The sequence below is a fragment of the Eucalyptus grandis genome, chromosome 11 (genome assembly GCF_016545825.1).
Source record: "Eucalyptus grandis isolate ANBG69807.140 chromosome 11, ASM1654582v1, whole genome shotgun sequence".
Classification (NCBI taxonomy): domain Eukaryota; kingdom Viridiplantae; phylum Streptophyta; class Magnoliopsida; order Myrtales; family Myrtaceae; genus Eucalyptus; species Eucalyptus grandis.
The window spans coordinates 46,662,763-46,782,833 of NC_052622.1; the positions used below are offsets into that span (position 1 = coordinate 46,662,763).

At 39.3% G+C, this 120,071-nt stretch overlaps 9 protein-coding genes and 1 pseudogene across 22 annotated transcripts; 7 read left to right on the forward strand and 3 right to left on the reverse strand.

Moving 5' to 3' along the window:
* The first annotated feature begins 14,337 nt into the window (after nucleotides 1-14,337).
* LOC104427845 (probable 2-oxoglutarate-dependent dioxygenase ANS) lies at nucleotides 14,338-17,709 on the forward strand. The gene is made up of 3 exons (XM_010040866.3): nucleotides 14,338-14,880; nucleotides 16,513-16,843; nucleotides 17,047-17,709. Exons 1-3 carry the CDS (start codon nucleotides 14,357-14,359, stop codon nucleotides 17,311-17,313), a joined length of 1,122 nt encoding a protein of 373 aa, XP_010039168.2. The 5' UTR covers nucleotides 14,338-14,356; the 3' UTR covers nucleotides 17,314-17,709.
* An 11,139-nt stretch (nucleotides 17,710-28,848) lies between these two features.
* Nucleotides 28,849-32,428, forward strand: LOC104426375 (rhodanese-like domain-containing protein 10). Its single transcript, XM_010039395.3, has 2 exons — nucleotides 28,849-29,411; nucleotides 32,076-32,428. The coding sequence occupies exons 1-2, from the start codon at nucleotides 28,924-28,926 to the stop codon at nucleotides 32,272-32,274; spliced, it is 687 nt and encodes a 228-aa protein (XP_010037697.2). The 5' UTR covers nucleotides 28,849-28,923; the 3' UTR covers nucleotides 32,275-32,428.
* A 1,627-nt stretch (nucleotides 32,429-34,055) lies between these two features.
* Nucleotides 34,056-35,614, reverse strand: LOC104426376 (pyridoxal 5'-phosphate synthase subunit PDX1.3). The gene has a single exon (XM_010039396.3). The coding sequence runs from the start codon at nucleotides 35,310-35,312 to the stop codon at nucleotides 34,383-34,385; it is 930 nt and encodes a 309-aa protein (XP_010037698.2). The 5' UTR covers nucleotides 35,313-35,614; the 3' UTR covers nucleotides 34,056-34,382.
* A 4,839-nt stretch (nucleotides 35,615-40,453) lies between these two features.
* On the reverse strand, nucleotides 40,454-47,255 carry LOC104426377 (E3 ubiquitin-protein ligase APD2). The gene is made up of 11 exons (XM_010039398.3): nucleotides 47,062-47,255; nucleotides 46,636-46,943; nucleotides 46,376-46,482; nucleotides 46,171-46,296; nucleotides 45,988-46,081; nucleotides 44,986-45,060; nucleotides 44,826-44,908; nucleotides 42,222-42,368; nucleotides 41,963-42,035; nucleotides 41,524-41,875; nucleotides 40,454-40,946 (listed from the first exon to the last, which is right to left on the reverse strand). The coding sequence occupies exons 2-11, from the start codon at nucleotides 46,940-46,942 to the stop codon at nucleotides 40,871-40,873; spliced, it is 1,440 nt and encodes a 479-aa protein (XP_010037700.2). The 5' UTR covers nucleotide 46,943; nucleotides 47,062-47,255; the 3' UTR covers nucleotides 40,454-40,870.
* Nucleotides 47,256-52,608: 5,353 nt separating this feature from the next.
* Nucleotides 52,609-53,976, forward strand: LOC104426378 (chlorophyll a-b binding protein CP29.1, chloroplastic). Its single transcript, XM_010039399.3, has 2 exons — nucleotides 52,609-53,180; nucleotides 53,420-53,976. The coding sequence occupies exons 1-2, from the start codon at nucleotides 52,686-52,688 to the stop codon at nucleotides 53,777-53,779; spliced, it is 855 nt and encodes a 284-aa protein (XP_010037701.1). The 5' UTR covers nucleotides 52,609-52,685; the 3' UTR covers nucleotides 53,780-53,976.
* Nucleotides 53,977-57,693: 3,717 nt separating this feature from the next.
* Nucleotides 57,694-72,928, forward strand: LOC104426380 (RNA polymerase II C-terminal domain phosphatase-like 2). Of its 10 annotated transcripts, none has more exons than XM_039304494.1 (11): nucleotides 57,694-58,210; nucleotides 58,428-58,898; nucleotides 59,682-59,892; nucleotides 60,379-60,536; nucleotides 61,186-61,256; nucleotides 61,371-61,476; nucleotides 61,573-61,662; nucleotides 61,788-61,929; nucleotides 62,051-62,407; nucleotides 62,493-62,550; nucleotides 72,910-72,928. In XM_039304494.1, exons 1-9 carry the CDS (start codon nucleotides 57,941-57,943, stop codon nucleotides 62,368-62,370), a joined length of 1,839 nt encoding a protein of 612 aa, XP_039160428.1. In that variant the 5' UTR covers nucleotides 57,694-57,940; the 3' UTR covers nucleotides 62,371-62,407; nucleotides 62,493-62,550; nucleotides 72,910-72,928. The 10 variants fall into 10 exon arrangements, with proteins under 10 accessions (XP_039160428.1, XP_039160426.1, XP_039160429.1 ...); XM_039304492.1 differs by having other exon boundaries at nucleotides 62,051-62,401; XM_039304495.1 differs by lacking the exon at nucleotides 72,910-72,928 and adding an exon at nucleotides 72,193-72,301 and having other exon boundaries at nucleotides 62,051-62,416.
* On the forward strand, nucleotides 72,400-78,750 carry LOC120286078 (annotated as a pseudogene).
* An 8,090-nt stretch (nucleotides 78,751-86,840) lies between these two features.
* LOC104426379 (RNA polymerase II C-terminal domain phosphatase-like 2) lies at nucleotides 86,841-96,181 on the forward strand. 3 transcript variants are annotated; one of them, XM_039304483.1, is made up of 16 exons: nucleotides 86,841-87,382; nucleotides 87,615-88,085; nucleotides 88,865-89,075; nucleotides 90,929-91,086; nucleotides 91,849-91,919; nucleotides 92,030-92,135; nucleotides 92,232-92,321; nucleotides 92,444-92,585; nucleotides 92,711-93,081; nucleotides 93,158-93,215; nucleotides 93,614-93,747; nucleotides 93,833-93,886; nucleotides 94,172-94,268; nucleotides 94,532-94,914; nucleotides 95,072-95,243; nucleotides 95,661-96,181. In XM_039304483.1, the coding sequence occupies exons 1-14, from the start codon at nucleotides 87,113-87,115 to the stop codon at nucleotides 94,705-94,707; spliced, it is 2,409 nt and encodes an 802-aa protein (XP_039160417.1). In that variant the 5' UTR covers nucleotides 86,841-87,112; the 3' UTR covers nucleotides 94,708-94,914; nucleotides 95,072-95,243; nucleotides 95,661-96,181. The 3 variants fall into 3 exon arrangements, with proteins under 3 accessions (XP_039160417.1, XP_039160419.1, XP_039160418.1); XM_039304485.1 differs by having other exon boundaries at nucleotides 95,072-95,144; XM_039304484.1 differs by lacking the exon at nucleotides 95,072-95,243.
* A 1,678-nt stretch (nucleotides 96,182-97,859) lies between these two features.
* LOC104426381 (zinc finger protein VAR3, chloroplastic) lies at nucleotides 97,860-101,792 on the forward strand. The gene is made up of 5 exons (XM_010039410.3): nucleotides 97,860-98,447; nucleotides 98,536-98,653; nucleotides 98,851-99,125; nucleotides 99,244-99,342; nucleotides 99,448-101,792. The coding sequence occupies exons 1-5, from the start codon at nucleotides 97,990-97,992 to the stop codon at nucleotides 101,036-101,038; spliced, it is 2,541 nt and encodes an 846-aa protein (XP_010037712.2). The 5' UTR covers nucleotides 97,860-97,989; the 3' UTR covers nucleotides 101,039-101,792.
* Nucleotides 101,793-106,736: 4,944 nt separating this feature from the next.
* On the reverse strand, nucleotides 106,737-110,520 carry LOC104426382. Of its 3 annotated transcripts, none has more exons than XM_010039411.3 (5): nucleotides 110,065-110,520; nucleotides 109,151-109,205; nucleotides 108,919-109,079; nucleotides 108,087-108,821; nucleotides 106,737-107,241 (listed from the first exon to the last, which is right to left on the reverse strand). In XM_010039411.3, the coding sequence occupies exons 1-5, from the start codon at nucleotides 110,278-110,280 to the stop codon at nucleotides 107,035-107,037; spliced, it is 1,374 nt and encodes a 457-aa protein (XP_010037713.2). In that variant the 5' UTR covers nucleotides 110,281-110,520; the 3' UTR covers nucleotides 106,737-107,034. The 3 variants fall into 3 exon arrangements, with proteins under 3 accessions (XP_010037713.2, XP_010037714.2, XP_039160906.1); XM_010039412.3 differs by having other exon boundaries at nucleotides 106,737-107,275; XM_039304972.1 differs by having other exon boundaries at nucleotides 107,164-107,237.
* Nucleotides 110,521-120,071: the final 9,551 nt, after the last annotated feature.

The window sequence follows — 120,071 nt, forward strand, 5'->3', positions numbered from 1 at the left end:
AGAGAGGGAAGGGGGGAGAGAGAGAGAGAGAGAGAGAGAGAGAGAAGCAATAGGGAAAGGAAGAAAGAGGGAGACGCCATTGTTGTTGCAGGGATCGAGTTTGGAGAGAGGGTAACGGTGGAGAGAGATTAAGAGAAAAAAATCTGACAAGTGTTGCCCATTATGAATACGCGGTGATCAAGGAGTGGAGTGGTATATTACCTACGTAGCAAAACAAATCTACTCAATATTTTTTTTTTCGATGATATCTAGTCTCATCATACTTTTACAAATACTTTTAAGATACATAATGCAAGATAAGCACACAATTTCAGCTGATTCAGCTCCCCAATTTTCTGTTTAGCCTTCGTGATGGATTTGAAAGAATGACTCCACTGAGGCTGATATATTGAAGTTGAAAGATGGTGAAAACGAATAGTTTGGTGGGCTAGAGAAGACACTTCACCACATTTCCGACTAAAGTAACCGATGGATTGCAATGTCGGCAAATTTATTTGTCGGACCTAGATGCATTAATGTTATCAGAGCATCAGTTACTATTTTAAGTGTAGATAACAGCACCTATTGGAACATTGTTGAATTTGTTCTCATCGCAGATAGCTGAGCTTTAATTGGAGTGATCCTATGGATTCATGCAAATTGCTAAGTCAAGACAATCCAGTAACGCGAAATGTATGACCTCTAAAATAACTTTCGAGTGTGAGAGATGTTTTTCTTTTAAATTAACTCTCACCTCTCCATCTATCTCTAAGATGTCTGGTTATCGTCACTAAATTAAGTATTGACCAACTAATACTTTACGCTCCTCATAGTAACTTATGCTCATCACATGAATTTTCGCCATTCCAATGCATTAATGATGATAAAATATATAAATATTAAACTACACATTCATCTAATTATTTAAACTTTTAAAATACTTGACAGTAATCTACCAAATCTCACACACTATTAGAGTATGAGGTTCCGAATTCAAATATATCCATATCCCATTTGCCTCCCCAATTTAATATGTCCACACTTAATATTAGGCAAAAATATTAGGCTAAGCGTAAGGATGAGTAACAGAATATTTATATATTAAATCACATCTAACAGCCTATGCATATTATCATGTTGAAAGATAATAAAAAAAAATTATAACATTTATTCCATGGTGATTGACTTAGATTTATGGACATAGAAGTCATGTTCCTCGGAAACGATAAATTATTCCCAAATTTAAAACCAAATTGGCAAATTTCTATCGTTTCGTGAAACAAAAAACATATAGACTCTTTTTTGCGGCGGTACATAAACTTCAACAAGTATTGGTGAGCGTTAAGAAATTGTTCGTAGGAAAAATAACTGATGATCTTTTTTTCAAGTAACTTGTTAGTAATTTATCAACAATTTTTATAGTTTAAAATTAGCAATTTTTGTACTAACTAATTATTAACTTTGGTTTGCATAACTTACCAATATCTTAAATTTACTAATTCTTATATGGGGATCAACCTAAGTTACCAACTTTTATCAAGTTAAATTACCATGTAGTTTTGTATTATCGGCTATCTTTTGAGTGACCAACATCTAGGTTTTGTTTGTTTCACAAAAAATGAAATCGATTTGGAAAATATTTCCTAAAAATGATTGTTTCTATTGCCCTAAATAACCAGTTAATTGAAAATGTTTTCATTATTGACAACAATTTATATCAAAATATTTTTTGTGGATGATACAAAATCTTTCATTTATTCATTTTTGTAAGCAATATAAGCAATCATTTTTAGGAAAATATTTCTTAAATAATTCATTTTCTGTGAAACAAACAAACAAAGCCTTAAGTCGTGCAATTACAAACAAACAACGCTCCTCATTGTAACTTTTGGCCATTTGCACTTTCTCGGGTTACTGTTCATCCTTCTCTCTCAAAGCTTAGGCGCACAGTTACTATTCATTTGCTGCAGGATTTGCTGATTCCAAGCGATCCGGCCGTCCGTTGGCACTGTTTTTGGAGCCGAACACGTTCTGAGCTGTTCTACCTCTTCACTGAAGCTTTTCCCTTGGTATGCCCCTCTTCGAACACCAATGTTCCTTTTCACTTAGGGTTTTGTGGGTATCTCCATGGATTCTTCCACAAAGAACCGGACCCCTTCATCTAGTGCAAGCGAAGGCCAGAAGGGCAAGGTCTATCAAGTTGTTGAGGCTAGTAGAGGACGAAGCTAGAGTAGGCCCTCCACTTTGGTTCCTCAAGCCCCTTCGTCTGCTGTGGAGGTAGGCTAGGCAAGTTCTCCCAAGGCTCCTTCATTTGCTGCAAGTGAAGGCTCGTCTATTATGGATGAAGGCCAGGCAAGGGTTATCCAGGCTCCTCAAGGTGTTGATACTTGATGAGGTCGTAGCCGAGTTAGTCCACCCTCCAATCGTTCCCAGACCCAAGGTCAACAAGCAAGGGGCTCTAAACCACCCCCCAATCGCTCTTAGGTGAATATTGCCAAATCGGCCATGAAAGGTTACAATCTTTCTTTTATACCCCCTATTGTTGTTGATGACAAAGTTATGGTAAACCTTTCTGAGGAAATCCTTGAAGCAATAGACCCAAAATGGTATGAATGCCTAGTCGGGTACTATGTGGGTAAAAAGCTCCCATTCAAGCTTACCAAAGTTGCCCTGAAGCATGCTTGGGGAGCTAAACTTGCTGAAGTCTTGGTGAACGATGAAGGATTTTATTTCTTCCATGTTCCTGACACGGAATTTCAAAGGAGAATATTGAATGATGGGCCATCGACAGTGGCCAAGGTCCCTTTAATTTTGCAACAATGGCATCCGTTACTGGACTTGAAGAAGGATCGCCAAGCTTTTGTCCTCGTTTAGGTCAGGCTTAAGAATTTCCTCAATACCTTATGGTCAGCTCCAAGGATCAATGCGGTGGCAAGCGCCATCAAGAAGCCGCTCTATGTTGATCAAAGAACGAAACAAATGAAAATGATCTCTTTTGTTAGAGTATGTGTGGAAATATCCGCCAAACAACCTCGTTGTGACTTAGTGGATCTTATCCTTAATAGGGAAACTTGCTCGATGGTTGTGGAATACGAATGGAGGCCAATATTCTGCCCAAGTTGTGGCACTTTCGGCCACAAATGCCCGACTCAAGTAAGCCCCTCTAGTCCAGCCAAGACGTCTCAAAGAGTGTTAGTCCCTACTGCTCCCCCCTCCTAAACCCTGTTCCTGCCCATATTCTAGGGTCGGTCTCGATTGCTAGGTGCCTCTGTGGAAGGTTGGGAATAGGCTCGGTATAAAAAGAAGAAGCGGGCTTACAAACCAAAGGAAACAGATCCCTCCCTTCTATGAAAACTGGTGAAGCTGCTCCTAGTGCTATGCTGCCTTTGCTTCTAGGACGGAACAGAAGAAGAAAAAAATGTCGTCTCGGCAAGGTGTTGGCTTGGCTCCATCCTCTCCTACCGATACTGCTCGTCTTTTGGACCTTAACTCATTGGTCCCTTCATCTAGCTCGGATGTAGATTTAGATTATGAGGCAAGTAATTTAAGTAGCTCAAACGAGGAGGACTGTATGTTGGAAAGCTCCTCTGCTCCTCACGATGTCACGCCGAAGGATATTAAGTTTGCTGCTCCAAAGCTTGCTTCCTAGTAGGTCAAGCCACTGCAGGATCCTGACCTAGATCCAACTCCCTCTGCTCCTAAGTCTTCTACTTAGCCCAAGCTGGTGGCCAATCAGCGGCGTGTGGGCAAACGACGGTGATGTTCTTGCCTCTCTATCTAGTTTTATATTTATAGGTGTATGGAATATTAGGGATCTTGTAAATCCCATTAGGCAAGCAGAAGTCAAAAACTTTATTAGCTCTAATAATATATGTTGTGTTGGACTTTTAGAGACCAAAGTTCCAGAGTCTCGTTTCCCCTCCATCTCTTCGGGACTCATGTCAAGCTGGAAATGGTGTTCTAACTATGATTATTCCCCTAAAGGGAGAATTTGGCTTGGATGGAATCCTTTCTTTGTGGAGTTTGTTGAGTCTTCTTCTAATGCCCAAGCAATCCATGACAAGCTCATGTCCCTTGATACATGGACTGAATTTTGTCTCTCGATAATATATGTAGAACACACCTTCATTTCTCGGTGACCATTATGGGAGGAACTTACTCTTCTCAACACTAGCCTTCTGAATTTTCATTGGCTATTGGCAAGGGATTTCAATGCCATTCGGGACCCGTCGAATCGAATAGGTAGCTTGGACACTTGGCTCCCCTCTTATGAAGAGTTTGGACATTGCCTAGCCCGAGTAGAATTAGAAGACCTAGGATATGTTGGCTATCGCTTCACTTGGTCTACTTCTTTGGGTGCCAACCAAAAACTGAGGAAGATTGACAGGGTACTGGTAAATACGAAATGGTGCCATGACTTCTCTTTCTCAAAAGCCTCCTTCCTTGCCACGGGCAATTCGACCATACTCCAATGGTTGTCAGAGTTTTGGCTGCTACTACTTACAGAAAACCTTTCAAGTTTTTCAACCTCTAGATGAAGCATCCAGATTTTCACACAATACTTTTTCAGGTGTGGGAAAATCCGATAGCTGGAACTCCCGGACTATCTTATAAGCTAAAGGCCCTCAAGCACCATCTCAAGTAGCTCAACAGGGAGTCCTTCTCGAATATATCGATCAGAACAGTAATTGCTAGGAATGCTCTCTAGTGCACTCAGGATGCCCTTAAGCAAGACCAGAGTAATATGTAGCTTGCAGAACTAGAGAGGGATCACCTTCAGACATTCTTGGATCTTCGTCTACAGGAGGGATCCTTTTATAGACAGAAATCCAGGATTAGGTGGATAAAAGAAGGTGATCATAACACTAAGTTTTTTTTATCACTCTGTCAACCGAAGGCATCTGAGAAATAAAGTTCTATCAGTTGCAAATGCTCAGGGTAATATTGTGACTGGTCCTGGCAAGGGTACAACAGCTTCTTGTTTCCCACTTTCAAGAACTCTTGGCACTAATAGACACTCCATCCAAGCCAACCCTGCAAGAGATCCAGGTGGTTCTTTGGCACTCCCTCAACCTAGAACAAGTTTGTAGCTTATCTCGTCCTGTGACGGATATGGAAATTCATGATACATTATTCTCTTTAGCTGGGGGCAAAGCTCTTGGACGGATGGGTTCAATGTTTATTTTAAAAAAAAAAAATAACTAGGACGTCGTAGGTCTTTCGATTATTGAAGCGGTTAAGGACTTCTTTATCTCCGGGAACTTGTTGTGTGAGATAAACAATGCCATTTTAGCCTTGGTGCCTAAAATTTCTAACGCGTCCACAGTCTCCGACTATTGACCCATTGCTTGTTGTAATACAATTTACAAGTGCATCACGAAGATTATAGCTAATCGTCTGGCGGCTGTTCTTTGCTCCATCATTAGTCTACCTTAGAATGCATTTGTCAAATGCCGGAGAATCAGTGGCAACATCTTGGGCAAAAGAATGCTTCAAGTGTCATAACTTTGCCCAAAGAGACACTTAAGTGCCATAACTTACGAAAAGTACACTTAAGTGCCACATTCGAAGAAAAATAGATCACTTGAGTGCCACTCCGCCAAAGTCCGGCCAAAACGCCGACGTAGCATTTTTCCGGTGAAGTGTGCCCAAAACAACGCCGTTTACGCACTAACGTGGCCAAATAATGCAAAAACGGTGTCGTTTTTGGCTAACGTGGTAAAAAAATAATGAAAAAATTAATTTAGTTAAAATATTAAAAAACAATAATTTTAAAATTAAATTTAGTTAAAATAATAAATAATAATAATTAAAAAACTATAAAAACTAAAAAAAAAAAAAAAGGAACCGGGGGAGGCGGCCGAGGGATCAGCCCTCAATCGCCTCCCCCTGTTCCTTTTAAAAAAACATTTTAACTAAATTTAATTTTAAATTTAATTTAATTAATGTTTTATTTTTTTTTTACCACGTCAGCCCAAAACAACACCGTTTTTGCATTATTTGGTCATGTCAGCGTGCAAAACGGCGTCGTTTTGGGCTCGGTTCGCTGGAAAAATGCCACGTCGGCATTTTGGCCGGACTTTGGTCAGATTGGCACTCAAGTGATCCATTTTACTCCGATTTTAGCATTTAAGTGTACCTTTCGTAAGTTATGGCACTTAAGTGTCCCTTTGTGCAAAGTTATGGCACTTGAGAGGTCCGCACGTCCAACATCTTGCTAGCTCAAGAATTATTCAATGGATTGCATCTTGATCCTTACTTGCCAAAATGTGCTATTAAGGTAGATTTTCAGAAGGCATATGATACCATTGATTGGGATTTCTTAAAATTAACTCTCCTTGCATTTGGCTTTCCTAATCACTTGGTTGGGCTCATCATAACTTGCGTTCATTCCCCAAAATTCTCCATTTCCATCAATGGGGAGCTTCACAGCTTCTTCTCTAATGGCTGTGGTTTATGCCAAAGGGACCCCAATGTCCCCTTACCTCTTCACTTTGGCCATAGAGGTATTTTCTAGGATCCTACTTCTGAAATCTAGACAACCGGGCTTCAAGTTTTTCTAGATGTGCAAATTAACTTGCCTTTCACATCTTTTCTTTGTAGATGATGTCTTCCTCTTTAGTGAAGCAAATATAGCCTCTATTTCTCTCCTTAAGGATGGGCTGGATATCTTCTCTTCTTGGAGCGATCTGAGACCCAATATGAGTAAGAGTGAAGTCTTTCTAGCGGGAAGGACTAAGATTTCTCGGAATCAAGTTCTTCAAGTTCTCGGCTTCCAGGAGGGCAAGTTGCTGGTTCGGTATCTTGGTGTCCCCATCATCTCTTCATGACTTGGCAAGTCTAATTGTAATGCCCTTGTCAACCTCATTATAGCAAGAGTGCAATCTTGGGTACAACGTTTCCTCTTTTGTGGGCCGCCTACAGCTTATTAGGTCAGTCCTCCACTCTATACAAGTCTTTTGGGCTAGTATCTTCATGTTACCTAGAGCTGTACTGGATTGTATTGAGCAAATCTTCAGACAATTTCTATGGAAAGGCCTAGGCCTTGGTAGTGGGGGTGCAAAAGTAGCCTGGGAAGAGGTATGCCTTCCAAAAAAAGGAGGACTTGTAATTCGTACTTTTCGTGAATGCAACACGGCTACTATGCTTAAACACATTTGGATTCTTTTTATGGACAATGAATCCCTTTGGTATAAGTGAATCAATTCTACTTACTTAAAAATGAAGAATTTTTGGATAATTCCTAAGCCCACCTTTTGCTCCTGCGCTTAGAGGAAACTTCTTGCTCCGAGGAAGGATTTCTAGCATTTCTTTAAGTGGCGAATGGGAGATGGCCGTTCGATATCCCTATCGTTTGATCCTTGGCTCCCTTGGGGACCCCTCAACTTGTTCTTCACGGACACTTACATTTATCGATCAGGTTTATCCAGGCAGGCTACGATTGCAGATCTTTTTTCCTCTCCTAGCCAAGCTACCAAGATCATCCTAGAGGCGTCCTTATTCTTTCGCAAAACCCTAATTGGTTTATTTGGCTAGAGAATACCTTGGGTATTTTTTCGACTGCATCGGCCTAGGAAGCCCATTCGACCGAAGTGAAATTTCATCCCTTAGTTCTCTTTTGTTTGGAACAAAACTCTTACCTCGCGGTACTAGTTCCATCTTTAGCTCATCACTAGGAACCGGCTACCTACTCATGTTCTTTTACTATCCTACGGTAGGATCATGGATGGTTCTTGTGTCTTTTGTAATTCAAGACCGAATTCTATCGATCATCTTTTCTTTGATTGTCGAATTACTGCTGGACTTGCTTCATTTTGGATAGCGAAATGCAATGTTATTTGGCAAAATAGGCCATGGCAAGACACTATACTTTGGGCCTTAGGTTATCTCTCTGGTGATGATTTTACTCAATGTATTGCGAGATATTCTTTTGCGGCTTTGTGCCACCTAATTTGGAAGACAAAGAACAACATCTTGTTCCGAGGCAAAGTTCTTTTTGTGCCTGCATTGAAAAATCATCTTATTAAAGTCATAAGGGACAAGGCTATCACCTTCAGCCAAGTTGCGGATACTCCAAGGAATAGAAGAACTTAGCAAAGTTGGGGCTAGACCCAACCATTTTCTCTTCGTAGGTGTTTTAGCCTTTCCTGTATCTTTTCTTGAGGGTTGCCGTTGTTTCAGCTTCCCTTTTATTTTTCGAACCTCAGCACCCTTCCACTCCTTGTGACTTATTGTCACCGTGAGAACAAGTTTTTGGTGCCAAGGTTGCCCTGTTGTATAGCTTCTTTTTGTTAAAAGTCAATACATAATATCTTACCTTACCAAAAAAAAAAAAAAACAACAACAAACAAACAAACAAACAAAGCCTTAATTGTTTATTTCTTTGTTAAATTACTAACTTTTTTATTGCGTTACCAACTATTACTTGTCTAGCTTAGCAACCCCTTAAATTTGTCAAAGCTTTTTAGTTGTTACCAACCTAAATTAATTTGACTCGCCAACTTTTCTTGCACTAGATTACCACCTATTATCGTGTTACTAACTCTCATTTAAGTTATTTTTCGACTTTTATTTGTATTATTCTTGATTTGCCGAAATGTTTATATGTTTTACAGACTTTTATTTTCATCTTAAGCATCCCCTTAGATTCAAAGTGTGTTTTTAGAAGGCTCCGATCATAATTAGAGTAACTTGTCAACTATTCTCTCATTGAACTTATTAACGAAGTTTATTGAATTTGATCAATTTCTCTTATATTTTGCCAAATTTTTATCTTTCTTAGTTATTGCTTTATGCATTAATTCTTACATAAAATTGCTCCCTCTAATTTAAGTGACTTATCAACTTTTTTCTGATATGTTCTAAATAAAGGGGAGGACATGGGTGATCAACATTAGTAACCCTTTGTAGGCATTGCCATTCCACAATCATGGAATGTTCCATTTGAACCATAACTACTTCACATTACTTGCAATCCCAAAATTCCAACGGTGACAAGCCCATCACTAAAACCCCACCAAGATTTAAAGGCAGGAAGTCTTTCCACGCGAGATAAGTCATAATTATGCTACACAACAGGAGTTGCTCGATGTTCACTCATAAACGTGAATTACACACATTACCTTGTGGAAGACAAGCGGCCCTTTTATCACTAGATTAACCACCTTGGTAGTTTCTCTTAATTGAGATATCAACTAGTTAATAATTATCATCTCTCGTTTGAGTTAGTTACGAACATTCATTTCATGTTTCTTTTTCTTCTTTTTTTAATTTTTTTAACTTTTATATTAGATTACTTTATGGGGAGTAAAATTGGTGAGTCATTAAATAAAGGGTGTTGGTAAGAAATTTAAAAAGAGAAGGTTTTTTTTTTTTTTCATTGTTAGAGATAAGAGATTCTAGTAATTTTAATATGACAAATAAACAATGGCAAATAACTCAAATAGGAGTTAGTAACGTAAAATTAATTGATAATTTAATTGTAGAAAAGGTAGATAATTAAAGCAAAGAAAAGTGGTAAGTTAATAAAAAGGATAGTTGGTAAATGAAATCAACCAAAATAAACGATGGTAAACAATTGAAATGAGAGTTGATAACCCAAAATTTGTTTGTAACTTAATCTGAGAGATGTTTATGAGTCACACTAAAAAGGTCGGTAGGTTCATTTACTAATCTATAATAATAAGGCATTGCAAAGAAAGGTAAATAAAAAAGCTGGTAAAAAATAAGAAAATCTTTTTTGTTAGAGATTAAACTAATTGGTACAATAAAAATAAAACACCACATACACTTTGGTGACTTCAACAATAAGAGTTGGTAATGCAAAATCAATCGGTATCTTAATTGAAGAAAAGTTTATAATTACTAAAATTAAAGTTGGTAATTTTAAATAGTTGTTAAGAAACATAAATAAAAGTTGCAACTCAATAGAAGAGTTATTAAATTTAAAAAGAAATAAACAAATCAAGTAAATAGCTCAAATGAGATTTGGTAATCCAAAATTAATTAATAATTTAATCATACAAAAGTTTGTAAGTCATGCAAATAAAGGGTGACAAATTCATATAATAGTTGGTAGATTTGAAATTCCTTTAAGAGAGGCAAACAAAAAGTGGTAAATTATAATAAAATTTGATAAATTGAAAAAAAAAAACAATGGTAACTTAAGGAGAGTTGGCAATGCAAAACTAGTTAATGACTTAAAATGAAAATTTGTAATCACTTAAATAAGAATTGGTAAATTTATAGAAGAGTTGAGAAATTTATGACACTGGTAAAAAAGACAAGTAAAAGTTAGTAAATGATAAAAATAAATCGGTAATTAGTAAATTGTCAAAAAGAGTTCTTTTCATGAAATTTAGGTGTCAATAAGGGCGCTCTTGCTAACTATTTCGTTCCCATGAACAATTTTTACTTAGAAATAATTTTTTTGTTCTGTTCCCAAGAATAATTTCTGAGTTTTTAAAAACATTTGTAATTGTCCAAAATTTATATTCCCGAGATAAAAATATATTTGGTAGAATTCTTAAATTTTTTTCTTTTAATTTGTAAATACTTTTATTTCTTTTTTCTTTTTTTCTTTTTCCTTTTCTCTTCTTATTCCTCCTTCTTTGTGGCCGGTGACCCACTGGACGAGGTCTAACGAGCTTGCCGGAGTCTCACCGGTGGCTAGGCGAGCCTTGTGATGGCCTAGGAAGGCCTAGCCCCTGCGCCGACTAGCAAGGCCGAGCCTCATCGTGGTTGGGTGAGGCTCGATCTTGCCTTGGCCGGGCAAGGTCACCAGACATGACCAAGGTCAAGCAACCAACCAAAAGTAAGAAGAAGAAAAGGAAATAGAAGAGAAAAGAAGAGAAAAAAAAATTAAACTTGATTCTATGAATTGTTCTTGGGAATAAGAAACAATTGTTTTTTGCTTTTTGATTTTGTTCTAAATCTATTCTTGGGAACCAAAAAAAAAATAGATTTTTGCTCTTCTCAAACAGATTTTTATTCTTTTTTTTTTCAGAAATAAAATAATAGAATTAGTTATTTTCAATAGTGTTACCAAACAGCCCTAAGTCACCTATGAGCCATCGAGAAATGAGATGGCTAGTAACATTTTCCACCAACAATTCTTTTATAAACTTATCAACTGTTTTAGGAATCTATTAGCATTGAAAGAACATAATCCAATTTTATTGGAAACGAAATAGTTGAATTGTCCCTAAACTCGAGGAGAAGAGACGACTTGCAGTTATTGTTAGCTTCATTATTGCGTTTAATGGTGACCCAAAAATTGTATAGGTGATCTTCCTCATACAAATTCACAATGACACTCTTAACGGGTAAGTTCGAAATCTTTTTTTTTGGGGGGGGAACCTACTCTATTAATATGATTAAAATTAGCATTCTTCCCAAATAGTTAGGTTTAGTGTACCCTAGGAATGAAATATTGCCAACTCAACCAAGTCGCAAGCAATTCAGTCTCTTTCTCTCGATTTATGACCACGTGATACAAACGATAGGCATGGCCCTTATAAAAATGGGAATCCTGTCATGTCGGCCGTTGCGCCCATCCTTCGCATCCTATTAAACAACGCTTTCCAGCTGCTCAGTCGACATGCCATCGATTGAGCACCGAGCCTCGGTTTTGCTAATGAAGGAAGACGGTGACTGCACCGGCATGGGACCATGCCGTCCCCACATTAAAAAAAAAAGGAAAGAGGAGTTGAGTGACCATTCCCCAACCAAGCACACCGAGCTGACGCAAGCCAGCGTTGATTTCCCACATTCTCTTTCTTTCCCCCTAAAAGAAAGAGAGCACGTGTTGAAACGTCCCGTCAAGGCTTGTGCTAACGTGAGGGTCTGCAAGAAAAAGAACACGTGGGCCGCCGTCGTGGTCGATTTTAAGCCATTGGTTAATCATATAATGTCATGGAGGGGGGCAAGACAAGCTAATGTAGCCTTGCCAAACTTTAGCGTAGCCTTTTTTTTTTTGGGTGAGAGCGGCGTTGCCTCTTATATTTTCATGTTTTTCGCTAATTCGAGTGGTGTTGTAAAAGTAAGTAATTGGATAACAAAATAAATAATAAATTTGATATTGCATTTACGTCGTTGGATTTGCTCCATTAAAAGAACAACATAAAATTTCCCAAAACTATATATCATTCAAATATTTTTAGTATTTTTTAGTCCTAACCTCTTGAGAATTCTATTCAAATTAGAAATCCAACCATAACTAGAAAACTACTCTATTCAGAAAGCTATTCAATTTTATTTATTTTTATCGAAAAAACCTATTCAAATTAAAAAATCCTATTTAGATTGGATTTCTTTCACAGCAAAATATATTATCAACAGATGTTATTATTTAGAGTGGAGGCAGAATTGAAACTATCTTATAATGTTCATTGAGAGTGAACTTATCAATATTCGTGCTTTAAAAGTTTCGTTACCTTCATTAGTAGGATTCCATTCTTGTCCAACATGTTATATTTGGCAAGTTTCATGATCCTCACCAGCATGGCTACATCCACGAGTAGAGACAAGAGATTATGTTAGGAACAAATTTCAAGTAGCTTCCAAATTTAATAGCAGCAAAGCCTCACTATAGGGTTTTCAAGCCATCCGTGAATGGCTTGTTTGGTAACCGGTCAAATGGTATTTATTTCTATTTTCTTGTTTCCGAGAGTAGTTTTGGAACAGAATCTCATTTGGTAAAATTTTTGTTCTCAGAAACAGATTTGAAGTAAAATCAAGAATAAAAAAAAAAATTGATTATTTGTTCTCAAGAACAATTCTAGAATCGAGTCTACCTATTTTTTTCTTTTTTCTCCTCTTTCTTCTTGTTCTTCTTCCCTCTCTCTTGTTCTTCAAGTGTTGCTGCTACCGCCATTGCTGCTTGCCGCCGCCGCCGCCGCCTCCCGCTGAACGTCGCCATCCGCCACGGCGAGTCGAGCCTCGCCCAAGCGCCGGCTCGGCTCGGCCAGCAATGCTCCGATGAGGTCGTCGGCCCTCATCTAGCCTATCACCGGTCGTCCCAATGCCGACGACCGGCCACCTTGAAGAAGAAGAAGAAGAAGTGGAGAAAGAAAGGAAAAATATAATAAAAATAAAAAAATTATTTGAAGTAGGAATTGAAATTTTGCTATATATATGTATAATACATATTTAATTTTTTATTTTAATTTATTATTTAGTATTTATATTTATAGTTTATACTATAGTTTAGTATTTACTATTTATTAAAAATTTGATTAGCTAATATTTTTATTACTTAGTATAAATATAATTAATCAATAGAATTTCTATGATTTGATAAAATTTTAGAATGGAATAGAAATATAAATTTGAATTCTTTTGAAATTGATAATATAATAAAATATAATATGATTTCTTCACTCATAAGAAGATAATTATATTGGTGAGTGATCCATGAAAATTCAATATTAAATTTACACTCATCTAAAAAAATAATTAAAAAAGAATTGAAATGGAAATTTTATATAATTACCAAATGTATTTATGTTCTTTTTCTATTCTAGAATTAAAAATTTGTACAGTTATCAAATACATTTTTTTTCTCAGAAATTACTTCTGAAAACAAAATAAAAAAGAATTATCTTTTTATCAAAAATTATTCTTGAAAATATAATGATTACCAAACACGCCTAAAGGGTCCGAAGTAGCTTCCTTCTTCCTTCTCCCTTCGGAGAGATGTTCCGCTCGCCACCTATGGAAGCTGCTTAAATGCCTTCCTACCTTTGCTAGTTGTGGCTCCTGATCGACGAGATAGTTAATGATTACTCCTGAAAACTGATCGACGAGATAGTTAATGATTACTCCTGAAAAAACAGGAACCCTAATTCTTTCCTGAATGAAGAACCCTAATCTTTTAACCCTAAATCTGTACGGCAACACGCGCCGCACCCCCCTCCTCTCTCTCTCTCTCTCTCTCTCTCTCGTGGCATTATTCTAGTTCAGGAGAAAGGAACGTGGTCTCCTGCCCAACAGCGCACGTCAACAAGGCAGTGAGGTGCGCGGTGCATCTCGGATGATTTGTCAGCATTTTAACGTACAAAGTGGACGACAGTTTAACTTGGGCTGGTCTTGGATCACGATCAGGAAATGACATGATCGAGTGTTGTTTTCGCACATTTGGAAAAAAAGAAATAAACTTTGACCCTCGTTCCCCATGTGGCGAGTGAACACTTGAACCTATTCAATTTCTTCACGGCGCCACAATTGTTTGCTAACTTCACTTCCCCGATTATATATTCCACAACCCCCTCACTCCACTTCACACACAAACCCTGCTCTTTTATTCGTAAAAGGCGACTAGTTCCCTCTCTCTCTCTCGCTCCCCCCCCCCCCCTCTTCTCCCTCCCAAAAGACAAGAATGATGACGAGCAGCTTGCAAAGTTGGCCCGAGCCGATCGTCCGGGTCCAAGCCTTATCGGAGAGCGGCATCCCGCGTATCCCTGAGCGCTTCGTGAGGCCGCCCTCCGAGCGGCCCTCGCCGATTCCCAACTTCGCCCCTCAAGATCGCGACCGCAACCGCAATGGCATTAATATACCCATTATCGACCTCGCCGGCATAATGTCGAGCGCCGACGGGTCCACCCTCCTCCTCGAGCGCATCTCTTACGCATGCCGGGAGTGGGGGTTCTTCCAGGTGGTGAACCACGGGGTGAGCGAAGAGCTGATGGGGGCGGCGAGGGAGGCGTGGAGGGAGTTCTTCAGGCTGCCGGTGGAGGCGAAGCAGGAGTACGCGAACAACCCGAGCACGTACGAAGGGTACGGGAGTCGGATCGGGGTGGAGAGGGAGGCCACGCTCGATTGGTCCGACTACTTTTTTCTTTACTACTCGCCTCGCTCGGCCAGGAACCCTAGCAAATGGCCGGCAATCCCACTCTCGTGCAGGTTTTCCTTCTGCTATGTTCACGCCTTTATTGGTTCTCATAGATTGACAGTTTTCTTTTGGGTTCTTACATAGTTTGTGCACAATATTAGGTATATTAAGATTGATACGCTAAAACTCTATATTTAGTGGTAAGTAAGAGTTTTATGGGATATTGGTTAGGACTCGTTCACTTGTTTAAATACAGTATACCATAATTTCAAATACAATATAACACATCATTTAATAATAACTCGATTTTAACATGTCAGTTTTAAAATTTTAATTTACATAACGATAGTGCCTTTTTGGGTAAGAATTTTATTGTCCAAACAAGAATGAAACCAAAGTCCAAATCATCTACCAATTGTTATGTATTATCGACACTAGGTTATTTTTTTTTTAATACTCTTCACGAGTACTTATTATTTACTAGATGACCTAGTGTCAACACATCGAGTTTTCTTTGAAACCCAATCCAATCCGATCAATTCAGGGATGTTCTATTGATCCGATATGGAAATCAAATCGAAAGAAATTCGAAACCAAAACACTTGATGGATCCTATGTAGTGTGGTCACTATACTATACGATGACGATCATCTTCCCTGAGGATGAAAATAAGGCCACAGGACCCAACATGATGAAAATAAGGCCACAGGACCATCGGTGGATAATAAAAAGATCCACAAGTAGTTTTATCTATCATTTAGTTTTGTGATTCTAACTATTCCACTCTTTGATCCGCCGCAAAGTCAATGGTGGATGAAGCCGCCTACAGAACTTTTCATGTTTATACTAGATTCAGTGTGATGATGGAGTTCTCCTGTGTTTATACCGTTTTTAGGAAATCTTTACAACTAGGAAAATCAGCCGTGTTTTTTAAAGTTTTATGCATTATCTGGGAAGAGCGGTGCTGTGCAGCGGTTTGGCTGCATCTTTTCTTCTTTTATTTTTTTCTTTTCTGAAGAATCATCCCAATTTTCTATCTTTTGGAAAACTAGTAGACGCACGCCCAAGATACGCCTGATCCAACTGTGGATATGCATTGAACTCACGTAATTTGAGTGCGGGCAATAATTGCTCATATCCTTTTGGCCCGAAAATCTAGAAGATTCAACTTCTCTCTCTGCCCCAGCAGGAACGACGGTAGAAAGTGCACATCATGTCATGTCCAGCTCAAAGACATTTAAAGGGCGCCGACATTTCCCTCAAATTAGACCCTCCTTTTCTTGTCGGCAGGTCACCGACCTCGTTAATCTCGTTGAACATAATTTAGTAACTTGGCTTCTTAAGCCACATAATAACAGGACAAATTAAACCTCCATTCTGATCAGAGAGGACAAAGGTTGATGAGCATGAACGGAAGGATATAGAAACCAGGATTTGTTGACATCTTTAGTACGATTCATTTACTAAAATACTTTTCTATTAAGTATATCATGCCATTTTGTAAATCATTTATGCGTTGATGCCGTTTCTTAATAGAAGACCATTGTAAAGTTGCGTAGGATCATAGCTAACTATTCTTTTATCATCTATAAAGTAGATGAACTATAGTTGATTGTTTTGGGAATTTAAACAGTTAAAAAGATTGTATGATATTCAAATATTATGATAAGTATTTAACAAGTATATTGGCTAATTCAACGCAGGGAGCTCATAACAGAGTATGGGAAGGAAGTTACGGAACTATGCAAAAGATTATTGAGCTTAATATCAAGGAGCTTGGGATTTGAAGGAGACTACTTTGAGAGAGCGTTTGGAGGAGAGGAGTTCGGGGCATGCCTGAGGGCCAACTTCTACCCAAAATGCCCTCAGCCTGACCTCACTCTCGGCCTCTCCGCACATTCCGACCCGGGCTTCTTGACCTTTCTCCTCCCCGACCCGCACGTGGCAGGTCTTCAGGTGCGACAAGGAGACCAGTGGGTCACGGTCGAGCCCATCCCTAATGCTTTCATCGTCAACCTAGGTGACCAGATGCAGGTGCATCCCTCTGGTTCCCTCTCTATATATGTGGCGAAACGATACTTGTACATATATTCCGTACAATATTAACTTCAGAACGTTAAATTCAATGTATGACCTGAGACGCATGTGGGCTCACCGCCTTCAAACCTCCTCCCTTATTCTCGAACAGCAAGCAACATAGAAGTGCTAACTCTCTTTGCTTCTGCGTGAACGTTTAGGTGGTGACAAATGCAATTTACAGGAGCGTAGAGCATAGGGTGGTCGTGAATTCGGCGAAAGAGCGAGTCTCGTTGGCATTCTTTTACAACCCCAAGAGCGACCTCCTGATTCAACCCGCCGAGGAGTTCGTGACCGAGGACCGGCCCGCCCTCTACTCTCCGATGACTTACGAGGAGTACAGAACTTACATCAGAACAAAAGGTCCTCGTGGCAAGTCACAGCTCCAATCTTTAATGCGGTTATCCACCAAAAAGTTGACACCATAAGAAACTTCTGAGGTGCAATAAGTATGATCCGATGAGGAGCACTTCTGTCCCACCTCGCAGCATCTATGTACGTGAAGTTTGGCATCGTCGCCACAGTCGATTTTAAGTCCTGAATGTCAAGTTGTGTGTGTATGTGTTTTAGTAGTGTGTAACGTGTTCTTCTAAGATCGATGTTGTTAGAAAAAACCTGTCTTAAATGGGTTAGTTCTTCGATAATCAATTGCTTATTTTAGAATTCTGAAATCCTTAGTTACGAGAAAATATTCAGTGGTTGCTTCTCACTGTGTCATCATCCCACGTGGAGTGCATTTTTTTTTTGTCAATTTGGCCAATCATCACTTGGCAAGTGTATTCCGATATGGAAATAAATAAAATAAATTAAAAATCTTTTTTTTCTCTCTTTTCCTCCTCCTTTGTAGCTACTTTGTTGTTGAGAAGTTGAGCGAAAATCTCTACCGGCGGAAACAAATTCAAATTTTCGCTTTATAAATAGGGGGTGCGAAAAGGAAAGAAAGGGAAGGGGGGGGCTTCTCTTCATTGTTCGTCCAAGAAAAAATAACAAACTGAAGAGAAAGAGAGAAGAAGTTGACGTGAGCAAGGAAAAGAGAGAAAAATTACAGTGGCAGAAAGTGAATGGGGGAGGTTTTCGGCAGAGAGTGAGAGAGACAAGTGAGAGAGAGTGTCAGGTGAGAGAAAGAGAGCGTATACTGTTCATCTTCCTCGTGGGTTCCTTCTCCACGAAGCCGCACGCCGTTCTCCACCGCGTCACCAGCCCCTGCCGCACCCTACTCACCCATCGTTGCACCGAGCCGACATCTGCAGCTTCACGGCTGCGCCCCCGCCTGCAACCCGACGCCGGAACGCTCGCCGCCCATTGCCACCGGAGCTTCCCCTTCACCTGCGAAGCGCCCGCTCAACCCGCGGCCTGCCCCTCCGCCATCGTCATCCCGCCGGCTTTGCCCCTCGACGTGTAGCACTGCGCCTCAACCCTCGGCGCCGCCGGCCCCGTCTTTGTCCAGATCTACTGCTCCCGCCTCTGCTAGTGATCCACTCCGAAGTAGCTCACCCGTTCGTTGCTCTCCCTTCGCCAATAGCTTGAGTTCATCGCCGCGCCCCGCTCCCTCCGCGCACCAGCACCCGCAAGCCTCGCCGCGCAGCAACCTGCGACCCGCAGCAACTCGCGCTTAGCACCCGACGATCCCCCGAGACGCTGCAGCAGCCCGAGAACCCGCGCCGGCCATCGCGACCTGCTGCTGCCCAGCGCGACGCCGGAGCTCCAAAGCCCGCCGCTCCTGACCTCGCCGCGCCACCATCTCTGCACCGCCCGTCGCCGCTCGTCTCCCTCCGCCTGAGCCCACTGTCAGTCGCGCGCCTGCACCTCCGCCCAGCAACACCGACGCCGCGAGCACCCAAATCCGACGCCGCCTCTGTTGCTTTTGTAGCACGGCCGCTCGGAGCCTGACGCCGCCGCGATCTGTTGCTGCCCAGCCCTCGCCGGAGCTTCGAAGCCCGCCTCTCCTGACCTCGCCGCGCCACCGCACCGCCTCCGCTTGCGATCCGCTTCCCCGTCGACGCCACTGTCCTCTCTTGAGCCTTAAGTGGTTTATTTATTTTTTATTCATTTATTTGTTTATATTTTAAGTTTTGTTATTATTATTTAAGTTAGAACATGGTATATTAATGTTAATTATTTGTATTGTTTAGACATTATCCTTAAGGCTTTGTCCAGATCCGAGAGACACCGGATCATTTTTTTAATTATATTAATTTTTGGGCTTTTTGGTAAAATTTTAATTGTTAAATCATTATAATTATTAATTTGATCTGTAAGACTCCGGATCAGGTTTTTAATTATTTTAAACTCTTTGTCGTGATAATTAGGGTTAAGATAATCGTTAATTTGACATGTGAGACAACATGTTATTTTTTTCGATTATTTTAATCCTTTATTTTGTTGATAGTTTAGATTTAATAATTACTTATCTTTTAAAAAAAACTAAAAATCAGAAAATCAAACAAATCTAAATATTGCATTAGAGCATTTAGGTTTAGTAAATTAGGACTGTATTTTTAGGGTTAGTAAATTAGAATTGCATTTATAGGATTATAATTTTAGATTATACTTTTAGATGGGTGATTTTTGTTAGGGCTAATTTTAAATAATGTTGGCATGTCTTGATTTTTTATATAGCTTTTAAAATAAGATATAGTTTAAGTTAAATTGATCCCTAAAATAAACTAGAATATCATTCACTTTAGTTAGTCTAATTAGTTTTTTTTAATTCCGAATTTCAATAAAAAGAATCCAAAAAATATTAGGTACATATTCAATTAATTTGCATAATAGGTTTAATTAGAATTTGTTTATTAGTAAAATATTGTCATGTCTAGAACTTAGGTACTTAGGTCCATACACATTTCATATTAAAGCAACACACCTAGATATTTTTAGATTAAGTCAATTTTCATTTAGTAAAACAAAAGAGGAACAAAAAATGTTATGCATGCCATATGAGTTATAGTTTAATTTTTTTTTAATAAAAAGGAAAATGCTAAAAGATGATCATTGCACCATTAAGTCACTTTCTTTTCAATAAAAAACATTATGTCAAAAAAAAAAAAAAAAAAGCTAAAGATCATTTCCTTAGTTAGTTAATAGGTTAATTTATAATTAATCTCATATCATCATTATTTAGCATAGGTTGCATATATGCATTAAAAAATGAATCATCATAAAAAAAAAATCATAAAAGAGTATGCATGTAGAAATACAATGTCATTCATCACATATCACGTAGCACATGCATATTTAAGATTATATAAATTAGATTGCATATATATAGTGATAAATTTAAGTCATACCATATGAATTGCATCTCGCATGTCATTAAAATAAATCCATGCATATTAAGTTAAATTAAGATTGCATATAATTAACATTTAAAAAAAAATTAAGTGTCATGTCATTTAGAAATCATATTTGGGACATGCATTTTTATTAGTTTTTTTTTTATTTGAATGTTATTTTATTGATTGTGCATCCACATGACCACCATTTGCATGTTAGTAGCTTAAGTTTAAATTAATCAACATTGCCTACAAAATATTTTTAAAATTAAAATAAAAAGGTACCGAAATGGCGTTAGACTAATCTAGTGTCCGGACCTATTGAATCTCTGGTTCACAATAGTAAAGTATTCTCCAATACTTTACTTGGCTTTCTAACCAGCCCTAATTGGTTAGTGACGGCTCCAAATTGAGTATAATTGCATGTTTGAATAGATTAATTTTTAACATCAAGTCGCGATTGGTAGGACTTGAGAGGGTCCGTGCCAAGTTTTCGAACTTAGTAATCCATTAGCCCTTTCGAATAATTCACCTTCAAAAAAATTCGAGAAGGTCGTGACAACCCTCTCTGCCCCTTCCTTGTCTCAAAGACTTTTCCCCATATTTTTTTTCTCAAGAGATTTCTATTTTTCCAGATTTTTGGCCATTTGCTCAGGCCAAAAATGGATAAAGATGATCACAAAGACGATGGAGATGGAGGACTCCTTCTGGCAAAGACGAAGCTAACAACAAGGATGGTGGAGGGATGGCTTGGTTTGAATGCGCAAAATGTTGGCCCTGACCGGCGTCGGCGGTGGACGCGCAAAGGTGACTTTAGCCGAAATAGGACGAAGAGAGAGAGAATTGAGGAACAAATTTTCAATTTTTTGTGATTTCACGTCAAAATACATATGTCAAGAGGTCATTGGTTAAACTCAAAAAAATGCGCTCCATGAAGGATAATGAAGTAGTGAGAAGCAACCACTATATATATATTTTATGATCTAAGAAAACCCGTACAACTGGGAATCACTGAATATTTTCTCCTCAATTACGTATGCAGCATGTTCTATGTAGTTTTACACTATGTTGACAATATAAAAATATATACATGTATACAGTAATATAATGTGTTTTAAAATATTTCGTAACAATTAAAACTTTCAGAGCAAGCGGTGTAAATTTTCTACACAATCAACCTCAATCTGACATTAAAGTTAATTATCTCAGTTCGATTCCACATTTATGTCCCCAATCTCCACATTCAAATAGAATTGCAATCATGACACGCCACACGCTTATACACAAACTTGAAGTTAATTTTCTCAGTACTTTACATGTGATTTGAACCCTTCAATTTAAAATTGCGTGATTCCGATCTCTGTCTTCCTTTGAAATCGATGGCTGTTATTGCGTCTTTGAATACCAAAAAAATTTACTCCGAGAATACACAATTTTTTGCTCAAACTTCTCGGGATTGTAACAGAGGCTACAATTGTGAATTTTATGGACCACTAGGGCTAACAATTGAATGAGCGATGTTTTAGAAATATTCATTTGACCGAGGGCCTGAGAATATGAGATGTCCCCTATCACAGGCCCATGGCATGAAAGCAGCTTCAATCATGCATCCCACGCAAGCTTAAATTTTTCACTTCGAAAAATCACATAAAATTCTTACGGTAAAATTTATCTAAACTGAGTTGCAATTATATGTCGTATTTAGTGGCCAAAGATGTAAGTTGATAAAATCAGAGTGACATTTCGCAACCCACAACATTTTTTCTCATCTATAAAGTGTAAAAACCAAAAGTTTTGGATTTTCTTCATCTAAATAGATGCACAAATTTTGTTTACTTCTTTCTTTTCTTATTGTACATTAAGAAAATGTGCCCTTTATTCTAGCTAGTTTCAAATGGATTAAACTAGTAATATTAAGAATAAAAACGATCAATATTTGATGTTCATAAAATTGACTTAGGAGTTGAAGACAAAATACTTTTAGCTTATTTGAAAGCTGCAAATCAATTTATGAAATCAATCTATGTTTGTCGTTGTCTTGGTAAAGTGTTCGATTAATATTATATGCTCTTAGATCTTATCTTATATGTATCGACAATTATATAATAATATCTTTCTCCGTACTATTTTTCTTGTAAAAAATCGTGATTTATTTTTTGTTGACACAATCTGGTTTCATAGGGTTGCTTGTTTCAAGTATGGGTGAGAAACCACTATAACTGTGTAGCTGAGTTTTGTTTGGCCAAATTCCTCTCTCTTCAAAATTGGAGAAGGGAAAGATTAGATTAGATTGTCACTCGCCTATTCTCTTCCGATACGTTCCCTCTTCTCCTTCCAAACAAAAGAAATTGTCCCTCGTATTCATCTCCCTCTCTCTTTCCCTCCCGATTCATTCTGCTCACAACTTTCCCTCTGGCGAAAGCTGTATTTCCGTTGTCGATCTCGTGTGAATCTTTCCTAGGCACTTAAGTTATAATGAACACAAATTTTATTTCCAAAGTATCAAGATGGAAGAGATGCATCTCTCGCCATGATCCATACTTAAATACAGACTGGTCATATTGAACTTAGCTTCGACTCACTTAGATAGCTCTCAATTTCAAACGCTTTCATCAATTACGTCCATGGCTGCTCCAAGGTTCCATACGAGATCATGACCGGAAGATCTCCAGTCCAATCCAGAGTGACGTTAACCATTTGGCCATCAGACAATGCCTTCTTCATGTCATCTCCCAAAGCTTTCTTGATGAATGCTGATGGGATGACGATCTCTTGAACATACTCAGAAACAGGATTATATTCTTCAGGAGACTCCATGTTGAACAATGGCTCGCATCTGTCATCAGCGATGAGAATGGCGGCCGCTCCGGCATTCTGTGCGTTCCATGCCTTCAGTGAGAAGAAGCAATCTGCCACCAATAGCTAACTCATTCGTGAGTTTGGATGGGGAAAAACGTATCATCGATGTGTTTGTTCTTCGAACTCCAGAAAAATTGCAGCAGTGGTCTGTAAAGCGTGGATATCTTTAGAATATATTAGTCCTTGACGTTTAAACACTGAATAGTTGCTCTTTCTTAGCTGCCCTCAAATGTTTGGTTGCCTAAGAACTGAGCCTGAAATTGAGGTTTCTAAAGAGATAGAAACTCTCAATTGTCTTTGTATATGATAAAAAAACATTGAACTCCCACTTTGAGTAATAAAAATAGGATTTTGTCAAAAAGTGCCATTAGCACTTGTTAAATATTCAAATAAAGAAAGTTTGTCATTTCTGATGCATGTCTCTCTCATATTATGTGTAACCAATGCATTGAAAATGAAAATATATCTTTAAGAAATATGATTAACAAGTGTCTTGAGAGCACCGGTTGATAAAATCCATACGAATGTAGAGCATTTGATCATATTCAACAATAGAAAATGTTCAATATTCATCATAATTTTCTCAACCATAAAATCATATACCACCACCATCGAAAACACAATAACAAAGAAAGATAAAATATTGATGTACCCCACGTCGGAGAAAGTGGTTTAGGCAAAGGCAAAATCATGTTTTAAATGTGCAGCAAAGTAGGTTCAAACTTTCAGTCATAATTATTCATGAGTAAGCATTAAAAAAATGATGCACTGAGGATGCCTTTGATTGATCAATCTACGAACAACCACACATGAATCACTCTAATTGATATGATACTTAGTGTCTTCTTGTTTCTACCTCAACTTCTAAAAGTCATAGATTGATACGGAATCACCAGCATAATTAGATGCTGGACTAGGGAATCCAATCACATCGTTTCACGTGAAACTGGTTAATGTCTCCACCATCAGGAGATCGTTGGCATACTTAATCTATAACTTCTTGTAGATCGAGTCTGGACATTTACTATCACGAGGCTCAATATCACCCTCTTGATATAGTCATAGCTCATGATGAAGATGATGTTGATGATGATGATGATGATGATGATGATGAAGAAGATGAGATGCTTGCACGGTACCTCCTCGATCAGCAAGTAGAAAAGGAGGTAGTCCTCCGGAATTGGAATTGAAAGAGAGATCAAAGTAGCCAAAGCTCTTGCATGCCTTGCGGTTGAATTTCGGATAAACTATGGTGCCAGCCATCGTTCCTCCACGCTTTGGGACTCCAAAGCTTCCGATCGAACTGTCATAAAATCCCTTCATCGATTCTGGTGAAGTCACCTCCAAGCTGTTCTTTGCCACTGTGAACCTTCCAGAGCAAGACTCGAAAAAGATGCACCAAACCCAGACCGAAATCATCAGCTTTTCCCGCATCTTGAATGACCCACTCAATTTTCTCCGAATCAGGCCTTGGACAGATCAAGAAGAGGCACTGTATTTATCTGTTTCATCGGGGCATAAGGCCGAGGAGATTACGACAAAATCAGAATGACATTATCAAGGTTAATCAGTAGATTCAGAGACTAGGACTTCTCAGCCAATAACATGGGAATCTCCGGGGAAAACAATGATGACCCTTCATTAAAGGAAAGCTTAAATGGATTCTAGCGCATGTACCATGTAAAAATCATAACACTTGGTATGTGGAATTCACGTTTCATCGACTCATAAGAGTCTGAGGAGATTCCGACAAGTATCAGAATGATATCATCGAGGTCATTCATTTGACTCAGACTCGAGGAACTCTTGGCTGTTGACGATATGGATTCTTCAGGAGAAAACAAAGATGACCTTTCATTTGGGGAATGCTTAAATGGATTCTAGTGCCCATTCATGTATCATATGAAATCGTGACAGCTAATACGTGGAATTCACATGACGGATGTATTAGAATTCATCCATGTCCCTCCTGATTTAGATAGGTACTTCCCCATGCCCTAGATATATGCAACTCTTATTATGTTTAACATGAAAACATCAACTACTATTTGAGGATTCCGTTTGTTTTGCTAAAAATAAGTAATTTTAAAATTATTTTTTCTGAAAATAATCATTTATATCACTTGAAACAATTAATTGATGGAAATTTTTTTTATTATCGACAACAATTTATTTCTCAACCTTTTCGGGGACGATGTGAATAGTTTTTTTTTCAATTATTCTTGTAAGTAATACAAGTAATCATTCTTAAGAAAGTGTGTCTTCAAATCATTTATTTTCTGCGAAATAAATAAAGTCTAAATAAAATAGTTTCTTGGGACAATTGGCTTCATCCAGTGACCCAGCCAATACTTCAGTGGTGGGTGCAAAATTTTGCAATATTCTTGACTTAGAGGTTCAATCAATGAATACTTTGCAATAAATCAATGAGAAAATGAAATAATATTAATAATTTCTTTTTTGACTAACATAAATTGCTAAAGAGGATTATTGAAATGATTTAGTCAGGGAAGTGTTTTAAGTTTGCTTCTCAAGTTCTATACCAAAATCTAATTATCACATTCGTATTTCTCGTAAAATAAAATATCTTTATCTTATAAAAGTCTTAGAGTTCTTAATTGCATCAATTGTAAATGATGTTATTTACATTTCATTTGTTTCGTCAAAAAGTGATATCTTCATAAACAAATTTCAAGAAGTCAATTTTTCAGAAAGTGACAATACTTTTCGGTTTTTCATTAAAACTTGAAATTGAATTGGAAAATATTTTTTGTCATTTGGTAAAAAAAAAAATTGAATTATTTTTTCCTAATTAGACATACAATACTCGAGCATTTGTGACTTGTGCATGAGTAGTCAGAGCCCAAGCATTAGCACTGGATCCTTGGCCGGGCTATGCCTCAATGAACTCGGACCTAGACGTCCAGGTGCTAATCTTAGGAATAGAGTCTCAACCCCAGCCATTGGGCTCAATGGATTGGGGCACAAATGTGAGGACTTGGGCTTGACCTTGATGGACCCAGGCTTGGCCTCAAGGTACTAGGTGTAGGCAACAAGGTCCCAAGTTCAACCTCGATGGACATGACTAAGGCACTGAGGACCCAAACACAAGCACCAAGGTCTCAAACCCAGCTTCAATGGACTTGGTCTCAAGCATAAGGACATGGACACAAGCACTAAGGACTCAAGCCCAAGAGTGAGGCCACAAGCCAAGGCGCTAAGGACCCAAGCATGGCCGTCAAGGTCCCAAGCCCGACCTCAATGGACATAGGCCCAAGCGTTGAGGACCCAATCTCAAGGCTTGGCCTTAAGGGACCTAGGTTCAAGCTCGAGGGATCCGAGCATGGGTGTTGGTGTCTAGAGCTCGAGCATCAGGGACTTACGCATAGTCACTAAGGTCCTGGGCTTGGCCTTGATGGACTTGGACCCAATGTCATAACCCTCGCAAACAAGTCTTAGGGAAAAAAACTAGTTTAGAGGTTATGTTGAGTTGAGGACTAGTGGTCCTCAATCAACTTAGATTCTTCCAAACCTTTAACTTGGGTGATGTTGGGATTTTTATTTAAATTTAAATTTAATTATCCCTATGAACTTTTACATGAGAAGTCGGCACTAGCTTATTAGGGTCTGTTAGAAATTAAGTGAGATATAAGAATATATCTCAATTTATACGCAACAAGAAATCTAGAGTTCGGGATTTTATTACACTAGTTATCTAACTAGTTCCCGTTGTTACCTAAACTTGATTATTTGTCAACTAAGTGTCATGTGCAATTTTCAAATTCAACTTTGAGCCCCAAGTTCATGTTCACTAAGTGTCTGTATAATATTATTGTATTTATTATGGTCCTAGAATGTTACCTAACCATTCAACTAAGAAAATGAATTACAACACAAAAATGATATAAAAGAAATTTAAAAAAAAAACAAACAAATCAAAAAACAGTGATGAAAAGTGAATAAAATAGTGAAGTGTAGTAAAAATAACCGGATACAAATCGGGCAAAAAAATGTAATGTGGCATTTTTATTAAGCCCTAGGACAACAACACCATGAGCTAATTTTAAGCTAATTCTAGTACTAAAATCTAACAACTTAATGAAGCCATTTGTTCTAACCAGTTTTCCATTTTTTTTACTTTTTAGAACTTCATTTTTTTTTTTTTCTGGAACAGGGACTCGGGCCGGACCATGGGGGCCTAGTCTAGGTGAACGGTCAAACGCAAACTCGGCCCACATGCAAAGGTCATATTTGGATCACTCAAGGACATCAATGGGCTTATTAAAGTAAGCCCATACCACTGTAAAAAAAAAAGTAAACTCACATCAATAAACTTGAACCCGACTTCCAAGAACTCAGCTCAGACCCTTTTTTAGCCTTTTCAAGCCCATTTACACCAGGACCATTCTAGGCTTTCTTTTATTAAATCTAACGTAAGTCATTCTATGACAAGATCAATGTTTAGCCCAGATTTTATTTCATTAATCACACTAAACCCATATTTTAATATAGTCAAACCGAACCCTCATTAAGTCCACGTTGAATCTTGTTATTACGAAGCCCACTTTTATTTTCTTATCTCTATGTTTTCTTCATCTAGATTATTAGTGCTCTTCATCAAGTTCATCATCTTCTCTAGGTTATTGAAAACACACAAATTTACTAAGCTAGAAGAACACCAACACATACGCTATTATCAATCAAGCATACTATTCCAGCTCTTCATCATCGTCCATGCCCATCTATCAGGCAACCAACCTCATTCATTCGCAATTTGCTGAGCCACTATCCACCTTCATTTACCATTGTTCACTACTCTTTTAACTCAAAACCACAATCAACCAAAAAAAAAAAACTTAAAATCGAGACATAGGAAAAAATGAGTTTCCGTGAATTTCCAAAACATGACGAAGCTCTTGTCTAGAAGGGAAGCTATGGAGATGGCAATAAAGGTGATGAGCTGTTGCCTGTGGCCATCAAGAGGGTGCTCGATGGAGAGAGAGTGAGGGAGAATGTGTCAGGTTTCATAGATTCGTTGATTAAGAATCAGTATCCTTTAGAATTGATATTTTTTATGGCAATGTTTGCCAATACATATGTTGCCAACTCTCTAAATGCTCACTCTTGTGACTGAAGTTTCGTGATTCTTTCCTAAATCTTTTTTTCCTCGTAGAATTGGGATCCATCGAGTGAATTTAAAATTCTAAAATGATGTCATTTCTAAGACCCATTTATGCTGAATTTCTATGTTGGATCTATGTCAAACAAGTCAATTGCCATGTGCATTTTCATGTTAGCAATTTAACGGGTATATTGGATGGAAACTGATGTACAAGTTTAGATTTTCATAAAATAAAAATTAGTTCGGAACAAATATATTGGGAGTATAGCCATTTAAGGCTTTTGGTGTTATCATCCAGAATATTTTGGTCAATTGTCATGTGTGATTTTTGATGGCTGAGTTTATATTGTCGATGAATTCGAGATTTCATTGGGACTTCTTTTTAAGACTGTTTAATCTCTCGACTGATTAATAGCGGTCTTGTTTTTCCCTTACAGCCTTAGTCCTAGAAAAAATAAATAGTACTCCCAAAGGGGACACTTGTTTTATCGCCACTACCATTCAATTTTAAAAGACATAAAAATAAAAAATAAAAAAGCAAAGCAAAAAGGAGAAGTCTACATGAACGGCTTTATCCATGCTTCACTTGAAAATTATAATTAGCCAGTCTTCGAATTAATACCGATTTTGCAATTTTTTTAATGGAAATATCTATCATAATTTCTCCCAAAAAAAAACAAAAACAAAACGTTGTCCCTGGATGGGGCCTCAGAAACCTTCGTAACAAAACAATGTCAATTTGACAAAATCTTTCAGGATAAGAGAGAGAGAGAGAGAGAGAGATGGCTATTCGATGGAACCACCTCTCCACAGCGTGCAGGCTTCCTGGGACTCATGGACGGCATGAATCATCGCACCAGCAGCACTTCCTCGCCCCACCAAGACGCCCCAATCCTCATCATCCACCAACACCAAATGCGGTCCCATCCAGCAGCGCCCGGCAGCTCATCGAGTCCGGGGCCATCCGCCCCATACCGCCGAGGGAGGCGGCGTCCGCCGTCGTGGACGGCGACTACGTGATGCTGGACATCAGGCCGGAGTGGGAGAGGGAGAAGGCGCGCGTGGCCGGGTCACTGCACGTGCCGCTCTTCGTGGAGGACAGGGACAACGGTCCCCTGACGCTGCTCAAGAAGTGGGTGCACTTCGGCTACATCGGGCTGTGGACGGGCCAGAACTTCACGACCCTGAACTCCGATTTCGTCGAGCAAGTGGAGGCGGTGGTTCCTGATAAGGATGCTAGGATCCTCGTAGCATGTGGCGAGGGACTCAGGTGAGGCAACTGATGGGCCCAATCTGGTCTCGCTTCCTTACTTGTTTTTGTGGCTATGCTTGCCTCCGATTTTCCTTGTTTCAAGTTTAAAAAACTCTAACAACGATTAGAAGATGCCTATGTGGTTGATGGTTGAACTTGGAGTCAACCTTAGTAGAGGCATTATTAGTTAAAATTAGGAGTGAGCATGGTTTCAAGATAAAATCAAAAATTAGAGTATTAGACTGATAGGCACCAATTCAATTCTAAATTCTAAGATATGTAGACTAGTCACAGATTTCAAAAATTAGGGAGTCTATGCAAACAGATAGATTACAAGTTTTTAGGTGGAACCCAGAATAAGTATTTGTGTTTTTCTTGTTTTATATTTTAGCGTGATTGTACAGAATTTCATAGCGTCCAATACTAAGTGCGTAATTCGAAACCACCAATCCAAGCTTCTATTTCTGGCAATATGCATGATTGAAACTTTTAATTTGTTAATATTTCATAATTTTCGTATGTCTAAATATGAGTTATGATTAGGGGTAATGATTCACTTTAATCATTCAATTAAGGTACAAGTAAAAATTTAGATAGACGTTAAAATCGACCCTAGAACCTCTGAGAGGGTAGGTTCTATAATCCAAAAATTGGGAAACTTGTTTTAAGGATAGGTTTCTAGTTTCAAGTGGAACTTGAACGGAACCTAAAATCGCTCACCCTTAGTTAAAATCTTATTATAACTAGACCAATCAAAATAAGTCTTAAACCATATATGACCCATTTAAAACATAAATGAGTCAGATATGGATCATTCAATTTTGAAAAGCCTACCTTATATGGGTTTTAAATTTAAAGGCTAAAATAAATGGGTTGAGTTCAGAACCCATTTTCAATCCACTAAGGTCATCCACAGTCTCTTCTTCTTCATCCTTATAAAAAAAAATATATATATATATATATATATATATATATTCTTTCTTTTCTTTTTTTTTTCTTTTTCTTTTTCTTTTGTTCTTCCCTTTTCTTTTCTTTCTCCCTTTCTTCTTCCTCCTTCCATCTTCTTTGGCCGATGGCCATCGTGGCCACGACAACGACCGACCAGGTGAGGCACGAGCTCGAGGGAGGCCAACAAAGCTCGAGCCCGTCAATCTAGCAAGGCCAAGACCTCACCAATGTCTAGCAAGATTGAGACCTTACCGATGTCTAGTGAGGCCGAGACGTAGCCGATCCTCGTTGATCTGCTCATCGGCCTTTGGCAAGCTCGACCTCATCAACATCTGGTGAGTTGGAGCCTTGCTCAAGGCCAACGAGGTTCAACTTGTCAGAATCGGATGAGCTCGAGCTCATCGACCAACAAACGAGGATAAAGAAAAAAGGAATAAAAATAAAAATTTATTATTAAAATAAAATAAAAATATTAAAGGAATGCACAAAGGAATATCAAATAAGATTTTTTCATACCAAAAGATGAAAATATTTTTTAATTAATTTTCAAATTTTAGGTTAACGACAAAAATATTGTTATTTTCCAAAGATGATAACTTCCTAAAAAACATTTTTTGAGAAAAAAATGGAGCCTCAATTTTTACAAATTATAAAAATTATCCACTAGATTTGTATTAAATTAAAGTGTTTTAGCAATACATTTTTTTGTTTTAATCATAAGAAACAAGCTTTTCTAGGTTTGGAAGTATTTTAACAATATAATCTATAAATAATCTATAAAAGAAGTTTTCTTTAATTGAGTTAAATATGAAAGTGTTTTAACAATATGAGTCGAGTCAAATATAAGTCAAAAAATTTACATTATACATAAATGAGTCATAAATGGGTTAACAGATCAATTTGAGTTAAAATCTTTATAAACTTGATCCAAATCTGACCCGATCCACCCATTTAATAGGTCTTATCATAACTAGGGATGAGCAATTTCAAGTTCCATACAAGTTTCACCTGAAACTAAGACCAATCCCTTAGAACAAGTTTGTCACTTTTTGAAATCCGAAACCTACCCTATATATCCTAGAATTTGGAAAGGATCAATTCTAAGGTCTATCCAGGTTCTACTTATATTGATTGAACAATTGCTGTGAATTAAAACCTTTATAACCACCCCTTGTTATTACAATTCACTAATCATAAAGATATATAGAAAAATATGAACATTAATAAAATAAATTCTCAGTCATAAAATAGAAGCTCAAACTAATGTTTTTAGATTATATACTCATCATCGAACGATATGAAATATCATAAAATCGTGCGAAAATATAAACCAAGAAAAACATTAAAACTTATTTCAGATTCTAAGTTATAGATTATAGGTTTCAGGTTCCAAGTTCCTCCGACCAAGAACCTAAAACTTACCGGTCAAAATAGGTCCCTCATTTTTAAATTTGGAACTTATCGTGCATACATTAGAACTTGAAACCTACCGGTTCCTATCGGTCCGATTCTCAGATTTCAAGTTCTACTCTAGAACCATGCTCACCTCTAATTATGACATGAATTCAAATGGTAAACTCTCTCGCTTGCCATTTCGATGATAGTACTCTTAGATGAAAGTCAAATCCTTGGATGCTGTTATGTGAAAGAGAGCCTAAGAGGACACTACGTCGGATGTAGGGGGGGCTGGTAGATCATTGGTGCAACGTCATCTTTTGTGTTGTTGCTCCACAGATCGATGATGGCGGCGTCAAAGCTCTACGATCATGGCTACCGGAACCTGGGATGGTTGGCTGGAGGATTCAATCGTTCCAAGGACAGCGATTTCCCAGATGTTGAAGGTGCGGAGAAGTTGCAGTATGCCACAATCGGGGGCGCGTCGTACTTCTTTCTTCAATTGCTTATTCTCTTGCAAGCTGTTGGGAAAGAATAGCTACTGAAGATAAACTCTTTTGTGGTTGTTCTCGAACCACATGTCTCTGTTACTTTCGGTGAACATTCGGAAAATGAAATGGAGGAACCCACAAATTCGTGTATCGCTCTTTGATTATTCTATCATTGGCAAAGGGATCTGCTGCCAAAATGAACTACAAGCCTCTATATGCTGTTACAAATGTCGAAGATGAACGATGTTCACAAACTGCATCATGAACTCATCAGCAGTTACTCGCAAACACAAACGCCACATAATGAGAAGCCCTCCGGCCTTCACTGTTTCGAGTACATGGAAAGACTATTGCTCGGTTATTAGATGTAGAGTTACCAACTCAAAGTAAAAGATACAACAGAAGCATTTGGCAGGGCTTATGGTATGTCTATTATTTGCTAGATGGAATATTATCTAGCCGGAGAACACTTTCAGATGACACGATTTCTTCAAAGACTATGAGTTCAGGCCACGGTGAAGATGATGCAAACTTCTTGCCGTCTCCGATATTTTATTGCAGAAGTCCTCCAAATGCATCTTACAAGACGGAAGGGAAGCGAGGGAGAGGGACAGTGGACTTATGTTTATCATTTGCTAAATGAGAATATTATCTAGCCAAGGCACAATCGGAGCCCACTTTCAAATGACATGATTTTTTCATAGAATATGAGTTCAGGCCACAGTGCAGATGCAAACCTCTTGCTGTCTCCGGTATTTTATTGCAGAAGTCCTCCCAAATGTATCTTACAAGACGGATGGGAAGCAAGAAAGAGGGAGAGGGACAGTCAACAACAACTCGAACAGGAAAAAAGAAAATACCTTCTTTACTTAGACAGGACAAGAGAACTGGAACAAAGAACATAAACAAATCGAGCCACTGCTGTCCTAGTAAAAAAACGAAAAAAAAATGTGAATTGACGCGATTCATAAAAATGAATTGGTACCGAAAGTCAATCAATCCACACAATATTTGACCATATACACATGCAGAGACTGCATAACAAAATCTAGCACTACCAAAAAAATCACATGCCGGCTTAGGAATGCACGAACCACTAGTATTCAAAATGCCGGCTGTTAAAAGTGAAGCAGCACCAACAGCACAGATGTTGAAGCCTTTCAATAGCACCATAACTACCGTTGAACATCTTAGCAAATATGCTATTTTAATCAGAACTCGGCATAAAAAGGAGGAAGAAGAAGAAGAGGCAGATCTTGAAACTTTCAATAGCTCCAAAGGACCAGCTTTCAGTTGAAGTCCTTCAATTCCATCCACTGTGAGACACGCACCTTATTCCAGCATATCAACAACAATCTATCCACGGTATCAAAATCAGCAGCCGGCCCAATCCCAATCCCCACAGAAACAAGGAACTGTTTTTTGACCCATCTAAATCTGCCGAGCTAGGCAGGTTGGTGTGGCAAGCACGAACCTACTCATCCACGTAATGCTTAGACCAGTTGGGCTGATCAAAACAAGGAACTGTTTTTTGACCCATCTAAATCTGCCGAGCTAGGTGGGTTGGTGTGGCAAGCACGAGAACCTACTCGTTTACGTAATGCTTAGACCAGTTGGGCTGATCAAAACAATGGATCTACGTGAATCAGCCAAGAGAATCGGATGGTCAGGGGACCGTAGACCATCCTTGACAAGTAAACACTGCTCTAACTCATACTATCCATTCTTCAGCACGAGGCTTTAAATAATCCTCCGCACTAAACTCTCATAATCCTATTAATGCACATGTCAAATCCCACATAAAGAGCAACGGCAGAGAGCAGACAAGTCAAAACAATACACCAGATCGATGCAATGCAACAGTTTCATACATACTTCAATTTCCTAAGCAAAGCACAGCTTAAAACAGAGAACTTGAGCAGCAATTAACGTTCTTGGCCTAAAAAGAACATATTATCACTGTGGTACAACATGTCCAGACCCAGACAGAAAATGACAACCACGCAAACCCAATAAACAATCCCAAGGAACCCCCGTTGATTCACCAAGTATAATCACTCCCATGACAAATCCTCCCAACATTTAACCTTGTTATTCCCAAAGAACAGAGTAGCTCTGAGCTAAACGCCTTACACGTCCCTGACCAATCCTCCCATCAATCCGACCGGCTGGCGAACCTTTCCACCTTGGAATCCGTCAAATTTAACCCCACCATGGCCTCCCCTAATCCGCAGCTCACCTCCGCCAACATCTCCGGGTCGCTGTAGTGCGTCACCGCCTGCACAATTGCCCGCGCTCTCTTGGCCGGGTCGCCGCTCTTGAACACCCCCGAGCCGACGAACACGCCGTCGCAGCCCAGCTGCATCATCAGCGCGGCGTCGGCCGGGGTCGCCACCCCTCCGGCGGCGAACTGCACCACGGGCAGCCTGCCGAGCTGCTTGGTCTGCATGACAAGGTCGTAGGGGGCAGCGATCTTCTTGGCGAAGGTGAACACCTCGTCGTCGTCCATGTTGCGGAGCACCCGGATGTCGCCCAACACGGAGCGCACGTGGCGCACGGCCTCGACGACGTTGCCGGTGCCGGCCTCGCCCTTGGTGCGGATCATGGCGGCGCCCTCGCGGACGCGGCGGAGGGCCTCGCCGAGGTTGCGGCAGCCGCAGACGAAGGGGACGCGGAAGTTGTGCTTGTTGATGTGGTTGTCCTCGTCGGCGAGGGTGAGGACCTCGCTCTCGTCCACGTAGTCGACGCCGATGGCCTCGAGGATCTGGGCCTCCACGAAGTGGCCAATCCGGGCCTTGGCCATGACGGGGATGGTCACGGCCTGCTTGATCTCCTTGATGAGCTGGGGGTCGCTCATGCGGGCGACGCCGCCCTGGGCGCGGATGTCGGCGGGCACGCGCTCGAGGGCCATGACGGCGCACGCGCCGGCCTCCTCGGCGACGCGGGCCTGGTCGGCGTTGACCACGTCCATGATGACGCCGCCGCGCAGCATCTGGGCGAGCCCCACCTTGACGGAGAAGGTCGACTTCTTCGCCTCCGTCAGGGCCCCGTTCCCGTACACCGCCACCACTCCGGTCCCGGCCATTTCGCTCGCCGCAGGCGTCTAGAGAGAGAAAGAGTTAAGAGAGAGAGGGAGAGAGAGGATGGAGAAGATGGCTAATGGCTAATGGCTATGGAGAAGGTGGCGAGGGATTGAGGTGGGAGGGGCGGCTTTTGAATGGTTCGAGGAGAGGAAGGAGGGTGGTGTCGCTTCGAGGTGCGTGGTGCGACGAGAGCCGTCAGATTTGGGGGAAATGGTGGGATGGGTGCGGGACGATGATGGTTGGCTGATATGGAGCGGCCGCTGAAATGTGATCGGACGGTGGTGACGGCACTGACGAGCGAGCGAGGGAGCGGAGCGCGGTTGGATCTGCCGAGCGGCTTCGAGTATTTAAAGGGGTGGCATAATGGCATTTGGGGCTGACTAGGAAAATAGGGGAAAGTGGATCCACTTGGCGGTTCCGATGTGGCCGTGGCGGCTTACGCATTATTTTATAATAAAAAAATTAATATCACGAAATATCTTAAATATATGCTTTTGAATTAAATTTTTGACTACCAAAAACTTCAATCAAGTGAAGTTATAATGTATGTACCCCAAACTAATTTTTTTTATCATCAAAAGGCCCAAACATATATATTTATAGCAAATTTATCCTCCATTAATTTGTTAAATTGGATTAAACAAAAAACCACAAATTGATGGATATATGACAGTTGAAAGTAAAACTCATAATTAATATACACATCAATTATCACATATCATTTAATTCAGTAATTTAACAGTAAAATTTAAAGAAAACTAACGAATGATTAATTATTAATTCTAAGTAAATTTGTCACGAAATATACCATTTTATGATTTTCATCATATTAATCCTTACAAAAACAAACTACATAATCTACTTATAAAAATATTATGTACTTCTAATGAAACTCAATCTTTTTTCCCTCTTCAATTATTTACTTTACACAATAGAAAAAAATCATAAAATATATTTTCCCTATGCAATTTCTTAAAATTGTGCAATTTTATCGATAAATCATTTCATTATTTCATGAATAAAATATTTCATAAACTAATATTCTTTATCTTTTAAATATCAATTTTTATATACATAATGGTTGTGCACGTCTGATACTTGTATATAGATTATGCTGAAGATCTAGGTGGATTCAATTGGAAACATGATGCATTTATTCAAATTTTGATTGGTAAGTCATCGCATCGTTACGAGTACATCGATTTTATGAGTTAATTTTAACGTGGTTACACTTAACATGCTTCAATAATGAAATCATCATTAATTTTGTGGTGCTTATCATTCCTCAAATAATTTCTCTATAATTTTTTCTTACATTAGATTTGAATTGCAAAATCCATTAATTTCTGCGTCATTTTACGACAAGTTTCGTATTAATGTTGCTTTATGATTTTGAGCAAATCATGTCTGTCGAAGACCACCCTAATGAACTTGTAGAGACATGGCAAGCCCATTGTTACAGTCCCACCAACACTCAGAGACTTTTTTTTTTTTTTTGGGTCAAGCAACACTTGAGAAGTTAGAAAGACCTCTTCATATGATGATTCTTTCTAAGAGTACTTTTAATGTTTTATCTCATATTTTTCTTTAGGGGTATATCTGTTGCTATATATATAATTTTCAATTGTGACCTTATTACGTGTCACAACCAAATATATAGAAGTTCTAATACTCATTTCATAAAAAGAAAACCTTCTGGATTTCTTTTTTCCATCAACTTCCAATTCATCGCATTTGTAATTTAATCTCTTCCGCTTATATATATCAACGAGGTATTGGATTCACTGTTTATTTGATTTATCTTTTTTTTTTCTTTTTTCTTTTTATATCACAAATATAAATCTACTTATCTCTTAGTCAAGGGAAACTTAAAGTTTATGTATCCATTGTTTGATCATTTGAACCAAAAGCTCAATCATGAAATGTTCTGGCCTTATACCATATCAAAGTATTTGATTATTGATTTTGTTTGAAATATTACATTTTTAACTGGTTTAACTGATTCTTTTCTATTATGAACAATGCCGAAAAATGAGTATATGCAAGAAAAGCCACAAAATAGACTCAATGGGTATCTGAATTTGGTTGGATAATAAATGATAATAATTTCATACCGTTTCAATTCACTCGAAATAGAGGGTTAGCTCGATGTTAAAAGTCAAAAAAAGAAAACGAATCGATATTTTCTTGTCATGTAAGAAAACATGAGAAACATGATGTCAGGGCTTACATGATTTTGCGAAATTGGGGCTAAGAAAACGAAGGTGGGTGTTTTTTAATTATTATTATTATTTGTTTAATTTTACTTCATGGAAGGACGCACTTTTCGTGGCTCTGTAATTGTCTGGCGTGGAATCGAAACAAAGCACGTCCAATAGCGACGAAGAAAAAGGAAAAATTATGATTTTAAGAGGCACCAGTGCGGTCAGGACAGGGAACCGCTTGTTTATTTATCTTTTCAGGACAAACCATTTTCGGCCCTTCGCATGGCATCCATAGAAAATGGAGAAGAAGTGTTCAACTTGTCTTCTTTTGCTACATTCATTTCTCCCACCTCTTTTTCATTTTTTTAATGTAAAAAGTGGGCATTACCTTTGACGGTCCGAGGTTTGTCCCCTTCTTTACTTTTTTGGTCAAAGTCTGCTTCTTTTCTTACTGAATTTAAAGTCTCTTTCTCCCACTTTTCGTGAGCCGTGACCGTGCTTCCCAAGGAACTCCATAATTGCGATTATTACTAATACCGAGCAAAATCTGTCCCACCGGAATCGATTTTCTAATTGTTATAACCTAAAAGTTATACTGTTAATCGAATTCGGGTCTCATTTGAGAGCGGAGCAATTTATTTTCCTTTTTTCTCTTACATTTTTTTCATTTTTTATTTAAGTAATATGAAAGTAAAGAAAACAACAAAACCCTTTATTTTGCCAATTCATAAGAAATGAACATGCAAAATAAAATAAATATTAAAAAGATCAAACTACGCTACCGTGATTTATTAGTTTCAGTTCAATTCTTTAATTCTCGATTCATTTTTCATCAAGAACCAAGAATTAAATCACACAATACTAATTCTACTTCTTTTTTGAAGTTGATAACCGAGAGAACTTGATATTGGATCGGTTCGGTCCGATTTCTAATTATACCCTAAACTCATGCTTTCCCTTAATTATTACATTCATTTGTCATCACCCACCATTGTAATGCCTTATCTAGTTGGGTGTCCTTCCTAGCATCTTCCCAAAGGAGTGTTTAATCATCTTTGTATTCTAGTTGGGTGTCCTTCCTAGCATCTTCTCAAAAGGAGTGTTTAATCCTGACCCTCCTAGCATTTTTCCAGAAGGAGTGCTAAACTTCTCCCTCAGTGGAAAAGTTGATTCACAATTCTTATATCTAGGGACAAAAAAAAAATTTGATTATTCATTTCCACGTTTGTGGATTCATGTTCACCCAAATCATATTAAGATGTAAGCTATCAAATGAGCATGAACACATTGATCATTTCATTTTTTACATTTATTATTGCATACTTATAGAGATGCACTTCCTTGGACCTAGATCGGTCCTTAAAAGACCTATAGGAAAAGAGAGCTGACAACCCTCCTGGGAGAGTGACCCCTTATGCCCCTCTTGCAAAATGATGGGGCTCTTCCCCATTCTTCACAAGATTCACTCCAATGTAACAAGTTGTTTACATATTTGCCCTTAGATTATTCATATGAAGGCTACTTTTATGTACACACGTCAATTGCACAATGGTCAAATGTAAGTATTCTTTTTAAGATGACAGCAAATCAATGATACTCCCGTAATTAGAGTAAGCTCATCTATACATGTTGAGCTATGGCCCCGTTTGGTTCAACTTTGGGGAAATGGCTTTGCATTTCCCCAAGGATCCTTGAGAGAATAAGCATTTTGGGGAGGGAAGTGTGTTTGGAAACTAATTTTATGTGTTTGTTTTGCAAAGCTATTTCAAAGTAAAAAGAAAAATGAAAAAAAGAAAAGGGAGGAGGAGATGCAGCTGGTGATCGTGAGGGTGCGGCTGGTGGCGGTGGCGCTGGTGGTGGCGGGGAGGCAGTGGCGGTGGCGGGGAGCAGCTCGCCTGAGGTCGCCTCAGCGACGCCTTGGGTGGCGCCGACCTCAGGCGACGCCGCCTGAGGTCGAGCGACCCGGGGCATCGCCCGAGGTCGAGCGACCCAGCGGGGTCGCCCGAGGTCGAGCGACCCAGCGACGCCGCCCGAGGTCGCGCGGCCTCGGGCGGAGTCGCTGGGTCGCTCGACCTCGCGCTGGGCGCTCGACCCGGGACGGCGCCCGGGTCGCTCGACCCAGGCGATGCCCGAGGTCGCCCGACCTCAGGCCACCTCGCCTGAGGTTGCGCGACCTCAGGCGAGGCATCCCGGCAGCCTACTTGCGGCTGAGCGCCGTCAACTGCAAAACTCGGCCAACTCTCAGGCGGGGGAAGAAGAACCGAACGGGGAAGAAGATGGTGGGGAAGAAGAATGAACAGTGACTTAGGCATTCTGAAAATGGCAAAGCTGAAAGCAGCCCTACCCAGCATTGGGCTTTCAGCTTGTGGAATGCTCACATTCCACCAAGGAGCATTCGAAAGTTTTGCCAAACACAAAAATTTTCCCCAAGCCCCTTGGGAAAGTCCAACCAAATGGGGCCTATGTGTGTCGGTATCAGAATATCATCCGTAGCTTGGGATTTTGCATGTGGATTAAGTCCCGGCTCATGAGGTTAGGATCCATTTTGGTTCAAAAGATGGGGTGTTTATAAGTTCTATTCCAATTTGAAGATCAAATCAAAACATTACGTTTGTCTGATTTCTGCTTAATGTAATCAGTTTAGCCGTCTAAGAATCAAACCAGGGGACTAATATGTTCCTGCCTATGGATAGCCTACTTGAGCCGTCCATATTTCAAAGGTGGTTCTCCTTTCCCAAGCCAAGAACCAAGGGAAAAACATTTGGCACTGCTTTATAAGAGTAGTGAGAATGATGCAGCAGCTAACTCAGACAAGCTTTGCGGTGATCATAACAATGGCTGCAAGATTCAACGCTACATCTCAGAGTCATCTCAAAGGAAGCATGTGCAGAAGGGGCTTCGGCTCAGTCGACTGGATAAGCTCAAAAGTGCAACAAGTATGATGAAACTAACCTCATAGCAATTGCCATGGCTCTTGTTGATGACTGTTTTCCAATACAGGATTAGGCCCGCCCTGTAGCATAATGCTTGCTATGCACAGGAGAGAAGGTGCCAACTTTGTTTCAAAAAAACAAAAAATATGTATTCGGTAACAAAATCTTTCCGAGGTTACAGAACCTACATTATGATATCTTCACATTGCTATATAACAAGAAACGGCTTTACAAGTCAATAAAGCCACTGGAACAAATGGGGACATGGTCACATCTATTGTCAAGAATCGCTCAACAACAATTAATTGATCAGTGCCATTCACCAGAAAGAAATCACTGGAGGCAGCACCAAGGATCTGCTTGCCGGTGATTTGGCCAAGGCTTTGGTAATCCATCGAAAAAACTGGATCTTCCTCAATGTTCTCAAACTGTAAAAATTTTCCTCACCTTCTTCATGTTCCTCCGACAGATAGGGCATGTACCAGCTGCCTCAGCTATCCTGTTGCAATTAGTTTAAATTCATGTGTTAAGGTCCTTATATTTTACTACAATTGCATTGCCATAACGTCAACTAAATCTAGAGGAGTAAGAAAAGACCAACTGAACAGCGTTTTCCAACTAATTTATTCAGAACTTGAGGAAGGTGATATGCTAAGCGTTTAAGCCTATTATCCAGTGTAAACAGCTTCTGACCCAAAAAAAAAAAAAAAAATCCAGTGTAAACAGCTTATTATATTCATATACTCCCAATTGGCCGATACCCAAACGTTTCAACATCTACTGAAGAGAAGCTTAAGCCATTTCTTCCACCCATCTTGAACAAGATGTGACACTCCAGCAAATTCAAATAACAGAAGGAGGATGGAAAACAGTTGAAAATATGCATCCCTCTCCTCTCATTCATCTTTTACTCCTTGTGTTTCTTTTATGCACAGCAGAACTTAGATCTTCATGGAGTTCGTAAAGCCCTATTGACAACCTTGATTTCCTTTTATCTACTAAACCAAATAGGTTGCTAGTGTAAATGGGAAACTTTTTGGAACTTCAAAAATAAGATCAGTTTAGAGTGCAGTTACCTTTGTCCACATTCAAAACAAGCCACACAGTGTCCACAAGGAAGAAAGAAGCAGTCCCTGGGAGCATCGAAGCAAATTCCACACAAGCGCCGTGTATTATTACCATTTTCACCATCTCGCGATAGCTTTCCTTCAGGAGCTCCTGCTGCCAAAAGTTCTTCTATATCCTCCTCATCATGTGAATTGGAATCATAGGATGACCCCCAACTAGAGAGATCATCATCTTTGTATGATAGAAGAGGTGCTCTCTGAGCTTCCATTTGCCCATATGTTGCTCCAGTTGCCTCTTCACGACTCCACCGAAATTTGTTCAAGAAATTGAAGGCTAGTAGCATGAGCACCGTCATTCCACCTACAAAAATCAATTTCCCAGAGAAGTGTCAGCAAAGTTTAAAGGCGATGATGATAGGAAAGGATAGAAAGTGAAAATCACTCGTACCAATTCCAACAACATATGTAATCCATCGCGGCCCATAGGACAGTCTTACATACCAGTCATCGCTGGGTGTTCCCTGCAGAAAAAGACAGCTAATTATAGATCTTGATATATAGGGTGTGAGAGACAATCAAGTAATTCAAGATCCTCATGTAACAAAAACCTAGCAGGGCCTCCGTATGGGCAACCCCTTTCAAAATGATCTATACAATAAGTTAAAAGAATACAAAACGATACTAGTCAAGATTTAGTAAGTTCTTACCTGTCCTAGACCAGGAGTAGCTATGACAGCAGCATTTCCTTCGGGGAAAAGAACACTTATACTACATTCACCGTGGGAGAATGTACACTTGTAATAGGCTGAGGTCGTGTTATAGAGGTAAGCCTTCACTCCAAGGTTCAATTGAACCTGTTGAACATAGCAGAAGATGAAAAGTGAGCGACAAGGATAAATTGGAACAAAAAAATATGAAAAATTCAAGTATCCTAGCAAACATCACATGTGAAGGGTACAAATATCTATGATTTAGTTAGGTCCTTTTTACTGCACTCATCTATCTATTGTTATTACTGCCATGAGCTTGAATTCTAAACTGTGCCCAATAATGGTATTTTCTCCCACCAGACTTAAACTAATTTTGAACCGGGAAGTTTGAATGGTTAAGCCATTACTCTGCAGTACTCACTTCCACATAGGTGGTAAGTTGTCCCAAGGACTAGATTGTGCCATCTCCTAGTCCATTCAATTTTCTCATCCTTTTCTCCTTGGTCGATATCATTATTAAACTTAACATCACAATGCACAAATATATAGAGGAGAGCTGCCCCCATGTCACCACGTGGGAGGGGCATTGGGATGTCTAAATGGGGATTCTATCGACTTGTTCTGACCTAGGATGATAAACTCATGACTAGGTCTTACTTCACTACCCATAAACAGAAGAGAACTTCCTTCGTAAATGCATGAATGTGATGTGCTAAATTAACCAAGCAAAATCACATGTCTCTCTTTTATTTAGCTTCATTAGTTTTCTGTGAACTTCATGATGAAAACTTAATACGGTGGTATTTATCCTTTCTAAGAAAATAAAGTTGCATTCTGCAGCTATTGTAATCATAAACTCAGCAGAGACCGACACATGACAGATCAAGAGCAGTGTCATTGTATCTGTATGCAAATCCAATTGAGTCAGGAACTTGTCTTGCTGTAGTCAATTATATAGTAATGAACATATTCTGTGCAAAAGAATGACAGTTACATTATAATTAATTGAAAGTCTAGTTCGTTTTTTTTGCACAGTTATGGTTTAGAGGCTATATCTCACTTCAACCTCTTTCTGCAAGTGTTTAGATGTTGCTGAGATCGAATTGTATCCTTAATTTCAATCTCTTTCAGAAGAAAGTTGACCAGTGGGGATATATGAATGGCAGACAATAACCTCATCTGCCAATCAGTAGAAATAAGTAAAGGATCTCTTTCACTTATTATGCTTCGCCAATATTTATACAGCTCAGAGTTCAATCAAATCATCATTAATGAGAGAAATTTCTACCATCTCCAACTTCAGAACCGACTGTCCATATCCCAAGACATGGAGATTATACTATGCGTATCACTAGACACATACAACTATCACCATTTTCCTCATAATGAATTTCCTTTAGTCTCATTTAATAGGAAATGGTGACAATTTGACAATTACAACTATCCGCTTTTTCAAAAATTAAAGGGAATCATGGGCCTGTTCTGTTTAAAGTGATCACACAACATGCACCACCAGAAGCTGGAGACGTGAGGAAGTAGTGAAAAGATCAGATATATGGATTTCATTATGTTATTCAGAGTTCATTTGCCGAAGCTTTTAAAAAGAAGAAAACAAAAGATAAAAAAGTCACATTAAAACTGTACTTGATCTGAACTGTGATATTCTGAACTTAATCATCTTTTGGAGAATGCGAAAAGAGTGATGATGTAATACTAGATTATGCTTGGAAGGCAAAACTAAAGAGAGAGCAAGCCTGATAGCTGCACGGGATTAGTTGAACTCAGCTGCTCTAGAAAAGTGCAACTAGCATAGATTTCCGAGCATCACATCATACAATAGTTATCAACTGAATAGCAAAAGTTGAGGGTTATGTTCCTCTCATCAAACGAGTGGATCTGTTTTAGAGTGTTAGATCTAGAAGAATAGAGATATATAATATTCAGGGAACAAATAATCTCCAGTTGGAGAATGTTCAGCTTTGGAAGAAAAACTAGAATTTAGCTAAGGAATGAACTATGTAACTCGCAGTGAACTTAGCACAAAAGCTGTCCACCTCCCCAATTATGTAACATCTCCATTAAGTAGGTGGTCCATATATGGAGGAACTGTTTTTATTATTAAGTGGAACTCTAATACCAGCACCTTCAGAAGAGACGATGGCCTAAATGTACAATAACAACCGATTTATGTCTGTACAGGCTTAAGCAAAATAACTACATAATCTGATTGAATCGTGAGCATCCAGATAAAAATGTACTTCATTACCTGATAGGCAAGTGTACTAATGTGAAGGTACGACAAGATACAGAAGCAACAGACATCAGCAGTACTAATCAATTAGTTAAAACAAGGTTTATGGTTGCTCCAGGCCACTTCCAGCTAAATATCTTATGAAGCAAAAGGTTTTCTGTCCAGTCTGGCAGTTAAGTCTTAAGGAAGTGTGAAGTCTGAACAAAGTCAATGCAAATCAGTCTCATAAACAACACAATATAGCAAGCATTCATTCATGGGTAAACTAAACATTTTCCACCTCAAGGTTATCTATGCTTGACAAACCCACAGCTGGGAACGTAGAATTTCAAGAATCATTCCACAATTACCTCCACTGCTTCCGTGTTCAAGTTGCCAACTGCAATATAGTAACTGGAGGATTGATATATGTTTTGCTGTATCATGCCAACCCCTGAGAAAAGTTTATAGAAGACATTTAGTATGCAGTAGACGAAGCAAAATTTAACAAACTCTCAAAACCTTTCTAACCGTGAATAACATTCCACGATAAAGTGGTGTTAGGATATGTTGGGTCCTCACGCCATTGGGCAAGGCCTTCTTCGCCTGCAGTTGAAAGATTAATAGTGTTATTGTCAATGGAGTTCACAAAAAGAGATAAGGAAGTCAGTGTATGTGGCAGACAAATGATGGTTTACTGTTATATGAGATGTATGAGAATTTTGAAGGAAAAGAATCCTCTGACTGACGCAACAATTAATAATTAGGAGAATGTAAAAAAATTGTGTTGGCACAAGGAAGGCAGCGAATTCTAAAAGGCCAAAAAAAAGAAAGAAGAAGAAGAAAAGAAAGCACGATGACATAGGTAACAATGCTTGCAAGTGTTAATTTTTGGAAGCTAACAACGGGATATGTTGATACTCCGAATTTACTAATAATTTTGTCCTCGCATTGGACACAAATAACTATCAGAACTCACAACACATGGATACCTGATTCATGTTTTGGGGAAAAAAAACTCCAACGAGCATTTCATTCACACTTGCTTGTGTTCAGGGATCTATTTAAGCACATTCTGGTAGCATTCACCTACATCTAATGAGTAGTGGCTAGTTGACACAAAGCTTCCCCTTATGAAAGCACGACAACTTGCAATTTAAGTAGTTTCTGTTTAAGGCTCAAAATTTAGGGAATCGATTGGAATATTTTCTCATAGACTCTAATTTCACCTTGTATTGGCTCCTTATGCTATGCAATGATGAAAGTAGGCAGGTACATATCAATCTAACAAACCATCACAGGAAACAATAAGAATATTAACACGATGCAAATAAATCCGTTCATCAATGTGAAGTTCTAATTCACTCTTTCTCTGTAACATCTTGTCACTGACACTGACAATCACCATACTGAAAATTTCACTTGATTGTGAGCAGAGCTTCCATGATTAATCTAAGTTATCAAATTGCAGATGAATGACGACAAAAGTTAGGGCAACGACATTGCAAGGTGGGCGAATTCCTTCAAGTTTACCTTGAGCAATCACAAAGAATACCGAGGAACCTGCAGAGCTCACGTTGTAGGTAACATTAATTTGAGACCCTTTATTCAAGTAATATACCCACTCCTGAAAAAGAAGACATAGGAAATTGATGTCCTGAAGCAAGAAATGAACAATCTAAGTGACATCCATTTTGGAATGTGAAAAAGCCCTGCCTTGCTCGAGTCAGCTGGAACAGAAGCATTTTGAGTTTTGGACCAAGTGGCAGTAACATCCAGAGGAGGAGCTTTCAAAAACCCATATAGAAGTGGCCCAGGCTTGGTATCATCCAACTCCTCCACCTAAATGGAAACAAGCTATATGAAGGGCAGCACGAAAAGTCAACAATTCGACGCTGCAACGAGAGAAACAGTCCATTACCTTCAGGGACTGCACAAAAATGGGATTTGGCTGTACGATAATCGAGGTGTTTGGACCGAGCCTCATGCTCACGGAACCATAAACTCCCAATATCAGAGTCATAGACACTGCAATAATTCGAAGTATGATCATTCACCAAGGGAGGTAAATGCAAACGACAGTAGAAATCAAACCAAAAATAAAAAATAAAAATGGCGAAGCATTTGAATGGCCAGTCGCGCAATCCCAAATGCGAACCGATTACAGGAGCCGATACGCACCGAAGAACCAGAAGGTGAGGACCACGATGATGCAGGACCAGGTATCGTCCCGGATCGCCGCGGCCCCATCGTCGAATAAGGCGAAATTCCCCCGGTACGTAATCCCGATGTGTTGCTGCTGCTCCACCTCAGGGATCTGGAACGGGTGCTCGTCGATTCGCTCATGCTCGTCGTCCTCTTCGCGGACCGGCACCGTCGAGGACGAAGCAGCGCCCGAGGCTTCCCTACTGGACGTGGAAGGAGCGGACGAAGAAGAAGAAGAAGGAGAAGAAGAAGTCGGGTTCGAGCTCTGTCCCTGATCTTCCATTCTATAAGGAGAAAAAGAACGCGAGCTGAAACAGAGGATCGGAGAATCGGTTCCTCCGGAATCGATCGGAACCTAATCCTGACAGCGAGAACGGATTTGGGGGATTAAAAGCGACGCACCTGCTGCGGCTGAATGTCCGCGTCGAGAAGAGGCCATCGGAAAATGCAGGTGGGCGGGGGAATGTGGGCAACCGCCACCAATCGGTCGTCTCTTCTTCGCGGGGGACTGGTAGTTGAGGAAGAGGGGCTGTTATAGGAGGCGTCGGGCTCTGAGTCTCTGACCAATGGGAAGTGAACGAGATGTTCCCGCTCGCCCCAGCCCCAGTGGCGGATCGGTAAATCTGAGAGCCCCCTGTGCTGGCGTGGCAGGGGATGGTTGGAGGGATTAAGGGAAAGCTGTGGGTTAGTTAGGTGACGTGGATGGTTATGAGACTGGGAGCGTCTTTGACTTTCCTAATTCGGTTCCAACGAGCTGAAGAGCTCTTTCAAATTTCACGACAATGAAAGAGCGGACGGAATTTTCGCCCCAAAATTTTTAAAAAAAAAAAAAAAAACCGTCATAAATAGAGATTTTGTTTAAGTATTTTAAAATTTTAAATTATAAAATGAAGACTTTATTTATTATTTAATATTTTGACAGTGATTTTTTCGGTTGTTAACTAGGAGGTAGATAATTTTGCATAATTTCGGAAATGAGTATGAAAAGGAAAAGGTGGAACTAGGTGGAGAAATGAGGAAGTACATGATTTGGATTAATTTAATATTTTTTTGCTCAAATTTTTAGAGTTGAAAGTGTCATTATTTTTATGATTCTTATATTGTGGTCAGTATGTTTTCTTCGCCGCCCAGTCCAAAGGATAACATACAACGGTCTTCCGCATGGACCGACCGACGCGTAAAAATCAGCACAAATCACCTAACCACTTTTTTGTTTTCCTTTACTGGTGTTTCCTTTTTTTTTTTCTCTATAGGTAACCATTTAGGTTGTTGGTTCTGACAATTGCCGTAAGCGTCACGGGTTCCATGTGCTTCTTCCATCTTCTGTGCATCCGAGCTCCGTTCATCGCTGCATTAAAGAAACCATGAAAGCTTCCCTGACATTATTGGGTGCACGCGATGATAAATAACAGGCTTGACTAGTTTCTATCTTTAAAGAGCAATGCATTTTTCTCCCTATTTCTAGAAGAAGGTCGGGAAGATCATTGTAGTGACGCGAGACGCAATAATCTTCGAGATTACCGTCTTAAGGATTTGGGTAATTTTATTAACTATTTGTTTAGATTTTACACAATGTTTTGTGAGATTTGCCGTACTTTTTGAATAGTTTCCGAATGGGTCTGAGCTAGGTTTCTTTAGGATTTTTAGGATGCTATGTTGGTACTTTGTTCTTCTTGTCAACCAGCTTACCTCTTTGACCGATTAACGAACTAAGAGAATTTTCTAAGTTGTGCTTTGATGCGATTGCAACTATGATTTGTGATTCTATTGTAAGTTAAATTCCCCCTTCCCCGTTTCCATGACATTAGGCGGCGTTTGAGAAGAGTTTAGTCGTAGGAAGGCAAAGCTTGACGCTGCCTACTTTGAGGACAATCATCTCACTAACAAAGATCGCGGGATTAGGGTAACAAAGTGGCGCCATCGATCGCACCCATGGTCAATCATTTTGTAAACTTGTTTTGACGGTGAAGTAATTCACATCCAGCTTAACTACCTAGAGGAACACAATTCATATGGATATCGATAGGATTTTGGTTGGAGAAATGTTCATGTTGATTATGATAGCTACAATGATCATGGTGGTCGTGATGGTTGATGTAGACACCCCATTAAAGGTTTTATCAAAGTGAAATGGAAATAAGACATCATTAAAAATTTCACTAAAGGATATAATTTGGTCGTGCTTCTCAAGAGCTTTACCCAATCTCCTCAGATTGGATGGTTAGGTATAAAATTACCGTTATTTTCAACCAAGGCCATGCAATCACGAGGGGTCAAGAATTTTGTGATTTAACTCGATTTATTAATTCCATTTTAAAGATCAAGTCTCAAGCTTTTCAATACAAAGACGATCGGACTTTTTTTGCTTTAAATATTATAATGTTTTTACTACAAATATCACTATATTCATCCTCCACAAAATTATTTAGACTATAAAATAAAAATTGATAACGAAAACACTTTTCATTAATTGATTCTTTTAAGCAATATAAATAATTATTTTAATATAAATGTTTTTCAAATCATTAATTTTTCACAAAGTAAACGAAACTTTTGGATAATTTAATATTGAAAAGTCCAATCTTATTTAAAATTCTAGAGTGCCGCCACATCTCACTTTAGGGAGAATACTTCTAATTTGTGTCTCAGATATAGTATATAATCCACCGTATATCTTTTCTTTTCTTTTCTTTTATTTCTTCTATCTAATTGCTTTCCCATTTGCTTCTTATGTGCACGTGGATTTAGGCATGTGTAATATTGTCTATAACGGTTTGTAGTCTCCTCATTTTCATCTAATAAAGTCACGGCAAGTGATTATTTTGAGTCATTCATTCAAGTTATATTCTATAGCTTTTTCTTTTTTTCTTTTTTTTTTCTTTTTTTGTAGACAAACATCTTGTCAAAAAAACTTTGAAAACTTAAAGTCTTAATGCAAACAGATGTAAAGTAGCGAATAAATTTTAGTCAATATGGACATTTTAATACTATAGCGTTTTCTATGTTACTCATGTTACATTTTTTTAAATATATTTCTCAAGAAGCTATGAAGTTCTATTAATAAATTAAATACCCCCTTTTATCATTTAATTTTTATTGATTCGTTTCTGCCGTGGTCATCTTCCCAAGTACGTTTTTGTATATGATTGAAATCTCCATTAAACTATGTCTATTCCTCAAACAAATGTGATATATGCATGTTAATGAAAATACCAAGCGGAAATATGAGAATGAAATTCTTTAAGGTTTTGCTTTTATTTGCTGGGAAAATCACACTTAATAAAATAAAACAAAGAGTCTCAGAGCGTTACTTTCTTTCGTCAACATGATAGTTGTACTTTAGTCTCGGTTTCAAAAATATATTATTCTTGTCTTTTGAGAACCCATCATACAACACTATAATATAGTTTTTATAGCTTATTCAAAGAGTTATACCATCTTAATTTAACTCGCGCTAGATTATGGTTTCAATCCATAAGTGTTGTAAAAAAAGCTTAGTGGATTCAATTTAACTAAAAACTAACAACTTTTACAACATCTTCTAGTACTCTCACACATGCTTCGCGCTGATTATCGTTAGAAAAATTCTTAAAATCTTCTTTAATTAAAGAAAATTCTTTTCTATTCTCACACATTCAATTTTGCATAAATATCACAATAAATACCACTAAGTATGAATAAAAATTACAGCCCTATGAATTAGCTCAGCGGTTGGAGGACGGAGTAAGCGGGAGGGTGAATAGGGCATGTGATAAGTAGCGCGAAATAATTTTCTCTAAACTTTTTCATCAAGACTTTGATTTTGATTGGAAAAGATTTCTCTCACAAATGCATTTAAAGCTCGAAAATCTTGTTTTTCGATGTGTGTGTGTCTATAAGTTGTCAATTACGGGCAACCTATGCTTTTGTTAGTTGAAAGTATCTTAAAAAGTTGCAAAGTTGTTTCAGGTCAGTATGCCACCTGAACAAAACCCACGGCGTCCACAAAAAACAGGTCATCTCCGGTTGTGTTCCGACATGATGCGACTAAATTAAGGTTTTGCGCTTCCCGCATGCTTTATGGGTTTCCGCAAAGCTGTAATTTACCAGACGACAGATTGGAAATGAAACAGAATCGACAGAAGGGCTTGCCGCTCGACCCCCATATATAGATGGGCCTCTCGTCGAAGGGCCATTTGATATCATTCTCTCTTCGACACAGCAAAGGCTAAGAGAAGAATGGCGGAGTTAAAGAAGCAAATGAAGGAGAAGGCCAAGGACTTGAAGGAGAAGGCCAAGGACCTGAAGAAGCACTTGATCAACCATGGCCGGAAGGCGGTGGGCGCTTGTAAGAAAGGATGGGACAAGCTTCGAAAGAAGATCAATGTCTGATGATCAGGATGGGGCAAGCTTCGAAAGAAGCTGAATGTCTGAAGATCCCGCATGGGTCTGAGTCGTGTCTTTGTTCCTAGAGAACACTGATCGACTTTTAAATTTGCCATGAGTTGCTCTTTGTTTCGGTTTCGTTGCGGAGGTCATTATCTGGCCTTTCCATCTGTTTCCAATGATTACATGTAATCGTTTGAACAATGGATTGCGTTAGTTTTTTACTTGCATAATAATGTATTTTATTGATGGCCTTGGATTTGTTTATTAATTAAATTATGTTTCTCTTTCCATTAATTTAGCTTTACATCGTGTGGCAAGGAAAAATGATAAAGATACAACACTAGTGACATGAAAGGACCGCCATGTCTAAAAGCTCTCCGAATGAAATTGGACATATCATAGGAAGTAAAAATATATGCTATTTCCATATAAAGATTTTTCGACATGGGAAATGATCTTTGGTTGCATGGATTTCATACGACTTGAATTCGTTATGACTTGCTCAATCGGAGCAAGACAATAAGCTTTGTGAATTCTTCATGGATTCTTTGTCTTAAAATTCCTTTTTTCTTACGATTGATGGTAGGTTGCTATGGTAATTGCACTGATCAAATTTCGCCCTTTAGATCTCATAAGTCCATATTAGCTGCGTTTCTTCATAGTGAGGGACTAGGAAATTTGGGCATCATGTGCTTAGTTAAAGTGTTTCTCGATACAACGAATGTAGTTCCTTGTTGCTCGATTTCACCTTTGCCTCCGTTGCATTTGTGCTTGACATTATGGCTCCGGCCAAAAGCTGGGCTGGGTGTTCTTCCCTCACAAATTCATGGCCCCAGGCCCTTTCGATAGAAAAATGGCCAAGGTTAGTTCTATTTTCCAAATTAATTTTATGATCGTTGCATCAAATCAATCATATGTATGTTGACAATGAAAGTATAATATTCTTATCCCCTCATTCAAAAATGAAATAAAAAGAAGGCTCTTCATTTTCATCTATGGATGGACAAAAGAAGAATCATTAATTAAACATCAATAGATTTCCTTTCCTTTCCAACAAACATAAGATGTCATGTATCTTAATTTATCTCGCACTTCTTTTTACGTAATTTTGATTGCATCCAATCAACTTTTGATAGAAATGATCATATCCTAGTTAATAGAAAAAGATAATGATATCGAAATAATATGTTAAGCGAAAAGTATGCTACATAAAAAATTTGTCGCATGAACGCGGCGAGTATTCTAGTCGTCTCGTGACAATTCACTCCCAATATCTCATCCATTCCCATTAGACCTGTGGGGCCCATCGCTTGATCAAAGCTGGGCGAAAGCTACAAAAGATTTTCTCCCACCCTCGACCTCAGCCACATGGATCACCATTTTTCAGCAGAGAGAGAGAATAATTTAAGGTCTCTTTGCTCTATAGTATTGCCGGGGCCCACATGCAGATAAGGAAAGATAAGCCCGAAACTCCCTTCGCCGTCAGATGGATATGCACTCCCATCCGACGTCCCATAACCTCCACCGTAGATTATCAGAATTCTTCTTCGAATCCCAAATAAAACCACCGAAAAAACGCACTGCGATGATCACACCGCCACATCCTGAGCCTCTGGGTCTCCTCCTCCTCTTCTCCTTCTTCTTCCCTACAACCGCCGATGGCCGCCGTGACGACCGCCGCCGCCGCGTCCTCATTCATCGGGACCCGCCTGCCGGAGGTCCCGAGCTCGGGCCGGGTCCAGGCCCGGTTTGGGTTTGGAGCCAAGAAGGCCGCGCCCAAGAAGGCGGCGAAGCGGACCTCGGACAGGCCGCTGTGGTACCCGGGGGCGACGGCGCCGGAGTGGCTTGATGGGAGCCTGGTAGGCGACTACGGGTTCGACCCGTTCGGGCTGGGGAAGCCGGCGGAGTACCTGCAGTTCGACCTGGACTCGCTGGACCAGAACCTGGCCAAGAACGAGGCCGGCGACATCATCGGCACCCGCTTCGAGAACTCCGACGTGAAGTCGACCCCCTTCCAGCCGTACACCGAGGTGTTCGGGCTCCAGAGGTTCCGCGAGTGCGAGCTTATCCACGGCAGGTGGGCCATGCTCGCCACCCTCGGCGCCCTCACCGTCGAGTGGCTCACCGGCGTCACCTGGCAAGACGCTGGCAAGGTCAAATTCCTTTTCCTTTTCTTCGTTCCTTCTGGAATTAGATGATGTAAAAAGGAAAACGATAGAAGATCGTGTAGATGCTTAGATCTGGCATTTTTATCTGTGTAAAGACCTCTGTTAACCAATTCGTGTCAGCATAACCTCGTGTTCGTGAGCTTTATTATAAGACTCCAGCTCTGCATTTTGTTGCCCGGTGAGAAATCTGTAGAAGCTCATTATCTGTGGCCTTTTTGTATCAGGTAGAGCTTGTTGAAGGGTCGTCTTACCTCGGGCAACCTCTTCCATTCTCCATCACTGCGCTGATCTGGATCGAGGTCGTGGTGATCGGGTACATCGAGTTCCAGAGGAACGGCGAGCTCGACCCCGAGAAGCGGCTCTATCCGGGAGGCAAGTTCTTCGACCCGCTCGGCCTGGCAGCCGACCCCGAGAAGAAGGCCACCCTCCAGCTGGCGGAGATCAAGCACGCCCGCCTCGCCATGGTCGCGTTCCTTGGCTTCGCCGTCCAGGCCGCCGCCACCGGGAAGGGGCCCCTCAACAACTGGGCCACCCACTTGAGCGACCCCCTCCACACGACCATCATCGACACCTTCACCTCCTAGAGTCCGAGCTTCAACTTGTCCAGAATCTGTCAGCGATTTGAAGATGAAATGTTTAATGCTATGGTCTTTAACCCTGTAAAAAGAAAATGAGTTTCATCACCCTTTACCCTGTTAAGTAGAATGCGATGTTAAATAGCTAATTATTTGGAAGCCAAACCGGAAGATCTCTTAACTAATCCGATCCTATCCATGATTCACTGGGCGGTGCAGCATCAATTTCTATTGACTCCTCCTATGCTGGGAGCGTCACTGGCCCTGATCAAAGAATATGTTGGCTGCTAAATTGAAGAACAGCCCTCGCTAGCTAAACGCCACTTGCGCGACGGTATTGCGAGAATCTATTGAGTGAAAATGACTTCATTATTTTTGTTTATCTATCAGAAAATCATTGCAACAAACTCGCGGAAGTGAGGGAGGGAATAGAAGTGATCACTCGAGTCAAATTTCGAGACATGCGGTTAAATCGGTAGTGTGAGTCCCTCTCGGACCAAATGACTTTCTCAAATTCAACTACCGGAGGATCCAAAGAGTTATTAACGATTAACATGGCCAATTTATAATCGTGGGAGCCTTAATCACCCCCCACCCCCAACCCGCGCGGGGGCTCTCCCATCGTTGTTCTCTTTTTACTTTTCAATAATTCTCTTTGATTCATTAAATTAATTATTGTATATTTTTCCTAGAATGCTGAAATATCTACATTGAGTGATGCTACTTAGCTATTTCAATTACCCATTATGTTGAACGGAGATTACCATCCGTCAACATATATATGCCAAAATTGACAGGAAATCAATCCTTTTAGGCCCTAAGACTGGGCAACGGGCCATGCGGGCCCGCATTAGGTTTTTTTTTTTGGTCGGTGGCCCGCATTAGGTTGCTGGCCATGCTTAGCTCCTGCCCAGGTTCACTTTAGTGACATGTGTCGTATTTAGCCTCATTTGTTAGACTTTGAAATACTTTAATGTCTGCCTCCTCTCCCTCTCTCTCTCTCTCTTTCTCTCTCTCTCTCTCTCAATGTGCCATGAGAAAGTCCCACCCGCACTGCAAAAAACACACTCTCTCTCTGTCTCTCTCTTTCGTCCATGCTGCTTCGACTTCAATCCTAAAACCACTAAGCAAAATTCCCTCAAGATGGTTTTCTTGTAATTTCATCCTCCGTTATCTCTCTTCTCCAATGACCTGTCTATCTCTAGCTATTGTCTCAGTCCGGTTAGGTTTTCATTTTCCTCAAGTCCTTGCATTTGCTCGAGGTCTCCATCTCCTATTCCCGCCACACGATTTTGATTCGTAGTTTTGTTGTGTCCTCGATTATCAACTAGCTTTAGGGTTTTTCCCTGGGGGGCCTCCATGGTTTCCACCATGACCAAGTTCTCGCTCTCTGTCGCTCTCTCATCCCTTGGAGAAAATATTGTATAGGAAAGAAGAGAGAGAGAAAGAGTGCTACGTTCTTTGCAGTGCATGTGAGACCTTCTCATGCACATTGGATGAAGAGAGAGAAGGAGGCATACATGTTGAGGCATTTCAAAGTCTTTGATGGATGGGGCCAAATATGACCCGTGTTGCTTACTCAATGGACTTGTGTAAAAATGTCGAGTCATCACTAGTGTACCCAATATTTTCTTATAGGCGGCTAGCTTTTAAGACCAGAGCAAAGAATTCCCAATTTTTATAGATTCATCCCCTTCCTCTCTTTTTAACATTTCTTAATATTCACTCACATATCACTTCTGAAAGCTTTTTTTCTCAATAACCTTTTGATGCATTTCTCATTTTTTACCTTTTCTTTACAAAGATTTAATCACATTCACAGTTCTACAATGAAGGACAACAACAACAACCATGTTCAATTATCCCAACACAATTTCGACTTTACCTTGCAATTATCGTGGGTTTTGCTTCATGAGTACAAAGACAACAACGTATACATGCCAGCTCCAATCCCGGCAATAAGCCAAATTCTTTACAGTAAGCCACAGCGATCGACAATTGGGAAGAATCGCAGGGGCGAACATCAGAAGGTAGTCTCCGCCAAGACGTTTTCCTGGATGACACCCCTACCTCCAAATAGCCCCAAGCAATAGGGGCGCCGACTTCGCAAAGAAAAAGGTCCAGTGTTTGAAGGACATTCAGACTTGAGGTCGATACCGATGATAACGGGAAGGCCATTTACCTCGCATATTGCGAGTATTTAGTCGGCGAATCGGCAAGTGGGACAGGCCATTTGAGGCACCGATGCAGACATGAGAAATAGATGTCTAGTGCCGACGGGAGCTTTTCAACAACGACACATATCGGAAGTCCGTTCAATTAAGACGAGGCAAGGAATCAATGGAAGCTTGCATATTATGTTATTGTTGCCAATCAACCCTTCCGCTTCATCCACTATGTGCAGGCAGCTCTACAATATCAATTCAAGCCCGTTTGGAACAAAACACCAGAAACTACAAAATTATTTTACGAAGAGTAAAAGGCCAAGTTGGTGCATATGCTGTAGGTTTACAGACTAGCCCTACCACGTAAGAGTCGCGACTGGCCACATCGGTTATGAGCCACGGTATTTTGATTATTTTGTCTTCGGTTGTGTTTTTGACTAGTGGTGCCTTTCTATTGGTCTGACAAAAATGAGAGAAGAGGTAACCACGGATATTAGAAAAACCTGAGTTGTTAGCAATTAAAGTGGGGCCCTAGCAGTAGATTACTGGGCCAATTTCTCTCGAGGTATAGTCAATGTTGGGCCTCCACCGCAGAGGCCCGTGAGATCCTAAATCGGCATAAGCCGACAAGGGCAGGCTACGACGAATCCTCGATCACAAATATATATATATTAACATGAACATTCGTTATGAGATGGTGAAGCTATTGAGTTTAGGTTTGTTCTGATCAATGTGATATATCAATTGATATCTCTCGGATTTTTTTAAGTAGTACTTTGAAAGTGCTTGCTATTTGTGCATTGAAAGCAAAATTCTTTTCTTATTAGATTTGGTCTTTCAAAGGCTTGAAGTGAAAGAATAAAGTCCTCACAAGAAATTGAACAAAAAGTAAAAGCATTAAAGTGGGATAAATCATGTGGGGAAAATTAAAGATCATTTTCCTCTAATTTTTGGAAAAAAAAATGCAAAGGAGAAAAAAAAAATTGAAACCTAGCCCAATCCGATGTACTGATTTGAGATAAATATGGTTCAGGTATCAAGAGCACTTTCATTTCGGGTTGGGTATTGGGATTTAACCCATTGGCATCCTTATAAATTTAAGGCTTGTTTGGTAACTTTTTTTTTTTTTTTTTTATTTTGGAAACAATTTATATTCATATTTATTTTTATTCTATTCCCTAGACGAGTTTTGAGCCTTTGAAAGCATTTGATAAATATCCAAAATTTCTATTTTCAAGATAGAAATGCGTTTGATATAACCTCAAATTCTTTTGTTTAGAACTTCTTTTACTTTTTTTAATAATCTTATAATATTTTTTTCATTTTTTTCTTTTCTTCTCTTCCTTCTTTCTTTGGCCCGTGACCTAACCAAGGGTTGGCAATACTTTGACAAGATCTCTGGCCAGAGGAAGAAGGAGAATTAACAATGCTCTGACAAGATCGCTAGCTAGAGGAAAAAGGTGAAGAAGAAAAGAAGAAAATGAACTTGATTTTGAAATTGTTCTTGTGAAAAAAAGAAAGATTGTTTTTTTTGCTTTCAAATTTATTCCTGAAATTCGACAAAAAAATTATTCCTGAAAGAAATTTATTTCTGAAAATAAAAAAAAATTATAAAATCGATTTCTATTTTTTATTCCAAAAAAAATAAAAATAGAATGCGTTTGGCAACATGACGTTAGTTTCCGAAAGGGCAAATTGTCCGTACCGACGGACCGACGGTGGCAATGTCGTTAACAGATGGAACTCACGCCCCAACTGAAAAATCCTCCTGTCCCTCTCCCCGTTAAATTCCTTTCATAATTCGGAGAAAACCCCACTCTCTCTATGGACCAGAGGGAGGGAGAGAGAGGAGACGACGACTACGGCGGCGAGCCAAGAGAGAAACCGCCGCAATCCGTCGAAACCCTAGCTACGTGGGCTCGATTTCTCCGGCGCGCGCTTGAAATTCCGCGATTCCCCTCACCGCTCGGCGGCGATTTCGGTCGGAGCGAGCGAGAGAGCTTCTATGAGCCGTTTCGCGTCCAAGGCCGTGGTGTACCACGGCTTTCTCCGGCTGGGGGAGCTGGACGTGGTCCCGGCGAACGGCCACGGCTTCCGGTTCCCCGACAATGAGATTCGGATCCACCACATCTCCCCGGTCAGCGAGAGGTGTCCCCCTCTCGCGATCCTCCACACGGTGTCCTCTTCCTCGGTCCGGTGCAAGCTCGAGTCGTCCTCTCCGGTCGAGCAGGCGAATTTGAACCGCCTGCACGCCTCTTGCTTGCACGAACTCAAGGTCTCTGTTCGCGTCGAATCGTCCGATTTTAGATGCTCAAAAACCACGCTGCTTCCTCTTAGTCTTGATTGATGATAAGAATACTGTTCTAGGTCTTTTGTGTTGTAGAGAGGGCTTGGTTATGGTCAGGTCTTGCATTGTCTCTGCTGCGTGTTGTGTTTCTGTTGATGTTGGATTGCGTGAGTGAGAGCTCTGATGGATGAATCTGTTTTGGCAGACTGCTGTAGTGTTGCTTGGTGAAGAAGAAATGCACTTGGTGGCAATGTGTAGTAGGCAGAAGAAGTCCCTGTGCTTTTGGTGCTTCTCAGTTCCTTCAGGTCTCTACGAATCCTCTCTGGGATTGCTCAATCTACGGTGCCTTGCGATTGTGTTTGATCTTGATGAGACACTCATTGTTGCCAACACATTGAAGTCGTTTGAGGATAGAATTGAGGCTCTCCGAGGCCGGATTGCGAGGGAGACTGATTCGGTGAGGATGTCAGGAATGTCAGCTGAACTAAAGCGGTATGTAGATGATAGAGTGCTATTGAAGCAGTATGCAGACAGCAATTGCGTGGTGGACAATGGAACGCTGTACAAGGCTCAGGTTGAGGAGGTCCCTCAGCTTTCAGATAGCCATGAGAAAGTTGTTAGACCTGTAATTAGATTGCAGGAAAAGAATATCATCCTCACTCGCATCAATCCTAAGGTTAGAAGATACTTTTGCTGCTATTCTTGTTTAGGTTTTTTACGCGTTGTTTCATCTTTTTATGTGTCATAGCATAAGCTGTCTCTAACGGATGGAACACTGGCTCTGTGGGGGATAGTTACTCTTTCAATCGATGTCCTCATGCACCATAGGCGTGTGTATTGTGGCAAATCAGAACTAGGACTTTTCTCTTGCATCAAGGATAACTGTTTTGAATGGGTCAAAGGGTTTGAAGTAGGAAAAAATTGACTGCTGACTCATTTACTCATAGAAAGAATGTTGGCTCCCCTTGTTTAGTTCATTTATCTACAGTAGTGGCTCTTGCCATGATGTTTTCTTTTTTGATTTGCTGGCATCTGACAAAAGTTGGGAGTTCTCGTGGGCCTTTCTAGTGAGCAAAGACATACTGAGTTCAAATGGTTATGAGCAAGGCATGTTTTATATTCAAGTGTATGCTACAATCTAGGTTATGGCTTTCAACAGAAGTTGCTGATTAAATGTTTTTGCACATTGAGAACGTGATGTACATAATAGTGGGCTAACTTCTTCTGTCATCAAATTCAATTCGTCTGTCCATTATTCAGTATTATGTTATAGTAGGCAGGTTTTGATTGTAGAGGTTCCACTTCTTGTTTCTATTTGCAATGTCTTGTTCACCCAACTAAGAAAAATCGTGCTCACCAGATAATGTCCACTGATGATATTTTTAGCTGAATTATACGTTTCAAGATATAGAAAGCCATGTGTATGTTTCTTGTCAGCATCTTTATTTCCTTTATGCAGATCCGTGACACCAGTGTGCTAGTGAGATTACGACCTGCATGGGACCACTTGAAGAGTTACTTAACAGCTAAAGGACGTAAGAGGTTTGAAGTTTATGTGTGCACGATGGCTGAAAGAGACTATGCTTTGGAGATGTGGAGGCTTCTTGACCCTGAAGCACGCCTAATTGATAGAGAGCAAGTCTCAAACCGTGTTGTTTGTGTCAAATCAGGCAAGTTGTCTGCTAATGTACAAACTAAGATGCTTGTAGGAGATGGTTTTGCAGAGTTTGCGAGTTGATTACTCTATTATGAATAAAAAATTTGATGGTTCGTGCCAGTAGAACCTCACATGCTAATCTGGTTATATGTGGAGTTACCAACAGGAGAACAAATATGCTAATGGCAATAGTGTGAGTCAATGGGATGTGTTACCTGTACACAGACTTACTGACACTTGTCCCAGACATTTATTGGGATTTATGATACTACCTCCCATAGTCCCACTAACTTTAGTCTCCCTGGCTTTGCAACCCTATTATTAGAATTTTTTTTTTCTTGTTTTGTGAAATTCCATATATAAAATTCTTGAGTGATGATTCACATATGCGAGCTTTTGATTGCCTATCTCCTCTAACTATATGTTCCTCATTTTCACATTACAGCTTAGCTGTCTTCGTTCCCAGTAGTGTCTATGCCTAATATGTTATGAATGGCAGGTTCAAGGAAATCATTGCTAGATGTGTTTCAGGATGGTAATTGCCATTCCAAGATGGCAATGGTGATTGATGACCACTCAAAGGTTTGGGAAGATAGGGATCAACCACGAGTGCATGTAGTTCCTCCTTTTGCTCCATATCATGCTCCTAAAGCGGAGGTATTAGATCATGAATTCATTATGTCTGTTCCAGGTAGTCCTTTTATCGTTTTGTGAAAGAAAATTCCACCGAGCCTCTTTTTGTGCCAAAATGTCATTATGTCAGTTGGGCTGATACGCGTGAGAAATGAGAAGACAGTCACTCAAACAATTAAGGGTCATTATTTTATAATTTCTACACCTTGTTTGGTACTGTGATTCTAGCTAAGAAATGGGAATGAAGTTGACATTGCCATAAAGGTAACATCATAGAAAGACCATTAAGTAGGGCTCACATTTGCCAATAGAACAGTAATTTGCTTATATATTTGCAATAGTTTGAAACCATAAAATTCAAACTGCAAGAAGTTATACCCATGTACGTAACTATCGCAAAATGCAAATTATCTGCATCATTTACCATTTTTTACGAACATTATTTACCATTTTCCAATTCCTTTTATCTAATTTTGATAGCCTTGTTCTTATTATTGAAAAGGGGTCCTAAGTGATATATGAACGAGGATAAAGGCCACTTCTATATTCATTGTTCATGTTTTTTTATTGTTTATTTTTGGTTTTTTTTGGGCATGTTGTTGAGGTTTCATTTATGCTTATGAATAATATAGATGAAAGTTTGAACACATATTTTCTTTTGGGGATTTGTCAGACTGCAAATGCCATTCTGGTCCTTTGTGTGGCAAGAAATGTAATATGCAATGTCAGGGGTTCCTTTTTCAAGTGAGTATCTAGATTTCACTTAAAGTTTATAAAGCCATCTACAACGAAAGATTGGATTTGAGTTGCATTCTGATCTCTATGGTGTATGATTGAGTTGTGATATTTCTTATCCAGGGAGTTTGATGAAAACTTATTACGCAAAACCTTTGAACTATTTTATGAAGATGAGGTGGTTGCATTACCCCCTGCCCCTGATGTGAGCAATTACTTAATGTCAGAGGTATTTGAAACTGATGTTTTCAACATGGAGTCATTAGAGAAATCTGAAGGTTTGTTAAAGTGCTCATCTATTGTTGTCATCTATCCTTAATGTCAGGACTCTGGTTTTGTTCCAAATGGTGCTCCAAATGCTCTACTTGCCAATGGAGCGAGTGGTGCAGAATTTGATAAAAGACTTAATTTTCCGGTAACCTTTGATATAGGCTCTGGTCACTTTTCTACTTATACAGTCATTTGAATTGGGAGTTCTGGGGTCCTGATTTTACCATGAACGAGTCCAAATTACTTTTTTTCCTTTGTTTTCCTTTTAAGGGTGAAAAGCATGCTGTTGATGTGTCTGATATCCCTGTAAGAGAAACTTCTGACGGAAAATCTGGAACATCCCAGCCAACCATTACAATAGTTCCATACACCATTGGTCCCCATGCTTCAAGGACACTCATGCCATCTCAGAGTATGATTCTCCACCGTTATGAACATGCATGTCTCCTAGAGTTTGTACCTAATATGGGGTTTATAAGCGGGCAATCTTTGGATAAATTTATTTTATTTTATTTTATTTTATTTTTTTGTAGAAGCTGGTTTGTTTGGTAATCCTGCCAGACAAGATTTCAGCTTTTCGAATCACGAACATGACTTGAAAGGGAGGATTCCCACTATGAAGCATGGTCTTGACAATAAGAATCACGGCTCTAGTGAGGCCGCTCTCCTGTCTAGACCACCAATGCAGTTAACTACTGCCAATATGCAACCACATGGAGGATGTCTTGAAGAAGACTCAAACGAAGGCCATATAAACTCTGGAAGTTTTGGCTTTTCTCAAGAAGCTGATTCACTGAACTTAGAAAAGGAGGGCTCATCAAAATCAGATCGGTCAAAAACTTTGAAATTTTAGTACCTCTTGTTTCCTCCCTAAATCATCTCAGGTGAAGGTAGAAGAGGTTTGCTTTTAACTTATGTATAATGTTTAGTTTTCAAGTTACTTCTATTTTTGACCCTAGGTTTCCTTTTCACCAGGTGTGGTCTGGACATGATAAAAAAGAAGCAGAATTTTCTTTTGGGAGCCAGCAATATGGTATACATTTTTCCTCTTCCTTTTCACTTGGTAATAAGTCTAACTATCTTAGGATCACCTTGGCTTGCGTTTGATAGTTAGGATAAAATTCATGATAGGATAAATTTTTTTTATCCCGTGTTTGGTATTTGCTCGAGGTAAAATAAAGTCGGATATAAGGGAAATAGAGCGATAAAATTATCGTATGGAGGAGATGAGATAAAGGTAGATATGATTTTTAACATCAATAATAGTAAAGTTATTTTTCTCAAATAACAAACTTATTAAATTAACAAAATTAAAATTATATTTCAATATAATAATTTTAATTTAATTTAATTTTTATTTATATATACGAATTTAATTTAATTTTATAATATAAATTCAATATATAAATATAAATATATGTTTATGTATACTGCATATTTTAGCTATTTTAGTATTTTAGATATATTAGTATAGTTTACTATTTAATAAAATTTCATTAGAGAATGATGGATAGGGAAGAAAAAAATAATTAATTGAAAAAGAGGAAAATAAAATAAAAAAAAAGTAAATAAACATAAAATAGGTAGGAGTGTTGTAAGAGATTTTTATCATTTCCTTTGTAAAAGTTTTGGTTTATATATGCTGATGTCATTTATATTAAAAAATATACATAATATAATGGGGATATATATGACTTTATTAGTGCAATTTAGGATTGTCAAATGGGTAGGCCAAGTTGGATTTGGGTCGGGTCATAAATGGTTTGGTTCAAATTGACTCATTTAACCCATCGACCCATCCGTTGTAATGCAAATTTTTTACTCATACTTGACCTAACCAATTTAACTAAATCTAAGAAAACTTGTTTTTTGATTTTTTTTTAAATGGTATTACTAAAATACTTTCACGCAATAAAAATCTAGTGGATAATCTTTATAATATTTTATAAAAAAAATAAGCATTCGTTTGTTTGTAGGAAAATATTTTTAGTAAGTATTTTTTTTTTCAGAAAATTAAAATATTTTCTTGTTTTTGCCTGAAATTTGAAAATAAATTAGGGAATTATTTGAAAATAAATTAGAGAATTTTTTTGCCATTTAGTATGAAAAATATGATTAATTTTTCTATGTGCACTCCTTTTAATGTTTTTTGTTTTTATTTTTAAATATATTTATAATTATAGTTATTTTTGTTTTAAAAAATCTATTTATTTTAATTATTTTTCTTTTTTAAAATATAATTTTCTTTTTTTCTTCGTTGGCCGGTTGTCGTCACGATAATGACTAGTGAAGAAAGACCATAGCCGGCCCAGGCTCGCCTAATTAGCCTCGCTAGCCTTAGGTAAGGCTTGGCTCTGGCTTCGCTAGATTCGGTAAGGTGGAACTCACTCGAGACCAGGGAGGCTTGAGCCTCACCAAATGTTAGTGAGGGTTGAGCCTTTCGATTGGTGAGGCTCGAACTAGTAGTTGGTGATCTCAAGCTTATTGACCTCAGATGAGCTTGTCCCTTGCTTGGTCGATCACTATGTAGGCCACTGGCTGAGAAAGATGGAAGATTTAAAAAAAAGGGAAGAAAAAGAAATATAAAAGTAATTATAATTTCGATTTTTATATAAAAAAAATTATAAGGCTAAAGAGGGGAAGAATGTGTGAGCTTGGGTTCTAAGTCCAACCCATTTAGACCCATTTATTTTAGGATTTCAATTTTTAAACCCATGAAAGTAGACTCTTTAAGATTTAAGTAATTCATTTATGACCCATTTAAACAAATAGTATTATTCGGAAAATCTGTTTGATAATAATTTTGTTCTGAGAATAGATTTAGAACGGAATCAAAAAAGTAAAAATAAGTTACTTATTTGTTCTGGGAATAATTCAAGAATCAAGCCTAACTTATTTTTCTTTTTTTCTTTTTTTTCTTCTTTTTTTATTTGTCACTAACCATAGTTGGTCACCGCCACCGGCACCGCGATAGGCGGCGGCGATTGGGTGAGGTTCGGCGAGCTCGTTGGAGCCTCGCTTGGCCATCACGAGCCTCGGCCTTGCGGATTTTGGCTAGGCTTGACATGGCCCATGTGGCGCAAGGTCCACCTCGCCCAGCCATTGGGGAGGCTTGGCCTCATGCTAGGGTGAGGCCGACCTTGCGTGACTTGCCACTATCGTGGCCAATAACGGACCACAAAAAAGGAGAAAGAAAAGAAAAGGAAAAGAAAAAAAAAAAAAAGAAGAGAAAAATATAATAAAAATATTAGAAAATTTAAAAAAAAATTAAGAATCCCACAAAACGTATTTCTATTTCGGAATAAAAATTTTAGGCAGTTACTAAACGCCTTTAAATGCTTAGAAATTGTCCACGGGAACAAATTTCCTAAATTTCATACTTTATCATATTCATGTTAAAAATTCAGACGAGCAAACGTCCACCTTAGAAGGGTACCACAGTTTCACGACTCCATTGGGGACCGGTTAAAATCTATAAAAAAACTTAGGTCTGAGTTTATCTTTTTGAAGCATTTTTGTGTGATATGGCATCATTGCCCGTGAAGTACCAGGTATGCCCCCAATTGCCTTTAGATATTTTTACTGGTTGGATTTATAAGTGAATGAGGGTTTGCTAACCTTTGTTTTATAGGGAGGTATGAGGATGAATGCTTTAATTCTGAAAAGTTATTATAAGCGGTGTATGCATATCATATCTTGTTGTGCAAGTTCCATATGTTATAGCACTACATTTTTACACACCTTCAATGATCCAAAACCTCGAGTTACCCTCTAAGAAGCCAAATATGAGGCAAAAAGAATTGCACAAGTAATATAACTTTTGTACAACGCTCATTTAATTGCCATAATTTGTTTTTTAATTGCTTAGTTCATATAATTTTTTTATCAATCACTTGAATATCATTGATTTTTAAAATGTTTACCATAAGTGTCGTGACATGTTAGATTTCTAACACTTGGATGATTTTTTTTTTTTTTTTTTTTTTTGGAAGTTATGACATTCAAATGAACTTTTTTTTTTAAAAGTCATGGCAACCAAGTGATTGAAAAAAAAAATTGAATGACACTTAAGTGAACATCGGACATAAATTATTATATTTGTGAGATCTTTACCCCTAGATAGGATGATGTTGAGAAGGCAGAGCCCGGTTGCAAGTAGTAGGTGGAAGTGAACCGGCTCAGCCTCACTCATCCCCTGGACTCATTTTTTGTTCGAATGGGAGTCTCAAGTAGCCCAATGTATCTCACCTGGTAGACGTCGGACCTCACAAGTTATGCCATGTCTATATTTTCGCTAACCTTTATCCTCTTCGTGATTTTTCATCAGTTTTTATCTCTTTTTGTTTAAATTTGTTCCTACTTCAAATAATTTGCGATAATCAACCAAACATCCTTCGTGATTTAGGTACAAAGCAGAGGTGCAACATACGGATTATTCCCACTCCCAGTAGCTTACTCTTGAAATGGCGGAAGAGACTAGATCAGAGTGGTCGCAATTACACTAACTCAAAAATTGGAAAACTTGTGTCCTTGCTTCACCTCGTGACCCACATCAATCTAGTCCAAGCGTTGGCTCACTTTTGGAATCCCGTGACATTTATGTTCATGTTTGGTGAACATGAATTGGTCCCGAACATAGAGTATAATGTTGCCATAGGAGTTACCCCGATCGCTAAACTTATTAAGGGCGCGTTTAGTAACGTTTGTTTCAATGAACAATTTTTAAATAGAAATAGTTTTTTTTTTTTTGTTTTTATTCACTGGGAACAATTTCGGAGTATAAAAACACGCTTGGTAATTGTAAAAATTTCTATTTCGGGAATAAAAATACATTTGGTAAACTTGTATAATTTTCTTATTTCTTTTAATTTTTCAATATTTTTATTATATTTTTCTTTTTTTTCCTTCTTTCTCTTTGTGGCTAGTTCTTTGGCCACGACAACGGCCGGCAACCAGTGGGCGAGCTCTGGCGAGCTTGCCGAAGCCTCATCAAGCCACCGTGAGGGTCGGCGAGCTCAGGAGTCTCGCCAAACCACCGCAAGGCTCGGCCTTGCTAGATCTAGGTGAGGTCGAGCCTCGCTAGTGTCGGGCGAGGCTCGGCCTCACCTAGGCTGGCGAGGTTGACCTCACCCGGCCATGGCGAGGCTCGGGCCGATGAGCCTCACCTAGCCACGGCGAGGCTCGGGCCAACAAGCCTCGCCATGGCTCGGCGTCTTCGGGGGTCGGCAATGCTCCGACGAGGTTACTGGCCGGTGGTCGGCGCAGGCCATGGCCAAGGCCAATGACCAGAGCCAAAAGGAAGAAAAAGAAGAAAGAAGAACAAGAAAAGAAAGAGAAAAACAAAGAGAAAAAAAAATTGTTTCTCAAAATTGTTCAGAGAACAAGAAACAATTTTTTTCTATTTATTGTTTATGTTCCAAATTTGTTCCCAAAACAAAAGTTTTATCAAACATGTTTTCTGTCCTTTTTTGTTTCGGAAACGAAAAGAGCCGAAAATTTTGTTCTGGGAACAAAAATAAAATTTACCAAACAGGCCTAAGCCTCTCATCGGTTTAGAGCCTGCAGTCGTCTTAGCTGAAATTTTGGAAGGTAAAATCAATGAGATAAAGAAGTTTTTGAAACCTTATAGCAATAGTTGTCCACTCATCTTTTTCGTCGAACATCATGCATATCCGACAAAGCAACCTATGTCTCAGCCTTCTAGGGTGTTTCTTTTAGCATTCTTTGGTTTGGTAGCTTTTCCTCATGCTAGGGATGCCATGAATCCGTCGGTTGCACATCTAGTTAGGCAAGTTTGTAGTGGAATAAATTTCACCAACATGATTTTGGCAGAAACTTTCTTATCTCTCACACGATTTAAGAAAAATAAAGGAGGAAGCTTCCATGCACCGGTTGCTTTGGAAATATTGTTTCTTTCCCACATCAAAAAGTTTATTGTCAACACAGATCTACATGAGATTAGCGACCACACTTTTCCAATCGAAATTTTTTGGCAAATGTGAAAGTCGTTCCAGAAAGAACTTTATCCAAATGGATAATTTTTTTGAAAAAATCTCCCCTGGAGAATTCCTATGGCATGTGAGGTGGGCTCAATTGCATATTACATGTCTTACCCACCAATCAGATAATCCGATCCCCTTGATGGGATTCACGGGGTGAACATTCTACTATCCCCTCTGGGTTATCGACAGTACGGCGCTCTTCAGAAAATTCCACCTCCTCTAAGGTCGGATCTATTCGATTGGACCTCACCCAAAAGGATCTAAGTGAATCTTAGCCATGCGTCTCTCGAAAGAAAGTGGATTACATTGAAAGTGCATGGCACCACTAGCTTCCATGTTTCGCCCCACGACGAACCAAGGGACGGCCTTTCTTTAGCCAATAGAAACACTTGAGGACATGACGGTATACGCCACTTCCTGGGCCTTTCTCCCAGCTTCTGCTTATGCTTCTGAAAACCGACTAGTCACCAAGGGTGCAAATAATAAACATTCTGTTTCTCTAGTTTTCTCTCCCCAAGAATAAGAATGGAACAAAACTCCATTTAGTAACCCAATTTCATTTTCTATTTCCAGGATAAATTTTAGCCTAGAAATCAATTTGTAATAGAAATGAGAAGTAGATTCTACTTCTTTAATTCTAGAATAAAAATAAAAATAAAAATTCTTCTTATTGCTCACTCCCTCGATCTCATGTGCGTTCTCCCTTTTTCTTGTATCCCTGTCTCTCTCGTGCACAAACTCGGCCGAACTTCTCACCACCACTGTTAAACGTCTGTCACTGCAATCGTAGCTTTGCCTCTCATCGCAGCTTTGACTTTATCGCAACCCTAGCCTCCATTGCAACAACGTGAGTCTCTCTCCCTCTTTGTTGTCATGATCTAGCACCGCCTCTCTCTTTGTTGTCCGATTTGCAACCAATTTCTGTATTTTTTTGTTTTTGGAGTCAATCCTCTTTTATGTGCTTGCAAACCATGATTTTTGGAGCCAACCCTTGCTCATTCGCAACCCTAGTGTTCATTGGCATTTTTCACGTATTGCTTGAATTGGGTTGAATTTAGTTTATTTTGTCTCGATGTTTATTTGTTTCAATGCATACATGGGTACTATTTAGAACTCGAAGCTATGGCCTTCGCGAAACAAACACTTGCGAACCTCAATCCTTGAATATGATATATGCTTGCGGTTACATTTTGATTTACTACAACTTCACATGATAATAGGGCCACTATTCTCCGTTCACTTGAAATGAAAAGGATCGAATCATCCACCAAGTTGCTTCTGCTTTTAGTGATGGTTTATATATTTACCCCTATCATGGAGTTTATGTAACTCTCCCCCAACCTAATATATTGTTTGCAATCTTGGATCTTTGGGCATTTTTCCTCTTTTTTCAAATTTGATATTGATTAACTCTAAAAACATTAGTATTCCTCTTTTTGAGATTTTTACTACCAGTTGTTGTCTTCAGCAGCTTATACAATCTGATTGGGATTGTTCTCTTTTAATTTTCTTCACTTATTTTCTTTTATAAATAGTCATAGAATATTATATTAATGTGATCTTGACATCAAAGTTTCTACATTTGAATTGGTGCACCATCTCTAGATCTTTAGTGCCAGGTGTACTTTTAATTGTGCTAATTGATGACAATTTTTCTATTCGTTTCAACATGTTGGTCTATGATTTATATGATCAAGAGTGGGTTATTCGTGCCTATATTTATTGTAATGGAGGTTGACCATTGTTAATTACAGATGAATTCAATATACCTTGGTGATACTTTGTAATCATTTTAATTGCCTTTGATGTTATTGCAATTCCAGTTGATGAGTTAGCTCATTTGATACTCAACTAATTAAAGTTAAATGGCATCCCACATAGAGGTATTTATGATAGAGTGGATCAAGCCTTTGACCAATCTATTTGTAAACTTGTTGGTATAAGAGGTAAAAAAAGGAAAATCACACCACCCATACCTACAACAAAGTAGGGTGGAACAACATACATGTGGATTCAAAAAAAAGTTTCAATTTAATTCAATTAAAGAGCATGGTAAACAAACTGAAAAGATAGTATGATACTTTTAAGAAATTTCTTTCACAATCTGAATTTAAATGGGATAATGTAAACAAAACAATTGTTATGCAGGATCCAAGTATATGGAAGTCTCACATCAATGTATCACTTTATTTGGATCATTTTGTTTTTTTTTGTGGAGATAAGCTTTGCTTATGTTGCTGATGTATGTTATTATTGTGAAAATTGTAGGATAATGAGGAATGGGCTAAATTTAGGTTGAATGGGTTTCCTTAGTATACTAATATGTGTATTTTGGTTGGTGATATATATGCTAAGGCAATATGTAACAAGAAATGTAAAAGACTTGGTGATGTTGGATGGAGATGATGCGATAGGTGATAGGGAGGAACACAATGAATGTTCCATATTAATGCGGGAATCTTTACGCCTAACGTGGTTGCTACCCTAATTCTTGAGAAGTACAAGATGGATAGAACTCCAAATTCCAAAAAGAGAAAAAAGAGTAGCAGATTTGATGTTAGTAACACTTGCAAAGTCATTCAAAAAATGATTAAATTCAAAACCAATTAATCAACAAGTGGCTCCATCACCTCACATGCCCCATCACTTGTGGACCCCAACTACATAGGAGTAGTGATTGTTGTCCTAATGGCATGCTTGACTTGAAGTTGAATCGTGAGATCAAACATCCTTATTGTTACCAGAAGATTGGCTTTCATTATATCTCTATCTAAAAGGAGACTTGGATTTCTTAAATTTCTTTAAGTAGATGTTGGGAAATATGCTATAGATTTTACTTATGCATTTAAGATACTGTGATTTTTTTATAATGCAACTATGATAATGTCATGACTATTGTTGATTGTTATTGGACTCCTCACTTATCTATTGTGTTCATGTTCTTTTTTCGTGTGATGGCATTGGCAATATAGATAGGAATGTAAGTAGCGTGTATAATGGTTAGAATCAACTCTCTTTATTTTACTATCATAAAGAATGTATCTTCTTTGTCATTATTGACAAGATACTTTTACACGAAGCATGTAAAGCATTGTAGGGATATCTAAGAATGTATTAAAAAGTTCTTTAATATACTAAAAAAATATGGGGAATGTTTAGTTATGGCAACTTGATCCTAATTGGAAATAGAAAAAATAAAAGGAGTATGGGGAATGAGACCATTATTTTGAATTGCAATTGAATGATGATAAGGCAAGACTTATCTTTTTAGTATGAGAAAATGTCACCAAAAATCCCAAACTTTGTCAAAAGTGATAAATTTATCCCAATTTTTTTTGTGAAATAAAAAACCAAAAACTTTGCCAATCGTAACACATTTACCTCAAACTCTATGGCCAATGGCACTTTTGTCTCTTTTTTTTTTTTTTTCCTTTTTCTATTCTTCTTTCTTCCCTCCGTCAACCATGGCGGAGGGAAGGGCCACCCTTGCCTAAGTTCCAGTCGACGAGGGCAACCCTTGCCCAATGTCGAATCTTGCCTAAGTGAGGTGAGGACCGAGGGCCTCCCTCATCTGGCGTTGTGAGAGAGTTGCCCTTCTTGAATTTGGCAAGGGTCGCCCTTGCCCACCCAAGCAAGGCAACCCTCGCCCGATGCTGACAAGGGCAACCATTGTCTAAGTCCGGCTTCCCTCCATCGGCCATAGCGAAGGCAAAAGAGAAAGAAAAAGTAAAAGATAAAAAGGAAAAGACAAAAATGTTCTATAATTTAGGGTTTTTTATGTCACAAAAAAATTGAAATAAATTTGTTATTCTAAGTAAAATTTGAGATTTTTGGTGGTTTTTTTTTTTTCCTTTTAGTATAAATAGGATAAATTTAGTCATTTTTAGTGGTCTTTTTCATTTATTTTATTTTTTAAAATGGATTTTTCATATTTTTAAAAATTGATTTTTAATTATTTTTAATTTTTAAAATCTAATTAATTATTTTTATTTTATTTTCTTTTCTTTTTTTCTTTGTTTTCTATCTCCTTCTTTCTTGGATGGTCATTGGCCACGGCGATGGCTCGAGACCGGCCATCGGTGGGCCTCGAGCTTGTTGACGAGCTAAGGCTCATCGTTTTGGTGAGCGCAAGTGTCAAGCTCGAGGCTCGTCGGATTGACGAGCGCGAGCTTGAGATCGACGAGCTTGAGCTTCGCTTGGCAATGTTCGACGACTAGCCAAGAAAGAAGAAAAATTGAAACAAAGAAAAGAAAAAGGAAATTAAAATTAATTCGAATTAAAAAGAAAAATAAAATTAAAAAATAATTCAAATAAAAAAAAAGAAAAGAACAAGAAGAAATGGAACGAAGGAATGGGGATTTGTATAGATGTGAGATAAGAAATATCAAGTGAGGAAAATATTTTTTTTTTTTTTAAATGGAAAATATTTTCCCCCAATGTAGAAAACTTTTTTCCTTTCATGAAAAATATTTTTCTCAAGGAATTCATTTTTCGTAAAATAAATATCAAAAAATTAAAAAAATTTTTCCGAAAATTATTTTCCGAAAAATGAACGGATCATAAATTAATCATTCTTTTGTAAGGAAGCCTTTTAGGAAAAAATTGTCATTATACGCATTCGCCGCCCAAGAGGCAAATCGTCCGTACTGACAAAGGCATTTTCGTAAAATCAGTTGAAACACGAGCCCTCCAACGTAAATTCCTTTCCGATTTCGGAGCGAATCCCCGCAGTTAGAGAGAGAGAGAGAGAGAAAGCGCGCGCGCCGAGGAGGTCGACGAACCAGAGGGAAACCACCGCAATCCGTCGAAACCCCAGCGACGCGAGCTCGATTTCTCCGACGCACATTGGCGATTCTTCTCTCCGTCCGACGCTCGCCGGCGATTTCGGTCGGCGCGATCGAGCGAGAGAGCTTCCATGAGCCGTTTGGCGTTCAAGGCCGTGGTGTATCACGGCTTCTTGCGGCTGGGGGAGCTAGACGTGGTCCCGGCGTACGGCCACGGCTTCCGGTTCCCCGACAATGAGATTCGGATCCACCACATCTCCCCGGTCAGCGGGAGGTGTCCTCCTCTCTCGATCCTCCACACGGTGTCCTCTGCCTCGGTCCGGTGCAAGCTCGAGTCGTCCTCTCCGGTCGAGCAGGCGAATCTGATCAGCCTGCACGCCTCTTGCTTGTACGAACTCAAGGTCTCTGTTCACGACGGATCGTCCGATTTCGAATGCTCGGAAGTCACTCTGTTTCCTTTTAGCCTTTAATGCTGTTGAACGTCTCTTGTGTTGTACGGAGTGCTTGGTTATGATCAGGTCTTGCATTGTCTCCGCTGCGCATAGTGCTTCTGTTGGTGTTAGAGTGCGTGAGTGAGAGCTCTGATGGATGAATCTGTTTTGGCAGACTGCTGTAGTGTTGCTTGGCGAAGAAGAAATACATTTGGTGGCAATGCCTAGTAAGCAGAAGAAGTCCCCGTGCTTTTGGTGCTTCTCGGTTCCTTTAGGTCTTTATGAATCCTCTCTGGGATTGCTCAATCTACGGTGCCTCGCGATTGTGTTTGATCTTGATGAGACGCTCATTGTTGCCAACACATTGAAGTCGTTTGAGGACAGAATTGAGGCTCTCCGAGGCCGGATTGCTTGGGAGACTGATTCGGTGAGGATGTCAGGAATGTCAGCTGAACTGAAGCGGTACACAGATGATGGAGCGCTATTGAAGCAGTATGCAGGCAGTAATTGTGTCGTGTATAATGGAAAGACGTACAAGGTTCAGTTTGAGGAAGTTCGTCAGCTTTCAGATAGCTGTGAGAGAGTTGTTAGACCAGTAATTAGATTGCAAGAAAAGAATATCATCCTCACTCGCATCAATCCTGAGGTTAGAAGATACTTTTGCTGCTATTATTGTTTAGTTTTTTCACTTATTGTTTAGTTTTTTTATGTGTCATAGCATAAGCTGTCTCTAACGGATGGAGCACTGGCTCTGTGGGAAATAATCACAATCTAAATTGATGTTTTCATGCACCATAGGCATGTGTTTTTTGGCAAATCAGAACTAGGATTTTTTTCTCTCATCTGGGAGAACATATTAAAAATTAGCAAGGGGTTCGAAGCAGGAAATAGATGACTATTGACTCGTTTGCCTCCAGAAAGAATGTTGGCTTCCATTATTTAATTCATTTATCTAAAGTTGTGGCTTGTGCCATAATTATTATTGTTATTATTTTTTTTTAATTTGCTGGCATCTGACAAAAGCTGGGAGTTGTCATGGGAAATGAGCAAGGCATGTTTTATATTAAAGTGTAAGCTACAATCTAAGTTATGGCTTTCAACAGAAGACACTGATAAAATGTTTTTGTAGATTGAGAAAGTGATGTGCATGATGGTGCGCTAACTTTTCTTGTCCTCAAGATCAATTTCCTTTGTCCATTTTTCACTATTGTGTTATTGCAGGCTGGTTTTCGATTAGAGAGGTTCCACCTCTTGTTTCTATTAGCAATGCCTTGTTCACCCAATTAAGAAAAAGTCATACTTACCAGATAATGTTGAATGATGGTATTTTTAAGGTTAATGCTGAATTATACGCTTCAAGATATAGAAAGCCTTGTGTATATCTTCTGTCAGCATCTTATTCCCTTTATGCAGATCCGCGAAACCAGTGTGCTTGTGAGACTACGACCTGCATGGGACAAATTAAGGAGTTACTTAATAGCTAACGGACGTAAAAGGTTTGAAGTTTATGTGTGCACAATGGCTGAAAAAGACTATGCTTTGGAGATGTGGAGGCTTCTTGACCCAGAAGAATGCCTCATTAATAAAAAACAACTCTTGAACCGGGTTGTTTATGTCAAATCAGGCAAGTTGTCTGCCTATGTACAAAATATGATGCTTGCAGGAGATGGGATGTACGGACTTTGCAAGTTGATTGCTATCTTATTTGTTAATAGTTTGATGGTTTTTCCCTGTGCAGTAATTACTTATTTCATTAGAAGCTCACATGCTGATCTGGTTATATGTGCAGTAACCAACAGGAGAATGGATATGCTAAGTTGGGGGGAGGGGTGTGATTTACCAATTTGCATATAGTGTCCACTTCGGTTTTTATGGAAGAACTGTGTGAAATGGACTAAAGCCTTTCATTTAGTTGCACATTATCCCATCTCTCTCCAGACCTAACGTGGTAGTTTCTCTTTAGTACAGATTCATGTCTGGGGGAGATGGGTGCTCTTTCTTACAAGTTGTGTGTTTGTACATATGGGCCTATACATATGCTTAAGCGCTGGTGTAAGAAGGCAAGCAAATTGATGATTTGGCATTTTTGTCGTTCTTAACTCTTAGTGCTCACTACACCGCATCGATGTATCATGCCATGATTCATATAATTGAGCCATTGTCAAATTCTTAAGGAGATCAAATTGGTGAAATTTCTAGTGAATTACTTCAAAAGCTGGATAGCTATTGAATCAGTCGTACCACAATAGACGTTCCATTTTCTTTTTATTCTAATGCAAACAATATAGTTATCTTAATAGAAATCGTCTAAACGACCAGTAAGGTATAGTTGCTTTCCTTTTAGTCTCGATTCCAACCTTGAATACTATTGTTGTTGTCCAGCATGCCTCTTTTTGGCATGCTCCTTAAAGATATGAACACTGGCGTACTAATGCGACATGCTTGGCCAATTTATTGCTTTTCATTTTTATTATAACATCAAAGTTTATCCACTCCTAACCTCATGTGTGTACTTTTAAGTCAATTCTTGCATTATTGCTCACTTGACGAATGCATTTTTATGGGGCTACTATCTTCAAAGTCCACTAGGATAGATTGACAACATAGCTAATAGAACAGGTTTGATCCATTGCATCATATAACTTGCTTGTACAAAACACACCCCCCAAAAAAAAAAAAAAAAAAAAAAAAGAAAAAGAAAAACTTACACACGTGAAGAGAAAGTACTGTGAAATTTTTATGTGATTAGCATATCCTGCCCTTATATGAGCAATGTGCTCACTTGTGAAAGTTTTATGTGATTATTCAACAGTTTTCTCTGAAGAGGTGGGACAATCTATGTAGTGCACATGGAATGAGATATTGAATGCATGTGTTCCTTAGTACTGACTTTAAGTGATGTGAACTTTCTTATTGCATGAATTATGTTGCTTGTGGAAAGTTTATTTGACCGATCAGAGAGTCGCTTTAGATTCAGTGGAGTTCATCAAATGGCATTGGCGTTAGTTAATGGGATGTGTTACCTGAGTACAGACTTACTGACATTTGTTTTGGATATTTATTGGATTTTATGATACCACCTCTGGCAATCCCACTAACTTCAGTCCACCTGTCTTTGCAACCTTTCCATTAGATTTTCTTTCTTGTTTCATTAATTACATAGTCACATCTTCATTAATGATTCAAGTATACCACCTTTTGATTTCTATCTCTTCTAACTACTAGGATAGTTCTTTTACTTAGGCAAATTATAGTGAGCAATTGTTCCTCATTTTCACATTGCTACTCAACCTTCTTCTTTCTCAGCAGTATGTTGTTATGAATGCCAGGTTCAAGGAAATCATTGCTAAATGTGTTTCAGGATGGTAACTGCCATCCTAAGATGGCAATGGTGATTGATGACCGCTCAAAGGTCTGGGAAGAGAGGGATCAACCACGAGTGCATGTAGTTCCTCCATTTGCTCCATATTATGCTCCTCAGGCAGAGGTATTAGATTATTAATTCATTATGTTGTTCCGGATAGTCTTTCATTATTTTAGTAAAAGAAAATTCCATTGAAATTTTTTGGTGTCTAAATGTCATTATGTCAGTCGTTCTATACTGATTTGCAAGAAAAATGGGAAGACGGTCACACAAACAATTAAGGATTGTTATTTTATAATAACTTCTAGACCTTTTTTGGTACTGGAAAACTAGCTGAAAAATGGGAACAAATTGCCATTGCCTTTCTTGGCGCCTTAGGTCAATTTGAATGAGGTGGATGAAAATCAAAACTTGGAAGGAAAAATTCTTTGATATTATGTTTCATCAACAGGGGAGAAAAGAGGTAATGTCATAGGTAGACCATTAAATAGGGCTGCATTGGGTGACTTCTGCCTGGAGAATATTTGGAACAGTATCTGCTTATATGCTTATAATAGTTTGAAACCGTATAATTCAAACTGTAAGAAGGTATGTTCAAATATGTAAGTTTTGCCAAATGCAGTAATATTCAGATTTTACGTTTTTGATTCGCTATATAATTCATCTCAACTCCTTTTATATTATTTCAATTGCTTCATTCTTATTAATGAAATGGATCCTAAGTCATATATGGACGAGGATAAAGGCCACTTGTCCAAATGACCTTAGCCATATTCATTATTTAGATTTTTTGAATTTTTTAACTTTTTTGGTCATGTTGAGGTTTCACTATGAATAATAGAAATTAAAGTATGAACACACATATTTCTTTTTGTGTATTTATCAGACTGCAAATGCTGTTCCAGTCCTTTATATGGCAAGAAATGTAGCGTGCAAGGTCAGGGGTTACTTTTTCAAGTAAGTATCTAAATTTCAGTCAATGTATTTAAAGCAATCTTCATCGGAAGATTGGATTTGAGTTGCATTTTGATGTCTGTAGTGTCTGATTGAGATATGATATTTCTCATCCAGTGATTTTGATAAAAACCTATTAAGGAAAATCTCTGAAGTATTTTATGAAGATGAGGTGGTTACTTTGCCCCATGCCCCTGATGTGAGCAATTACTTGACGTCAGAGGTATTTGAAACTGACTTTTTCAATATGGTCAAATTTGAGAAATTTGAAGGTCTGTTTAAAGTTCTCATCTATTGTTATCATTTGTCCTTGATGTCAGGACTCTGGTTGAGTAACAAATGGTGCTGCAAACGCTCCATTTGCTGATGGAATACATGGTTCTGAAACCGATGAAATACTTAATCCTCCGGTAACCTTTGATATTGGCTCTGGCCACTTTTTTACTTGTAATTTATTTAAATCAGGATTTTTAGGGTCCTGATTCTATCATGAATGGGTCCAAATTACTTTTCTTCATTTGTTTTCTTTGTAGGGTGAAAAGCATGCTGTTGATGTGGCTAGCATCCCAGTAAAAGAAACTTCTGATGTAAAATTGGAAACATCCCAGCCAACCATTGGAATAATTCCAAACATTGTTGGTCCCAATGCTTCAAGAACACTCATGCCGTCTCAGAGTATGATTTTCCACTGATAGGAACAAACGTATCTCTAAGAGTTTGTAGTTGATACGGGGTGCGCAGGCATGCAAATTTCTGTTATGTTACAGACTTTCTTTCTTTTTTCTTTCTTTTTTTTCTTTCCTTTTTGTAGAAACTGGTTTGCTTGGTAATCTTGCTAGACAAGACTTCAGCTTATCAGATCAGGAACATGACATGGATAGGAGAATTCTTACTACTCATGGTCCAGATTTGAATAATCAGGGCTCTGGCGAGTACCTTGTGCTATCCAGACCAACAGTGCAGTTACCTTCTGCCAACATCCAACCGCAGTGAGGAAGGCCTGTGGAAGAAGGCTCAAACATAGGACATGTAAATTCCAGAAGTCCTAGCTCTGGAAGTCAGCAATCTGGTACGAAACATTCTTTTTCTATCTTTTGCAAGAGGGATCATTTGCGCTCGCTTAGTAATTCATCTGACCACCTCGGGAGGGTCACGATAGTTTCGCAACTCCACTAGGGACTAGTTAAAGATATAAAGGACTTAGGTTTGGTTTTTTCTTTTTTAAAATGTTTTTGTGTGATCTTATCATTGCACATGGAATCTCATGTATGCCCCTAACTGTTGTTGAGATGTTTTTACAGGTATGAGTTCTAAGGAGAGGAGTGTTTGCTAACCCTTATTTTGCAGGGAAGTGCATGGATGAATGCTTTAAGAGGAAAAAATTTCTGAGGCAGTTTATGGATGATATACAATGTCATGCATGTTTTATACGATTTAGAACTAGACATTTGTGCACACATCCCGCGATCTAAAATCCTGAGTTGCACATGAGGAAGCCAACTAGGATTGTATTGAGAAGGCCGAGCCCGTTTGTAAGTCATAGGCAGTAGTGAGAAAGCTCAACCCTGTTATCTCATGGGATCTCATTTTTCCGTTAGGATATGGGCCTCAAGCCTGCTAGTCTATCCCAACCAGTAGGCGTTAAATCTCAGAAGACATGCGCATGTCTCTATGCTTTCGCTAATCTCTGTTCTCTGAGTTTTCGTTATTCTTTTTTTTTTTTTTTGGTAACGGAGGACTCCACCACGGTCCCCCCGTGCCCGGACGGCATCGAAGGGCCGGGTCCCTATACCTCGGGGGAGACTAGCCCAATATCCCACTGCCAGGGCCCCCCATTTAAATTACTAGCAACTGCGGGTTTTGAACCATCGATCTCGATGATGAAGGAGAGACTCTCAACCAACACATCTGTCCACGGGCCCCTATATCTCTTAGTATTTGTTTACTTTTCTCATTAATTAAATTTCTATTTCAAATAATATGTTATGATCAATCAAATGCCCTTCATGATTTAGATAAAAAGAGGAGGTTCGACATCAAGATCATCCTCGCTCCCAGTAGCATACTCTTGGAATGGTGGAACAAACTAGATTAAAGTGGTCACCATTACATCAATACAAAATTTGGAAAACATGTATCCTTCCTTCATGTCGAGACCCACTTCAGTATAATCCAGGCATTGGCTCGCTTTTGGAATCCGATGTCGACGTCTACATTCGCATTCGGTAGACATGAATTGGTCCCGACTATTGAGGAATATAATGTTGCCATAGGAGTTACCCTGATCACTAACTTCATTAGACCTTCCATCGGTTTAAAGCCCGAAGTGTCTTGGCTTCATTTTTTAATATCAAAGCCAACGAGATAAAGAAGCTTTTGAAATCTAATGGCCATAGTTGTCCACTCACATTTTTAGTTGAACATTATGCATATCCAACCAAGCAATCCAAGCGTCAGTCCTCTAGAGTGTTTCTTCTAGCTATTTCTGGTTTTGTAGTTTTTTCTCATAATAAGAAAGCCATGAATCCATCAGTTGAACATCTAGTTAGGCAAGTATGTAGTGGAATGAATTTCACAAATATGATTTTGGCTGAAACTTTCCTATCTGTCACCCGTTTTAAGAAAAACAAAAGAGGAAGTTTGCATGCACCAGTTGCACTTTTGCAGATATGGTTTCTTTCCCACATCAAAGAATTTGGTCTCAACATGGACGTACATGAGATTAATGACCACATTTACCCAATCAAAAAGTTTTTGGAAGAGTCGAAATGCATTCCAAATAGGTCTTATTCCGAATGGATGAACTTTCTCAAGAACATTGCTCCTGAAGAAATCCTTTGGCATGTTAGGTGGACCCAATTTCGTGTTGCCCGTCTAACTCACCAATTGGATAATCCAATCCCCTTAATGGGATTCACGGGGTGTACGGTGCTCTCCAGGGAATCCCTCCTCTGAGGTCGGACCTTTTCCAATTAGAACTGCCCCAGATAGTTCTTAATGTTCCTCTGTCAAGCATCAACCAAAAGAAAGTGAACTACATCGAAAGTGCTTGGCATGATTGTTGTCTGCAGGAGATTACATATGTCGAAGAGTTGCAAGGATAAATGAAGGAACACCACGCGTCCCTAGAGTACATCAACCGTCCAGTGGATCCCGAGTGCACGCTCTCCATACTGGAGATACCAGTGAAGCCTACCCAGGCTTTTCTCCAAGCACAAATTGAACAGCTCAAGTGGGAGGGGGAAGAGGCAGAATCTACTGCCTTTAATTTGGCCATGCAGAATAAGCGATTGCGATAGACCGATCAATGGCCTCATTGTGTCTAATTACATTTCGTTGTACAAAGTATGTTGAAATCAATGAAGATGGTCATCTTTGATGATTCATATGAGTGTTGGATTGATTTATGCAATTATTCTTTCAACGATGCCTTCTCTTATGACGAAATCTTGGCAAAGGATTAATTTCTCCTACACAAGTATGTGGGGGAATGGTACCGTTTCTTTGCTTTTGTAATAAGAGAGGACGTCAATGACAGTACATTCTTTATTCATGTGATTATTTCTATCGGGTTCATTTTCGAAGGTAAGACTTGATCATCACGGCTGCTTGAAGATCTCCAATCCGCACTTGTTCAAGAGTGGACACAGACGAACTCTGAAGAACAGACTAACCGAATCGCCAACCTTGGAAGTTTAATGGACGAGATCGACCATCAATTGGCACGATTCGTTCGCCGCTTCGATTAGGACAGAACACCTCTGCCCCCTCAACCCGATGTTGTGGCATCAGCATCACGGCAACCTGTCGATGCTAATTCGAAAGGTAAGGCAATCCTGATCAATGACTCCACCAGTGCTAATGATATGCGGAGTTCACACTGCTAGCTGCATGTCACGACCCTCCCTCGCGGGGCTCGCCTTGAGGGGGGCGGGTTTAGTGGTATGTCGAACAGAAATGGGCGATTTCTCTATATTAAGGTGTTGGCGCTTATTCGGCGTTACCGTACGCAAGGTTGAAAGTTTTGATATGATTAGACAAAAAGATTCCAACCTATATGGAGTTGTCACCAGCCTAGCTGGGGCTAATTAGGGTTTGCGTTCCACTTCCTACAAACCAACAACCTAAGATCGTGCCTTTGATCGCGCTATCGTCTAATTAGAGTCATTTCGGCATTTCATTAACGACAACGTAATTCAAACAATCATGTAAATTTTTAAGTCCCTATGTACACTCCACTCTGTGTTCATGCATGATTGTTTGCCAAATTGGTAATAATTCAAAGGCATACAAATCATGATAGACAAATCAATGCATCAAATGATATAAGGAAATCAACACATCAAAATGACATAGCAAACGATAATAAAGTATGATAAGAGAGATGCGAGAAAGTAAACTCGATACAAGCCTGGTAAAGAACATGTTTTTGCTATTTGAGCCCCGGGATATGATTCCTACTAATCTTCTAAGAGACTCTCACGGCTATCGGGATATGTGGGACCTTGTGATAGATTTCCCCGTTTATCCGCCAAAACTAGAACCGCCGTGAATCGATTATGAAATCCAAATTAACCGGGGCCCCATTTTGACAAGAGACCCGAGGGTATCCCGAGAGTACCAAATCTCTGTCTCTCTTTTTATTACCTGACTTTTAGACTAACCAAGGATATTCCTGGCATATGAACCTACCAGTTACTCTAGAGAAACTATTCTAAATCATATTGAGATAACATGAAAGAGATCCTACACTTAACCTTTAACATATCCATTTTTTTAAAGTGAGATTACCGGATATTCGAAGGAACCTCACAAAAGCATGAAACGGAATCTATGCCTAAGTGAGTCTAAAGACTAATGAACTACTCCCTAAATTGGCCCAAGATCCCCAAGGTTATATCAAACCAGCCATTCAAGGTTCGCCTTGTCATCAATAAGCATCAAAAGGTGCAAATCAAGCAAATTTCGGCAAGAGTAGAGATAAATTCGACTCCTCAACACCCTTGCGAAAAATCGGGCCTGCCCCCATTCACCTAGACTGATGGTTATGTTTGCCAATCTTAGCATAACGTCGGACAAAATTTTTTAATGATTCAATCATTATTAGAAAGCTATAAGGTTACGCTTCATCATCCGAATTTGAATTAAGATAGGATAGAATAAAGTTGGATTAGAAATCCTTCAAAGATCCAATAAATTGTAAAAAAATCTAATCACATATTTTCTGCAATTCAAGATAATATAAAAAAAATTGAAAATCTCGCTTGCCTAGCATAATCTCTCACAATATCCAGATCTCACTACTTGAACTTGCTCACTAGCATCTCAAATACGCTCTCTCTAGCTCCCTCCGATTCTTCTCCTTCACTTTTAATTTCACTAGATCCACTGCAATCTCCACCTCCAGACGATTCAGACACGGGTGAAGATGAGTCTTGAGTCGTAAAGAGCCTTGTGAAGCCACTGGGGAGGTAGAGATTGCAACGATCTAGTAGACGAGGTAGGCAAAGGCCAATGAAGAGTTGAAGGCCGGCGATGTGGTGGTCGACACTGCGCGCGAAGCTCGGGTGCCACTTAACGTCGAAGCCGGCAATTTGGGTTAGCGAGGGTGGAGAGGAGGCGGACAAAAATCACTATTGGATGGCGCTGGGGCAACAAGTAATGAGAGCGGACAAACCTATGTTGTGGATGCTGAGGTCCTTCAATTGCATTCGTGACAGGACTTGAGTTTTTCAATAGCGCTTGGCATGGAACATATAACTTATGCCTTTCACCCTAAGTCATTGGAGCATGATTGGCTAGACGGCAATGACGATCTGCAGCTGATTGCATGGTGGTCAAAAGTGATGATGATTGGTTACGTGGAGGGAGTCCTTACGTGATGGCCGGAAAGCCAAATGCGTCACTCCATTTAATATATTTTTGAAAAATATATTTAATCCAAGTTTATTCCACCCTCTAATCCCAATTTTTTTATTTTATTTAGGCATGTGCTAGTTTATTTAGTGCAAAGGGCATCGCCGGACACTGAATATGATATTTTGTTATCTTATTCAAATTCAAATATGAACTTTAAACGCAGCTTAAGAGTCTACTTTTATTTCATGAGCCGTTGACTTTTTCTATATGGCCCATAAATTGCAATTTTAGCCTAACCAGTCACTTAAAACTCTGATGTAGGCCCTATCTAGAAACTGGTGAATAGAAGCTCAATTTGATCCGCCAAATGATCTTCAAAATTTACGAGCCACCTTGAATTGAAGCCCATTAATCCTCTTTAACTTGCTAGGTTATGAATTTACCGCGATGGGTCACTGCAGTTTATGAACCCAGTTATTGATTATGACCTGAATTACAGGGGACCTTGCCTGACCTAATGAGGTACAATTTAGGTCCACGACCTATTAAATTAAAGCATTTTAAGTCCTCTTCAATTCCTTAGTTCAAGGTTTTCCTTAATTTTACCCTCGAAAATTTTCCAACAAGCATTTCATCTAACACTAGATGCTCTAAAGCCTTAATCCAACCATAGTGATTCCAAGTCAAGCTCAGTCAGCCCTATTCCTTCAACTATTTCCAGCAATATCTAGCCTGGCAACGACACTATAGTATTCAAAATCCACGTAATCATCAGAACAATCTATCATTTGATCAATGCCTTTTAATATGACTAAATTTCATAAATGCGGAGTAAGTCAAAAACATCAAGTTAGACACGATCAACTGATCAAGTACTGTCAGCATACTTAATTTCAGTTCCAGCAAGATGGAAGTTCAGCCAATGCATGATTCCTTCCTTAATTGACATGAATTTCGTCTTAGGACTTCCTCCTATAAGAATATATACATGGATAGTCAAAATAACACCTAATTGATGCCAAATCCTCATCACCGATGATCAACTCCATCGGTCCAAATTTTCATAATTGAGCCTGAGGTCCCCAAACCTTATTGTTCCTAGATCATATGTGTAGAGAAATTAAATGGAAAAAATAATGACACGACAATGAAAGAATGATATTTCTTGGTTTGACCGAAAAAGTCAGTCTGACCAATGCATGAAAATATGACCCAAGGGCAGAGACATCTGTATACAGTGCTATGATATCTTCATTTATGAAAAAAAGGTTGACTTTCTCAATTTGACTAAAAAGTCAATTTCCAATTTATGTGTGAAATGCTACCTACATCTGGGTAAAATGTCATGAACCTGGTCTCTATATGTAAGTGGGATGTACTGAATGCAGATATAAACTAACTATTTTGGGTTGAGGATCGGATTCCATCATGATTAGGGATCTTGAACGTTAGGTGATTTTTATTAATGCATGTTTGACTTATTGGCGAAATTCAGATATAAACACCACAGAGAAGAAAGAAGGAAGCAAGTGGATTGCTAAGCTTGAAGAAAAGCTTAGGCTGTTGCACGGATTTCAGTATGAGGTTCCCTTGGATCTTTCGCACTATGCTAAGCTCAAGGTACATGATAAATTCTAAGTGCCTCAGTTTGATAAGTATGATAACACCGCCTGCCCTAATATCCACATGCAGTATTACTTGATAAAGATGATATGTTAAGTTGAAAAGGTGCTGCTAACGTTTCAGACCCACGCTTCAGAGGCTCGTCATGGTCAAAGCAAGTACAGTGGAGATGTGGGAGCAGCTATCTGACGTCTTTCCTATCGCAATACAAATTCAATATCGACATTACTCCGTCCCACGATGATTTAGCACATGCTGAGAAGAAGAAGACTTAAGTCATTCAAAGCCTTATGCTCAAAGGTCAAGAGGACTGGCAACACAGGTTTACCCTGGATTGATTAAGAAAGAGACGATAGATTTTGTTTTAGACGCTGTCGTTCAATTTCCATTGTCGTAGGATCGGATCGGGCAGATTCATGAGTCCCTGGACTCGTGAGTATCTTATTTGCGCCCATTTAGTAATATGGTCAACCATCCCGAGAGGCTCGTGACGAGTTGGAGGGCTTGAAACTTGAGACTAGATGATGCGGTCCAAGTGCAACGGAAAATGGCGATGATGACAAGTCGGCTCCAAAACACATATGCTGCATATGCCGGTCAATTCGATATGATGAGTTCCGCACCTTGGATGAAGAACATGCCTCCATCGGGTAGTGTCTAGAAACTTGCAATCTTTTCTTCGTTAGGAGAAAAGCAACCCATTGCCTTCCGCTAAGTCTTTAGACCAATGAGCTGGAGACGTATTTGGGAAAAAACTAATCCAAACGCATCGATAGGGTAGGTCAATGCTACATTGATCTGAAATGGTGGGAGCGGCAAGCAAACGCTTTTCCCATTTTCTCCACCATTGCTTGTGACTTACTCATCCCACAGATGTCAGATATTCGGAATCCATGTTCAGACTAGCCAATGCATCATAAAAATTAATAATGTCAACTTACTTGCGAAAAATTTAGAAATGTTTGTTGCACGACGTGATTGGTTTTTGCAAGAATTGACTTTAAGTGAACGTGTCCAATACAAACATAAAGGTAGTGATGACACCATATAATCGGATACCATCATTTTTATGTAATTACTATTAGGACGCCACCAAAACGTAACTTTTGTTCCAAATTTATTTTGAGACGTCTACGTATTGCAATTTGATTTAATTGAATGAGTTTTCTTTATTAATTTCTCTATTATTTGTTTATATTTGGAAAAAAGATTCAATCCTTTTATACTTTTTTGGAAAACAATTATTTAAAAGAAAATTTGAAGTAATCGGACTCGGGCCAACCTTGCCCGAGCCCCGCATGTGGGCCGTAATGGGCCTAAAAAAGATAAATAAAGGCTTTCGACTACAAATGAGCCATGATGTGGATAAGTTCGGCCCATGTCCGTCTTATAAGTAAACGTCCGAAAGGCCTTCAGGACCACCGGTCCAACAAAGCCCCGTATTTCGTAAAAGCCACGTCGTCCAAAGTCGCCGGACTCTGATTCTCTGCATTAGATATGTCGTTGTCACGATATAAGAGGCGTCAATCTTTTCATCTGTAACACTGAATTACTGTACTTCAATCAATTATCCGTCAAATTGTATTATACTTCACGTAGATCTTTTTTTTTTTTTTTATGATTGACGATCCACCCGGACTCTTTTTCGCTTACGTTATTCGGGGCCTCAAGGACGTCAGTATCTTAGAGGAGACTGGCCTAACAGCCCCACAACTAGGACCCCCTGCTTAAGTCATGAAATTGCTCTGAGAGTTTGAACTTTTTGATCTCAGATGGTCTCAAGTAAGTCTCAATCAGCGCAGCCATGCGTGGTGGGATTTCACGTAGATCTTCATTTTCAATAAATTTTAAAAAATGAATTTTTTATTTATATCACTAGCAAATGTATAATACGAGACTCGCTAACGATTAAGAAATAATTAAAAGGAAGAACAACATAAAAACAAAAATAAAAATAAAAAGTTGTGATTTTATTCATTAATATGGGAAAGTTGGCCTTTTTTTTTATATATAAGACTCATGGTATTGAATGAACATGTATAAATCCTGCTAAGAAGCTATACATACTTCTTGCAAAAAAAAGTTATCAATCACTTATAATTTATAGTTTTGTGCGACTCACTTCTAGGCAAATCTTGAGGAAGAGTTTTGGAATTGTATCCCTAAATACATTAGTAGTCGGGCAAAACGAAAAGATTGTCCGTACAGACGATGGCATTCTCGTTAAATGCGCCTACTCCACGCCCCATTATGCACGCTTTCTCCCCCAATCCCCTATAAATTCCGTTTCGGAGTTGGGAGAAAACCCACTTCATGCGTCCCATCATTTGAATCCCGCAGTTGGAGAGGGAGCTTAGAGAGAGAGAGAGAGAGAGAGAGAGAGAAGGAGAGAGAGAGCGACGACGGCGGCGGCGGCGGCGACGACGAAGACGGCCGACGGCGGAGGGACCACCGCAATCCGTCGCGACCTCAGTTGCGCGACCTCGATTTCTCCGACGCGCATTTGCGATTGTGCTGTTCTCCTCTCAGCCCGGCGCTCGCCGCGATTTCAGTCGGAGCGAGCGGGGGAGGAGGTCCTATGAGCCGTTTGGCGTTCAAGTCCGTGGTGTACCACGGCGATGTGCGGCTGGGGGAGCTGGACGCGGTCCCGGCCAACGGCCACAGCTTCCAGTTCCCCAACAATGAGATTCGGATCCACCGCATCTCGCCGATCAGCGAGAGGTGCCCCCCGCTGTCGATCCTCCAGACGGTGTCCTCGTTCTCGGTCCGATGCAAGCTCGAGTCGTCCTCCCCGGTCGAGCAGGCGAATTTGATCAACCTGCACGCCTCGTGCTTCTACGAATTCAAGGTCTCTGTTGGGGGGCGACGAATCGCTCCGTTTTTATATGTGCTCGAGAAGCCACTCTGTTTTCCTTTTAAGTCTTAATTGCTGATAAGAATGCTTTCGTGCGTCTTTCATGCTGTCGAGAGTGCTTGGTTATGATCATGTCTTGCATTGTCTCTGCTGCGTGTAGTGTTTCTGTTGGTGTTAAGAGTGTTGTGTGAGTGAGAGCTCTGATGAAATGAATCTGTTTCGGCAGACTGCTGTAGTGTTGCTAGGCGAAGAGGAAATACACTTGGTGGCAATGCCTAGTAAGCAGAAGAAGTTCCCGTGCTTTTGGTGCTTCTCCGTTCCTTTAGGTCTCTACGAATCCTCGCTGGGATTGCTTAATCTACGGTGCCTCTCGATTGTGTTTGATCTCGACGAGACGCTCATCGTTGCCAACACAATGAAGTCTTTCGAGGACAGAATCGAGGCTCTTCGAAGCTGGATTGCTCGGGAGACTGATTTGGTGAGGATGGCAGGAATGTCTACTGAAATGAAGCGGTATACAGATGACAGAGCGCTACTGAAGCAGTATGCAGACAATGATTGTGTCATGGATAATGGAAAGATGTACAAGGTTCAGATGGAGGAGGTCCCTCAGCTTTCAGATAGCCATGAGAAAATTGTTAGACCAGTAATTAGATTGCAGGAAAGAAATACTGTCCTCACTCGCATCAATCCTGAGGTTAGAAGATGCTTTTGCTGCTATGCTTGTTTAGTTTTTTAATTCGTTTTTCCTTTTTGTGTTATAACATAAGTTGTCTCTAATGATGGTACAATGGCTTTACGGGGGATAATAACTCTTTCAATTGATATAGTCATGCACCATAGTCATATTTTTTTTTTTTTTTTGGCAAATCTGAATCGGGACCTTTTCTCTTGTGTCAAGGAGAACATATCTAGAATTGATCAAGGGGTTTGAAGCAGGAAAACGTTGACCATCAACTCATTTACCCTTAGGAAGAACGCTGGCTCATGTTATTTAATTCATCTTAAAATATGGCTCGTGCAATAATGTTTTTTTCCTTAAAATTGTTGTCATCTGACAAAAGCTGGGATTCTCATGGAAAGACAGACTAAGTTCAAATGGAGATGAGCAAGGCATGTTTTATATTCATGTGTAAACTACAATCTAGGTTATGGCGTTTAACAGAAGTTGCTGATCAAATGTTTTTGCACATTGAGAAAGTGATGGGTTTGATGGTGGGCTAGCTTTTCTTGTCATCAAAATCAATTCTTCTGTCCATGATTCACTATTTTGTTATTGCAGACAGGTTTTGATTGAAGAGGTTCCACTTCTTGTTCCTATTAGCAATGCCTTGTTCACGCAATTAAGAAAAATGATATCACCAGATAATGTCGAATGATGTTTTTTTAAGGTTAATTCTGAATTATACATTTCAAGAAATAGAAAGCCATGTGTGTGTTCTTTTTTGTCAGCATCTTTATTTTCTCCTTATGCAGATCCGTGACACCAGTGTGCTGGTGAGATTACGACCTGCATGGGATGACTTGAGGAGTTACTTAACAGCTAAAGGACGTAAGAGGTTTGAAGTTTATGTGTGCACAATGGCTGAAAGAGACTATGCTTTAGAGATGTGGAGGCTTCTGGACCCCGAAGCACACTTAATTAATTCAAAACAACTCTTGAACCGTGTTGTTTGTGTCAAATCAGGCAAGTCGTCTGCTTATGTACAAAATAAGATGCTTGCAGAAGATGTAATTGAGGATTTTGCAAGTTGATTACTCTCTAATTAATTAATAGTTTGATGGTTCGTCCTCGTTTCATTAGGAATTCACATGCTTTTATCTGGTTATATGTGGAGTAATCAACAGGAGAATGAATGAACTAAGTTTCTCGGTTAGGGTTTTTTTTTTTTTTGGGGCAGGGGGGGTGTTGGGGGAACAATTTACTGCTTTGCATCTGGTGTCCGTGTGGGTACTAATGGAAGAACTGTGTGAAAAGGACTAAAGCAGGTCATTTAAGTTCCGCATTATGGTCCAAATTAATGTCTGAGGAACATGGGTGCTCTTTCTTATGAGTTGTGTTTGTATGTATGGGTTTATGCATATGCTTAAATGTTGGCGTAAGAAGGCAAGAAAGGTGAAGATCCAACATCTTTGTTGTTATTAACTAATATTACCCAAAATGAAATGTTGATGTATCATGCCATGATTCGTATAATTGAGCCGTTGCCAAATGCTTAAGGAGATTGAATTGGTGCAAATGCCAGTGACTTACTTTGAAAGGTAGATACCTAATGAATTTGTCATACAACCATAGACATTCCATTTTGTTTTTATCCTACTACAAACGATATAGCTATGTCATATGAAATCATTTAATGACCAATGAGGTGTAGTTGCTTTCCTTTTTTTTTTTTTCCTTTTCAAAGCTTGAACACCACGCTGTTTCCTAGCATGCCTCTTTTCTGCACACTTCTTAAAGATTTGAACAGTGGCCAACTGATTCGAAATGCTTGGAGATTTATTGCCTTTCATTTTCATGCTAACATTAAAGGTTATTGACTCCTAACATTTGTGGTTGTATCTTCTAAGCCAATTTTTGCTTTATGGCTCACCTGATGAATGCATTTTCGTTGGATTGCCGTCTTAAAAAAAGCCTCGATTGACTTCATAGCTAGTAGAAAGAGGTTTGATCCATTGCATCATATAAATTGCTTGTGCTACTCGCCTCCACACCCCATGCGGGGTGACTTAGCTTTCTTTTTTTCCCCTTACCTAGCCCATGTGAAGGTATGCTCAGGTTCTTTACAATAATTTAAAGTTTAATGGAATAACCTTGTCTATTTTACCCAGAGAGGTCATAACTGGAATCAGTGATTAATGCATGCCTCAGCCTTCTGTTCCTGTGTTCAAAAACTAATTAAGAAATTAGGAGAGAAAGTATTGTGCGAATAGGATTAGTATATACCAGCTTTATAGGAGCAATGTCCTCACATGTGAAAGTTTTATGTAATTATTCAGCAGCTTTTGCTGAAAATGTGGGCCAATCTATATAGTACACATGAGATGAGATAATTATATTGAATACCTGTATTCCTAATTACAGAGTATGTACAACGAGAACTTTTTTATTGTCATGGATTTTGTAGCGCGTGGATATCTAACTAATTAAAGCATGGCTTTAGATTCAATGAAATTCATCTAATGGTGTTCGTGCCAGTCAATGGATGTGTACATATAGTCAGACTTAATAACACCTGTTTCGGATATTTATGGGGTTTATGATATCACCTCCCACGGTCCCACTTAACTTTAGGCCGCCTGGCTTTGCAACCTTTTTGTTAGGTCTTTTGTTCTTGTTTCATGAAGTTGCATAGATAAATCTTGGTTAATGTTTCAAGTGCCACATTTTGATTGCATATCACTTCTAACTACTACATTGTTAGTTCTATTACTCAGGCAAATTCTAATGAAGTACTGTCCCTCATTTTTACGTTTCTACTCCACCTTCTTCTTTTCCCAGCAGTATCCTAATCATGCTTAATATGTTATGAATGGCAGGTTCAAGGAAATCATTGCTAAATGTGTTTCAGGATGGTAACTGCCATCCCAAGATGGCAATGGTGATTGATGACCGCTTAAAGGTCTGGGAAGACAGGGATCAACCACGAGTGCATGTAGTTCCTCCATTTACCCCATATTTTGCTCCTCAGGCTGAGGTATTACATCATCAATTCATTATTCTCTTCTGGATAGTCATTCGTTATTTTAGTAAAATATTAGTAAAGTAAAATTCTACTGAACTTCTTTTGGTGTCTAAATGTCATTACGTCAGTCAGACTGATTTGCATGAGTAATGGGAAGACAGTCAATCAATTAATGGTTGTTATTTTATATGACGTCCAGACCTTCTTTGCTACCGGGAATCTCACCAATAAAATGGGAATCAAATTGCCATTTCCTTTCTTGGCACATCTGGTCAATTTGAATGAGGTGGACGGAAATCAAAACTTGAAAGGAAAATTTCTATGTATTATGTTTTAATAACAGGAGGGAAAAAAAGTAATGTCATAAATAGACCATTAAATAGGGCTCGCATTTGGCAACATTTTCATGGAGAAAATTTGGAAGGGTAACTTGCTTATATGTTTACACTAATATGTACTGTAAAAAGATATATTCAAATATGTAAGTGTTGCCAAATGCAGTGATATTCAAATTATTTACCATTTTGATTTGTATGATTCATTCCGATTCCTTTTATCTTATTTCAATTGCTTCATTCGTATTAATGAAAGGAGTCTGAAGTGATGTATGAACGATGATAAAGGCCAGTGGCTTTAGTTATATAGATTGTTCCAAAAATTTCAATTTATTGGCTTTTTTGGGCATATTGTTGAGGTTTCATTTATGAAATAGTGTTCCCTATGAATAACATTGATGAAAGTATGAATACACATTTCTTTTTGGGTTTTTATCAGACTGCACATGCTGTCCCAGTCCTTTGTGTGGCGAGAAATGTAGCGTGCAATGTCAGGGGTTACTTTTTCAAGTAAGTTTCTAGATTTCAGTCAAACTGTATAAAGCCGTTCATAGCAAAAGATTAGATTTAAGTTGCATTCTGATCTTGTGTCTGATTGAGATATGATATTTCTTGTCTAGGGAGTTTGATGAAAACCTATTAAGGAAAATCTCTGAAGTATTTTATGAAGATGAGGTGGTCACTTTACCCCATGCCCCTGATGTGAGCAATTACTTGATGTCAGAGGTATTTAAAACTGACGTTTTCAGTATGGACTATTGGAGAAACCTGAAGGTCTGTTTAAAGTTCTCATCAATCGTGATCATCTGTCCTTAATGTTAGGACTCTGGATTTGTACCTAATGGCGCTGCAAACGCTCCATTTGCTGATGGAATGCATGGGGCAGAAATTGATAAAAGACTTAATCCTCCGGTAACTCGTGATATATGCTCTGTTCAACTTTTCTGCTTATTCATTCAGCCGATTCTGGAATTTTGCCGTACTGATTTTATTATGAACAAGGCCGACTTACCTTTATAATTTGTTTATTTTAGGGTGAAAAGCATGCTGTTGATGTGGGTGGCATCCCTGTAAAAGAGATTCCTGATGTTAAATCTGAAACATCCCAGCCAACAATTACTATAATTCCAAACACCGTTGGTCCCAATGCTTCAAGATCACTCATGCCATCTCAGAGTATGATCTTCCACTGTTAGGAATATATGTGTACCCAGGAGTCTGTACATGATATGTGTGTACAAGCATGCAATCTTCCTTGATGATACGGATTTTTATGTTACCATTTTTTTTTTTTTTTGTAGAACCTGGTTTGCTTGGTAATCCTGCTAGACAAGATTTCAGCCTTCCGGATCGGGAACATGACTTGAAAAGGAGAATTCTTACTATGAAGCTTGGTCCAGACTTGAAGAGTCAGGGCTCAGGTGAGCCCCCCCTCCTAACTAGACCACCAATGCAGTTACCTACTACCAATATCCAACCACATGGAGGATTGCCTGTGGAAGAAGACTCAAGCAAAGGACTTATAAACTGTAGAGGTTCTGGCTTTTCTCAAGAATCTGATTCACTGAAGTTCGACAAGCAGAGAGCTCATCAAAATCAGCTTGGTCACAATCTTTCAAGTGTTAGTACCTCTGGTGTGCTCTCTAACACATCTCAAGTGAAGGCAGAAGAGGTTTGTTTGTAACTTATGTCTAGAGTTTAAGATCACAAGTTGCTTCTAGTCTTGACCTTAGTTCCCATTTCACCAGGGGTGGTCTGGATCTGATCAGAAAAAGCTAAAATTGTCTTCTGGAAGTCAGCAATCTGGTATAGAACTTTTTCCAACTTCCTTTCTGGTTAATAGTAATATGCTAGTTTTTCTGTTGAGTCTCCTTTTATTTTATATCAAGTTGTCTAATTTGCCACGTAACTGTATTTTGTATCTATAAAGAGGTCTAGATGTTTCTTTTTTGACCATTGGTCTAGATGTTATGTTTAAGTTAGCCTTTCCAGCATCCCTTCATGTCACTCATGATTTAGGCAGAAATGCTGTAAGGTGTGTCATGGTTTAAACATATGTTAGTGCATTTCTTAAAGTTTTGTTAATTTAGACCATTATTATTGTCACTGATGGATTGGGATGAAACTTTGAAAGGCTACCAAGGGTGATATTTCTGTTTTCTCATTTCCAAGCAGTATTATTGACTGGGTGATATCTGGTGCAGAGATTGGTTTACCTCAAAATCGGAGTGGTCCTAATGACAGAGATATTCATGCTGATTCTGGAAAAGAGAACTTGCTACAATTGTCATTGTCTATTGCAGTGCTACAAGAGATTGGACGGAGATGCAGTTCAAAGGTGAGCTTAATTTGTATCCATCTTCCTTGATATTTGAACTCAATCCTCCTCTTTTTTTGGGATTTCAACATAGTTTCCCCTTCAGGTAGAGTTCAGGACGATCTTGAGCACCAGTAAGGATTTGCAGTTTTCTGTTGAGGTCAGTGATTTTATAATCCTATCTTTTTCTCGGAACAATATCCTTTACTATATGCATTATTTATTTGCTCCCACATTTGTGTGATGCATTCTATGGATCTCTCTTACCTTATTTTAGCAAAAAGAATCAGCATTTGGATGTTTATATGGCAAGCACTTGAAATATATGCTCTCTTGTGTGCTTGGACAGATATGTATTTTCCTGTGACATTGCCCCCATTGTTTTAATGTAGTTCTAGAGCTTGACAAACTCATTGCAGTTGTCTATGTCGCTTCTTTCTCACAGGTCTTATTTACTGGTGAGAAGATAGGTGTTGGAATGGGTAAAACGAGGAAGGATGCTCAACAACAAGCTGCCCTAAATGCTCTTCACAGCTTGGCAGGTAGCTAGCTTCTTTATTGGGCCTTCAATATATGATTAGTAGATAATTCTATTGTTTTTCTTAGGGCAATAGGAGTATGGATATTGTTGCCTTGGAGGATGAATTTGAAATGAGAGACTCGCTGCTATACATTACTACTTTGGTGTGTTTTTGTTGTCTATGTAGAAGGTTTCTGGGGCTATGGGACTATCTTACTAATGCTGTGTAAGTTTAAACTGACTATGTTGTAACTAGATTGTCTATAATACTTGATCAAATTGCAGAGAAGTATGTCACTTATGCCAGGGGCCATTCACAAGAAGTTGACAAAAATCTCAATAAGATCTCTCAAGGGAAAGAAAATGGTTTTCTGTGGGATGTCGTCAGTCCTGGGTCGCATGAACCACCAAGAGAAGACGAGTTTGCTAAAGAGGGCGATACTGAAGCACGATCATCTTGATGCTTAGAAATGTTAATTGCTCTCTCTCCTTAAAAGGAGTTGGTGATGCTTGTAATTAGATAAGGTTACCTGGGCAGGAAACTGAGAAATTTTAACCTGAGGATCAGTGTTCGTCTTTTCCTGATTATGGAGCTAAGATCTGAAAGAAAGCAAGCTGGCTTCATGCCTCCCAATGTTGACCTGGCTATGTTTACTGCTGGTTCTGTGGTAAGTCCGTGTTCTGTCTCTAGACACTAGTCTCTACTTTTAATGATCCGTTTAATGCTGCTATCCTGTTATCCGGGCATGCTGTGTCTGATTTCCATGCTGAAGTAGAAAAATGGCTGTGCATTTTCTCCACTTATAAAACTGTTCTGGTGGCTAGGACTGGCAATTTCAGACAGGATCTGTAATGTGAAAGGTTGCCGAACTATTGCCAGTCCTAACTATCAAAGCAGGTATGAGAACTTTGAAGAGCAGGACCTCATTCATTCTCCTGCAAATATTCCCATCTCTGTAAGGTGCATGTTGCGGTTTTACAAAGGGGTGTACTATGGGTGAGTTGTCATGGTTCACGTTGACAACCAATTGAATGTTTTTTTTCTCCAGTCATGAGAATCATGTTGACTAGTTTTCCGCAGATTGATTTGTGCTCATTGTTGCTCCTTTCTACTCTGCTTAGGCATGGTCCATCATGATTCTCCTTGTTGCTCCTTTCACTGAAACTCAACCATTTGGGAAGATATTCTCCTTAAATTGAGGGCTCAAACGAATTGATGGAAAATATTTTTACTAACAAAAATGTTTTATAAGTTATTAAGAATGAAAACTATTTCCAGTGACTAATTTCTTTAAGCCATACATGTAATCATTTTCAGGAAAATGTTTTGAAATGCCTTCCTTCACTTTATTGGACAACATAGACCTTTTTGTTGATAAATCTGATTTGCTTCAGTTTTCTTGATCTTGTCCAGGCTGCATGATTCCTTCCAACACCAAGCATATACCCAAGGACTGGGAGCTCCCGAGTGGGGCAAAGCTATCCCCCTTGTGGCAACAGATGCAATAATAGCATATCACAATGTGATCGGGAGAGGCGGAACTGATGCTGGGTGCAAAGCCTAATACTTGACATGTCTACTTGTCGCAGCAGCCTGGATCTTTCAGAAGCCTTGCAAAATTGGATAAGGTCGCCATCCAATTGTGGATCCTTGTGGAATCTGTATCCTGCAATATCTTGATTCTCGGTTTAAGTGAGGAAAACGGCAGTAACTCAATTGTAGTGGGCAAATTCTTTTTGTATTACGGTCTTAGGAAAGGTGGTTCTATATTCCTTTATTTTGTCACTTTGATGTATATAGATAGAATACAATTTTCAAGTTCTTCAATATGCTGTCTAGATATTTCCATCTCTGTTTTATCTGCTACGCGGACTTCTCGCTGGTCCAACTGATTGTGGTGTCGCATTTATCGAGAATTCATGTTCCGCTGGTTATTTTCTCTCTTGACACTACTCCTGAGACATTTTAAGCGCATGATCGAACCGGAGTTCTTGGTCGTGGTCTTAGTAGAGATCCTACCATGATAGCAAGTGACTCGCGGCAAGCAGTGAGGAGCTTTACAGCGCTTGCTGAACTGGCCTCTTATGGATTCACGCTTTCCTGCTTTCCTTTTCAGCAAAAGCGGACCCCAAACAAGTTCGGTAAACTAGTTTAGCGGTGATACCACCCGTGATCTTTGTTTTTAGGGGTCAAACTTCTTCCTGCTCATCTTCTTCCAAGCTGGCCATTGCGACAGGGCTTGTGTATGTTTTAGCCACCGTAACGAATTTGGGAGAAGGCTTTGAGTTAATTAGAGTCTCCTATCTGTATTTGTTGATGGACCACTCTAATCGAAGTACATGAACTCTCAGGTCTACCTTAAAATTACATTTGATAGTCAGGATAAAAGTCAGGATATCTAATGATTTTTGCTCAAAATATGACAAGGTCGGATTCTACGAAGAAAGTTAGAAAAAGATAAATGAATTCAGATAAAGATAAATGAATTCCTAATATTTAAATAACGAAATACGAAGAAAGTTCGATAAAGATAAATGAATTCGGATAAATATAAATGAATTCCTAATATTTAAACAACGAAATGCACAATTTTGTGAGCTATATATAATTGGCACAAATACCTATTTCAGAACCATTTCATTTGTGCCATGTAGTGATTTTCTCAAACTAGGAAAAAGAAATCCTAGCGACACTCACCACTCTCTCTCCCTTCTATCTCACATTGCACTGCTTGCATGCCTTAGCCTATGGGTGCCACTTGATCCTGCTATCTCTGGCATGCCAATCGCTTGACTTTGCTTAGAGTCAATGATGACCCATTTATTGATATAATTTCTTACGAAATTGATCCCCTTGGGCAATTTTAATAATATCAATTGTTATTCTATATTGGCATTTTTAATTTCTCAAAATTTAGCTATGGTTAGCAAAAGACTAGGGAATTTTCAAATTATGAATCAGTTATAGAACAAATGGCCTAGGACTGCAACAAGCTGCCTCAAATTGCGGCTGACCTTGATAGACCCATAATCGAGGCAGATCAAAAGTCTTTAAGCTTGAATCAATTTGATGAAGTACTTGAGAGAGAGCCCTTGATCAAGATCTAAAGCTACAACAAACCCTATAGTTACATCATTACTTTTCTAGGAAATTTGATTTTGTTTCTTGGCGATGATAACAAAATAGAAAATTAATAGAAAATTAAATGAATGCAGAATTGCCTAAATTTCTAAGTGAATACGCACTACGATCAAAGTGTAGGGAGAGGTTTTCCATAATTTCCTAAAGGTGAAATTTGTTAACTATTAAGTTGCTTCCAAATATCAACCAAATAAAAATTACTTTCAATATGAAAAGAGGATGTGAAGGATTCGAATCCTCATTTTCTGGATGATTTAGTTTTAAACGTAAGTTTGGATTCTCATATTCTACAAAGAAATAAAAGTAAGAATAGGATACGACAAACTAGAAAGAAGGAAAAAAAAGTTGCAATCAATTTTTCTTTTGCAAAAGCCAAATATTTCCACTGACAATTTATCCGGCACGGGATACATACCTCCATAACTAATAGGAATACCGTATAGAAGGGAAAAAGAAGAAGATATTTTTCACGACACAAAATACAAAGTTGAGGGCGGGGTTTATCGTTTTTAGCTCAATCCATCGAACACAAACCCCGGTTCCGATCCTCGGTAAGGTTTAAGCATCGCCGGCGGCGGCGGCGGCGGCGACGACTTCAAGTATGGGCGGCGCCACCAGGTTCCTGATGCTCCTCGCCACTCCGATCCCTCCGCGCTGCCCCTCCCTCCTCCGCCTCGCTCGCCTCCACCACCACCGCCGCCATCTCCGCCACCTGTCTCCTCTCGCCTCGCTCTCTCCCCACCACCGCATCCTCAACGCTTCTACCGACCAGTCCCTTCCACTGCGAATCACGTCCTCCTCGCGACATCTTCATGCGCAGACCAACGCCGTCAGAGACGATCATTTCTCCGGCTCCGCTCATCCGTGGCCGGAGTGGTTCCGTTTCGTCAGGAGCTTGTCCGCCGGTGGCTATTTCGGTGAGGAGGGATTCGCTGCAGCGGCGGCGCGGGGGATCGGTGGCGAGGCCGAGTTCTTGGCGGGCGCGGATTTGCAGGAGGAGTTCGTCCGTGCGGCTGAGGCTGGCTTGGCCTTCGCGCGCGATCGGCCTCATCTTTTGAGGTATCGTCTGTATTAAGATTATCATATTCTTGATACTTACGTTTTGTCTAGCGATGCGTTGTATTCATGCCTGAAGTTGGTTGTATAGGGCACTCTCGAAGAGAGATATAGACGTGTTGGTCGAAAATGGTGCTCCTTTCCTGTTCAAGAACGCTGACGATTCCATCAGGAAAATGAGGGCGTTCGTGAGTGGCGACGAAGTTGGCGTAAGAACTCATTTTCACCAATCTTTTGCTTGAAATTTTGTTGTGCCGTTAGTTTAATTGCTCTTTCGTTGTTAAATATGCGGACAACATTGAAATTTATGGTACCGAATTCTGGTTGCATGCTTGGTAATTATGTTGTTGCGGTTAACGTTGGCATCTGATTTTTGGCGTGCTTTTTCTTGTTTTTCGTTGCACAGACTGCTGATGGCAATAAGGCGCAGACAATTGATTTGATGAGGTTTATATTGAGCTATGCCTGCAGTCCCCTCACACCAGAAAAAAATTACTTCAGTAACCAAATTTTAATTGCATCTGTACGGAATCTGCTCCAAGAGATGGCAAATTTAAGTCATACTTCTCCCTCAAACTTTGCTGGTTCTCTTGAGAGCCAGTTCTCTGGTGGATATGGACAAGTTCGTAGGCCTCGTGGGCCTAACATTGAGATGAAAAGAGGTGACTGGATCTGCCCCAGGCAAGTGCTTACTTCTCTTTGTCACTGATGAATTCTATTCTTGTCTTTCACCAATCTGTATATTCTCGTTATGATATGGCATGCAAATTGAATCTCTCTCTTTGACATTTATGAGCAGGTGTAATTTTATGAATTTTGCGAGAAATATGAAGTGCCTTGAATGTGAAGAGGCACGACCAAAGGGGCATTTGACAGGCAGAGAGTGGGAGTGTCCTCAGTGAGTATTTGCCTATTGTATTTAATGAAAGGTTTTGTGGATAGATATCATTAGTATGAGTCCAAAGTACTGAAAGTAGTGTTTTGTTTTTTCAAATGGTGGTAGATGTGATTTCTTCAATCATGGGGGGAATCAAGTATGCTTGAGATGTGAATGCAAGCGTCCCGGACAGATGTCATCCACAGTCCCCTCTGGATTTGGTTCAGGTCATGGTACTGTCGATGATGCCAATAACGTCGACATTGAGAAGAGGTTAGCTGCCAACGAAGAGAAGGCACAGAGGTGGTTCAAAAAAGTTTCACAGCTAGATAGCACTTCAGCTGTGAACAGTGCTATGACAGATGAAGATTTCCCTGAGATTATGCCACTGAGAAAAGAAGTGAATAGATTTGTTGTGAGCATGAAGAAGACGCCTCCGGATAGGAGGCTGGCCAACGCTCAAAACAGAATTAACTTGACTGCTGAGGTAACTCCAAATGTTGATGGTAACCAAATTTCAGATGCAAACAAGAGACTTGATTCGCCTTTTTCCAACTCACCATCTCCACAGCAAGGACAGCCTGGAGGAAACAATTCTGGTTATGTTGCTTTTAGGCCTTTACCTGATGATATGTTTGCCAAGAAACCTGGAATTTCTGAAACTAAGGCAGACAACACGGTGACAGGTGGGGCGGCTTCTCTTGCTTCAAATGCTGGAGATTCGGGTTCTTCTGCTTCTGAAGTCAACATCACAGGTAAATCAGGAGCTGGTATACCGCCATATCATGGGCCAGTTATCGAGATTGAGAGCCAGGATAAAGAAAGAGGAGGAGAAGAAAAATCTGAGAGATGGTTTAGGCGAATTGCAGAATTACATGATGCCCAAGATTTGCCATCTGCAGTTTCTGACCAAGACTTATCTAAGACGATGCCCGTGCATAAGGGAGAGAACCAATTTGCAGCTGGAAGGATGAAAGATCGTTCTTTGACTTCTCAGACATATAAAAGACGTGCCTCAATGGAGCGAGCAAGCAATACCAACTTTGTTCCCTTTGTCCCATTCCCACCTGGGTATTTTGCTAAAAAGGAAAACCAGCAGCCTGATGGGGAAAATGCTACTGCTAAAGCCTCTTTGGAAATGACATCAACTCTTGCATCTCCCCGAAAGTCTCCACTGGAGACAAATGATTCAAGTTCAATGCCTCCTAATGGCAATGTTCAACCAAGGGAAAACCGGCGAATTGATAGTGGGAACTGGAATACGAAACCTCCTGTAGAGAACTTAACTCAAAATAGTTCAACCATGACAAAAGGGACACATAATGTTGGGATGCTGCAGGACTTGAGTAATCCTCAGACAAGTAGCGTGAGTAGTGGAGGTGCTGGATCATTTCAAGATGGTAAAAATACAAAAGAGACAACAAATCAGGTGAGCAGTTCACGCCAACCATCAGAAAGTTTCAATGTGAGAGAGCAGTGGAAAGGTAGGAGCTTGGAGGGTTCAGCAGTGAAAGAACCTGATCCTCTGGACATGTCAGAGGAGGCAAAGGCAGAAAGATGGTTCCGACGTGTTGCCCAGATTAAGGATATTTCAGAGCTGAGCCAAATACCAGATGAGGATTTCCCATCAATAATGCCAATGCGGAAAGGAGTGAACAGGTTTGTGGTGAGCAAGAGGAAGACACCATTAGAGAGGAGGCTGACTTCTTCTCAGTAAAGAAGGAACCTCCCTGTTGTGACCTCTGATCCTGTGAAAAATGAAGAATAAGTGACATCGAGATTGTCCAATTGTTGTAATGCTTCATTAAATCATTACTTGACAAATTTTTTTAGCTCAATAGTTTTTGGGAAAGTAATTCTTTAGATCAACAGAGTGAGCAAAAAAACAACCAGAGGCATCAGGTCTTCTTTGTAGCTCTTGAACCTTTGCCTGAAGGCACGAAGACCAGTGATGAAAGCAAGCTGCACGTGGAGAAAATAGAAAGATTGAGGTCTTGGCAACTTCATCTGGCAGGAGGAACTTTTTTAGGAAGATGGAGGGAACATGTTGATGCAGAGGTGGTGTCATTGAGGTTGCAACTCCTATGTGCCTTCGTCATGGACCTGTGAGCTGAAGCTTTGCATTGTCGTGAAGAAACCTGTCGAAGGTGATCTCAAGCAGTGCACTCTTTCTTTGTAGTCACATGGTGCTTAACCGTGATTTGGTGGTATGTTCTTCCTATGGTTTTAGGAATTATTTGATACGACGATAGGATGAGGATAGGACATCATTAACAATAGTAAGTACTCTTTTTTTTTATAGGTGAAAGTACTTTTTTTTCCATAGATAATAGGAAGCATTTTGATGGTTCTTTACTTAATATATTGTAATTCAGAGATTTTATATCGCCTGATCCTCTTGGATGATGATTACAATCAAATGGAGATTATAGCCTGCCCAATAGTAAGGTTGGGAGAGAGTGACCTTTTAATTAGATAAGGGTAATGCTAAGCATGTTTAGGCACATTAACAGAAATGCCATTTTTTCCTTCAACCCCCGTTTAAATAAAACTTCCTCGAATCACTCTTCTAATTGGTGAATTACAATCGTGGACATCAGCCACGTTTACTCAAGTTAATTTTGCATGTGGGTGACGTCCACAACTAGTAACCCACCAAAATTTGTATACGTAGTTACGAAATTGGTGTACTTAATGATGTGGCACACAGCAAGTTAATATTTATCAGGTTGACCATGTTCCACCAACATAAGTCCACTACATTGCTTAATAAAGTAAATTTTGGAATTGACTAAACATAGACCTGAGGCACAACTTTAAAATCTGTTCTATGGCAAAAATTGCAAATTCGTTTTATTAATGGAGTACATTCTGTGTACAAGAGATTCGTCTTTCAATTTATATCTTAAGAAGAAGATTTTTAAGAGGAAGATCATAACCAGGTACTTTATTTGTTAGAAATCAAGTGTTATTGCTGTTGCACTTGTCACTTGTTTGACATGCTGCTGGAAATCTTCATCAGTTAAGGCTGGTGCATATATGTGAAGCCACATTGACAAACCAAGCGGTTGAATTTGATAAGAGAGGTGGTAGCTCAACGGTATGCTTCTGTAGCGTCAAGTGAATAGTGAATATAGCCAGTAATTCAGAACTCTCTCTCTCGGGGGGTGGGGGATGTCGGGTGCGGCTTGGTGGTGTGCTGTGCTTCTGGGGAGGGAGAGTTGTGCATGACTTTGAGAGTGCTAATACAGGTGACATAAAACCTATGAAATGTAACTACTAATTACTTCCAACCAACAATGGTTGTAAGCAATTGCATTTTCTTAGAACGCATAATGCTTCCTTCCCTTAGGTTTTAGTATCTGGCAGTTTAAAATGTTCTTGTTTTATTTCATTGCATTTAGTTCTTAGTGGATTTGTTTATGCCAATGGCAACAGCTGTCAACGGCACCCCCTGACTAAGTCTAGCAGTGAACTGATTAATACTGCATTGTACATGAGCAGATATGAGCTTATTGTTCTTGAACCAGTGAGGGGGGACTAAATTTAGGCTTATATGGTTCTGGCCTAATTACTTCAATTAATTAATTGACTCTCTATAAGCCTTGTGATGTAGTCGTCCTCACTGGTCCAAGGTCAGTTTAACCAATTTTTTTTTTTTCAAGTAAGTTTTTTCCAAGTTGAATACATTGTCAAGGTCAAGAGATGCATTTTACACAAGCTGTGCTGGAGAGAGGGAGCTTGACGTTTAGCAAGCTTCTTCAATTAACTGAAGGATGAACTCTAGCTGGCTGCTTAAAGTACTTGCCTTGCTGACCGACGAAGAGGCTTTGGTTGACAGCCTTTAGTGACCTAAGGTTATGTATGACTGCTCAGACTGTCAGGCATAGAAGGACCAGCTACTTGTTTTGTCCAAAAGTGTGGAGACCTTTACACTTTCATGATTTTCAAATTCCCGATTAACACATGGAAAATTTATGCCCAATCCTCCTTCTCTGCCCCTTGTGCCTTTAACATGTAATTATAATAGGAGTTTCCTGATTTTCTTTTCATTAATAGATTCAGGAGTAGATAAAAAGCCAAGCTCAGAGAAAAGTTTGGCAAAACAACCCAACATGGAATTGAATATATACGGCTCTAAGAGGACTGTTATGTGAACACAGGGTATTCGAAACACCTCATTTTGCCATTGGACTTTGTCGATCTTGTTGAAAAAAAGTGAGTTATGCTTTCTTTTTTCAAGTCCCATGCTTCTTGATTCAACTTGAGGTCCAAGCACTTGTGTTTTTGGGCTTCGTTGCATTCTGTGGAATTTCCGGGTGGTCTTGAGAGAGGCTCAGATCCTCCAGCTTTCCAACACGACGAGAAGGAAAGATTGGCTCACTCATCTATTGCAGAAGAAGCAAGTGAAACAACTTTGGTTAACGCAGTATTACTTGAAATAATGCATCAGTAGCAATGTTCTAGAGGATGATTAGATGCATCATAAATAATTTATTACTAGTAAAAGTACTTAGATTGATTAGAGTGCGTTTGATAACGTTTCTATTCTTGAGGAATAATTTTTTTTTTCAAAAACACTTTTCTTTGTTTTGTTCCGAGAACAGTTTTTGAACATTTGAATGCATTTAATAATTACACAAAAATTTTGTCCCGGAGAGAAAAATGTTTGGTATGATCTCATATATTTTTACGATTTAAAATTTCTTTTAATTTATTAATAATTTTATTTCTTTATCTCTTTATTTCTTTATTTCTTTTTTTTTTTTTTCTTTCTTCTTCTTCTCCTTCCTCGGCGGTCCCCCGACGATCGGCCAAACAAGGACCGGCAAGGTCGACCTCGAGGGAGGCTCGCCGACCATCGGTGAGGTCACCCCAAGCCTTGCCGTGACTAGGCAAGGCACCTCACCCAACCACCAGCGAGATCGAGCTTTGTCGTGGCTAGGCTAGTCTTCGCCTTGCCCGACCATGGCGAGGCGGGGGGCCTCATCGCCGATCGCCAACCGACAATCGACTAGGGAAAGAAGGGAGGAAGAAAAAAAAAAAAAAAAAAAAACTTGATTCTTGATTCTTGTTTCTTGAGTTATTTCGAGAATAAGAAATAACTTCTTTTTGTTTTTTTTATTTTTTTTGTTCCAAATCTGTTCCTAGAGAGTAAAAAACTTACCAAACACATTTCTGTTCTATTTTTACTCCCAAAAACAAAGAAACAGAAACATCTGTTCCCAAAAGCATTACCAAACGCAGCTTTAGATGCTAATCAATATTACTTTATCTCATCTTTCTTGGTGAAGCCACATCTTTAAAATATTTTTTCCTATGGAACTTCTTTTGAAATCATACCCAATATTTTCTGTTGATTTTTCAATTCAATTCTATCATTTCATAATCTTCTTTTATCTAATAAAATTTGCGCTGACTAAAGTATACCTTTTTGTTAGAAACTTTTCAAGACTTAGTATAGTGTTTGATTCAATATAATCCTGAAGCTCCTTCAAAAGCTCATTCAAAAACTTAATAAAGTGTTTGATTCAAAAATTATTCTCACCAATTATAAGGTGATAGAAATCATCTTCAACTATAAATGGGTATGAATAATCGCTGTAATTCATTTAAACATATACGAATGATTTGAAATTTAAAGCAACAGGCCCTTACTTTTGTTTTACGTGTTTGTTAATCCGTACTTTATATATAGTAATAATTTTGATCGTAACATTCATCATTAATTATGCATCTAGTCATATCTATTTGTAAAATGTGAGAAATTGTGTACCATATTAGGAATATATTTTCACTCCATAAATATGATGTAATTATGATTCTTATATTTGCTAAAATTTATTTATATTTATTTGCTAATATTAAATTTTTTTTTTTTAAAACGACTTGTAATAAAGTCATTTATTTATCAAGTAGAGGGTGTTATAACTTTTGTTATGATCGTCTAACATCATATATTGGTGAAATATGTGCAATCATGTGGAATTTAATCCTTGGCCTATGTATAGATATTTCATAATAGAATCTTTATATAAATAAAAATTTATTTTGAAATATTTATTACCAAAACATTCAACCTATATATACATATAATATCAAAATAGAATCTATACGTACACAATCAGTATATGCATAATAATTGCTTATGCAGAACTAGAGATACTCTAAAATATGCGCAATATAAATTGTCAAACATTTAATTTCTACTTTTAGTTTTCCTTTCTTTCTATAATTTAGATGCAAGAAAGAGTCGTTAACACTTAGTTTTTCTACTTCAAATTTTCGTTTTCTTTTTTATATTATAAATGCAGGAAAGCCTTATTTTTTTTTTTTAAATCAGCTTTACTTTTACATAGATACTTCAAAATAAAACAAATACATATACACATATACAATTATTTTATAACGTTTATTACCAAAACATTTGCGATCAGGGATGACTTTTGTTATCTAATTTTATGCAAAGCGAAGGAAAATTTACGTGGTAGGATTAACTATATCCCAGAGGCACCCGACTTAAACAAAAAAAAAAAAAAAAAAAAAAAAAAATCGCCCTTACCTTGTAGGGCGTAGATTATAAAGTATTGGCTGAAGATGCAATGGCGTGATTTCTCAGACCATTAACATTATAAATCCATCTAGGAAAAAAAAAAAAAAAAAAAAAGCAAGAGCGCCACATTAAGTGCAAGTAAGGATTCGAGGAAGAAAACGATTGAAAACCCCACGACGTACGCCATGTGCATAAGGAAAAAGCTTATCGAGGTTATCTCATGGTAAGGCTTCTGGTTCCCAGGTACACCTCGTAACGAGTACAACGTTGTACTTCTTGTTCCCTAATTATGTCAAAATAACGATGCCTATTGTTTTTTAGCCCAAAAAGAAGGAAAAAAAAAAAACGATGCCTTCTTGCTCACAGAATCCACATTGATCCTCAAAATCTTGAAATTCCACGAAGCTTCTTCAATGCAAACCGAACCCAGCGGCCCATCCGAGCCTGTATCACAGATTACAAAGATCCTTTAAATGACGCATGTGCAGAGCTCGTTATGAGCGTTCGCACAGTGCATTTACTGCAGAGAAAAACGTAGCGAAAGTTTAGAGAAAGGTGTCGCGTTGACGGGTACTCCAATGACACTGATTAAGCATATTAATAAGAGGAAGTTTTCGTTTATGAAGTGTCTAACTAAATATCATATAAGGAAGGTTTCGTGCATAGAAAACCGTACATTTTCCTTACGGGAGGATTTGAAAGACATCTTCTAACAAATTCCCTTTCGTATTGGAGAAATTTGCAGGATTGGTTATAGCATCCAGGATCAATTATTTTACAGAAGACGATAAGGGCAGAGATGATTGTTGGTTAAACTGTAATCGTATGATTGAAGGACGGGTTAGCATCCAAAATTTCGACATAACTCCAAAAATGAAGGGGACCACTACTTCCATATACATATAGTAATACAACAAGCATTTCAGCTAGTTCTCTTGTCTGCGGCACTACAACAAAACTATTGCTAGAGAATATAGCACACTCTCGATTATGCCGCAACGCAGTTGTACAAATACATGCACGCTACTCCACCTACAGTACAAAAATCCAAAGCGCACTCAAAGGACAGGTAACGATAGCATGCGTCGTGAAGTTGCCTCATCCATCTGCACAACGAACAGCAACACATTTCCGGTATATTCTTCGATGCCAACTGCCCGCTATTGCAACCCCAAAGTTGCTAGAAACTTCTGCAATGTCCTACGGCCCCATCGTATATCGTTCCTCAATACATTATTTAAATTCTCAGGGTCGGTCTTCCCTTCTTTGCTGTCTATGTGGATAATCTGTTTGTGTTTATTATCAAGCTGTCCTTCCGCCACGGTCAGTGCCGTTTCTTCTTGGGATGGACTGCATCCAGGCTCTTGCTTTAAACGCAAATGAAGTCCCTCATTAGAGAATCTTCCGAAAAGAGAAGCACACAGGTATTAATGCACGCACCACAGAAGAAAGCACAACTCACACACCCAAGTGTGCTTGTGCGCACCCGCGCACACACGTGTGAGAGAGTCACACACATCAAAATCATAGATGAGCAATGTCATCTGTGTCATAGACATCAAATTTATAGATGAACAATATCGTCTATGTTGTGTGATAACAACAACCCAAGTTCTCCGTTAGGGCCTGGCCTTGTACATGGCAGATGATCTGAACGTACAGATGCATTTATTATACTGGATATGTCAGTTCATCATCCGTGCAAATGTTTCAAGAATTCAACACTAGTGCTTGTGGCAATTACATAAGTTGGGACAGTTGGTTCGTAGAGGCAAAATAAGCTTTCTATGCGGCGCAGTGGTACAACATTACTGTTAACAGTTCCACTAGGATAGAAGCCATTGAAATATATTTTAAAATTTGACCAATACAGAGACCATGTATTCCGAAAATTCAGCTTTGCTCCCCATTATTAAGCAGGGAACAGTGGTTCTTATCATTTATGAAGCATTTTCTCTTCCAGTTAGTGGAGATGAGTGCTAGATTCAGCTGCCCCTGCTTTCAATCATGTGGAAGAAAACATCCTTATGGAACTTATTTTTCATGAGAATACAAGCAAACCACAGAACACTTCCAATGCCTAGTAAAATCTTCAAACCCTAGCTGGTTGCGGTCAATTGACAGGAGATGGGGTAACTTTTCTGCCCAACGCAAACTGATAAAGTGGGAAGCAATAAAGCAGAGAATGCTCACACACTCATCAAGCAGTTACCTCTGGTAATTTTGAACTTATAGCTTCATCAGGTTCACCAGAGGCATCACCTGCATTGCTTCGCCCTTCTTCACATCGATTTGACTCTTCTGTTAGCACCATTGATAAGGAAGTCAAGCCAGGAACCAGTACAGGAACTTCATCAACTGTAACTAGGTCACTATGGAAATTCATGTTTGTCGAGTTATCAACTGTGGCTCTGCTATTGTTTCTGAGAACTTCGTGCGACATGGTCAGGTCCTCACCGGGGTAACCACTTCTCTTTTCGCAGTGCACATTGTTAGTTGCATCATTTGAAGATTGCTCCTGCTTTTGGAGGATATTATCTGCATAAAGAGCCACAGGCATCTCTTCTACCGCAGCACCAGTGTTGGAAAAACTTAAGTCATCATGTGCTTCCACCAGTGGATTCTCTTTGGGAGCATCATTTATACCAGCGAAAGCTGATCCATTGCTGGCTTCTAGCATCACTTTTTCTCTCGATGGATTTGAGTTCTCTACTATTATCAAGCTTTCTGAACCATGAGTAGGCTCCTCAACCTGAGAGAGGCCGTCTGCCAGTTCTTCCTCCATAATCTTTTGTAAATCAGCATTTTCCCAATCTTCATAGATACTGATTGTTTTATCAGTATCCCAGATTTGTAAAATCCGATCAGGATCCGGTTGCCACTGTATCTCGCCGTCTCTTTGTCTTAATATGAACTTGAATTGAATATCTCTCCCAATGGGTATGTCCTATCCAAACACATTGTGGATATGAATAAAGCCCTGACAATCTACTATTGTTAGCTGAAAGAAAGAAAAGTCAAGTTTGTCTAAAATAGAAACTTACCAGCTCTACTGACCATATGTGTCCATCTGACCAGTCCAATGGTACTGCACTTGATGGGTCCCATGATCCCAAGGCCGGATCATCCCCTATTACAAGAAATTGTTCTCCAAATTGACACTCTCTCTGCACCTGAAATCTGACGTGCACTTTCCTCGAAGAATCTAAAAAATGGAGACAGAATTAACAAAATCTGGAATTTATAATATATCTGATTAGTAATGCGAAAACCTACATGTCTCTGTAGTCTCATCTTCTGCTGTCTCTAGTTCTGCTTGCAGTAGTGGATGCTGCAAATATCAAACATAAGTTCCAACTGTGAGACATTACCATTTCAAAAACATAAGAACCGTAGCAACACTGTTTTCTCCTAAGACCTAAAATGGCTGTTTTTCACATCCTATCTTGTACTGTTCCTTCAATATTCTACAGAATGTCAAGAACACCAGCTTGAGTAATCAACGTAGATATTATGGAAGAGAGCCTCTCGGGTCCGTTGGAGAAACATTTCGTGCTCTTTCCATCGACTGCTTAACTAGAGAGTAAGTTGGAAATCCTAAAAGCGAAAGTAAGATATCTGCTGAGTTTATCCAACTTGCGCTACCAAACCTCTAGGAGCCACTAAATTTACTAGCTTTTGCATTTCAATACTAAAGATATGCACCGATATATGCCGACATGGGCATATAGGAAGTTTTTACCCGATTAAAAAGGTTATCGTTTAGTATATTGTAACAATTCCCAGAAGAGCAACATACGTAATGAAATGAACAGGATCAAAGCAGAATTCTGTCGAGCTCTGCTTCCATGTCGCTCTTCTATTGACTTTTCCCTTCTTTGTTTTGTCATATCTAAGGTGGAATTATCGGTTCCGGAGAAGTGATCCAAGTTTTAAATAGGACGCCTCCATAAACGACAAACGCACAAGCGACACCATTTCGCTATAATTTAATCATGTATCTCGTCATTCATTGACCTTAACTCAACCGTGTTTGCCACTAAAATCTAAGCGGAGTAGTAAAAAGTGCCTTGCCTGCTTTGAATGCGAAGAAAAGGAAAAACGCCATAAATCATGTTCAAAATCAAACAGATAAGTAAATGATCTAAATAGAGAGAGAGAGAGAGAGAGAGAGAGAGAGAGAGAGAGACCCCGATGTTGGACGAGAGAGAAGTAATCCGACCGACGAGCCTGTGCTGAGCAGCGGCCAAACGGAGGAATCCGAAGTCGGCGAGCTTCTGGACTCGCGCGAAGCGAACGTCTGCTCTGGCAACGACGTTCTCGCCGACCGGCGACAAGCACGCGCCGGCTCCGTCTCCGAACTTGCTGAGCAGAATCTTCGAGCCGCGACCAGCGAGAGCGTCCATCACTCTGCTCGCTCGCTTGCCGGAACTCGTCGGGATCGGCTCGGCTCGGCTCGGCTCGGCTCGGCTCGGCTCGCGTCGCGTCGAGATTACTGCGCGAGGTCAGGGAGGAAGGGGGAGCGGGAGAGAAGGAGAGGGCGGAGGAAGAACAGGTGGAGCCGAGCCTCGTCGGTACGTGGCACTCGGGCTTGTGGAGGGAGTAAATCGTAATCCGATTCTGGTGGTCGCAGTCGGCAGAGACGCAGGGGTGGTTTGGTTTATATAGTGGCGGGGCCACTCGTGAGAGACGATTGGAGACGGCAAGCAACGGATCTGATTCCACGTGGCGTGTCGAACGCATCAACGACGTCCGAATCTCTAACAGACTCCGGAGCTTCTCGATCGAGAGATTATAGAATGCAGAGGGGGAGGGGAGAGATTATAGAATGCGGAGGGGGAGGGGTTTCGATCGTTAACCGCCTCGAATCTGCGCCCTCCATTTAAAAGCGGGACTTTGGGAAGCACGCGCGCAGTGGCGCCACGTGTCGCCTGTCCCCTTCAGGATCTAAAGGCGCTGAAATTTTGGGGGGAGCCGCCCAGGACCGACGAGCCACGTGGAAAATCACGAGGACGATGATGTTGACTTCACTCATCGTTCTCCCTTTTCTTTTCTTTTTTTCTTTTTTCATTTTGGACCTAAAAATCGATTAGACTCTTTCACTCATGGTGAGTCAAGAAGATTATGACACTTTTAAAATCCGTTTTTGAAAAAATATTTTCTAACATTTGATTCGTTTAAAGAAGGGAAAATGTTTTCCTCTTTAAGGAATCGAGAAACATTTTCTAAGATATAATGAGAACCCAAAACTTTATACCTAGACATGAAAATCCTCATGTTGTTTCCAAAGGCCTCCCAAGACCTCAATCCTCAGGCCTAGGCCACTAATGCCCAATCCATCAGGGCTTGGCTTGAACCCTTGGTGCCTATATATTATTTTTTACTTTTTATATATTCTTTTCTTTTTTCTTTTTCTTTACATTTCCTTTTCTTTCCTTAAGGCCTGAGTGTCACTGGCTTGCAACATGCTCAAAGCTTGCCAATCGACAAGGCTCAAGCTTACTCATCAAAAAAGGAGCAAGAAATATAGAATAAGAAAGTGAGGACCTCGAGTCTCGTTGGCTTGTGGTAAGTTAGATGCTCGCCAGTCTGGCAAGACTTGAGCTCACTCGGCAACCGGCTAAGGAATAAGTAAAAATAAAACAATATATAAAATTAAAAAATTATCTTAAAATCAAAATAATTAAATTTTTAATATTTTTTAATATTTTCCCATCAAATTTTCTTTACCAAATGACAAAAATTACTTTCGAGATCTTTTCAGGTTTCAACCAATTACCAAAAGACCTAAAAATATTTTCTAGAAAGTATACATTTTTTTACGAAATAAACGGACCCTTAATGTCCTTTTCTCATGCTTAACAAAAGCAAAGCTCGCGTCGTGGAACTAGTCAAAAAATCACTCCACTTACTGAAAATTAGCCATCAAATAAGGAGTGGTTTCTTTATCGTTCATAAACATTTTTTTCTACCTTATTTAGTAATATAATTTCAATTTAATTAGGCTTAGATATGACTTTTGCAACAACTTTTCCCGACCTAGAAACATGCTGACCGTGAGTCATGAGCAAATGATGCTAAATTCCAATGCGCCATATTCACTATACTTCATTCGACTTTGAGGGAGAGATCTTTAAGGAGATGGGAACCCATTTGACGCTAAAAAAGATTATTTACAAGAAGGTTGGCCAGAGATTTCTTGTAAAAACACTAGTCTTGCTTAGTCAATAATGAGAATATTTCAATTTTTTTTTAATTCCATGTATTATTCTTATCATGCACATAAAGGAGGTGAAATCTTATCAAGGTACGAAATGTATCATCAAATATTCAATATGATTTTACAAGATCTAGTTTTGTTGAAGTAATGGATTCTAGCCAATTGAAAGGATCATCTAATCGATCGAGAGGTCATTTTTTTTCCATTAATGATAAGGATTTGAAATATCACACATCAATCACGTTGGTAAATAAAATATCTGCCCATAAGATGACTATTAAATTGTTGGACGGTGAGAAACAACACTCTAATCATTTTTTGCGTTACTTTGAAGGATTTATATATCGTTATTTTGGGAAATGACGAAACCTATACTGTTGGGGATTAATTAGAACGAAATTGAATTACATAAGTTAATGTGAAGAAGTGCAGATGTTGACACTCTTTTGCAAAAGAAAGGCCAACGCGAGGCCCGACAGAGTTTCATCTAATCATTACACATTAAGCCCAATAGAATTCAAAAGATAAGCTAAGAAAGATAGGTGGAACCAACGGTCTAATGCCCTAAAAAACCTTCAATTTTAGGTTAAGTATCAATTCTAACCCTAAATTTCTATTATACCATGAAAACCTTAAACTCTAGGTCAAATTCCAATTCTACCCTAAACATTTAAAAAAAAAAAAAAAACCTCAGCTTTTTTTTGTCTTAAAAAAACTACCAATTTTTACTTAAGTTCCAAATCTACCCTTATTAACCCTCCATACAAAGTTTCTGTTGGCAGCCAAGAGATTAAGAACTTTCGAACGAGTTGTTTAAGCGTTTTGCGCCGAGTGTCTTGAGCATGAGCTCTCTGACTGCAAAAGATGAAAAACTCCTAAGCATGAGAGGCTGAAGACTAAGCACAAAATTGAAGATGCCCGAGCAAAATGGAAGGGAGACTCTCTCAAGAGTAAGAGCAATTGAAGAAAGCCAACCCTAATTGCACTATTTTTACTCAAATTTCTAATCTAATAAGATATCGTTTGGGCTAGCATGGAAATTCATCTTCAAAAGACATTTTCTTAAATATGAAATTTGGGAAAAAATTTATAGCAATGACGTGAAAATGCCACGTCATTAAGAACGATTATGGACAAAGGGTTAATGAGGGCAGATATGAGACTCAAGTAAGAATAGATATTTTTTATGAGACAAAAAAAATTAGGTTAGAATTATGATTGAACTTAAAGTTTGTAGTCTTTTATAAGACAAAAAAAAATATTTATAGTAAAATTGGAATTGGACCAAAATTTGAGAGTTTTTAAGAGACCAAAAAGCTTATGGTCATATTAGCAATTGAGCTAAAATTGGGTTTTTTTAAGAATATTATGTCGAGAAACAACAAGTTAAACTTTTGATTAAAGTTGATTTCACATTCTTTACTTGTGCTTGTATAGGTGATATGGTTTAACTATAGGAGATTTTTCTTTCTTTATTTTCTCTTTCTTTTTCAACAAGAAATCTCACTATCATTATTTTAATTCTTCTTGATCGATACCCTCACGGGCTAAATCCGATCAATTTCCTAGCCAAATTGCTGTCCCAGAAGACATGCGACTTTCACAAGGCATCAAATCAGGGAGTCATGTCGAATCTAACAAAAAAAAAAATCTTAAAATTTGGAGAAGAAAAAACGAAAAAAAGTTGAGAAAAAAGAGAAGGTCATCGACCCTCCCTCAGCTACCTAGCCTTCTAGCTGCGGAAACCAAGGAGTCATTGAGTCCATCTTATTTTCCCTTATGTGGAACTAGAGATACAGTAATTCAAATAATCACACCTAAACATGTGGAACTTTTTTTTTTTTTTTTTTTTTTTTTGAAAAACATGTGGAACTTCAGTTGCGGAAAAAAGGGCCTTGTTTTCTTTCGATCAAGGATAGGAATCCGTCGTTCACAAGTGTCATTAATGCTCAATGTGTGATTTTAGCCAACAAATATATTTAATACCAGAAAGGGATAATCATAGAACAAGTTAGGAAACTTGTAACATTCATGCACTTGAGTCCTTAACCTTTTGTGTCATTCATTTAACTCCTACAACTTGTCGTTTTGGATACGCTCCCGTCTTTTAATTAACTCGATCGGTTTTGAATAGATTGAAAACTTACGTGGCACGTTCTTATTAACGGTTCCTTATGGGGAAGGGAAGGGGAGGTTCAGCATGGGCCTGCGGCCCTCACGGCAAGGGCCATGGGCCTTGTGGGATTGGCCCACCCAATTGCAACCGTTCCCCTCTTGTTAATTTTCATTTATTTTACTTTTCAAACTCGATATTTATTTTCGGTGGTTGTAATTTTTTTATTTTTCATTTTTTAAAAAATTGTGTTTTACGCAGAAAAAAGAGAAGCCACACATTTGACGCACGCGGTCATATTGAGTCAAAAAATTCACAATTCCAACGCATGCATAGAGAGAGAGGAGGAGAAGGAAAGGAGTTCACAAGATGAAAGAGGTAACCCTTGAGTTCACGATATTTTTCTTTGCGGTAATCGCTCGTAAAATATGCGAGGCCACGCCCTCAAGTTGACTTGAAGTCTTGTCGCTGGGTTTCCATGATCTGCACGTAGAAAGGTCGAGGAAGAAAGAGAGAAGGGTGGCCAGAAGAAGACAAAGGAGGGAGGTTTCATTGAAAACCGTGAGCGTGGGGTTCTCTTCTCTTCTGGCTCTCTCTTGGGGCCTCGCGATTAGAGAGATCCGCAGCAAAAAGAAAGGAGGAAAGAAAGCCAAAGATTCACAACGATCTGCTTGGTGGCGCTTCCTCGTCTCGCCAGGTCCTCCCGCATGCATGCCAACGTAGAGTTGACCTTGATCCCCCGACGACCCGCTTGCTGCTTTGATCCGTGCGGCGCGCGACGAGCTGCTGTCCGTGCCGGTCCGTCCCTATTGTTCCACAGTCCTTGAGTTGCCGCCGTGCCCTGCCTTGAACCGAGTGATCCCCGCAAAGTTTCCTTTTTGTAGGTCCATTGGCACGATCGCCGTCGACGACCAGCTGCGAGTTGCCCACCGTCTGCAGCAAATCGCCACCACTAGCCACCGCTAGTTGCCACCACCTGGCTACCGTTGCCGTTCACTGTGTAGGCGCCAATTGCAATCTCAGTCCAATTATGTTTGGTCGAAATTAGGAAAGTACATTCTCAAGTTAGGTAATGTGCTATCTTTAGTACATTCCACATATTCTATTGTTTTATTTGAATGATTCGGTATATTGAATGATTCGGTGTATCTTGATATATATTCTATTGGATACTAGGGCGCATTTGGTAACGATTACATTTTCTTGGAAATAGATTCGATCGGGCGATTCTTTTTATTATGTTAGGGGGAAGCGATTCTAAGCATTTTAAGCCGTTTGGTAATTGTCTAAAATTTCGATTACGGAATATAATTGTGTTTGGTACCGTGTTCATTAATTTGTTCCAAATCAATTTATTTTAATTTTTAAATAATTTTTACTTTTTTTCCTTTTTTTCTTTAATTTTTTTTTTTCATTTTTTTTCTTTTTTTTTCCTTTTCTTTTTTTCTTTTCTTTTCTTTTTTTTTTTTTTCTTTTATTTTCTCATCTTCTTCTTCTTCTTCGGCCGGTCATCGGACCGGCGACCGGCCAAACGAGGGCCGGCGACCTCACCGGAGCGTCGCCGGCCCTCATCGGCCGAGCCTCGCCGGCGGTAGGCGAGGCTCGCCTAGCCCCCCGGTGGCCGGCCGACCTCATCGGGGTTGGGCGAGCCTCGCCCGGCCACCGATGGGGCCAGGCGTCGCGAGGCTTGCCCGGCCCGCCCGGCCTCGCCGGGGTGGGCTTGCCTCCGGCGAGCTCGCCCTGGTCTGGCGAGCCTCCACGAGCTCGCCGGTGAGCTCGCCGGACCGGCGGCAGCGAACGGCGGATGGTGGCGGGCGGTGGTGGACGGCAGTCGCGAGATGGCCGAAGGGAAGAAGAAAGTTTCTTGATTTTGATTCTCAAATTCGTTCTAGGAACAAGAATCAACTTTTTTATGTTCTTGATTCTATTCCCAATCTGTTCCCGGGAACAAATTTATTCCCGGAAACAAAAATTTTACCAAACGCGATTCTAGACCGAAACTGATTCCGGGAACAAAGAATCAGAATTTGGCCCTATTTGGATGGTTACCAAACAGGGCCTAAAATATTCAATTAGATATTTACTTAAGTAATGTAATATCCACAAAATCCTAAGATATCCCTCAAGTTAAGAAATTTTCCTAACTTAACAAGGTACTTGGACGACCTTCCAATCTCTAACTACAAGATACACGCTCAGGATACGGAAAATCTTTCATCCTATCCATAACCCTTTGGATATGGTAGTTGATTTACCCATTTTCAAATTGGAATGGATAACCTTCCATTAATATCCATAACCACTTGGATATGATGATCGATTTATTTCGATCCTTATTGAGATAGACAACATAAGATTGTGGATTGTATCTATTGGCTGGGTCCACCTTCATGTGGGGCTCAGCCAGCATTAAAAATAAATAAAACAAAACAAAAAGAAGTGGAGTGTCATGCGTGGAGGTGTGCGTCCGTCGAAAAATAAAAGAGAGGAGAGAGAAACAGAAAACTGCAAGCAAGGGAGAAGAAAAGAAAGGAAGAGGGCTGCAACTTTGCAGCTTTGATTCGAAAGCCAAATATTGACGGAATCGGTTCAAATTTCAGTATGTTGTTCGTGAGACCGAGACCTACGAGTTGATGATTTTTGTTCGTCAAGAACCATCTTCAAATTCTCCAATTGCGGTTAAGGTTTTCTTGCTCCAAACTTGTTTGTCTACCTATGTGGTGAGAAAAAGATGATTGTAATATTAATGTTGAGTCTCTAGTGTATGACTAGAGAAGAATACTTTATGTATCATGCTATTCTTGGTGATTAGTGGATGTTTTTTGGGCGGTCCGTGGTTTTTCCCGCATCGGGTTTTCCACGTCAAATCATTGGTGTCGTTATTTGCTTTGTCTACTTATCATTTCAGCGTTATATTTGCATATTGTGAGGCAATACATTGGTGGTTGTTGCTGGGAGTTAAGAGATTTTAAGTTGATTTAGTATCGGGAGAGAAATTTATCCTGGATTGCGTTTGGCCGTGGTGAATTGTGTCCCCGGGTTCTCCCCAACAAAGTGGTATCAAAGCCAGGTTGAAATTGTATTGTTAAATGGAAGAAACTAGCAACATCATGTTTAAGTTAAATGACTCCAATTATTCTATTTGGAAGCCTCAGATGGAAGATGTGTTATATTACAAAAACTTATTTGATCCTATTGAGGGTGATGAAGCCAAAGGAGATAAGCAAGATAAAGAATCGGAGAGAAAGAATCGAAAAACGGTTAGGTTTATCCGACAATGGATTGATGATAGTGTGTTTCATCATGTTACTCAAGAAATGAAGACGGACACTTTGTGGAAGAAATTACAAGATCTATATGAGAGAAAAACTCCACAAAATAAAGTTTTTCTAGTTAAGCGACTTGTGAATTTAAGATATAAGGAGGGGAGTAATATGGTGGAACACCTGAGTGAATTTCAAGATGTTGTAAATCAATTGACAAATCTTGAGATTGATTTTGGTGATGAATTGCAAGCATGCTTATTACTTGGTACTCTTCCTGATAGTTGGGACACCTTGGTTGTGGCATTAAACAACTCGGCTCCTTTTGGTATGCTTTCTATGAGCATGGTTAAAAAAAGTTTGTTCAATAAAGAAACAAGAAAAAAAGGCTTGAATTATGCTTCTACATCGGATGCTCTTGTTATAGAAAACAGGGCGAGAAGTCAATCAAGAAGGTTTCAAAGAAATGATACCCGGGGCAAATCAAGAGGAAGGTCGAAATCAAGACCGAGGAGGAGTGTCAAGTGTTATAATTGCGACAAAATGAGGCATTATGCAAAAAAGTGTTGGTTGCCAAAGAGAGATAGATTCCATGATAGAAATGGAGATCAAAAGAAAGAAAAGAAACAAGCTACAACAAAGGTTGCATCCGATGGTGTTATTGTGTTCGTATGTGACAACGGATATGTGAATTTTACATGCCAAGACTCTATGTGGGTTGTTGATTCCGCAGCCTCCTTTCATGTCACCTCACAGCGTGATTACTTTGTTTTTTATCACGGCGGCAACTTTGGTTGTATTAGGATGGGAAATAGTGATATTTCCAAGGTTATTAGTATGGGAAATGTTAATTTGGAAACCGATATCTATTTGGAAACCGACGTCAGATGTAATTTGCTTTTGAAAAATGTGAGACATGTTCCAAATATTCGACTTCACTTGATCTCTACGGGTGCCTTAGATGATGATGGTTATTGTAATTCCTTCTTTGATGGCAAATGGAAGTTGACTAAAGGTTCTATGATAGTGGCAAAAGGTAAGAAGACAGGCTCTTTCTACAACATGCAAACTGACTTGATTAAAGAAGAGGTAAATGCAGTGGAGGATTTCTTAGTTGATTTATGGGATATGAGACTGGGTCATCTTAGCAAGAAAGGACTTGAAACTCTTATTAGAAAGAACCTTTTACCTTTGAAGGAGAAAAATCTAAAGGAATGCACTCATTGTCTTACAGATAAGCAATATAGATTCTCATTTCGTAGTTCCTCTCCATACACGAAATCAAATGTACTTGATTTAGTTCACATTGATGTTTGTTGCATGGATGTTAGAACTCTTGGAGGTGCATTATACTTTGTGACATTTATTGATGAATGTTCTAGAAAAATGTGGGCTATTGCTTTGAAATCTAAAGATCAGGTACTTGCGGCTTTCAAGCAATTTCATGTCAATGTGGAAAGAGAAACCGGAAAGAAGCTAAAATGTGTTTGGGCTGACAACAGTGGTGAATATAGAGGCATTGAACACTATTGCAGGGATTATGGTATCAAGCTTGAAAAGACTGTTCCAAAAACACCACAGCATAATGGAGTGGCAGAGAAAATGAATCGGACAATTAATGATCGGATTCGGTGTATGCTTTCTCATGCGAAGTTGCCTAAGTTATTTTGGGGTGAAGCGATGAGAACAGCAGTAGACTTGATAAATCTTTTTCCATCGATTCCTCTTGAAGGGATGTTCCGCAAAGAGTTTGGAGTGGCAAAGATGTTTCCTACAGCCTTCTAAAAGTGTTTGGTTGTTAGGCATTTGTGCATGTGCCAAGAGATGAAAGATCCAAGCTTGATGACAAGTCTAAACAGTGTATCTTCTTAGGTTATGGACATGAAGAGTTTGGTTACAGGTTATGGGATCCAGTTGCAAAGAAAGTCATTAGAAGCCGAGATGTAGTGTTTTGTGAGTATCAAACTATTGAAGACATTGACAAGGCAGAGAAACCAAAGAATATAGCTCAACATTCAATTAGTTTTAGCCCAAGTCCTTCTAATATTGATAGAAATCATGGGGGAGAAGTGCAAGGAAATCATGAAGATGGTGAATCCTTACATAATGTTGATTCTTCAGTTGAGACGGGTGAAATAGATGATCAAGAGCAATCTATTCTACCTCAAGTTAGAAGATCTGAAAAAAAAGTGTAGGCCTTTTCAAAAATATTTGCCATATGAGTATGTGTTACTCACTGATGCAGGAGAGCCGGAAACTTATGAAGATGCTATATCATGTGAACAAAAGAATGAGTGGCATGAAGCCATGCAAGAGGAGCTTAAATCCTTGCATGAGAACCACACATTTGAATTGGTGAAGTTGCCTAAGGGTAAGAGAACACTCACAAATAAGTGGGTGTACAAGTTGAAGACAGAAGAAAATAGTTTACAACAACGATACAAGGCTAGACTTGTTGTGAAGGGCTTTCGTCAAAAGAATGGCATAGACTTTGAAGAGATTTTTTCACAAGTTGTAAAGATGTCTTCTATTCAAGTTGTTCTCGGGTTGGCCGTCAGTTTGAATTTAGAAATTGAATAACTTGATGTAAAGACGGCTTTT

Bases quoted from the DNA above. Each gene is read 5' to 3' on its own strand.
- LOC104427845 (XM_010040866.3), top strand. From the start codon at position 14,357: ATGATGACGAGCAGCTTGCAAAGTTGGCCCGAGCCGATCGTCCGGGTC. The intron at 14,881-16,512 runs GTTTTCCTTCTG...AATTCAACGCAG, and splicing joins GCAATCCCACTCTCGTGCAG to GGAGCTCATAACAGAGTATG. The intron at 16,844-17,046 runs GTGCATCCCTCT...GTGAACGTTTAG, and splicing joins ACCTAGGTGACCAGATGCAG to GTGGTGACAAATGCAATTTA.
- LOC104426375 (XM_010039395.3), top strand. From the start codon at position 28,924: ATGGCTATTCGATGGAACCACCTCTCCACAGCGTGCAGGCTTCCTGGG. The intron at 29,412-32,075 runs GTGAGGCAACTG...GTTGCTCCACAG, and splicing joins GCATGTGGCGAGGGACTCAG to ATCGATGATGGCGGCGTCAA.
- LOC104426376 (XM_010039396.3), bottom strand. From the start codon at position 35,312: ATGGCCGGGACCGGAGTGGTGGCGGTGTACGGGAACGGGGCCCTGACG.
- LOC104426377 (XM_010039398.3), bottom strand. From the start codon at position 46,942: ATGGAAGATCAGGGACAGAGCTCGAACCCGACTTCTTCTTCTCCTTCT. The intron at 46,483-46,635 runs GTGCGTATCGGC...GAATTATTGCAG, and splicing joins CCTCACCTTCTGGTTCTTCG to TGTCTATGACTCTGATATTG. The intron at 45,061-45,987 runs GTAAACTTGAAG...TTTCAACTGCAG, and splicing joins ATTCTTTGTGATTGCTCAAG to GCGAAGAAGGCCTTGCCCAA.
- LOC104426378 (XM_010039399.3), top strand. From the start codon at position 52,686: ATGGCCGCCGTGACGACCGCCGCCGCCGCGTCCTCATTCATCGGGACC. The intron at 53,181-53,419 runs GTCAAATTCCTT...TTTTTGTATCAG, and splicing joins CCTGGCAAGACGCTGGCAAG to GTAGAGCTTGTTGAAGGGTC.
- LOC104426380 (XM_039304494.1), top strand. From the start codon at position 57,941: ATGAGCCGTTTCGCGTCCAAGGCCGTGGTGTACCACGGCTTTCTCCGG. The intron at 58,211-58,427 runs GTCTCTGTTCGC...CTGTTTTGGCAG, and splicing joins CTTGCTTGCACGAACTCAAG to ACTGCTGTAGTGTTGCTTGG. The intron at 61,663-61,787 runs GTAACCTTTGAT...TTTCCTTTTAAG, and splicing joins ATAAAAGACTTAATTTTCCG to GGTGAAAAGCATGCTGTTGA.
- LOC104426379 (XM_039304483.1), top strand. From the start codon at position 87,113: ATGAGCCGTTTGGCGTTCAAGTCCGTGGTGTACCACGGCGATGTGCGG. The intron at 91,087-91,848 runs GTATTACATCAT...GGTTTTTATCAG, and splicing joins ATTTTGCTCCTCAGGCTGAG to ACTGCACATGCTGTCCCAGT. The intron at 94,269-94,531 runs GTAGCTAGCTTC...ATCAAATTGCAG, and splicing joins TGCTCTTCACAGCTTGGCAG to AGAAGTATGTCACTTATGCC.
- LOC104426381 (XM_010039410.3), top strand. From the start codon at position 97,990: ATGGGCGGCGCCACCAGGTTCCTGATGCTCCTCGCCACTCCGATCCCT. The intron at 98,448-98,535 runs GTATCGTCTGTA...TTGGTTGTATAG, and splicing joins GATCGGCCTCATCTTTTGAG to GGCACTCTCGAAGAGAGATA. The intron at 99,126-99,243 runs GCAAGTGCTTAC...ATTTATGAGCAG, and splicing joins GGTGACTGGATCTGCCCCAG to GTGTAATTTTATGAATTTTG.
- LOC104426382 (XM_010039411.3), bottom strand. From the start codon at position 110,280: ATGGACGCTCTCGCTGGTCGCGGCTCGAAGATTCTGCTCAGCAAGTTC. The intron at 108,822-108,918 runs GTAAGTTTCTAT...GTGTTTGGATAG, and splicing joins ACATATGGTCAGTAGAGCTG to GACATACCCATTGGGAGAGA. The intron at 107,242-108,086 runs GTAACTGCTTGA...TTGCGTTTAAAG, and splicing joins TAAGTTCAAAATTACCAGAG to CAAGAGCCTGGATGCAGTCC.